Source organism: Crinia signifera, chromosome 4 (genome assembly GCF_055691185.1).
Source record: "Crinia signifera chromosome 4, ASM5569118v1, whole genome shotgun sequence".
Taxonomy (NCBI): Eukaryota; Metazoa; Chordata; class Amphibia; order Anura; family Myobatrachidae; genus Crinia; species Crinia signifera.
The window spans coordinates 245,546,852-245,691,030 of record NC_139220.1 but is presented as its reverse complement, the minus strand read 5'-3'; the positions used below and the strand labels follow the sequence as shown (position 1 = coordinate 245,691,030).

At 43.7% G+C, this 144,179-nt stretch overlaps 1 protein-coding gene across 2 annotated transcripts; it reads right to left on the bottom strand.

Moving 5' to 3' along the window:
• Window positions 1-53,574: 53,574 nt before the first annotated feature.
• LOC146075217 (AN1-type zinc finger protein 6-like) lies at window positions 53,575-111,634 on the bottom strand. Of its 2 annotated transcripts, none has more exons than XM_083184205.1 (12): window positions 111,522-111,634; window positions 111,149-111,281; window positions 110,372-110,531; window positions 108,145-108,277; window positions 107,772-107,904; window positions 106,995-107,154; window positions 103,634-103,804; window positions 97,550-97,643; window positions 97,307-97,389; window positions 95,817-95,969; window positions 95,609-95,722; window positions 53,575-53,727 (listed from the first exon to the last, which is right to left on the bottom strand). In XM_083184205.1, exons 7-12 carry the CDS (start codon window positions 103,785-103,787, stop codon window positions 53,702-53,704), a joined length of 624 nt encoding a protein of 207 aa, XP_083040331.1. In that variant the 5' UTR covers window positions 103,788-103,804; window positions 106,995-107,154; window positions 107,772-107,904; window positions 108,145-108,277; window positions 110,372-110,531; window positions 111,149-111,281; window positions 111,522-111,634; the 3' UTR covers window positions 53,575-53,701. The 2 variants fall into 2 exon arrangements, with proteins under 2 accessions (XP_083040331.1, XP_083040330.1); XM_083184204.1 differs by lacking the exon at window positions 53,575-53,727 and adding an exon at window positions 94,057-94,205.
• Between the last annotated feature and the right edge of the window lie 32,545 nt (window positions 111,635-144,179).

Below are 144,179 nucleotides of genomic sequence, written 5' to 3'. Positions count from 1 at the left end.
GGCGGTATGCGTCCTCTGACCTTTTCATACCCCCACTATCCACGTGGAGTTGATTTTATATAGGAAATTTGAGAAATAGAGCTGCGCACCCAACTAGAGTTATGAAAACAATTTAATTTTACACAAATACAGTATACAATAAAAATATTTAAAAATCAAGAAAAATAAAAAATAAAAACCACACTATATAAAATAGGGAATATACAACCGGTTGTATTTAACTATATTCCAGTCCTGGTTAGGGTAATTAGTGTCAGGTTAGTACTGTTATATGCATATTACTGACGATAGCCACTGTACATTCCCAGGTTTTAGTGTTGTTATTTAGAAACACAATATATTGCACTATTTGTTAGTGATTAAAGGGTATTTTGTAGTCACTTTTCATGTCTGGCCAGACAGTTTGGGTAATGGTACCTTACAGATGACCTTGTGCTCCTGAATCCTGTCCTCCCAGTTGATGGCGCTGGTTAGCCAGATGTACAACTTTATCCGGAGTGTATTTTTCAGGTAAGCTGGTCACAGCATAATCAGGGGTACCAATCCTCTTAAATGTATTGCCAATAGGGTGGTCCACTAACGCGTTTCCCCGCCTGTTAGTTGTAATCAGCGGCTTCTTCAGAGAGTATGTAGGTGGCAAAAACTGATTTTATATAGTGTGGCGAGCGCAGTGAGCCACCAAGCCCGAAGCGTGGCGAGCAGACTACTTTACATGTATTCCACGTCCCCTCGCGGGGCTCGCCACGCTGCGCTCGCCACACTATATAACATCAACTCCATGCCGATGTGGATAGTGGGGGTATGAAAAGGTCGGAGGGGGCGTACCGCCACCCCTCGCGGGCTCGCTGCGCTCGCCACACTTCGGGTTGCCGCCAATAGTGTGGAGGCGTTAACAATGGGGGGGCATTCCACCCATGAGGGGGGTTTAGCAAATAAAAATGGGGTTTTGTGGGCTTTTTACATTGATTCCAATGTAAAAATCTCGTCAATCACGTCGATTGCATCATCTCATGCATCTTATGCCGCACAAACACATAAGATGCATGAGATGCTTGCAATGTAAAAATCTCGTCCATCTCGTCGATTGCATCATCTCATGCATCTTATGCCGCACAAACACATAAGATGCATGAGATGCTTGAGATATCAGCCCCACACATACAATCTAGATCGTGGGCGCTGTGCTAGGAAAGCAGTACCGGTTTTTTTTATGCGATTGTCCATTTTACTCTTTTTTTATGTATTAAATATCAATTGGTAATTTACATTGATTTATTACATAAGCGCCCTCTGAAACCCCATTTTTTTGTATAAATATATATATATATAGATACAATGGTTTGGATAAAGGTCTAAGCGACTCCCCTTTTTTAGCAATATTTTATAGGCATTTTTACTTAGCTTCGCATTTTTTTATATATTGCTTTTTTCTATGACATTTCTTGTATTGTTTGTTCTTATATAAATACTATTGTGTATTTTTTTATATACAAATAATTTTTTGTACTAAATAAAACTTTTATATGTTTTAAAAGTAAAACGTTTCCTATACAGATATTTGTAGTCGCTTAGACCTTTATCCAAACCATTGTATCTTTTTGCTACACCCCTTACCAAGGTGTTTTTCTTAGAGGTCAGCTGACACCCTTTTTTCTAAAGGTATATCTGTCTTTTTGATACAAAAACTCAGTTGTTCAGGACACAAGTGGCGCCCTACATTACCCTTCTTTTCCCTCCATATATATATATATATAAAAAATAGGCAAGTATGACTAACACAGATATATATATATATATATATATATATATATATATATATATATATATATATATATATATATATATATATATATATATATATATATATCTGTGTTAGTCATACTTGCCTATTTTTTCAGAATCACCGGGTGGATCCTGAAAATTGAAAATTGGGTGGTGCTCCTGGCTCCGCAGAAGGGTGGGCAAGTCTCTCCTGGTCATCTGCACCTACCACAGCCCCCTGCATCCCTCCCACAGATGAAGGGGGTGTTTAATGACATGCTGTGAATTGCATAAACGTGGCCCTGTTCCAAACCGTACATTGCCTGTAATCTCGGCATTGTGTGGTGGGGCCTGGATGGTGATGATGCAATTTTGTACATACGCTCCCAGCTCTGCATCTACCCTGGTGCTGATTAGGAGATGGTATGAAGGGGTAGCGTACAGGACCCCCCATCACAATATCTTTATTGTCCTTATATTGTATATATAATACAAAAATTTTAGAAATATTTCCCATTATCAGCTTTCCTGTTGAGAATGCAAGGGAAATACCAGGAATGTCTTATATTATCTGTAATATTGCCTTAATTATCTAGCACAATGAATCATGTCTAACACAGAAAGATAAGGGATGCGGCGCAGACATACTGTAAAGGCCACAGGACAGGGAATCTTATATAACAATCATGGAAAACATTAACAATATGCTACAAGTTCAAAAAAACATTAAACAATTTTCATCCTATTCTAAAATTAAGTTACTAGCCAAATATTAAATAGTAAGTTCACAATTTATTGTGTAAAATAAATGTTCTCAGAAAATTTGTGGTTCATGAAAGGGGTATAAGCATATATTTGGGTTACTTAAAGGCACTTTAAAAAACTTTGCAATACAACTACTCCGATCTGCAAACGTAAAATCACTTGTCTCACTCATAAAGCAGCCCGCTATACAGTACCTGTCCTATACATTCTATCTCCATTTCCATCACTGTGTAATTCCTCTCCCCAAAACTGAAAACCCATTATTGGCTAATTAATAACTGTTAGTGGCCAAGTCCCAACATTTTTACCCAAAAATAGGGATTCCACCCAAGTATTTACCTACTCCGAGTAGGTGACGAGAAATTTGCCCCTATGGGAACATGAGAACAATTGGATAGCTGCGATAAATTGTATACTCCAGTAGTGCGTACTAGTATGCTTGCTGTACTACAATGCTTTAACAAATATTTTTCTTCTTGTGTCTTCTTCTTTCCTACATATCAGCAGTCACTGTAGTTTACATTGCTCCAGGATATGACACAGCTGTTCTTTGCTCAGTACTGGATAAAATTGAATCTAGAGAGTAGATTTGTGTCATATTCCAGGGCAAACAAACAACTCTTTCTAATGATATGATACCCATATGATAAAAAGAATCACAAAGTATATAGCAATGTTCTTAATAAAACATTTACTAAATTGTTTATAAGGCATTACATTAGCCATCTGATGTACGACAGCAACTTTAAATATTTTCTGCAGCTCTAGGTTGTCTTTCTACCCAATACAGTATCTACTACATGTACACAAAGGCCCTCATTCTGATCTCTTCAGTCCCAGGCGAATTCGCAATGGGGACCGAAGTTAATGCACTGCAAATGCGCAGATTCTTCACATATGTGCATGTGCAGGAATGCTGTACAGACGCCTTTGGCAACTTGCATAGTCGCCGTTGCGCTCACATGGGGCGGTTGGGCGGGATGGAAGCAGGCAGGGGGCATTCTTGTGCCTACCTAAAAAAACGCTTGGCGTGCCCAAGAAAAAGCTGGGCATTTTTTACTATAGATTGAAAAAAGACTCCAAAAACAAAAGCAACTGCGGAGACAGGATACTTATCTAAGTAAAGCAAAATGTTATGTACTATAGTATGTGAAAATAATGAAAACAATTATGGTAGACATTTAATACAAGTAATGGATTGTGCTGTAGACAACAAATCTTTAGAATGACTCCGCAGGGGTAAATGAGTAAAGGAACTGTGGAGACGTGATGTGGGGATGGTGCATAAACTGGAGATGAGAGCTGAAAATGGAATTTGCAAATACTTTAAAAGAGGCATGGCATCTAAATCCGCCGGAGATCTTCACCGGGGATTCTCGCAAGTAGCCATGGATTTCTCTACACCCAAAGTACAGGCTGCGACCCTCTGCCATAGTCTCACTTATTCAAGCTGTGGGTACTGAGGATATATATGATAAACATGTAGCAATGTATTTGGTTTTTATGTATACTGGTATTTATAGTACGGTACTTGGCTGGTTATCGATGGTAGTCTGGGAACCAATGGTACAGGATAATATCGTACTGGTTACCGATGGTTGGTCTGGGAACCAATGACACTGGCTGGTATTGGTCTGAGAACTGATGGAACAGGCTGGTCAGCGCTGAGGCATCCTGGACTGGACCCAGACACTGGCACATGGAAGCTGGAGATGGAAATATCATCCCTATGGCAACAGGAGAATAACTGTGCAGCTGCATAATACAAGTAGCTGGTAATACTGGAAAATGCCTGGAGCCTTGGAAGCACTCTCTGGAACAAACTCAGAAAGATAATTGTTTAAGGCACTGTATGATTGTGAGAGACCTGTTTATATCCCCCAAGATGCCTGTTTATTGGCTGCTGACCACAGCAGCAATGATCACACCTGGGATCACTGGAGTTGCTGGATAGGTGAGCAGAGATCAACTGATCACAGGTGTCATGGCGGCACCCATGTCCTGCAATGTTTTTTGGTTTTTTTATTAAACTTTCTTTTATGTAAGTGTAAAAAAACAGGTCAATACAAATAAACCATGTACATAGTCAAGTGGACAGATTATACAATAAAGTGTCAAAATTAAAGAGTATACCATAGCATTATATCAACATATGAATGTCATTTGATGAATTTGATACACACATTTGAAAGAGAAAACTTTGATATAGTCGTGTGGTGGCTCCGACTCCACAACTAAGCCAGTATCTCCAACTCACACATTATGTAGACCCATGGAAGGGAGGTATGACCTTAAGGTTCGGCAGTTTCAAGCGTGATAGGGGGTGTCTTGCACAAAAATTTGTGTTTTGTACCATAGTGTATTTTTAAAGCACAACCACACCTGTTCTCTAAGGGTATGGGACAGGGTTTCTATATAGCTCTCCTAGGTTTTGAAGAACTGATCCGTGGATATATCTTTCCATAGGGTTGTCACAGGCCACTCCATTTAAAAACAATAAAATAGTTTGTTCAAAAAAGAAAAAATGGAGGGGCTGTAGGATGTAGCCAATATTGGAGGATACAGTTTTTTGCTATGGCAGACACAGGGGGAGATTCTCTAACCTTTAACGCAGCGGTCAGTCGTCTTTAATGGCGCCACTGTCTCTTCTCCGTATGCTCTGTCCCCTGGCGGTGCTGTGTGCTTCTCTTCACTTCCGCATTCCAGGTTTCTTCAGTGCGCGCTTCTCTTCCCATTCACCTGTATAGGAGAGGCGTGTGCACCCTATGCTCAAAGCCCCGCCTCGGTAAACAGAGCAGTGGTATACCTCGTCTCTTCAGGCTAGCGAAGAGGTAGTTTAACCCTTTAGTAATTATATTTTATGTGTGTCTAGAAGTTTGTGTTGCCTTATCTATGTATTTAAATTAATACTTTTTGTTTTTTGATGTGCATTTTTTTTACTTTACTATTTTGTAAATGGGGAAAAAAAGCTACGCAGCGTCCGGAGGGTGTTAGTGCACATGTCCGCTCAGCACACAGTGGGGGCATGCGTACTGGACACCAAAGCCAGGGATCACGGAGGGGTGAGTTACCGCAAACAGATTGCAGTAACTGAATTGTTACAGGATAAGGAGAAGTGAGCATCATTAACGTCGTGCAAATGTGCCGTTAAAGCAGCGTTAAATAGACAGATGTGCCACAAATGTAAGATATTCTCCCACACAATGATCAACAGGGAAGGAAAATAGTTTATTCAAAGCGCAAAGGGGCAGTCACTACAGCTGCTGTCTAATGGGATTTACTCAATCTCTTAAAGGCAAGAAGAGAAAACTGGTATCGGGATTTAGACAGCGCTACAAGTGCTGCATGGAGTTCACTGCAGACTAATTACAGCCACTAACCCACTGCAGACTAATTACAGCCAAAACAGATAATAAGATCAAATATTCTTATTTTAATCCATATAAAAAGAAATGAAAAATTCAATAATCAAACACATATAATAACCAGCCGGTAAGCTAGACATGTAAAAGACAATACGTATTTTTAAAAAAAGGTTTTGACATACACATAATTAAATGTGACCATACATAAAAACCATAATAATAGCAGCAATCCTACTTATGCATCTATCCAGGTTAGATTTCTTTGTTAGAGGACAGATATGGATATGGCATGGATATGGGAGGGGTAGAATGTAGAATAGAAATAGATATATTGGTCGTATTGGCGTATTGTTCAGGAGAGAGACACTGATGGGAAAATAGTACGTGAAAGAAAGTCCCAGGAGGAACTCTATATGATCATAGAAGTTTTATAACCGTTAGTCACTACTTGTGCCACTGTATAGTGTTTAATGTTTAAATAAGTGTACAAAGGAAGGACAGTGCTTGTTTTTGTTTTAATTTTTTTGAAGGTTGTTAGTGTGTAAAAAAAATATTTTTGAAAATTATCCGTAGCTGCAGTTTTAGGATCCTATTTCCACTTTGTTAGCATTATAACACTATGATGCAACTGAAATCACTAATTAGCTATCTGTGAGGCCAACAAGACTTTAAACCGGGAATGGACCTCACGGATTGAGCCCACTCGTCTCTAACATCAATACCCCAGGATCACTTAATTGGTTCTTACCAAAAGCAAAAAGCTCCCAGTAGAACCAACACAACACACCTAGGGTTTTAAAATACATAGGTTAGAAACCATGAGCTAATATATCTGCCGACCAACACAAATATACCTGCCTTCCCACACTATTCCAGTGTCCTTGTCACACACACCACTCCCATCCCTGTTTTGACTTTCTGGGCAGAACACTTGTAGCCCCAAAACAGAAGATGTGTGACAATGCATCTGCATTTGCCAGTTGTTCTGACCCTATTTTCCACAATAAAAGTAAGAAGTCTTGAATTGCAAAAAAAAAAAAGACAACCTCAATTTTAGTGGAGCATGATCAGTTTACACTGTTTGACCATTAGGTAATATCTGAAAATGTCTAATGTTTAATGTTCACTTAATGGCAATTTTTTCTTTTTCCGCAGTAGAATAACTCTCTTGGCTGTATACCGCTCATAAGGTCTGATAAAGGAACTGTTGTGGTGGCAAAAATAGAAATTACCATCGTTAATACTCAGTGATCCCTCAAAAATCTCTCACCTGTTTCCTATTTACGAGGTGTCAGTTTTAGATAGCCTCAACTTTGCTAATGCGGGGCTTAATCAGACCTTTGCCTATTGTAAACCCTGAATATATAACTACACTCATTGCTAAGCAGAATTTATTTAGGTTAGCTCTTAGCCCTGTGTTTCTGATTGAGACTAACATTGCTTTTACTCTAAGGGGTACATTTACTAAAACTTATCAAAATAAAAAGAGGTGATATTGTCTATAACAACCAATCAGATTCTACCTACCATTTTTCTATTGGTTGCTATGGACAACATCACCTTGTTTCCGTTTTAAAAGCTCTAGTGAATTTACATTTTGTCAGGTGCAATGTGGTCAGATTTCTGGCTGTTCCTAGACTTTCTATCAGCTTATCAACATGGGACATGGGATATGCCTCAAACTTGGACACTGCATTTAATTTATGAAAATACTGTAATTGCAGAAGTGCAGGCTGCCATTTGGTTTTAGAATGATAACTATGTCACTTCACCATTCACTGCTAGACTTTTCTATAACACCAAGTTCTAGCATATTTTTAAACTCTATAAGACAGCCTCTTACTGTGCTTCAGGGATTATAAATGGCTTTACATCAATCTTGTCATGCTTTATTATGGCCGTTCAGCTATGCAGTTCTGAAAATACATCCCTGTTTCTGATGATGACTTCTTTATCCTTGTTTTTTTTGAGTAGCTAACAGTGTCTCCAAAACCTTTACTTTGGGAACAGTGGGGAGTGATGTTATTAGAGGACAATGTTCAACTGACATGGCTCCCCTATTCTTCCAGGGTTTATTTAGGTTAATATTGTAAATGTATAGTACCAACCAGCACTTTACCTCATTAACTTTCTCCTAGAACTCAAATAGACCTTGACATTTAGTCAAAAACTTGCTGTCTGTTGTGGGTACCAAAACAAGAGCTCTATCCGCAGGGGCAAATATACATACAGTAGCTAGTGATTCCAATTATACACTCTTTGTTGAGCTTGTTCTGTCTGTTTCTCCTTAACAATGGGCATCATGGCTGCAAGCCTATTCTGCATCTGCGATACATGTTCAATAACTCTTTTATGAGGAGGGGGTTACCCTTCTTTAGCAATATCTACCAACTGCTGGGGCATCTCCCATACAACAAACCAAAAAGGGAGAACCTTGTAAAGGACTAATGGGAAACAATAATATGGCAACAGGTTATCCAAGTATTTCCCATTCTTATACACAACATTTTCAGCTTGCTTCTAAAAGTTTTGTTGAACCTTTCTACCAACCCATAAGTTTGGGGTTGATAAACTGATGTCCTGAATTGAGTAACCTTAAATAATTAGCATAATCCTTCATGATTTTATAAATTTCTTTAGGTATTCCCACCCTACTAAAGACATGCATCTTTTTAGTTACTGTCTTGGTGGACATATTATGCAAAGTGATGACTTCAGGATATTGGGTCGCATAATCAACTATTACAAGGATATACAGATGACCCCAAGCAAACCTTAACTAGGACCTAACTAGTTCCATGGATATCCTCTGGACTTCTGTAATGGATATGGGCAACAAGAAGCTCTCAAAATGGGGTCTGGTTGCATGATACTGCAATTTGGAGAGAATTATCATTATTCTAACACTTCTTTATAGAACCCTGGACCAAAAGACCCACTTCAAAATCCTCTCAGTGGTCTTTTGGTTGGTGGTTTATCACTTAATTTTATCACTTTTCACCCTGGGTCTGTTAACTGTTCTGATGCAAAGTGCAAACAGATCCTTTCCCACCTTATGGTTTGTCATACTTCCAGCTCTGTCTACAGCTTCTCATGGAAGAGTTGCCACACTTTGATCCTTATTATCTATTACTTCCCCAGCCAATCTCAGTAGTGTACGCATTGAGGGGGGAGGGGTCAGTGGAGGCCCATGATTCATGGGTCAATAGGAAGGGGTTCAGTGGACTGCTGGGCAGGGGAGCAGAATGTTAGCTCTCCTCCAGGCTGGTACATTGTAGGCTGTTTGGGGGTGCCAGAGCAGTTTGCATGTGTTTAGATTATGGCCAGTAGAAACACAGACCGTGCTCCAGCTCTGATGAGTAGAATAAAGGGACGGAGTTTTGTGTAGAGTACGAGAGTTATGCTTTCTGTCTCTGGGGATGTTTGCTAACTCTTTGGCTTTACCCAAGCAAGGGTGGCCTCACATACTATGTGCATTACTCCTACTGCCCAGCTATGGTCTACCTCTGGATCATTCCTTCACAGCAAAGGCATCTGCTACCATTCAGATGCTTCTCTCACAGCCACACTCTCCCATAAAACACTTGGGTATGTCTGTATTTTTCCGGACACTCCCAGAAAATGGTAGATTACAACTCCCAAACACCAACTTCCTTTCGCTATTTTCTGTCCCAAATTTGACTTGCAAAAGCGTGCTACTATCTATAAGCAATCATTTGATATCTGAACATATTGCAAATTTGCACAATGGCAATCAACTCTGAATTAGGCCCATGATCTAGCACTTCACAAACATAGACAGTAAATGCCACATTGCCCACCCATTGTAATATGAAGATGATGCAAAAAATTCACACACCTTGACAAAGGTGTTTGGGTCTCAAAAACATTGAAAATTGATGTACAATTTTAATTAGTGTTAGATTTGGGTGAGTTATCTTGTTATATCTGTATATATGGCACCACAGAGTATCACTCATTTCACTATGGGCAGATCAAATGTACCACATATTAGATGCAACAAGACTATTCCACCAAGGGTAAGCTTATGAAATGTGCCTTACATGGTACCTTGTGAGGGTAAATTGCCCTTGCGATACAGTTATTGCCCAAAATGCCTACACCAAACCTGCATTATACTTACTATGCAATCTAGGATCTCTGTTTTATCTCTGGGTGAATTGTCTAATGCTGTATCACTTAAATCGTCTTTATTATGGGGCTATTACAGACCTGATCCCATGACAAATATGTTCTCAAAATGGGCAAAACCATGTGCAATGTAGGTCGGGCAGATGTAACATGTAAAATTTGATCCCCCCGGCTGTTGGTGGGGTCTGCGCATGTGCGAATATGCACATGTGCAAATCACCTGATTAAACGCCTTCGGCGAGTCTCACACTCGCTAGGGCGTTAACTCCAATATGGGAGAGAGGGGGCGAGGAGACACCTGTGCTCACAGGGGAAATCCCTGCATTTTTTGGGCGCATCCATATAACACATAGAAACACTGCAGCTGGTCTTCCATCCAGACTGTAACAAGGATCATCACTGATTAACTTCCACGGTGGAGCACATCTAGATTAAGTGAACCACATCATAATACAGTGGATAAATATACAAAAAAAATTGTAAGCACAAAGTCAGTGTTAAGATAATTAGGGGATAAAGCAGTGGCATATTTTAATTGGGTGCACCCGATTTAAAATACTTGGCAGCTGTGCCATTTTTCTGGTGCTCTGCACCTGTGCAATGGAGTCTGTGTGCTCTAGTGCTCAGACTTCACACTGCTGTTGCAGCAGTGCGGATATTGATGGGATCTGCGTATTCGTAGTATGGGTTGAGCTCTCTAGTGATCAGACTTTGATGCTCATGGTAGAGAGAAGGGGGCACGGCTGGAGTAGGCTGCACACCAGCCTCCTCCTCAGTTATGGTATAGCGAATTGACAGTGTCTAGATCAGTGGTCTCCAACCATTTGGGGACAGGAGCAACAAAATAAACCGCCCGAAGAGCTACTAAAAAAAATAAAAAAAATCTGCATAATAACCAAAAATGCCCTTTACACATTATGCTACTCACCGTAATGCCCATGACACATTATGCAACACAGCACAATGCCCCAGACACAAAATGACACACACTGCAATGTCCAATATGTTGGATACATACCTCCCAACACTGGAGGTAGAGGAGAAGGGACATCTGCGCATGCCAAAGGGGCATCTGTGCAGCACAAAGGCACGTGCCCAAAATTAGGGGGTTCACCTACTACCGTGGTACTCCTGTAAGGCTACATCCCCCATTTTTTCTGCTGAGGGGGCATGGTCAGCGCTCTAAGAGCTGTAGCCACATGGGGTGCAGACAATGAAAATCAGGGTGTGATAGACATATGCCCCCAATAGTGCAGTGCAAGATACACATATGACCGCCAAAAGTGCAAGATACACATATGCCCCCAATAGTGCAATGCCAGATACACATATGCCCCCAATAGTGCCAGATACACATATGTTACCAATAGTGCCAGATACACATATGTTCCCATGGGGCCAGGTATGCCCCCACAGTGTCAGATACAAACACACACACACACTGTGCCCTCTAACATTTAAAAAAAATAGCCAGTAGATTTTACCTGGTTAAAAAAATGGGAGCCAACAGATTTTAATTAACAGACCTGGCAGGGTACATGCCCACACACACACTGCGCTCTGGTGGGTAGGTGGCACACAGGGATGTGTAGGATGCCCCATGGTGGGTAGGTGGCACACAGGGATGAGGAGGATGCCCTGTGGTGTGTAGCTAGCACACATGGATGAGGAGGATGCCTTGTGGTGGGTAGGTGGCACACAGGGATGAGGAGGATGCCCCGTGGTGGGTAGGTGGCACACAGGGATGGGAGGATGCATATTGTGTGGATAAAGGGATCAATTAGGATGCACCACTGTATGTAACATGGAACAATGGTGGTGGGCTTGCTCACCCTGTGTGTACTGTACTTGATGCTGCCACTCTCCCAGTGAGACACATATCCCCGGAACATTGTTCAGCCCAGACCCCAGCCTCCAGTTACACTACTCCTCAGCCCTCGGCAGTAAAATATGACTCATCAACCACATTGATGTTCGCATCCAGGAACCTCCCTCCAGTTCCTGATGTGACTGCAGTAGAGGTCCCGATTGGCGGCGGCTCCTCCATGGACACTACATAGGCAGCAGCAGAGCATTCCATTTCCTCCCTCTCTGGCAGCAAGTCTCCCTCTCATTGGGACCCCGGATCCCGGTCTCTCTTTCATCGGCAGCAGCGGGTGTCCTGCACTTACCCACTCCGGGAGTCTGACGATGTGGGAAGACACATGCCGGTCCAGGCGGAGCGCTTCCCAGGGGATGCAGGCATACTTGCTGCCAAGCGTCAACCGCAATTACTTCAAAGGTCACTCGAGCTACCACAAATCACCGGGCGAGCTACCTGGTCTAGATTGACTATGTTATGGTCGACCATGCTTAGTCGAACCCATCTACAGCAGCTAGATGCCTAAAGGTCTTCGACAGCATGTAGATTGACAGTAATGAAAGTTAGTTCGATGGAAGCAGAATCGACACTCACAAGTTGGCAATACTGTACTTTAATGGATCTACCACCAACTGTTGCTTACTTATCTACAGATCTGCACTATATAGTCAAGGCAACCAAGACTTTCTGCCGTGGGATACAAGAGTGCGCATCGGAATCGCAATGTCACGCTAGCAGTAGCACCAGCTGGAGTGTAACGGAGGCTAGGTGCCTTGATGTAAGGTTTTTGCATAGATGACAGAAGGGAGGGATGCAATTGGATAAAAGAAAACCAGTTTTAATAAAGATACTGCTATACAGAAGATGAACTGTGGCACAAAGGTAATACTGAAGATATGAAATAACCAGAGTCAATGATATATAAAACTTATTGTAAAGTTCGTAGTGGATGGATAACGAGGTTGAAAACTGAAGATGACTTAAAGTGTAGATTTGAAGAATAAACGTAAACTTGAATAGTTGATTTGAAGGATTTACTTGAAGAGATGATTAAATTGAAGATTGAATGATTGAATGAAAGATTGGATGATTGAATGGTTGAATGATTGGATGATTGGACGATTGGATGGTTGGACGATTGGATGGTTGATAGGATGAATCTGGGAAGTATTGCAGCAGGTCTGAGTAGCTGTGACCAGGGAGAGTTGCAGTGGAAGTAACCGTCAGGTGAGGAAAGGGTGATCCTCTTTGGGGGCGCTAACCTTGTCCGGACCGTAGAGGCGGCAGCAGGGTTCTGCAGGTGGATGGTCTTCACAGCAGGCGAGCAGGAGTGGATTCAGTCTTGAGATAGCTGACAGGCAGCAGCGCTTTCAGCAGGAGTGGGAGTCAGATGCCTAGAGAAAGGACATCATTGTACTAACTGACTGTTTGGCCCAGCTGGTCAGTATTTAAAAGGAGAGCTGCACTGTAATTGGCTGAAGGTAATTGGTAGTGCAGCCTGGGAAGGTGATAGGTTTCAGAACCAGGAAGTGTGTGCAGTACACTCCAGGCAGCGTGTCCAGCAAGGCCCAGGCAGAGTTCACAGCATCATGGCGCCTCAGTGTGGGAGGCATGGGTGGCAGACATGGTGGTCGTGACAGCACCCCCTCCTTTACGAGTGGACCGAGGACACTCCTTAGGCTTAGCTAGACATTTCCTGTGAAAATCTTTGATTAGTTTGAGTGCGTGTACCTCTGTGGCATTGGTTCAAGATCTCTCTTCTGGGCCATATCCTTTCCAGTCAATCAGGTACTGGAGTCTCTTGTACCTTATACGAGAGTCCAGGATGCGAGCCACTTCATATTCAACGCCCCTGTGAGTAAATATTTTAGGAGATTTGGGGAGACTTGCATGATATGTGTTTAGAATTAATGGTTTGAGTAAGGAGACATGAAAAAAGTTGGGAACCCTTAAATAATGAGGTAATTTTAATTTGTAGGCAACCGGGTTAATGATCTGCATGATTGGAAAAGGACCGATGAACCGCGGTGCAAACTTCATTGAGGGGACCCGAAGGCGAAGATTCCGTGTGGACAGCCATACCTTATCACCTACTTTTAAATTTGGAACTGCTCTTCTTCTATCGGCAAATTTTTTGTACCTGTGAGAGGCGCTGACCAAGGATTTCCTGACCTTTCTCCAATGGTGACGCAGTTCCTAGAGAGTCAAGGTTACCGCTGGCACAGATGTCGAAGGAAGCTGCTGAAAATCAGGAACTTTGGGATGGAAGCCATAGTTAATAAAGAAAGGAGTAGAAGAAGCAGACGAGTGATATTGATTGTTATGGCCAAACTCGGCCCATGGCAATACCTCAACCCAATCATCTTGAGAAGAGGACACATGCAAACGTAAAAATGTTTCTACATCCTGATTGACTCTTTCCGTTTGGCCATTAGATTGTGGATGATAGGCTGTACTAAAGTTGAGTTGAATCTTGAGGACTTTACACAATGCTCTCCAGAATTTGGCCACAAACTGAACCCCTATATCGGACACAATCTCTTCGGGTAGTCCATGGACTCTGAAGATCTCTTTTATAAACAAATCAGCAAGCTTGGGAAATGAAGGTAACCCCTTCAGAGGTATGAAATGCGCCATTTTCGAGTATCGATCGATAACCACCCATATGGTACTATAACCATATGAGGATGGTAGATCTGTGATGAAGTCCATCGACAAATGAGTCCACGGTCCCCGTCGGATTGAGAGTGGCCTCAATGGACCTATTGGCGCTAGATTAGATGACTTATGTTGGGCACAATGAGGACAGGATGCAATATACTCTTGCACATACTTTTTTAAAGCAGGCCACCAATATTTTCGGGACAATAATTCATAGGTCTTTTGAACCCCTGGGTGCCAGGAGAATTTTGAATTGTGGGCCCACTGCAAGACTTGACTCCTTGAATTAGGTCTGACAAACGTTTTACCTGGAGGCACCGATACCTGCACTGTAGTAGAAGCAAAGGCACTTGGATCCAGAATTGGACTTCCTTCAAATGATCTGGACTCCTCCTCTGTTTCCCATGACCTAGAAAGAGCATCTGCTTTGCGGTTCTTTACTCCTGGAGAGAAAGACAATTTATAATTAAATCTGGCAAAGAATAATGCCCATCTGGCCTGCCGAGGATTAAGACATTGTGCATTTTTTAGATAAAGCAAATTTTTATGATCGGTAACAACATTAATAATATGAACTGCCCCCTCCAATAAATAACGCCATTCTTCTAGTGCCATCTTGATGGCCAATAATTCCTGATCCCCTATGGCATAATTTTGTTCAGCCGATGAGAATTTTTTTTTGAGAAAAACCCACAGGGCTGTAACTGTCCATTACTCTTTGCCTGGGAAAGTACAGCTCCTACACCGATGGAAAAGGCATCAACCTCCAATGTAAAAGGCAAAGTGATGTCTGGTTGGGCAAGCACTGGTGCTGTGATGAATTTTCTCTTGAGAGTGATAAAAGCCTTGGAAGCTTCAGGATTCCATTTAGAGGGTTTGGCACCTTTACAAGTGAGCGCAGTGATGGGGGCAACAATTGTAGAAAATCCTTTGATAAATTTTCTGTAATAGTTTGCAAATCAGAGGAACCTTTGGACCCCTCGGAGAATATGAGGCTGAGGACATGACTGAATTGCCTCTACTTTGGCTGGATCCATTTCTAGACCAGAGCCTGACAAGATATATGTATCCCAGGAAGGGTATAGAAGGCACCTCGAAAATGTATTTCTCCAACTTACAGAAGAGAAGATTTTTTCTAATGCGTGACAGTACAGTAGGAGCAAGTTTCATCTTTGCTCCTTTGGTCATGGCTAGCCATGGCTATTCTATTGTTCTCAACTGCAATACAATACGTATTGCAGCTGAGAACAATAGAATAGCCATGGCTAGCCATGGCTAGCCATGGCAAAAGGAGCAAAGATGAAACTTGGGTACTCTTTACCTAGAACGGCGCCCATCGGGGTGATCGCGGGATCGCGGGCAGTACATAAACGGCCGCGACGCGATGCCCGCGATCACCGCGATTTTCCCATAGGGAACAATGTTAAAAAGTCAGATTGACCGCGATTTTGCATTCAATGCCTCAATGCCCGCGATTTTACCATAGGAATCAATGTTAAATGGGCTACAGAGCCCAAATAGGCTCAATTAACCCTTAAATGTCACCCCAATTTTTTGACGCCACCCCACGATCCACGCCAACCCGAAGCGTGGCGAGCGCAGCGAGCCCGCGAGGGGCGGCGGTACGCGTCCTCCGACCTTTTCATGCCCTACTATCCACGTCGGCGTGGAGTTGAGAATAGAATAGTGTGGCGAGCGCAGCGAGCCACCGAGCCCGAAGCGTGGCGAGGGGACGCGGATACCTTCACAGTTATACACGTCCCCTCGCGGACTTCACAGGTGTCCGTGGCGACGCCGACACCTGTGAAGCCCGCGAAGGGACGCGTTTACCTGTGAAGGTATCCGCGTCCCCTCGCGGGGCTCGCTGCGCTCGCCACGCTTCGGGCTCGGTGGCTCGCTGCGCTCGCCACACTATTCTATTCTCAACTCCACGCCGACGTGGATAGTAGGGCATGAAAAGGTCGGAGGACGCGTACCGCCGCCCCTCGCGGGCTAGCTGCGCTCGCCACGCTTCGGGTTGGCGTGGATCGTGGGGTGGCGTCAAAAAATTGGGGTGACATTTAAGGGTTAATTGGGTCTATTTGGGCTCTGTAGCCCATTTAACATTGATTCCTATGGGAAAATCGCGGGCATTGAGGCATTTTACATTAAAATCGCGATCAATTAGGCTTTTTAACATTGTTCCCTATGGGAAAATCGCGGTCATCGCAGGTACACGATTTTGATGTACCCGCGATTTACCCGCGATGCCCGCGATGACCGCGATTTTTTACCCCCGTTCTAGGTAAAGAGTACCGAAACTTGCTCCTACTGTAGCTCTCTGACGAGTTCTTGATGCTCCTGACGACTGTTGGGAAATATAAGAATATCGTCGAGATAAACCACAACATGTTTATACAGAAGGTCTCTAAATAGCTTATTCATATAGGACTGGAAAACTGCGGGAGCATTACTCAACCCAAAAGGCATAACAAGATACTCATATTGTCCATCTCTAGTATTGAAGGCAGTTTTCCATTCATCTCCTTCCCGGATGCGGATAAGATTGTAGGCTCCGTGTAGATCTAGCTTAGTAAAGATGGTGGCTCCCTTAATACAATCGAACAATTCTGTAATAAGTGGCAGTGGGTAACGATTCTTAATGGTGATTTCATTCAGGCCACGGTAATAGATACAAGGCCGCAACCCACCATCCTTTTTCTTAATGAAGAAAAACCCAGCCCCAGCAGGAGAGGATGAAGGATGAATGAACCCTTTGGCAAGGTTTTCTTTTATGTACTCTGACATTGCTTGTGTCTCTGGCACGGACAATGGGTACGTACGGCCTCGTGGAGGATTTTTTTGCCTGGTAGCAATTCGATGGGACAGGTAATTGGTCAGTAGCCTTCTTGCCGAATACGTCAGCGAAGTCTCTATATGAGGTAGGTAAGCCTTCTGGGATTTGGAGGGTGACTTGACGGAATGGTATCACCGTTTTAAGGCAGGTCTTGGTGCAGGATGCACCCCACACCAAGACCTGGGACGAAGCCCAATCGATACTAGGGTTATGGGCACGTAACCAGGGGAGGCCCAAAACAATTGGGTATGTTGACTTGGGTATGACAAGAAACTGTATTTTTTCTACATGCAACAGACCGATTTGTAGGGTTAAAGGTTGGGTTTGCAAAGTAACAGTCTCACCTAATATACGACTCCCATCCACAGCTGTTAGATATACTGGACACTGAAGGGGAACAGTAGGTAATTGCCAACGTTTGACGACATCAGTCGTCAAACTGATCCTGAGTCCAGGAGTGCTGTTAAATGTCAGAGCTGTTGTTTGACTTGTAGTGATACTTGAAAAATACAGTCTTTAGTATTTGGAGAGGTAGTAACAATTCCTAACCTGCCCTCTCTCTTACAGGTTAGGTTCTGGCGTTTCCCAGTCTCTTGGGACAAGAATCCACGGAATGCTGAGGATCAGCGCAATAGAGACAGAGATGTTCATCATGCCGACGTCTTCGTTCGGCTGAGGACAACTTGAAACGGTTAACCTGCATAGGTTCTTCCGTTGGTAGTGGCGGAGTTTTGGGTATAGGTAGATGCCGAAAATAGAAGAAAAAACGGTAGGGGTGCGCACAAATATATGGGGTGCAGCTTAAGTAGTAGTGCAAAAAAGTGACATCCAGTACACTTTTAAAGATATACAATGTGAAAAAATATGCACACAAACAATAAAGCGCTCCCAAATAACACCATGTGTAATTGAAATAAATAGGTACTGTCCCTTTAAGGAGCTCGTTCCCTTTTCCTTTTTGATCTCCAAATCAATATCTGAAATAAGAGCTTGGTTCTATGCAGTCCACAATACATGCATAGTGCCAAGAAAAGACACTAATTTAGTGCAGATGGTATGTATATAAGTGGAGTTACAAAAGGTGTATATTGCACTTACACTATCCAGAAGTAAATATAGCATTCAAAGTCTCCCACTGGCAAAACAGCAAACTCTTCCTTCCAGAAGTTAGTGTACCATGGAGTGGATGAAAGGAAACAGTGATAGTGCAGATTGATTTAAACACTGAACCTTTTAATACATATTACACTCACATGAAGAAGACATAAAACAAAGCATGTGTTTATCCCCCGGGCAAACTGGAATCACGTCCCACCAGACAGCTCCCTGGAATGGTTGTAGTAACTTCACTGACCCTCCGGAAAGGTCAGACTCAGGAAAACCAAACGGAGGTGCGCGTCCAGCAAGTCCAGCAAAAAGGGGTCCACACAGTCCTGATCACGCTAAACGCGTTTCGGAATTCACCTTTATCAATAGCGTGCCATAAACTTCTCCCCACACTCTATTTATTGCCACTGGTAATTGCGCTCACTTGCGGCACCTGCCGCTTCCTGCACATGCGCATTACGAATCCAAAATGGCGGTGCGTTTCAAATACCCGGAAGTTCCGGGTATTATGCGTTCCACCTTCCGATTTCTCTAGTTTAATAGGTTTAGAACAGCCGGACAGTTCATCTAGATAGAGAGAAACTGTTCAGTGGGGGATAGTCATATATACAAAAAAGTGCAGTGCACATTGTGGTTTAATAGATTTCTGATATTTTTAAAAAAACGATCTTAGATAAAAATTTCTTCATTAAAAATAATTATCATAAAAAACTAAAAGAGATAGTAATTGCTCTATTAAATTAGAAACAAACCACAAAGTGCTTACAAACGTGCATTCAGTAACCATGGCTGAAAATCGATGCTACATCACATATTCAACATCGATGTTCCCCCATCGGTACATTAAAATACAATGTATAAGAATAAAACATACAGAATATATATAAAAAAGGCATAAGCTGAAAAGAAGGAAGGAAAGTATTAAGTAAGAAAGTGCTTTAGTTCAAATTCACCGTTGAGACCCCCTGGAACGAGGGTTCCCAAATGGTGAATCCATCGCATTTCGTTTTGTGCAAGTCTTTTTTCAATGTCTCTAACTTTCCATCTTGCTGTAATTTGTTGAATGCCCCAAAAATTAACAATATTTATTTCTTTAGAATCATGATGTGATTTAAAGTGGGCAGAAACAGTATGTAGGAGCAAGCCTTTTCTGATATTATAGACATGTTCTGCCATACGTATTTTCAGCTGTCTTGATGTCCTTCCTACATAGAACAAACCGCATGAACACTCCAAAACGTAAATGATTTTCTTGGAGTGACATGTTATAAAATTGTTGATTTTAAAATTTTCATTTTTAACATTAAAATGGGTGAATTTTCTCTCTTTACTCTTTACTGTCTTGCACATTAGACAGGAGCCACACCGGTGGAATCCATTGGTGCGCTCACTGTGTCTTAACTTTTCCTCTGTATTGCTTTTTACCAAATGGTCTTTTAATGATGGTGCCCTACGATAAATAAAAGAAGGTTGGGGAGGTAGAATATCTGTCAGAATTGGGTCTTGTTTTAAAAGTTTCCAGTTATTTCTAAAAACTTGTTCAATTTGTTTGTGCATACCTGTGTATTGAGAGATAAAAGAAAGTTGATGTTTACCATTGTCATTAGTTGTTTTTACCTTTTCACACAGAAGAGTTTGTCTATCTGTGTTCACGATTCTTTCTCTAGCTTTTCCTATTATATTGTCACTGTATCCCCGTGCTGCCAATCTGTCAGACACCTCTTTAATTTGATCACTGCAGACACTATTGTCAGTGCAGTTTCGTTTGATTCTTGAAAATTGGCTATAGGGGATAGAGTCCAACCAATTTTTATGGTGTTGGCTGGACCTCTCAATGTAACTATTGGAGTCTGTTTCTTTCCGATAGGTCTTTGTTTTCAGACTACCATCCTCTATATATATACTCAGATCGAGAAAAGTGACTAGTGCTTTACTTGTGGTAAAAGTTAGTCTAATATTAAAATTGTTGACATTAAGAACATCACAAAAAGATTTTAAACTATCGGCATCACCTCTCCATATAAAGAGTACATCGTCGATGAAACGATGCCAGGACACCAGGCTCGCCACCAGCTGTTCGGAGCGCCAAATGGTTATTTAACAAATAATTATTTTTATCATGAAGGGTGTTTTTATATACAGTGCATTGGAACGGCGATGGGCACCAGGTTCGCCCCCAGCTATGCCAATCTGTTTATGGCATACTGGGAGGAGTCGAACATTTGGCGCTCCGAACAGCTGGTGGCGAGCCTGGTGTCCTGGCATCGTTTCATCGACGATGTACTCTTTATATGGAGAGGTGATGCCGATAGTTTAAAATCTTTTTGTGATGTTCTTAATGTCAACAATTTTAATATTAGACTAACTTTTACCACAAGTAAAACACTAGTCACTTTTCTCGATCTGAGTATATATATAGAGGATGGTAGTCTGAAAACAAAGACCTATCGGAAAGAAACAGACTCCAATAGTTACATTGAGAGGTCCAGCCAACACCATAAAAATTGGTTGGACTCTATCCCCTATAGCCAATTTTCAAGAATCAAACGAAACTGCACTGACAATAGTGTCTGCAGTGATCAAATTAAAGAGGTGTCTGACAGATTGGCAGCACGGGGATACAGTGACAATATAATAGAAAAAGCTAGAGAAAGAATCGTGAACACAGATAGACAAACTCTTCTGTGTGAAAAGGTAAAAACAACTAATGACAATGGTAAACATCAACTTTCTTTTATCTCTCAATACACAGGTATGCACAAACAAATTGAACAAGTTTTTAGAAATAACTGGAAACTTTTAAAACAAGACCCAATTCTGACAGATATTCTACCTCCCCAACCTTCTTTTATTTATCGTAGGGCACCATCATTAAAAGACCATTTGGTAAAAAGCAATACAGAGGTAGAGTTAAGACACAGTGAGCGCACCAATGGATTCCACCGGTGTAGCTCCTGTCTAATGTGCAAGACAGTAAAGAGTAAAGAGAGAAAATTCACCCATTTTAATGTTAAAAATGAAAATTTTAAAATCAACAATTTTATAACATGTCACTCCAAGAACATCATTTACGTTTTGGAGTGTTCATGCGGTTTGTTCTATGTAGGAAGGACATCAAGACAGCTGAAAATACGTATGGCAGAACATGTCTATAATATCAGAAAAGGCTTGCTCCTACATACTGTTTCTGCCCACTTTAAATCACATCATGATTCTAAAGAAATAAATATTGTTAATTTTTGGGGCATTCAACAAATTACAGCAAGATGGAAAGTTAGAGACATTGAAAAAAGACTTGCACAAAACGAAATGCGATGGATTCACCGTTTGGGAACCCTCGTTCCAGGGGGTCTCAACGGTGAATTCGAACTAAAGCACTTTCTTACTTAATACTTTCCTTCCTTCTTTTCAGCTTATGCCTTTTTTATATATATTCTGTATGTTTTATTCTTATACATTGTATTTTAATGTACCGATGGGGGAACATCGATGTTGAATATGTGATGTAGCATCGATTTTCAGCCATGGTTACTGAATGCACGTTTGTAAGCACTTTGTGGTTTTTTTCTAATTTAATAGAGCAATTACTATCTCTTTTAGTTTTTTATGATAATTATTTTTAATGAAGAAATTTTTATCTAAGATCGTTTTTTTAAAAATATCAGAAATCTATTAAACCACAATGTGCACTGCACTTTTTTGTATATATGACTATCCCCCACTGAACAGTTTCTCTCTATCTAGATGAACTGTCCGGCTGTTCTAAACCTATTAAACTAGAGAAATCGGAAGGTGGAACGCATAATACCCGGAACTTCCGGGTATTTGAAACACACCGCCATTTTGGATTCGTAATGCGCATGTGCAGGAAGCGGCAGGTGCCGCAAGTGAGCGCAATTACCAGTGGCAATAAATAGAGTGTGGGGAGAAGTTTATGGCACGCTATTGATAAAGGTGAATTCCGAAACGCATTTAGCGTGATCAGAACTGTGTGGACCCCTTTTTGCTGGACTTGCTGGACGCGCACCTCCGTTTGGTTTTCCTGAGTCTGACCTTTCCGGAGGGTCAGTGAAGTTACTACAACCATTCCAGGGAGCTGTCTGGTGGGACGTGATTCCAGTTTGCCCGGGGGATAAACACATGCTTTGTTTTATGTCTTCTTCATGTGAGTGTAATATGTATTAAAAGGTTCAGTGTTTAAATCAATCTGCACTATCACTGTTTCCTTTCATCCACTCCATGGTACACTAACTTCTGGAAGGAAGAGTTTGCTGTTTTGCCAGTGGGAGACTTTGAATGCTATATTTACTTCTGGATAGTGTGAGTGCAATATACACCTTTTGTAACTCCACTTATATACATACCATCTGCACTAAATTAGTGTCTTTTCTTGGCACTATGCATGTATTGTGGACTGCATAGAACCAAGCTCTTATTTCAGATATTGATTTGGAGATCAAAAAGGAAAAGGGAACGAGCTCCTTAAAGGGACAGTACCTATTTATTTCAATTACACATGGTGTTATTTGGGAGCGCTTTATTGTTTGTGTGCATATTTTTTTCACATTATAGGTAGATGCCGACTAGGAGATGCTCGACTTTCTCTTGATGTCTCTCTCTGTGTCTTAGGTCGATCTTAGTGCATAAGGAGATTAGATCCTCCAACTTGGAAGGCAGGTCTCTAGCCGCTAGTTCGTCTTTAATTTTGGCGGTGAGGTCATTCAGGAAGGCTGCGAGGAAAGCCTCCTCATTCCATGCTAGCTCAGCTGCCAGAATTTTAAACTGGATAAGGTATTGACCCACTGTCCTGGAACCTTGACGTAGGCGTAGTATCTCAGTGGCAGCAGAACTAATTCGACCTGGCTCATCGAAGATAATTTTAAAAGTACTGATAAATTGAGCATAGTCTGACAGGAGTGGATCTGCTTTTTCCCATAAGGGAGATGCCCAATTGAGGGCTGGGCCGGTAAGTAGCGATATCACATAGGCAACCTTGGTCCGGTCTGTAGGGAAATACGAGGATTGGAGTTCAAAATGAATTTCGCATTGATTTATGAAACCCCTACAGTTTTTGGGATTCCCTTCGAATTTGATTGGAGTAGATAACTGGAGATGAGTTGTGACTCCTGTCGTTGAAACTATGGGTCTGGGCGATGGCGCTGGAGTAGGAGTTGACCCTTGATTCAAAGTGGTCTCTATATTGTCCAGTCTTTTAGACAGATCCTGGAGGGCATGAAAGGCCGGCTCCTGGGCAGCTTCCTGGTGATCCAGGCGGGTCACAAGTTGTTAAAACCCTTGCGATCTGCGTGCGATACCGATGCGATTCTGACTATATAGTCAGAATCGCAGGATGATTGTACCCGTGTGTACACACCATAAGTCTTAATACTGTGTTTATGATTAAATATATTGACGGTGTGATTAAATACATACTTTATAGTTCGGATCCCACAGAACAAGTGCATAAATAATTTTTCAATGCTAATATCGGAAATAAGTCGCTATATAAAGCACACGTTGAAACAATTTGAACAGATTATGCAATTCATGTGTCATTGGTAAAGAGACTGTGAAATGTGTGTTTTCAAAAATCTCTTAGAAAGCTAATTATGGGTCATAAAAACATATTTTCTTTTTATCTGTTGGATAATATATATTTGGGACTTGAATGCAGTTTATTTATCTTTTAAATAAAAAGACTGAAACAAGATATCCCCCTCCTGTTCCACTTCCACACTAGCACTTAAATTTCTATGATGTCTTCATCGCCATCTTTACTTGTACTGCTCCCAAAATGTGCAGATGGTGCAGAAATGGTTGACTGAGATGAAAGAGGCTTCTCTATGAATACAGATAGTGGTAGATGCTCAAATTACTGTAGTTCAGTAATACTATTCAGGTGCATGCAAGGGAGGGGTTAATACTGAGTAAGTAACAAGACATTGGTTCCCCCGGCACACTGAATAGTATTAGTAACCAATCTTGAACACTACATGGTAATAGATTTCAGAGATATTGGTTACATATACCTGCACAGGTGTATGATATGCCCCCAAGCCGCGTCAAGGCTTCTCTGTATATTGGGGGTCTCTAGCGCAATATCTAGGTGCAGGGTGTGGCACCCCAAAAACTATCATAAGCTAGGAAGCCCAGTGCGGCATGCCAGTGTCTTCTCTATGAAGACAGTTTGAGAAATGTAAGACACACATATCTAACGTGGATGCTCCTAGTATCTCCTCATGGACTTGTGAACACACGGTTTTAGCCTTAGTGTTCTGTTTTCGGGCACTGGCGTATCACTTTAAGGTGTCCACTCTTCCCATTTTTTAACATTTTGAAAGATTTCAATGTTAGATGCTCTTTCCTAAACTTCCTGCCTTCTGGACCATCTTTAGTAGATGTTGTACCATCATGACTGGCAACAGCTGTATCACTAGTATTTGGTTGCTGCTCCTGCTTTTCTATTGACTGATCGCTATCCATATCAATGAACACACACCAAGTACATTTTTTTCACAAATGACAAATCACTGCTAAATCGCAGTGCCTATATTTATGTGAAGTTGCGAACAGATTTAATGGGGTTCAGTACAGCACACACCAGCTGTACACAGAAAAGTACAATGTTTTAGCTTCTTCACAAATAGCAACTAATGCTGTGGGGAATCAAACTGCTTAAATTTATGTTACAATCAGTTACAGTACACACAATTTGTACGAACAAAATTGCCATTTCAAAGACATCTTACTAATGATGCAGCAAATAAATAAGTAATTTGGCATTTTCAGGTTACCATGCTTAATTTAGGAACACAACATTTGGGAAACTTATCTCAGCAGAATGAAATCAGATCAGCAGGCAGCACCTCCCAAACAACTACACAGTGCCAACACCACCCTGATGAAAAGGCTTAGAGGTCTCAGAAGGCATGGGGTGGCAAGAGTACAAGCAGGGTTGGACTGACCCACAGGGGAAACCCTTGTTGGGCTCCACTGTCTGAAGGCCCACACCCTTCTCTAATGCTCAGGCTCCAGACTGTGCACCTGAATTATACATTAAATTATACATATGTTATATTATACTGCACAAGACTTTGGGGTACTTGTTTGCTAGCACAGTGTTACAGATTTTGATTGTATTGATCGGGTCGGAAAAATCGCGTCGACACGATTTTTACATTGGTATCAATGTAAAATGGTCCCTGAGACCCGATTTTACATTGATTTCAATGTAAAAAGCCCCAAAACCCCCCATTTTAATAGCAAACCCCCACTGATGGTTGAAATGGACCCCCATTGTTAACGCCACCCCACTATTGACGCCAACCGGAAGCGTGGCGAGTGCAGCGGTACGCGTCCTCCGACCTTTTCATACCCCCACTATCCACGTCGGCGTGGAGTTGATTTTATATAGTGTGCTTGAAGCGTGGCGAGCGCAGCGAGGGGACGCGCATAACTTCCAAGGTATACGTGTCCGCTCGCCACACTATATAATTATCCCATTGTTCCCTATGTAAAATCGTGTTCATCAACCCGATTTTAACTTTAAAAAGTAATTTAACATTAACAACGCAATTTTCTAATTTAACATTATTCTCTATGGGAAAATCGCGTTGATCGCGTCGGTCGCGTCGTGGCCCATTATAATGGCCCGCGATGGACCCGATCAATGCAATTTTGTCTTTCACTGGCAAATACACTGGTGATTGACATAAAATCGGGTCCATTGGGTTGATCGCATGCCTTAAGTGCCTTAAACTTAAGGCATGCAATCAACCCGACGGGCACCGTGCTAGGAAACAAGTACAGACTTTGGTGTATTTTCTACAGTGTAATGCTGTTATTAAACTGATACATTATCATGCATGGCAGTAATAGCAGTATTTACTATACAGATGGAGCCTTTTTCAACTAGCTTTCTCTGGAGAGCCACGGCTCACCAATGCTTATCATCATCTATTGTTCTCAGCTGCAATACAATACATAGAATAATACAGTAGGGGATTAGCAGAGGATTAAGTGTGACAGCTCTGGCTCACTTAATCCTATTAAAGGGCTAGATGAGGATGGCTCTATCTGTATATATTAGTCAAGGGACCACATACGGGCACCACCACTCTTCCTCCGCTTGAGATCATGCACCTTGGAGTCATTCTTACAAAGTGCTTTAAGTTTGTTCATTACCTATTGCTGGGTTTTATGGATCCCACGGGCAGACAGTATTTTTTTATATGTTGTAGTACACTGTCGAATCCTTGACAGTGCCAGTCAATTGATTCTTTATTCCTCCCCTCCCCTCTCACAGCCAGTAGCTCCAGCCCCTGCCCATCCCTCCACATGATCTCATTCCCCAATCAGCTTTTTCACGTCCTGCGTGAAAAACCCGGGTCGTGCCTGTTCACACTGAGACACGACATGGGAAATTGCTGCATGCCCTGGCAAAAAAAACTGAGTTTTTGCTGCAGTGAGAATGATGTATAACATGGCAAAACCATACCCCTTAAAAAAAAATCAAACTTGGGTGGCTTTCCACATGGCCGCTGAACTTGGATGGCATAACATCCTGCCACTGATTACTCTATTGAAGCAATAACATGTACCATTCTGTCTTTTGTCTTTTTTTTCCAGTGCCCTCCCCTCAGCTACATTCAGGTAGGTTTGGTTCAGTGGGTCAACCCCAAAAGGACGACATACACAAGGTGAACATGGAAAAAAAGGTCAACAGAAGTAAAATGTTGACATGAAAATGGTAGACACATGAAAAAGTCAACATGAGGTTTTTAGGTATTTAGGGTGTCAGTATTTATCTTGTTGCTTCTCTCACTAAGGCACCGCCAAGTCCTAACTTGGTCCTGTCTGCCTGACCTGCTCAGCTTATTCAGTTTCTTGCCCATGGTTCCTGCCAGCCTAGAGGCTCTGATACCCCAGCCATGTGCTCTGCACTGCTGTACTAGCACATCCTGCTAGTTGTGCGATCTTAAAATCTCCTTTTTTGTATAGTTTCCCATGGGAAGTAATTGTGATTGTGGATAATGGTGTAAATGATCATATTTGGAAGTTCATACGATACAACACTCTTGTTTGTCTTAGCAAAATTCCATGTTTGCAAAATTAGACTAACACGCCTGAGAATGCAAGCACAATTCTTAGTAAATTCTGTCCTCGAAGTTAACATACAGTGTAAGTTGAAGGTTCAGTATTATTTACCTACAGTCAAAATACTGATGGTCAAAATATCGACCACCATTGAACAACGGTCAAAATACTATCACGTTCAAAATGCTGAGATTGATTATGCCGACATGGTCAAGATGCAGACACAGTGAAAATACCAACATTTAAAATGTCGATAGGTCAAAAAGTTGACATGATATTTTAAATTTGTTTGGGGTGTCTATGCCAACATAGGTCAATAAGGACACCGTATATATGTACTGCACCCCTTGCATGGCTCAATGTGCACTATTAAATCTAAATCTATGCCCACTTGGATCGTGACGTAAGAACAAGTTGGTTTCAAAGAGAAAAATCATGAAAAACTCATGTCAAATTTTTGACCATTTTAAATGTCAGCATTTTAAACGTGTTGGTATTTTAATCATCAGCCAATGGGGGTCGGTACTTTGACCGTCAGCATATTGACTGTAGATAAATTTACTGCATCCCAAAAAGAACAATGATTGCTGGTTTGGCAAGAACCATAGGTTTAGTAAATATATTTGTCTGATAGTTACATTTTTTTTCTTTGCGATATATAAAAATATATCTAATGTTGTTAAGCTATAACAGGAAAAATGCAGTCTGCGTATGTAAGAGGTCTTAAGTGTTCAGTTGTCCATTTTCTCACACTACCTAATTAACATGTCTCTTGCTGCCACTCACAAGAACCAGAGAAATTACATATTATTCTGAGTTTCACAATCCAGTGGACAGAAAACAAAGAAACTTGATTTTGATTAAAGTAAATTGAAGGAAAGCTGGTAAGAGGGCCTGAGCACTTTTACAAACCTCTCCTAAAGCTATGGGTCTAGTTTCCAAAGTGAGTATCCCTTATAATTCTTAGCACGCACCAGGAAGAATGAGATTTTTACAATACTAACTACTCCTCTCTTTAATCTTCTCCACTCTTCAATGTAATTTCACATGCACTCCCAGCTCTGTGATAAAATTACGCTGTTCAATTCCTATATTCAAATGTATGCCAGCATATGTGAGTGGGTCGGAAATGTTCTCATCCATCGACAATATAAAATATGTTTATTATGAGGGGATTAACATCATCTCATGATGTAATCATTCTCCGGTTAAACAGCATGTGGGGTCTGAAGAAGTAGAAAATCACAGGTGCAGATGTATAAGTCATTCCGTAATTTTAAATATACTGATTTTCTTTTCCATAAAGGGCCTCGGGATTGTATTTATTAGAATGCAAGGGAAAGGCACAGCTGTAAAGCATGTTTTACTGTATATTGTGGGTCTATGTTCTCAGGTATAGAGGATGTTGTGCACTGTTAATGTTTTGTAGCAGAATTGTTTCTCTTGTCATTGTCACATACTGTTAAATTTCAACATTTCATACACTATATTGACAAAAGTATTTGGACGTTTGACCATTACACCATCAGGGACTGTAATGACAATATATTCAGATACATCTGACATCCAAACAGAGAAGAGTGATTTGATTCCCACCATGTGAATCAAGGAAGTGACGTGATATACTATGTGACACAGAGGCAGAACTCTGGGAGGCAATGGAGTCATCTGCCGCCGGGCTCCTGCTCCCAAGGGGGCACCTCTCCTCCCCTGTGAGTTTGAATCAGTTAATTGAAAGCCGTTGATATTGCTTCTGTGGCTGACTCCTCCTCTTAGCAGGACCATAGATGTCACACTCTCTTTATTCTAAACATAATATCCATAACATACATATTTATATAAGATGGTGTGTGTTGGGGGGCACCAATATTTATCTTGCCTCCGGGCAACTGGGACGAACTTACACCACTGATGTGACATAACCTCAGATTTAAATCAGGGAATACAGGTACTGTATATTGGAAGGAGTTTGCAAGGAGAGCAGGCGGGTGGGTAGAGATATTGACTTAGAAGAGAGTAGACTGTCATCCCATGCCTTTAATGAGTCTAAGATGGCACGAGGAGTGTTGCGCTTCAGAGGTCTCTGCTGGGTCGGATTCCACAACAGATCTTTTAGAGAGACACGAGTACATTTGTCTCTCCAGATCCACCCATTATTTAGCACCAGGGGGCAGAGAACTATTACTTATCTGAGCCACTAGGCAAGCTAGCTGATATTTTTTCAAATCCGGAATTTCCAAGCCACCAAACTTCCGTAATCTAATCCATCAAGTATAAGCCATTCGAGGGGGTTTATTTTTCTAAATATATTTAAGTACTGTATTACTGAATGTATTTGGCCAATGATTTTCTGGAGAACTAAGTAGGATATTGAACGAAAAAGGTACATTAGTTTTGGGAGGAACGACATTTTAAAAGTGGCCAATCTGCCCAACCACGAGACCTCCAAGCCCAACCACCTCTTCATTAGTGATTCTTTGAGACATAAGTGGATTGTAGTTCATTTCTGCAGTTTTGGGTGGGGAGTTTGAGATATGAATACCAAGGTACAGTATAGGATAGAATCTGTTTTCCAATTATGTCTATAGAGTAGTTTACGACAGGACAACATATGTGCTTCCATATTAATGGTCAAGGCTTCAGTTGTATGTATTGACTTTATAAAATGAAGCTGCACTATAGCTTTCAATGATTGCATGTACAATGGGTAGAGAAGTTGCAGGTTTAGTAATGAAAAGAATATAAATATAAATTGCCAGTAATTGTTGTAAATAAAGGCAGGTGACTATTTGCCTTTATTTACAACAATTACGGGTAATTATATTTATGCTTTAAAGTTTTCAAGTTTCCATTGTACATCAGGAGCTCCCCTTATCACACTGGACATATCACCTACCAGAGGTCAATTTGGTTGAGCTCAAAGGAACTTTCATACCATACATTTCATATATTCATCTGATATATCCAATTTATATATGGATTTAACTATTTAATACCTGCTGAGTTGATTTATCATTTGTGGGGTCAGTACTGGACAGTAACAATGTGGTTTTATTATTATCTTAGACTTAATTTAATTTTAAGTTACTTTTTATTGTATAAATTGTGAGATTTGTGTTATCATTAATTCATGTTTTCTGAATTTTTGTAATTAAATATTTGATCATCACTGTGCACTCTCTCAATTAACTTTGTTTTCACTAATGTGTAAAGGCCTTAAAGTCTTGAACCATAATTGCATGGGATCTAGCTTTTGTAACCTACAGTAGGAGCAAGTTTCATCTTTGCTCCTTTGGGCGTGGCTAGCCATGGCTAGCCATGGCTATTCTATTGTTCTCAGCTGCAATACAATACGTATTGCAGCTGAGAACAATAGAATAGCCATGGCTGGCCATGGCTAGCCATGGCCAAAGGAGTAAAGATGAAACTTGCTCCTACTGTATATGGTCATAAAGGACATCAGAGTCAACAATTCCCTCAATTCAAAGGCACTTGGGATGATGAAGTAGGTTTTTGAGTAGGAATCATAACGTCCCCGTCAGCAACTTGACTCCGGCTTTATAAGACCAGATCAAATATGAAGAGGAATGATATCGAACGATAATTTTAACAGGAAATGCCCATCTGTATTTGACATCATTGTCACGTAAGGCTGATGTGATATGTTGGAAGGTACGCCTCTTTGCCAAAGGTATATTGCCATATATGACTGCTAAGTTCAAGAGAGAACAAAAGAAAGAAGAAAACTCTGTTTGGGGGCACTCTTTTGTTCCAGAGGATTATTAGTAAAACCCTAGGGACGTAAATCAAAGGGTGACTTGGTGACCAATTGGAGATTAGCAACTCCAACAGTCAGTAGTTCCAAATGACTCAGATTAAAAAAAGACTATAGAATTTCATAATAATAAAAAAAAAAACAGTACAAAACAAACTGGTGCAGCCCCCATTCCCAATTCCCTTTCCCCTATTTGTATGTAACAATATTCAAAGGTATATTACGAAAGATCTGGGTGAATTTGGAGGCCATCTAGGACATCGGATCCCTCCGCTAGTATGGCAGTTTTGATAATGTCCTCCTTAATATGGAAGAAATGAATTCTGAGCAGGACATCTCTCGGGTAATTAGATGTGAAATTCTCTCTTGGTTTGGGTAGCTGATGAACTCAATCCGCAATCAGGTCTTGTAGCGTAGACGTCGGTAACAACTTCTGAAACAATTTAGTAACATGCTCCCTCAGTTCCACAGGGGTGACTTTGGGATGCCTCTGATCTTAAGGTTGTTGCATCTAGACCTGTTCTCAAGGTCTACTATTTTATCACGCATTGAGGCAATCTCATCTTGCAGTTCAGAGTGGGAGGTAAACAGATCATTATGGGATATCACCACATCTGGGAAGACAGGGGAGTTTTAGACTGTGGGACCCATGGGAGAAGCATTAGGAAGGCAGAATTAAATTGTAGGCATGTTGGAGTATAGAACTGAAGAGAACAGCAGAAAGTGGTCTCCTTTCACAGCAGACAGGGCACAGATGTATAGTGTGCCAATGTGCATAAAGTCAGTGAAACCTGCAATGAGGAATGCAGGAGGTGTACGAAGGGGGTTTTGCTCCAACTGGGTAGCTCAGCCCTTGTTATCAGCGGGTAGTAGATAACAGGGGTCTCTGTGAATAGGTTTGTGAAAGTATAGTGTGAGCAGTGAAGGGTGAGTGAGCTCACACAAGGTGGCCACCATTGCCATGCAGGGAGGATGTCCTCCACTATGACTCAGACCTCACTTTTCCAGGACCAGCCATGGATGAAGGGAGCCATCCTCTAGTAGAGCTACTGCAGGGAATTCCAGCACACAAGGTCTGGGGACAGCGACAGCTGAGAATTGTCGGTGACAGAGCTCGATTCCCAGCCTTGCTTCAAAACTGAGGTCCCGGTTCACCAGGTGCGGTAGACCGCAACTCCCAGAGGTCAGGTAAGCTGCCTTCCAGCTCCGTGGCACACATCACTGCACTCAGGGGGGCTGCAGCTGAGCCGGTAATTAGGAGGTAGATGGGGTATTTGGCTGCAGAGAGTCATTGGGCCTAGAGCTCCTCCACTATGCAACAAGCCAGCTTCCTTGCCAGGCAACGCCCCCAGGGGCCCTTATCTTTTGTCAGCACCCCTAGCTGTGCCTTCTCTGTGTGCACATTCACCCTCATACAGCCATGAGGCAGCAGCAGTGCAGGTCCTAATTCGATTCCTGAAGGGCCATCAAGAGCACGAGGGACCCAGCTAATGGAGGAAAACAAATTCATCTGCCCTGCGTCTTCCAGACTGATAGTCAATCTTGTGTCTCTAAACCTATTCTCCCATGTTTCTCTCATCATCACCCACCCTGTGTCTCTCAAACTTATCCCTTAAAGACTTTTTAAGATATAAGCATAATTTCCCTGGTGTCTCTCAGGTCCATAATTCTGTGTCTCCCCCAGCACACCCACTTTGTCTACCTAGATGTGTGAGTGTATTGCAGGGTGTCCCACTTTCTCACTTGGTCTGGCTTCCATTTTTTCTTCCTCCATGTCGACCTTTCCCGTTATCGATGTCCTCCTTTGTTTCCCACATTGACCTTTTGAACATGTCTTAATATGTATACTTTAGAGCAGAGAAGGGAAAGGGGGGACATGATAGAAACTTTCAAATATATCAAGGGCTTTAACAAGGTACAGGTGGGAGACATTCTTCACAGGAAGAGGAGCAACAGAACACGAGGACATGCACTGAAACTAGAGGGAGGAAGATTCAGGGGAAATGCGAGGAAGAATTTTTTCACAGAAAGAGTAGTAGATAAGTGGAATAGCCTCCCATCAGAGGTGGTAGAGGCAAATACAGTAGTACAATTTAAACATGCTTGGGATAAGCATATTGATATCCTTACAAAAAAATAAGGATCAAATATGGTTTGAGGTAACATGTTTAAAAAAAGGGGCAGACTAGATGGGCCAAGTGGTTCTTATCTGCCGTCAAATTCTATGTTTCTATGTTTCTATGTCAACCTTCTACCTCTCGACTAATAGCAGTCATCCTATTTACTGGTAACCTACTAGACACTGTCGACCTAATGATCCACATCAATGCTGATTTACCCTGTTTAAAATATTTCATGGGGTTTTTAGAAGAAATATTACTTTGCGCATAGGTTTTAATTTGAATAGCACATTTAATTTGCAGCACACATTGGTCCAGATTCAGTGAAGCAAAAAAGCGAGTAATTTTGTGCCTAGAACAAACCATGTTGCCATGCAACGGGAGCACATACATTTATATTGTTGCTCTGCAGGGTAAATACTGTCTGCTTTTGCATGTACTGTAGCACACAGATGTTAGACAGCTTTACTTTTACACTGCAATTTAGATTTCAAATGAACACATCACTACCAAACCTAATACTACTGTATCTGCACTTTTTTTAAAATTTAAACATACCCCACAAATGTAGAACATAGGTAGCATAAGCATACATATCTAAATGCATATCAGACAGCATCATATATTAGAAATGAAAGATGCACCATATTTTAACAAATATAGGAGGATAGTACAAACAGCATAAAGCAGATACATGGAGGATTGCTTTAACATAGTACCAATTATTCATATGCCCGAGGGCACCACTCGGGCAAGACTACGTAATCAGTTCAATTATGCAATATGGCAATTGTGTACTATTATGAGCTTCAGTAAACAAACAGAGTTTTTTACAGTATTTAGCTAGCCACCAAAAAGAAAAAGAAAATAGACCCCAAAAATCACCCTACCCTATAAACCCCCCACCCTGTATAACCTACCCCCAATTTAGGCATACTTGGATCCCAGAAAAACTTATAATATCCCCCAAACATTAACCCTCTAGCTACGCTTAAGCTAAGAAGGAACCATGTGAAATATAGGTGGCGATAAACTAGGGGCCCTTAGCCAAAACTAATTTGGAAACCCACCACAGGATATGACTGCTTCTGTTTTAGCTAAACTATACCAAAAAGCTAATCTATCCCTCCCACCTCGCCCACCCCCCAACTAAAGGATAACTGCTGTATGGACCGAATGAGGCACTGAACTTGTAGTAACGTAACATATAGAAATGATAAAGAAATTATATTAAAAGAGCAAAGTATATAATGACCTTAGGCCATGGTGAACGGCTCTCCTGCCTCATTCGACCGCTTACACATTGTATCAAAACCTCCCAATAACAGAACAACAGCAGATATCATTAGGAAAATAAAAAATATCAGAAAATATCTACAAGAGTAAGATTAAAACAGGCCATCCCTTGCAGATAAATAGTGCAGAACATCAATCTGGCCAAACGGAGGATAGAATTTAACTCCTAAATAAAATTGACGAGTGGACCCATTGCCTTCATCATGGAGCACAGGAGAAATCTTCAGGAGAGTCTTGTCAATACGGTCACTTCCACTGGCACATCTAAACTCCAAAGTACAGCGTCGCCTCTCTGAGTTTAAAACTTCTGAAGAGTTTTAAACTTCTTGAATGGAAATCAAGGGTGAATCCACCCTAATCTCGTTGATGGGTGATCCTGAACAGTGGTGTCTGTTTTATCAAACATATGCAGCAGCCTTTGAGATGAGGCATGTATTGCCTGAAGAATGCTAGAGATGAGGATAGCCATAATGGAGGAGTCGAGTAGACATTGACTCATCATAAGGATCATAGAGGTAATAGCGACCCACTGCAGGTACACAGAAATGAGGAGATAACAACGGCTAGCACGCCCTCTCTCCAAATATATTTACAGTCAGCAAGTCGCAGGTGTCTGCATTGAATAATACTAACAGTTATACTGACAGTATGGTACACCAAGTATTTTATGCACAGTGTTCCAGTACACTATAGGAAGTATAGGAAGCCCCATATCTGTGCAGGCAAGAGATGAACAATGGCGCCTGATGACTGATGAGACAACAGTTTATAGACCAAAATGACTGTGGCGTACCCCTTACCACAGCAATATGCGAATGGGCTGCACTGGTTCCGGGTGACAGATTGCGGCAGGCTCTGTATGAAGCCTGATGGGGCTGAGCGGCAGAGCAGGAGATAGCACACAAGCTTGTGTGTGGCAGAGTGGCAGCTCAGTGTTCAGGAGCTCCGGCGCTTGGTGTCCACATGTGGTGGGAGCAGCAGCAATATGGTGCCGTCGTCAGGCCTCCGCCCAGGAGCTGTATACTGGCGAGCCCGATATCTCGGTGGCGGATAGTCGCAGTCAGGAGCCGGAGTGAGAGGGATGTGCCAGGAGGATTCCCCTACCTCTGCAGGCGAATGAGTAGCGGTGAGCAGTCGCAGGATGGGTATAAATTATGGCTATATTTGGGAGCAGCGGGAGAGGACCATAGTTGCCAGATCATCCCTTTAATAAGCCCAACATATAAATTACACAAGTTCTTGACTAATTTTCAAATGTAATGACAGCTGGTATGGTTTGGAGGTTACAGAGTTCAAGAGTTCATACCAACTGTCATTACATTTGAAAAGTAGTCAAGAACCTGTGTAATTTATATGTTGGGCTTATTAAAGGGATGATCTGGCAACTATGGAAAGGACGTCCACTCACAAGCCCGCCGAAGCCACGCCCCACTATCTGCACTTTTTACATCTGTCCCACCTGCAGTACAACATGGATTTGGTCATATGCATGTTTGTTTTTTTTTTTTTTTGCTTTGCTAACAAAGCTTTATTAGACCCACAGTTACAATAATTGTAAACTTGGCATTCATGCTACAAAAATCTTATGGCTATTTGGATATTCCCCTTAATGTTACAGTGTATTTTTTACTTTTTTTAAATACTATACAATTATGATTAGTTGAAATAGTACAATATTACAATACAGACTTCTGGAGAATTTGTAAAAAAAAATGTCTACCAAGAATGCCCAGTTTACCAAACATCCGATAATAAGCTGAGAATTTGTAGATAATGAGTTCAGTTAATACAAAACAAAACAAAAACTATAAGGAGCAGAGTTACTCTATGTAGATCAATCACCATAATTCCCAGTAAACGTGTTTCTTTTGCTAATGCTGAGACCTCTGCTGTAGGCATTCTACATGTTTCAAAGATCCAGTTATACAATGTCTACAAAATAAGAATTAATTGAATGGAGATTTGTATTTGCTTTTGAAATATGATTTTTCAGGATGTTAGACATATATCTGGACTGCCATGTGCCTGTAAGATAATCATTTTATTGTCATACTGTACATCTTTGCCACATAAAAGAGGAAAATACTGAACACATTTTCTCATTTTCTGCTATTTTGAACTAGTCTCTGTTTGCCACTATTAAGTCATATTTTAGCTGATGCTCAAAGCATAAGGATTTCTTTTTTAATTTTAGCCCCCAAGGTGTAAAATAATAATATGTTTGTGTTTAATGCACCAAACACACACTGCAATATACTGTAAATGTACTTGAAGATCATTACAGTAGCCCAGAATATTACAGACATTTCCTATGCACATCACTGGAGGCCAATATCTTTTTATTATATGTTTTATTAAAATTTGTCTTGAAGAAGGTAGAGCTAATGGAAAAATGGTACAGTAATTAGATTACACTGAATACACACACACACATATATATAGATGGGGGGTTACAGCCTGGCACTCACCCTGTCCAGTTAAACGACCCGATGCCTTTGATGAGAATGTTTGCAGATGAGGAATAATCACGGCACTCAGAGGAACGTTTTCAAATGGTGTAATGAGGAAAAAACAACCAACGTTTCAGGGCTATTATGCCCTTTTGTCAAGGTTAAAAAGTGAATGAATGAATATATATATATATATATATATATATATATATATATACACATACACATACATACATACGAGAAAAAAAGGGTGTGTACAGTAGATTCTGTATTGCGCTAATCTCAATATGCAGCACCTCCCAAATCCCTCCTGTTAGTAAGGGACAGCAAATTAAAACACAACATAAATATGGCCTATCGCTTGGACAGCTATTCCACCATCAAGTGCATTTGCACTCTGCCCTGGAAACCCTCATATCAGGAAATCACAGGTGCTGCTCATTACACACCTATGTTCTTTTACTGCTCCAAAACCTGGTCTGGATCCTCCACATTACTCTCATGTGGAGATATGCTGTCTCTGCAAAACACCTCTCCTCTTAGCTTCAAATACCCTGGTGAAGCTACTATATTTTCAGATGAGCTCTCTGCCTTGCCCACCACTACTTGTGTCATCTGCCTGGGTACATAGCCCTCCACCACTTTCCAGAGGTCACACACCTCACCTTATTCCTCCTCCCCTAGATTCACCATAGGGTTGCTTGGAGGACCAGGACCTTCAAACCTTCTGGAAAGGGCATCAGTATTGAGATGCGGTTTCCCCGGACGATGCCACACCTCAAACTTAAATGGCTGTAAGGCCAAATGGGCCCTACACACAGGCTGCCGAGCATTTTGATCGATGCTGCTTGGCTCAGAACGCTCTACCTCTTTCAGCACACAGTGCTGTGTGCTGAGCAAAATGTCAGGGTCAGTTTTCTCCATTGAAAACACTGGACCCGACCGATTAATAAACTGTGTGTGCTGGTTATTAATCGCTGCCGGATTCAGAGCGGCAGGGCCGTGCATTTAAATCGCTGTGTGGTCTACAGCTATTTAAATGCGTTTTCAGGCATTTTCCGCGTTATTTAGTAAAGTGCCTGAATGTAGCCCCATGTGTAGGGCCCAAAAGACCAACAGGTCACACAAGCATTCACCAAAAGATCAATGGGTCACACAAGCATTCACCTCCTTGTTTGTATGCACCCATTGTAAGGGTGCATGGTCTGTGACAAACAAACACTCTTGTCCCAATAAATAGTATCTCAAGGACTGAACTGCCCACTTAATGGCTAAGTGCTACTGCTCTACAGTTGAGTACTTGTGCTATCTGGGCTGTGTAATTTTCAGCTAAGGTAGATGATGGGCTTCTCCTCTCCATCTACCTCTTGGGAAAGGAGTGCTCCTAATCATGTCCCAGAGGCATCCGTCTGTAACACTAATTTTTTTTTTTAAGTCAGGAGCTTGCAAGACAGGCTTCTTACACAAAGCTCATCTTAAAACTTGCCAAGCAGATTCCACTGGTCTAGACCATGTTATCTTGTCTGGGGACTGTTTTTTAAGATATTCAGTTTGTGGAGCAGCTCTAGTGGCAAAATCTGAAATGAACCTGTAATAATATCCCACCAGACTGAGAAATGTACAAGTTGTAAAATTTAGGTTTAGACCAGGTGAGGACTGCTTCTACCTTAAAAGGCTGAGGTTTAACCTTTCCACTGCCCACAATGTACCCCAAATACTTGGCTTCCACCATGCCTGACTTTAAAACTGCTTATACCTTTGTTAGACGTGACTCCCAGTCAGAGCTGAAAATAAAAATGCTGTTGCATATTCCCTGGAAGGTTGCTGGGGCACCATATAAACCAAATGAGAGCACTTTATACTGGAATAAGCCCTCTGGGTAGAGAAGGCTGTTTTTGCCTTAGCAGCTTCTGCCAATAACCTTTTGTCAAATCAAGTCTAGTGAGATATTGACTATTGGCTAAATTTTCTACCAACTCATCAACCAGGGGCATAGAAGAAGAATCAAACCGGGACACTTGATTTAGTTTACGGAAGTCATTGCAGAACCTTAAAGCACCTGAAGCCTTAGGTACTGAGACAATAGGATTATTCCATTCACTGGTGGATTCCTCTATAACCTCTAAGCGTAATATCTCTACCATCTCCTGCTTTATCACTGTCAGTTTTGCTTCAGGTATGCGATATGGCCTTTGTTTAATGACCACCACGTGTGGAATCACAACATCATATTGGATGATCTGTGTCTTTCCCAGAATGGCAGAAAACAAATCTTGGTAGCAATTCACCAAATTCACCACTTCCTTTTTCTGCCCTGAAGTTATTGTGACTTTATTGGGTAACTGGCATTCTGGAATCTTTTTAGCTACCAAAGAGGGCTGACTTGTAATTGACAAGTCCCTTGCTTCTATGATCTCACAAGGGGCCTGTCATCGTGCATACATCTTACTTTCTGTGGTAGGCACCAGAACTAACACTTTGTGTCCTGGGTTAAAGGACTGGTTGACAGGTAACATCATATAGTACCTTTGTTTCTGATGTTGTTGGTCCCTTTCCATGTGTTCGTTCAGGAGTGGCGCAATCTGCCTTAGACGGCTGTATAATTGGGCCACAAATTGAATGATTTTAGGGTCTGGTCATGGTTGTTTTTCTCACCCTTCTTCTTTTTTTTTTTTATAAAACTTTGGTACTTGTTTCCTAGCACAACCACAAAGATCTTGATCGTGGGCATCGTGAGGAAAAATCGGGGGCACCATCGCACCCGATTTTTTAGTGCATGCGATGGTACCGACGCGATGCCCGCGATTTTCCCATAGGGAACAATGTTAAATACCTCAATTTAGCCGCGATGCCCCCGATTTCCCATAGGAATCAATGTTAAATGGCTCAATTTACCCAAATCATCATAGGGAACAATGGGAAATGGGCCAGAAAACCAAAAAAACACAGCTGAACACTGAAATGTCCCCCCAAAAGTAGTTGACGCCACCCCATGACCGCGATTGTGGCCGTGCTAGGAAACAAGTACCAAAACTTTTTTATTGAGACATTGCAGACATATAACATATTATACAGTAAATGTTGTACAATGCTTGCTATATAATAAAATATTTGAACAATGTACAAAAGTCTGATGTCATTAATCCAACCGTCATACATTTTATATAAACAGTTATATGGCATAGCCAATTATCAATCAAGAGGGACAGGGGGGTCTTGGGCAGCCAACCTAGTGAGATACCATATGGTCGATTTTAAACAAGCATGTATCATCTTTCTTGTATTAGAAGGTAGAGTGGGTATGTAGGAGTCCCACAGAAGAAAAAACTTTTCTACATACTTATTTCTATCGACAATAGCTTCTATCCAGTCCATTCTGAATAAGAAGTGGAGTTTTGCTAAAAATAATGGGAATTGTGGAGGGGTATGGTCAATCCAACTCTGGAGGATAGTTTTTCTTCCCGCAGCACTCAAGGCCAGTAAAAGTTTTTTGCTTACTTTCGTCATGCGAAGGTCCGGGTCAAATATGCCTAGTATTGCCCATTCTGGGGCCATAGGGACAAATGTAATTAATTTGGCCTCTGCATAACGTTTTACTAAAAGCCAAAAATAGCGGATTATTGGGCAAGCCCACAGACAGTGGAAGTTGTCTGCCTTTTTCATGTGGCATTTTGGGCAAGTATGAGCATTAGAAGTTCCTATATGGTATCTTCTAATAGGGGATAGGTATGAGTTGTGGTATATATGAAGATAAAGTTGTGTGTACATGCTGGCCTTGAGAGTTTGTCGGGAGTAAAGAAGACCCTTTTGCAATTGTGATATGTCTAATGAGGGAAAGTGGGTTAGCCAAGTAGACTCCAACCCTTCTTTTAATAGATCCAGAATCCCTCTGGACTGTCTCCCATAGAAGATCTCAAAGGGACTAAACCCTGTACAGGATTAGGGTACCTCTCTGACCACGAACATCAAATAAGGTAGGAGCAGATCCCAATATTGTTTTTCTTTTGCGACACTGCCCTCTTTGTTTGCTTTCAACCAGGCCATCTGTTTGCGGGTGGTATACTGAGGTGGTAATCCTACTTTTAACAATCGGCATAAATTCTTAAAACATTTAAAAACACATTGGGTCCCTTGGTCCATTAAGACCTCTTTCGGTATTCCGAAGCGGTTATATGTGGTTAGTAGCTCGCTGGCAATGGTGCCAGATTTCATAAAATGGATGTGTATAGCCTCCTGGTACTTGGTGGAATAATCAACTATAACCAATATGTACTGGAGCCCTCAAGCAGACTTTTCCACTGGCCCTATCAGATCCATAGCGATCTACTTAAAAGGCATGGAAATTATAGGGAGGGTTACCAGTGGAGCCCTAAACTCTGACCGTGTGGCTGTCCTCTGGCACCCTGGGCATTCTTAACAATGCCTCTTAATAAAGGCATAGATGCCGGGCCAAAAGAACCTTAACTGTAAGCATTGGAATGTGATCTCCTCCCCCACAAATGACCACCCCACAAATGCATATGAGCAGCTTCTAATACCAACTGCTCCAGCTTTTGGGGAATAGCTGATCTACTCTTTTCCCTTGTAAAGTAGCAACACAATAAAGCAAATAATTTTTCAATACACAATATGGCACACCCTCTGATGGTAAAGCATCAATTACCCTACCATTAACCAATTTTACAGTCTCAAAGGCATGTACCAAATTGCTGTCATTGCGTTGATCTCGCCCATCTTCACTCCTACCGGGTTCCATTGGGCCTCAGATTCTGCCTCCTGGGGTGGTTCAGGACATGAAGTAGCTCTCCCAGATGCCAAGCTTTGGTAGTCTCTGGTCTCTGGCTCCTGAGTTGCTTCAGTGGCTGACGGTTTGTTGGTGTCATGCCAGGTAACAAGCTCCTGCAGCAATAGAAAGTCAACGGAAAAGGTGGTAAACTGGAGATTACCACTGCTACCACCTTTAATGGCTGGCCTTGAATGGTCAGGGGTAAGAATACACTTCTCAACATTGCCATAGATGCATAACACCATCACAGGAGGCAGGACCTTGTCAGCTGCTGGAGGAACTACATTGGCAGCGACAATGGTGACCTCACTGCTGGAATCAACCAGTGCCCAGATATCCTGGCCTTCCAAATATACCAGCACCCGCAACAGGGAGGATAAACCCACAGGCACCATTCTGACCAACGGCAGAGACATTTTTCATGCACTGCAATCCATCAGCTCTCCCTGTTTCGGGCAGTCCTGCTGCACATGACCAGGCTTGCCGCACTCAAAGCACACCATGGGAGGCAGAGCCTTTGGCTTAACCACAGGAACATGAGTTCTGGGCTTTGGTACTAGCACAAACCCTGACCTGGCTTTACTCAATTTCCCCAAGGTAAGGTGCCACTCAATCACCACTGCCAGCTCCTCAAATGTCTGGGGGGTCAGCCTGTAGGGCCCATTGCTGTACTGATCGTTCTAACACCTGCAGAATTTTTTCCTAGCTGCAGCCATGCCCTTGACAGAAGGGCTAGTTTGGCCAGCTAAATCCTGGGGTTATGCTCCAGTGGTCCCTACCATAGTCCACACTATCACTGGGGCAGCTAATATATCATCAAAAGCATTTGCACTCTGCCCTGGAAACCCTTCAGGAAATATACACAGTATATATACATACATGCTGGGGACTGGCAAAGCCACTGAAAGTACTTGCTGCTGAATTGCCTTCACAAAGAAGGTAATAGAACATCGATTTTTGCAGCACTCCGGGTCAATGAATAGAAGCTTAGGCTGATTAAATACAACGTTTCAATGCCAAATGTATTGTTTTTTATTTAAAAAGTACAGTACAGAGTATATAACTCTTTGGGACACATCATTTATAAATTTAAGGTCCTATCATTATTTTAGGGTACCACCATAATGTAACAAAGTTGGAGAGAAATAATGAAACAATAGTGTAATAATGTTTCTGCACAGCACAATATATAGGTTTTATTTAATCAGTGCACATTATTTTATACAAACATTCAGGAACTTTGACCATAAACATGTTTTCAGTGTAGTTTAGGATGGGAACAGTAAATTATATACACAGACTGCACACATTCAAGTTGCAGGGTAAAGGATACTAATACCCCTTTCAGACATAACATCAAATTACTGCGTGAAGCAGTTCTACCCTGTAATTTGTTTAATGTGAAAGGGTCATCCCAGGTCTTAAATCCCGGGTCACTGACCCAGATTTTTACCAGGGGAATCAACCCGGGATTTGTGAACTGGGTTAACCCTTTCACATTACACAAATTACCCGTGTAATTCAGCAAAATGGCAGGTAATTGACAGGTAGCATGTCTAAAAGGGGTATTAGGGGTGATGATTGGATGGCCTTTCTACCGCCACCAAAACCACTTTTCCCCTTTTCTTACACCAGTGAGTTTAAACTTGTGGCACACTGAAGATGCTAAAATCAGCTGGGATCCCGACCGCCGGGATTTTAACTGCATCCCCCTGATACATGTAATGCAACATTGCAGTCCCCTAATACACATTATGCCATATTGCAGGGCCCACCAATATCCATTATGCCACATTGCAGTCCCCAGATACTCAATATGCCACATTGAAGTGTTCATAGATACACAATTTGTTATTGAAGAAATTTCATGTGCCCAGGTGCATGTTCAAAAAGGGGTGTGACCTAAATGCAAGGAGCATCGCCCAGAAGAGAAAAGGTGTGGCCTAACAGGAAATAATTATTGGAAAGGAAAAAGTGTGCTCTGCGCTCGGGTGCAGCAGCTTTTTATGAACTATTAAAATTTGGATAACTGGGGGGGAAAAAAGCGCTTATGTGTCAGGGTTATATAACATAAGTGGTAAAATAAATAAATAAAGGTAATAAATGTAATAAGGTAAGTGATATTGTGCTTAGCCGCTGAAAAAGAAAGTTGGTTAGTATTAAAATGTTTACAGCCCTTATAGGGCTTTTTGTGGGGAAAAAGGTTTTGCGGGTCCCGGCTGTGGTTGGTGGTATAGCACTATTGTTGAAGATCCTCGGCAGCTCTAACTGTCCCTAAGCTTACCTAGGTCTTCTGGCTCTCCATTCTTCCTACACACCGTGTGTCTTCCGGACCTCCGCGAGAATGCCGCCATTACTGGAAGTTCGGATGTGACGACTTCCGGAATCGGCGGTGTGCGGACTTGAGTGTTCCCCGGCTCCAACGCTTTTTGAGAGGCTTGCTCTCTTTGTCAAGGATGCCTAGTGCTGGTGGGCACTTGGTTTTTATTCGTATATAATTACTTACAGCTTACTGCTGCCTGTCCTTACACATCTAGTGCAATTATGTTTCTGGCTTCCAGCTTTCTGCATTTCTCATTGTGCTTAGTACTTATAGCTAGACCTTGTGCACATCATAACCAGTCTACAATTCCTGTTACTCTGTTGCATTCAGTGTGTCCATCTCTAAGCACTGTACTGGTGCTCATGTTGTTTATGTTATTCAGTTTGATGCTCAGCCTTCCATAATTACACCAGGGTACTTTTCTGCCTCTGCCTCTGAGACATCTGCACAGGGTGCATGGACCAGGAGGGCTGCCTTTTTCCTGTAAGCCAGACAGGACAGGCAGAGGAAGCAGCCAGAGATGAACATGGTGCAGGATAAAGTTACTGGGAGTTCTCTGTTGGCTTTCTCCCTATTTATACTGAGGGGTTGACAAGAGCATCATCAGGTGTCAGCAGCTGCAGAAATAGTAGGGTTCAGTGCGCACTATGCTCCCACCGCAGACCCCGCTGGCACTGGCTCCCCCAAGCTGCTACAGGGTCTGCGGCCCCATAGTTATGCCACTGAGCAGTTATACGGTGAGAGGAGCAATTGTAGGTGGATGCAGTTACAGGAAGAAGGGGAGGCAGCAGTATCAAGGGCTACAGGTATAGGGTGCAGTAGTTGCATTGGGGGCAGTTACAGGGTGCAGGTGGGCATGTAACAGGGCATAGGAGGGAAGAGTTACAGGATCTGATCTGATGCATTTGCCTGTTGGTGAACATGCTAGCTTGTGCAAATCACCACAAAAAAAGTGGCGCAGGTTAAAATTGGTATTTCATAATCACTGTGTGGAATAATGCTCACAGAATGGCGAATTACTGTATATGCGCACCTTGAACACTGCATCACCACATCTCTCAGAAATTAACTGTTTAGATCATTTCCCTGCAATTTCCTGTTCTCATTTGATATATTTACTTTCTATCTCTTTTTCTTCATAATTGGAGTCAATTTCATGCAATGCTAATTAAAAACATAATGTTAAGAAAATTTACAATTACTGTAGCTTCTTAGCATATAGATGTGTGGAAACGTATAATGTAGATAATTGTAAGGTCACTTGTCATCATTTTCATACATTTGAGAAAAACATGTCACAATCATTAATAACATCCTCTGTCTTATACACTGGTTAGATAAAGCATTGCTATATAAAGATAACATAGTATAATAGCTTCTAGTTCCTCTCTGTTTTCTACATAAACATCCCTCCTTGAGCCTTGAATTCAGGGACAATGTTTGAGCAATGCAGAGATGGTATTTGCCATTGGCTTCCACTATTCGGAGGGGTCTCTTAAAGAGAGAGCTTTTTATAGAACTAAATAAAATAATGTAAAATACTTTTAATAAATTAGAATGCTTTATTTGATGTTTGATTTTTTTTTTATGTGCAAGCTTGATTTAAATGCTTGTGAATATGGATGCAAATATCTTACTCAAATGCTTCAAGTGGTTTTAAAGGGTTTATGCAGAGTTATAAGCTCCAGTGTACAAAAAACAAGATTTAAATCCATTCACAGCTAGGTGTAATTCTACAGTATGTGAGTCTGTTCCAATTTCATATAAGAAATTCTCCTGCCTTTACAGCATTGGATGTAACCTAATGGCTCAATCAAGTAGGGTTCTTTGTATCCAAAAACACCCCTGACAGACTTACAGAATCTTTCTTAAGCTGGCCATACTGTACATCAGAACGACCAGCTTGCGATTCAGATCATGTTACAATTTTCCTTGAACTCCAAGGCAGGCATGGACTTACAATTTGGTGCATTTTTGGCACACAATGTGCCAATGATGTACTTATGATGCATCATACAATCCAGCTGCAGCTGTATATGATCAATCGTCTTGCTCCAGGGATGTGTTCTGCTCCTCTCAAATCACAATGCTGCACCATAGGAGGTAGGGTGGGAGTGTCCGGTAAAATGCCAGTCAAATGACGTGGGTCGTCACATCCATCTGGAGACCGATCGCATGTGCAAAAGTCCGCTCACGATCTGCACCCAATCACAACTGATCTTACAGTATGTGACGCACATATGATATGAGGATTGACCTCAGTCTCGACCCACAGGACTGTGCATCGTACCTAACACCTCACGATGTACACAATAAAAACACACAATGCATTGCACGACCAGCCAAAATAGTGCGTTCGGGACAGAAATCGTTCTAATGTATGGCCAGCATTAGCAGTGCAATGAGAAGGATTTATGGTTTTCTTACATTTCATGTATTATATGAGGGGAAGAGACGCTTTAGTTTATTTGGCTCCTGCACATGTACAGGAGATATGTGCACCCTCAATTATATTTCTATTTTTATTTAAAACAGAAATAGGGGTGAGATTTAATAGGCTGAGAGATTCAGAAAGTGAGAGATTTGGTAAGAAATTTCCAGTTTTTTTAAAGCAGCAATCATTTACACAGCAAAATCAAACTGGTTTTGCAGTGTAAATGATTGCCGCTTTAAATAAACTGGAGATTTCTTACCAAATCTCTCACTTTCTGAATCTCTCAGCCTATTAAATCTCACCCAAGGAGTCATAAGGAGGGTGCAGGGAGGTGATACCAAAATGCCAGATCATGGTTAGTCACAGGAGCCAGGTGCTGCATTGTAACATTACAAGCAGCCCACAGCTCTGGTCACTATGTAGGAGCCACAGGGCTGGAATAATAATTTTGAAGATAAGGACTTGGGCTTTCCAACGAGCCCAGACATGCGATGCTAGCCCCCCGGGAACCAGAGATACTGCTGGGCAATGCTGGAACGTTTTCCCCATAGGATAATGTGGGACCCGCTAATTCCGCCCCCCCCCCCCCCCCCCCCACACACACACCCAGTTTCGATGGCTGCCAGTTCGCCCCCTGCTCAAGGTTGATCTAATTCAAACAATAATATGGATTATTGGTTCCAGAGATATTGCTGGTAAACTGATTTTTAAAAAAGTAATTATTTATGAAATGTAATTTCATGGCTGTTCATGTTCTTCGAGGGTAGATTTCTCTGGAACCAAATGGCCCAGTTTCATGGGACTAAAATCATTAAAATTTGAACTTAAAATTCTTCAATATGATACTGGTCTCATGTAAATGGGTCAGTTGGTTCCAAAGATATTGCTGTTTAAATGATATAGTCGGTAAGGGGGGGGGGGGGGGGAGTGGTTTTCTCTTCCCTTCTCACCAGAAAATGCAGGGACTAGGCTGGTGTAAATGGGTCCCTACATTTTCTGATGTGAAAGGGGTATTATTTCAAACCTGCAGTGCTCTGAATACAGCCGGGCAGCCCCCTCACTCTCTGCCCGGCTGTCAATAGCTGTCACTTCTGCCCGGCAGGGGCTGTCCCCCAGTTACCACGAGCATGTATTCCCTCTTGGCAATGAGCATGTAATCCCACATGGTAACGAGCATGGAACCCCTGGTAATAAGCATGTAGGTAAGCAGCACTTATGTAGCATCATTTTTAATTGTCATTATGGTGTTTGGCATAATACAAAATGAAAATTATGGTGTGTGGCTTAATGCTTGCCACACTTTATAAAATCAACTCCACGCCGACGTGGATAGTGGGGGTTTGAACAGATCAGGAGGATGCATACCGCGCCCCCTCGCTAGACGCATTGTGCTCGCCACGATTAGGGCTGATGTGGATAGTGGGGGTGTGCTAAATCACATCGCAGATCGAATTGTATGCAAATCATATGCAAATAGCGCATGTAATTTGCATACAATTTGCATGCGATCTGCTGAGAAGTGCCGCCGTGAAACTACACAAGTACCAACAATTATTGCAGACATGAAGTCCTGCTCTTTCGAAAATCCCTGCCCTCTTCCACAGAGCCCCACCCCTTTTCAAAAATAGATCTCTCTTGGCCATACTGGGTGTCACAGGGGTAAGTGACGGCCCTCCATACATAGGACTCAAACTGTCCACCTAATATAAAACGGTCACTTAAAACATGGAGCTAGTTGCTCCTATATAGGATGCCTTGTCATTTTAACTGTATGAAGCAGGTTTTAATTGGCATTGTAAACCATAGAAACTAAGCAGATCTATGTAGTAAGTGTTTGGCTTCAAACTACATACATACATACATACATACAGGCATCACAAAATTGACTAGGCTTGCAACAAAGGAAACTCATGTTTTAAGTGTCTGACTCTGGTGCATGTGGTTGGGTCTTCAAGTCATGGCTTGCAGAGCATTGTGCTTTTTTGTATACACATGGGGATTTAATGGAAACTAATTATTCACAAGGTGCACACAAATCCCATGTTTACTGGTAAATTTACATATGTGTATGAACATGGTATAGGAAATAGTTATTCAACATTTTGCCCTGATGTGGAATTAGACATCCCAGCATACCCTAATGGCAAAACTATAGTGTACAAATCTCTTCCTTGGAGTGTTCTGAAAGTATGCAATATACTGTGAAGAGACATACTGAGTAGCCAAGTTATTATGACCATTAGGTTAGTACTTTACTGGAATACCTTTTGCACTAAGGGACTGATTCACAGATGTACTGAAAAATAGAGATGAGTGGGTTCGGTTTTAGTCGGATCTCAAAGCGGGATCTTATTGGCTATCCAAAACGCGTGACAGCCGATCGCCAATCGGAAAAACAACGATAATGTAGCGATAAGAACTGAATAAATCCAAGTAAAATCGAAATCACTCATATCTACTGAAAATGTATTCACAGTTGCAAATTTGTGTGCAGTGGGAGTGTAAAAAAATATGCATATGTCACAGCTGCCCTCCTCGTGTCTGGACAAAGTTGGGAGGTATGTATATATACAGCAAATGACTAGATGCAACCATTGTACACATATCAGGTAAACATCGATCATCTGAATAAACCTTAAGCCGAGCAGCAAAAGTAAGATACTGTACCTGAGACCAGTGGCAGACCTACAACTTTGAGACCCTGAAGTTTGAACTGTTATGGAGGCACTTTAGCAACCAGCAACAACAGGACAACATCCAACAATGTCCAAATGTCTTATGTCTCACAGCACTGCTCCCCTCCCTTTCTATATTCATCTCACAGAACCCCCACTTCAATGACCTCCTCACAAAATTCCCCCCCCCCTCGCTTCAATAAACATCTGACACCACACACCCCTCAGCATTAGCAGAATTACCTTATTACAATATATACCTTCTTGTTCTTAGCTACTTCTCACTTTTCATTGCACAAGCTTTCTTCCTAGGACAAGCCCCTTCAGGGGTAATTTTAGTAAAATGTGAGTTCTATTTCACCTGGGATGTTGCTATTGGTAAAAGGTCAGATACTAGCTATTATCTTCCAGAAGGTGCTAAATAAATAAGAAGTAAATTCGGATTGGCTGCCCCTAGCAACATCCCATGTGATGTAGAACGTCCATCTTAATATATTTCCCCCTCAGCCTCCACCATTTCTTGGAATGTCACAAAGTGAAGTTCTGCAGGCTGTCAGGAATTGTAGTTTAAAATGCAAATCACCTGCGGTGAGCACCTGCATGCTTACACATTCTGGGGGAAAATTAGTAAGAATACGAATACAAAAAATCGTATTCGTATTCTTAATATGAATCAATACGACTGCATACGGCTGTTTCAGTCGTATGCAAAGTCGTGTTCCGGAGGGGAATTTACAAAGCGTTCAAATATGACTGCTTTGTAACCGTCCGATGGTGTAATGATTCGTATTAGCGGCCGTATATACGGCCACTAATACGAATTCGTACAGGCAGTCTGCACGGATCAGTCAGAGTGTAAAAAACAAAATAAATAACCAGCCATAACCAGCACCAGGCTGAAAGAGCCGGGGCTGGTAATAAAAAAATCAGGAAACCCGAAAAATAGGGGTTCCCCGATTTTTTAAAGCCAGCCCCAGGCTCCAGGTCCGGGGCTGGTTCCCAAAATACGGGGGGACAAAATGATTAGGGGTCCCCCGTATTTTAAAAACCAGCTCCAGGCCAAACCAGCCAGCAGGGTAATGTCACAGCCGGGGTACACTTATTATATAAGGTCCCACGGCCAAAACATCACCCGGCTGACCAGTCAGCCTGGCCAGGGGCCCTGGGGGAGTAGGGACAACCCCAATAAAGGGTTCCCCCACTCCAAGAGTTACCTGACCAGGCTGAAGCCTGGTGCTGTCCCCGGTGACCCTGGAGCGGTGGGCTTTGGATGTATAAGTTTTATTTTTCATGTGTCAGTGTGTGTTTATTTGACTATTTTTCATACTGTGGAACTACAAGTGCCAGCGGGCGCTTTAATGCCCCGCATGCTGGGACTTGTGGTTCTCCAAGTCCCAGCTTGCGGGGGAGGCTTGCTGGGACTCATAGTTCCACAGTATTAAACAATAGTTAAATCTTTCTTTTACACTGAATCAGCTCAATGCCCACTGGCCAGGGGCATCAAGGACAGCACCAGGCTTCAGCCTGGTCAGGTAAGTCCAGGAGGGGGGGGGGACCCCTTTATTGGGGGGTCCCCACTCCCCCAGGGCCCCTGGCCAGGTTGACTGGTCGGTAGGGTGAATGTTTTGGCCGCGGGACCTTATCTAATAAGTGTCCCCCAGCTTTGACATTACCCTGCTGGCCTGGGGCTGGTTCTCAAAATACGGGGGACCCCTATTAATTTTGTCCCCCGTATTTTGGGAACTAGCCCCGGACCTGGAGCCTGGGGATGGTTTAAAAAAATCGGGGAACCTCTTTCAGCCTGGTGCTGGTTACGGCTGTGGGGGAGACCCCACGCCGTTTTTTTAATTTTATTTATTTTTCTATTTATTACACACTGAAGCCTGCATGGATCTGACTGATCCGTGCAGGCTTCTGCCAAATACGACAGGAAAATAAAGTGTTTTTTTCTGCCGTATTTGCCCGGCCATTCGCGGACGTTTTACGCTATTTAGCGGCCTTATTTTCTATATGGCTGCTTAGTAAATCAGGAACCACCATTCTTTTGAATGGTGATTTCTGTCATATTGTATCGATGGGGTATTCATTCGTATTTGTAAATACAAATACGAATGTCCCATCAATACGAATATTCGTATTTTTGGCATAGTAAATGCCAAAACTACGTATATGCCCAAAATATTTCACAGAATTTTCTTAGTAAATTTCCCCCTAAATGTTTGCTTCTGTAGCCCCAACCATACTTGAGTCCAACATTTTGTTTATTACTTTAAAAAAAAAACAATAACAAAATTGGCCTCCTACAGTACAATTCTAATAATATTTACTACTAAGCACCATAAATTGCATAGATTTTTTTCTCACTTCACTTTGTATCAGTGAACAGGCAGAATTGGTGGAAAATATAGTAAATCAAGGTTAAAAAAAAAAAGGAAAATTAAGTCAAAAATATTCAAAATGTTTACTATATTAAGAGGGTTAAAACACAGAAATATATTAGATTTGGATGTTCATGACAGTCTATTAAAGTATGCAAAATGTGTGATTCTCTATAAACTTCAACTGTACAGTAGAAATACAGTATTTACTAAATACTTTATATTCAGTAATGCACAGGTTCTCAAAGTCAGTCCTCAGAACCCCACATAGTGCATGTTTTGCAGGTCTCCTCACAGAATCACAAGTGAAATAATTAGCTCCACCTGTGGATATTTTAAAATGTGTGAGTGAGTAATGAGTGAACCTGTGCACCTGCAGGGTAACCTGAAAAATGTGAACTGTGTGGGGTCCCGAGGACCGATTTTGAGAACCCCTGCAGTAATGTACACTGTAATGCCCCATACAATGGGGCGAGTGAGCCTCTGTTCATCGTGATGCAGTTAAGTACAGATCAATCAGCACAAATTGCTCAGAACACAGCAGGGCACCAGCAATGTGTGCTGAGCGATCTGTCTCTGGAGAGAAAACACTGGCGATGACTTGATTTATACTGCATGCAGTATAAATCTAGTGAGGTGATAGCGATGCACAGGACCGCTAATTGCCGTCGCCGGGGGTTATACACACGTAGCGATCTGAACTTACTTGCTAAGAAATCTAACGAGATTGCTTAAACTGTTATGGGGGCTCCTTAGCAGCCAGCAACAATAGGGCAACATCCAGCAATGCACAAGAGCAGCCAAAGGGTAGCTTTCCAAATTCAGTATGGGTTGTCACCAGCAACCAACCATAAAAGAAACATAATTTTAATAAGAAAAGCAATCATCGGCGCTAAGCTTTATACCATCAATGGTGATCACAATTACAGTGAATAACAAACCGTGTTACATAAAATGTTGTGTCATAGTTTGTGAATACTTTCTTATATAGATACTTTCCTTGTATATGTCAAATAAAGGTCGCCAGGTTCCTTAATAGATCTGATTAGTGCTGGTTGTCCAAAGATGCTTGACAAGAAGTTGAGCAACCCGATATATCTCCAAGTGATCAGAAATAGGAAAATAAAACGTTAGACAAACAATGTGTAGTATTGTTATGAAAATCAAATCAAATGAAAGGTGACTCGTAGAAGTGTTTGTTTTTCTTTTATTTAGGTAAAAAACGGCGTACCCCACTCACACTATAATTAAAAACAATAAGTGTTGAAAGGTTTCTTTTACTCTTCTGTGCAGATCTTTTTCCCTCCACCAAAGGTGAGCTTCAGGGAACGTACCCTTACTCAGTTATCATATAGTAAAACAAAGAACGTAAAGGTTTATTTTAAGTGCCCAAAACAGGAATCCAGGAAGGTAAGAGCGTACCATACTCACTATCAGGAAAGTTGTAGAAATCCCATAAAGGTATCTTTTATCTTGTGTCCACTTTTTGCCAAGTGTCTCAAGTGATGCAGGTTTATCATATCTTCTCAAAAAAGGGTATTATGTATTAAAACACGAATGAGAACTCCCAATTTAGGGTTCTAAATTCAATTATGTAAAGAAGAAATACACAGTCCACTACCTCTATTGATTTTGCAGAAAGAGAGGTGGGTAAGATTATTATCAAAAGATGCACCAAAGGTTAGCATACTCACTTCGAAACAGAGGGGTCCATAAAAGTATCTTTCCCAAAGGTCATAAAAGCTTCAAAACTGGCAGCATACTACACTCACGGTATGCAAACCAGACATGTTCATGTAAAGGTATATTTTATCTTGATTCCCCTTGTCATTTATATGATGTTGGTTCACACACTGTACATCAGAATTTGATATTTGTCCAAGGTTCTATGACAGAAACAAAAACACTGGTTAGCAGACATACTGTAGCACATTGACAGAAGAACAATTTCTACGTCACAGTCTGCCTATATAGCTGCGTCAAAATGGTTTTACGGGAACCACCTTTAACTCAAAGTCCTTATTTAACCTTTGTGGTACTTGGGCTTTACAGTATATACAGTAGCTTTTGCCAGACGTTTAGCTGTGTCCTTTTGTCTTTGGTTCCCTTTAATAGTTCTTATGCCCAGAAAAGCTTTGATCTGGTCACAAGAACTATTGTGTGCTGTCTTTGAAAGATATGACAACGCCTGAGTTTCCAGTCCCTTTTCTATGTTTCTGAGATGTTCCATCATGCGTGTCTTCTGAGGGTGAGATGTTCTGCCTATATAATATTTTTGACATGACCATTGTATTACATATATCACATTTTTTGTATGGCAAGTAATGACATCCTTTATCAGGACCTCTTGTCCGTTGATCTCAAATTTGTCATATTTACTGTAACCTTTGGATACAATATTTCTGCGCCCTATAATAACATCCACACCGATGAAAACCTTGTGTGTGATTATAAATGGATTTTGTGTTAGTTATATAGGCACTGGAGACTCATTTAAATTGGGTGGTCTTCTATATATTATATTATATAGCCGTCGCCAGGGGTATACACACGGAGCGATCCGCGCTTCCTTTCTAAGCGATCTAGTCAGATTTTCCCTCTTATCGCCCCATGTGTATGCCCTATAAGCCTATCATTATTTTATTTTTTAATTACTTATCTGAAACATAACCTGCTGTACTTGCCCTATACTGTTGCACAGTACTATTATACTAGCTGTAAAATAATTTGGTACTTATATGTTAGTTGGGCGCCCACTAAGCTATTTGCTTAGTTTTATGCGTAAGCTCGCCATGCTTCGGGCTCGGTGTCTCGCTGCGCTCACCACACTATATAAAATCAACTCCATGCCGACATGGATAGTGGGGGTATAAGCGTACTAACTATAGTAGGCGCCCAACTAACATATAAGTACCAATAATTTATGCACAAGTTAATATCCTCTAGTACAGTACTATTTTATTTAACTATAATAATAGTAAATACAAACAAAAAACCAATCATTTAAATGAACTAATGTTTTGGTTTTAAGTAACTGATCAGTGCTTTCTTATGGTGAGAATATTTACAAAGAAATGTTGAAGAGAAACGCTCTCTGGTATTACAGGAGACATTTTTTTTTCCCAGGGTGAGAACTTAAATTGCCACAATGATGGCTCTTAAACAATGTACAAGAAATACTTGGATTATCAATATGAAAATAAAATAATGTTTTATTAAAATAGCTTGGTGTTTATATATGGAAGTCATAATATATTAAACAAATAGTATACTTACATATGAAGGTATTACAGTACATACATTAAATTCTTTAAATGCTGGACCAACTCATTAGTATAGACATCCCATTAGTATAAGACTAAACATTACGTGTGATACTGTTTGCCAGATGTACATTCATTAGCATTCACGATGACAAAACCAAAATGCTACAGTATGTGTAATAATAGTTAATTATTGCCGTTGTAGAAATGCAATGTATAACATAATGTAATGTAATGTAATGTTTGTAGATGTAACATTGTTAATGATATAAATAAGAGGCTATGTATTACTGTGCCGTGTGCATTGTATATTTAGCAAAACAAAGTGAGGGCTGGGGATAACAGAAAGAGAGGGAGTATCCGGGGCATACTAAGGGCCAGATGCATCAAGCTTCAAAAAGTGATAAAATGGAGAGTGCTAAACAACCAGCCAATCAGCTCCTACCTGTTATTTTCCAAACCCAGCCTGTAATATGACAGACAGGAGCTGATTGGCTGGTTGTTTATCACTCTCCATTTTATCACTTTTTGAAGCTTAGTGCATCTGTCCCTAAAAGAGGAGGGGGGCTGTGCAGACCTCCTCCTCTATCCATGGCATAGATGCAAGTAGACTATGGCACTATGCCAGAGTCTACTGCACATGAGCTGGTCTCCAAAAACATAGCATCTGTGCCTTGTTCCGGGTGATTTCTGTACTGTAAATGTGCAAATCAGCACTGATGTGAGTATACTAAAATGGTGTGTGCTGTGCACCCATGAGACTCAGAGGCCTTAGTGCGTTACACACTCTGCACCCATAACAGATACACCACTGGTGAGCAATTTATTTGCAATCAGAATTCACATGGATTTTTAAAATGGAATATTAATGTGACTATGCACACCTGATAATGTGGATGCATCTACTCGATTCTTTTTCCATGATTGAGAGTAATTCCCACCATTAGACACGGCAGGAACACCTTCCTCATGCTGGGTGCTATAGGCATTCTATCAGTATCCACATGACATCATAGAATACAACACTAGCTTCAGACATACCCACAAGATGGTTATTGAGCACAGGTTTTTGAAGCAAAGAACAAGCTTATGCAGCCACAACCTCAAATCTATGGGGCCAATCTCTTGGGTCCCAGGTGTTTACAAATATCAGTAGAGAGGGTTGAGATGAGGGAGTTGTAGTCTTAGAAATAGAAGGATACTTCTCCTGATAAGTGTGACAATGCTCCTGTAACAGTGTGGTGTTCGGTGTGGTCTATCATCAGAGGGGTGATGCTAAGTGTGTCGCGTCAGTCCAGGAGTGTTGCTATGTCCAGTGTTTGTACCAACCGCTTGGCATACTCATCCAACTATAGTAGCAATTGAAAAAGAATAAGAATTTCCCAAGGAGCAAGCTAGAAGTCCTTGCAGCCTCAATGTTGATGGAGGATCACTGGAAAACCTCCTTTGTAATTCTGCAACTGGAACACAACATTGATGGCGCTTGACTCCGTATAGTAGATGGTGGGTGATGAACTAATGGAGATATAATCCTATTCACATTTGTTAATTTATTTTGAAGATACTGACTTGTTCTTTCATTGTTTTTTATGAACACCATATCAATAATTCACCCACCATCTATTAAACGGAGTCAAGCGACATCAATGATGTTTTCCAGTTGCAGAATACTCATCCAACTACCTTGGTGCACCCTATTGGCCTAAAAACAATATTGTGAGGTGTTCAGAATAGACAGATCTAATTTTTTGGGAAATATTCTGTGCAGTATTCAACTACACGGCGAGTGCAGCTCAGCATCCACTGTTTTGGGTACTCCGTACGCTCCCCGTGCTTGCGCCGTCCTCTGTGTCTGCCGCCAGCCCACATGGTCACCCTATTCAGTGTGTCAGGGACTCGCTGCTCCTGACGGCGAAAATAACAAAATCCAGCACACATTCAGCAGGCGGCAGCACTGGGAGGGAGGGGGAACGGCTGGCGCAGAGGGCGGGGTCCAGCAACTGCAGCTCAGCTGGGGATGCTGAGGCCAGGAGCCAGAGGTCAGGTTAACCCCCTCCCCCCGGCAGACTGGCAGAGAGCATGTTAACCCTCCCTGGCGGAGAGCATGTTAACCCCCTGGCCCTTTAACCAACACTTTTCTGAGAGGATAAGGGGTGGGGGGGCAGGCAAGAGCAGCGGAGCAGCCATATGAAGCCCTGCCTATCGAATGCATCATGGAGGGGAAAAAATGACATCCAAAAAATAAAAATGTACTAATGTGGCGCTTGTAAAGAAATAAAATAAGATCCTTCAAATAAGTAAATAAAGTGACTTGTAGACAACAAAAAAAGAAAATCAAACTAATCAAAAACTACTCTAAATTCCCCATAGAAAAGCAAGAGTGAATAGCGGCGACTATAAAACGGCGAACAGGACGACGCTTGCTGTTCAATTTTGGCGAACAGTGAGCGTTGAATACGGTGAACACCATTTCGGTCTAAATAATTCGCCATTTCGACAAAAATTAGCCCTGTTCGCCGGAAAAAGCGGCAAACGAACAGCATTGAATACTGCCCTCTGTGTAAAACTCAGTGAAAGGGGCGAATGTCCTGTGATTATCGGAGCACCAGATGTAAAGTTAAAGTTTAAATCACCAGGCTGTAGAATACAGCAATCCTGCTGGGAATCAGAATTAAACAATATAATAAAATCATACATTTCACATCATGTAACATCATTGTAACCACTAGCCTGGCTACATCACATGTGATACAACTGTCCATTCTGTAGCTATCCGTAGCTACAGAATTTTTGATATAGTGCATACACACTGAACAATTTCACTGACTGTACACACTGACCATTTTGTTTTATGAAAAATGCATCTTTATCCTTCGCACACGACATGCACCTAGTCATAAATGACATAGGCAAAATGCATGTACAAATGATTAAGGCCGAAAATGACCTATCATCTTTATCGTTATCATTTGTATACACTGAACGATATGTATGATAATATGATTATTGTGCATATCGTCTGCCTTTACCGCATAGTTTGCATAGGGTTATCTCCTCGCCCAGCACAATTACACTGATCTCTGCAAATGCACCTTCTGCAGGGTGTCTGATCATCAGTTCCCCTGGCCCCTGACTCACGTTACGCTGCACTCTGTATAAAGGAGAAGGGGGTAACTGCAAAGCTAATCTATAACCAGTGGGGGGGGGGGGGGGGGGGTTAAATTATTTAAAAAAATACATTGGTCACAGGCTGCCATGGTACAGAAATGTAAACATGGATGTTTTTTTACTAATAGGGGGGTGTGTGAGATATGATTATTAGGATTTAAGAGCACTTGGGGTATATTTTTAATGGCAAGATGAGAGATATTTTATAACGGGGGCCTATCGACAAAAGGGGAATGGTGGGTTGCAAAGATGTATATTTATTTAAATTACATAATTGAAAATATTAAATACATTATAAACTTTATTAAGAAATAAAAGAACAATGGGGTTTATTCTGGTTCCGGCGGCTGGGCCGTAAGCGTACGTTCCGGGTTTTTTTTTTTGATCTGCGCATGCGTACCCTCCGTAATGCGCAGGCGCGACGACTCCACAACGCTCACGGACGTTTTTTTCCGTGCGAAAAAACCTGTCCGCAAGAGTACGGTCATTGTGAGTGGCATAGGGGCGTGTTGAGGGGAGCGGCCGAAATAATGAGGAAAACTGGGCGTAAACATGGGCGTACACGGGGGTGTGCACAAAAAATGTACGCTGCTACAACCTCTCGATCGGCCAAAGCAACGTGCATTTCGGACACAAAACAGGCGGCCGCCACCTCCAGACCACCCCTACAGATACCGCATGAGAGCGAACGCCTGGGTCTGCTAATTAACGCTGATTACTACTCAAACACATACACCTGAATGTAATAAGCAATGCTGCAGCCTATTAAGTCCAAACCATTATTTCACTACCTGCAAGCCACACACAGCACTCAAACACATTGGAAGCATATCTTTCTACACTTCTCTACATGTAAAGGTTGGTTTCATTTTAGTTAAGATTCTTTTTAAGACCTGCATATATATGCCAAGGTAGCTATTTGGTAACCATTTACACACATTCAGTAAGTGTTTTCATATACTTTAAACAGCAGCACACTCAATCTACACAAGTCGACATGTGTCAACGTTTTCACTCAAATACAAACAATTTTTTTTTTCAGGTACTTGTTTCCTATCTGGGCGCCCATCGCGGGTACATCGCATGCCATTATAATGACATGCGATGCGACCGACGCGATTACCGCGATTTTACATAGGGACCAATGTTAAATGTCCCAATTGACCCGCGATGACCACGATTTACCATAGGAAACAATGTTAAATGGATCAATTTCCCCAAATTATCATAGGGAACAATGGGAAATGGGGCAAAAACACCCCTGAACATAAAAATGTCCCCCCAAAAGTAGTTGACGCCACCCCGCCATCAACGTGAACCCGAAGCGTGGCGAGCGCAGCGAGCCCGCGAGGGGCGGCTGTACGTGTCCTCCGACCTTTTCATGCCCTACTATCCACTAGGGCGTGGAGTGAGAATAGAATAGTGTGGCGAGCGCAGCGAGCCACCGAGCCCGAAGCGTGGCGAGCGCACCGAGCCCGAAGCGTGGCGAGCGCAGCGAGCCCCGCGAGGGGACGTGGATACCTTCACAGTTATACGCGTCCCCTCGCGGGCTTCCCAGGTGTCCATGGCGACGCGGACACCTGGGAAGCCCGCGAAGGGACGCGTTTACCTGTGAAGGTATCCGCGTCCCCTCGCCACACTATTCTATTCTCACTCCACGCCCTAGTGGATAATAGGGCATGAAAAGGTCGGAGGACGCGTACCGCCGCCCCTCGCGGCCTCGCTGCGCTCGCCACGCTTCGGGTTCACGTTGATGGCGGGGTGGCGTCAACTACTTTTGAGGGGACATTTCAATGTTCAGGGGTGTTTTTGGCCCATTTACTATTGTTCCTATGCTGATTTGGGTAAATTGATCCATTTAACATTGTTTCCTATGGTAAATCGTGGTCATCGCGGGTAAATTGAGGCATTTAACATTGCTCTCTATGGGAAAATCGCGGGCATCGCGTCTGGCCCATCGCACCCGATTTTTTATCGGCCGCGATGCCCGCGATGGCCCCGATTTTACCCCCGATTAAAATCGTGGGCGCCCAGATAGGAAACAAGTACCTTTTTTCATTTTGATAAAAATACATAAACCACATCTAACAGCTACAAGGATGTGGCAGCAATGTTCTAAGGCCATGGCCACTATTTTGCACACAATCTTTGTATAGTAACCAAAATACATAACTGTACCACTTTCTGATCTGCTATGAATTGGATTTTACTACACTCTGGATGTAAAATGCCACCAATCACATTATTGCAATCACATCTCTCTAACAAAGGATTCCTACATCTGCTTATGACACTGAAAACTCATATAAATTAAAATATTTAAACATGTTTGTTCACAAGCAATTTTATCATGTTTGGTCGACTCACACATCTTTAACATACCTGTACCAACACATGACTGTTTTTTTAGGGAGGACACATATGCATTCCTACACAAATGTCCCTTTTGCCCCTTGTTTGGCTACCTCACCCACTCCATGACGAACTCATTGTTCTGGACCTGCTTTTAACTACTAATGTAGGAGTTGACACGGGTTGTGAATTAGGAGGGGTACCAAAGGGTATCCACTAATTCACTTACCTGGCGCTCCAATAAAAATAATAATAAATATGACAATGGTGCTATATTTTATACACCTATTACACAAAAAACCAGCTGCTGCACGTGTTAAATGAGCTCGCTAGGCTCATAGATAGAAAAAACTTAGGGGGGGGGGTTTTAACACAATTGCGCTGCTGGATATAGTAAATTATGAACTCCAAGTCAAGTGTGGGTATGACCAGAAAGGAATGAGACTGGACACGCTTGTAGAAATTATTATTTTATAAATGTAAAAGAAAATTTTTTCAACCACATATACATGTACAATAACACTAAAATATATAAAAAAGCATATTTAAGAATAAATCTTGAATAATGAGGTGTCTCCAAGGTGGGGTAAATTCCCAATGATAGGGTTTAACTCAGTTCCAAGGAAATGGAAAAAAAGCGTAATATTAAGCAGTCATGAATTTATAGATGCCAGATTAGCATGTAGACAAACATGCACTAGATGGTAGGCAGTTCTTATTTGTAAAATAGGAGAATTTATCTCACCCAGATGATTGTAGGTAGCGGGGAGCCAAATAGGTGTTTGTTTAGCTCAACCCAGGTATCCCTCCAGGAGGCAGGGACAAGCAGCTGAAGAACGCTGTATGTAGAGCGACTGTGATGATTGCGCTCAGTAGCGCTCCGTGGTGTTAGTAGCCTGCGTCCCCTTGTAAGGTGAACCGGGGGACCGAACACGGTCACGGCTTGTATAGCGGGTGCTCGTCGGAGCTGTTTGGGGCGGCAGATGAGTTGGCGATCAGCCGATGGCCGCGTGAGACGCTGGCTTTGAATTCAGCGGCAAACGCTGGGAGTCAACTGTGCGGCTGGAGACTGAGTCGGAGGTGGAGCCTTGGAGACACGTCAGGTGAAGTTGTATTGCGTCAACGCGTTTCGTACCCTCACAGGACGGGAACTTTTTCAAGACAAGTACTGACCCACTGTGTGGGAGCTTTATTTAAAGGGCTGATTCAATCAGAAACAATCATTGAATTAACTATGTAACTTAAAAAACTTTAAAACCAAGCGCGTCCAGAATGATACAATGTAATATTATCTACATCACAATAATCTCCGTTAAGGGAGTAACTAGCAAGTATCACTTGTCATCAAGAGAATCTTCTTTTAGCATATACAAGAGTTAATTAGCTATTTTAAACAAGAGAGCAATTGTAAAGCACATTGGTGAGAAATCACCTGATTATTCTAAGTAGCAAGGAGAGAGAAGTCTAAATACATATTTGTAGATCTAGATTGTTGAATACATTGAGAGTATAGTTATAATTTTCTTTATCTTGAAAGATACACTATATGACCTAATCTAGATATAGGAACAAATAGTCAGCACACATATAGAACAGAAAAATAATAAAAAATGGAAAATAAAAATAAAAATAATAATAATAATAAAAATAATAATAATATTAAGCGAATAAACATCTATATATGTACTGGTGTACACAAAAAGACAATATTTTTCCCAATACTTTAAGTATAGCGGTAGACTATACATCGCACAAATCTTATTCAAGAGTCATTTTACATTTATCCATATCATATCAATATCGCATAGAAACATATCATTTATATCAAAACAATATTATATATCTAGATGTAGAATTGAGGTAATGGACCTGTATATATAATTCATCCGGTTAACCAGATTTTTTAGAGAAATAGGTCTACATAGGAAGCCTAAAAAATAAACTACACATTAGTCGACATTACCCTGTCGACATATGTCGTCATGGAGATTTGTGTCTATTAAAGCTCAAAAAAAGGAAAAATATTAAAAATAAAAAATAAATTAACAATTTAAATTCCACATATAATTATATTGAGTTTTATTTAGTTTTATTTTATTGTATTTTATTTTATAAGTAAAAAAAATATATATATAACAATATAAAAAATATATATAAAAAAAATTTTCTTATATATATATTTATGTTCCTTATTCCAATGATTTGGGGAGAAAAAATGTGTCTGTGTGGGGTGGGGTAAGGGAGAACTGCAAACCAGGGACATCACACAATTTGTGCGTATCTCTAGTAGAACTCCTGTCACCCAACCCCACACAGATTAATTCAGTGAATATAGCACTATGGATAATGCATGCAACTCTTCTAATGTCATTCAATCAATGCAAGAAAAATCAAGGGCCTCATTCAAGCCTTGTGGGCTTAATGTTTCTAATTTAAAGATCCAAGCTGTCTCTGCCAGGCAGAGCTTTTTAAATCGGTCACCCCCCCTTTTGGTGTTCATGATATGTTCAATCCCCATTATTGTGAGACCTTTAGGGTCCCCATCATGTTTTTGGCAGAAATGACGGGGAACACTGTGATTTTGTATTCTTTTTTGTATATTATTTTTGTGTTCTCTGAATCTACTTTTAATACTTCTGGTAGTGCGACCCACATATTGCAACTTACATGGACACTCCAGGATATACACACAATAGCTAGTTTCACAATTAATAAATTGTTTACATTGAAAAGTTTTTTTGTTTGTAAATGATGTAATATTATTAATTCCATTTAATATGTATTTACATGTGAGGCAAATATTTTTGTTACATCTAAAACTACCTGGGGGTTTAGGTGGGAGCCATGTGGGTTTTGATATAGTAGTGATTGCAGGGAGAAGAGAAGGCGAAATGAGATCTTTCAGATTTCTGTTGCGTCTAAATGTAATTTTAGGTTTGATATGAAGATCTTGTAATATTTTATCGTGATTTATTATTTCAAAGTTTTTTTGAACAATCTTTTTAATCTGGTTGGATTTTGAGTTAAATTTTGAGATAAATGATATAGTCTCTCCAGAATTAAATATTGTTATCTTTTCTTTAGGTTTAGATTTTAATAAACTATCTCTGTTGATCTTAGTAACTGTATCCATTGCATCCAGAAGTAAGTCTCTTGGATATCCCCTTCTTTTGAAATTTTCAAGCATGTTTTGTGACTGAAGTAAAAATTCTTCATCCTTAGTACAATTTCTGCGTAACCTTAATAGCTGGTTTTTAGGTATATTATGAATCCAGGGTCTATGATGGCCACTGGTGTAATGAAGATAATTACTAGTACCAACTGGTTTTACATAATTAGCTGATATCAAGATGCCCCTATCTACTGAGAATGCAATATCCAGGAAATTAACCGCTGTGTAACTGAAAGTATGGGTGAAGGTTAAATTAAAGGTGTTTGAGTTGAGGTGATTAACAAATTCTTGTGCCAAAACGTGTCCCCCTCTCCAAATAATAAACAAGTCGTCTATGAAACGGCCATAGAGGACCAGATTCTCTCTATATGGGCCACCCCATATAAGTTGTTCCTCTAGGCGGCCCATATAGAGGTTAGCAAAACTGGGTGCAAATCTGGTCCCCATGGCCGTCCCAAGGCGCTGTAAATAATAGTGATCATTAAAGAAAAAATAATTATGTGTAAGAATAAAAAGGATAGATTCCAAAATAAATTTCCTCCTTTCTGGTGATAAAGTGGTGTCGTGATTGAGATAGTGTTGAACAGCCGTCACCCCTTCAAAATTTTTTTTATATATATTTTTTATATTGTTATATATATATTTTTTTTACTTATAAAATAAAATACAATAAAATAAAACTAAATAAAACTCAATATAATTATATGTGGAATTTAAATTGTTAATTTATTTTTTATTTTTAATATTTTTCCTTTTTTTGAGCTTTAATAGACACAAATCTCCATGACGACATATGTCGACAGGGTAATGTCGACTAATGTGTAGTTTATTTTTTAGGCTTCCTATGTAGACCTATTTCTCTAAAAAATCTGGTTAACCGGATGAATTATATATACAGGTCCATTACCTCAATTCTACATCTAGATATATAATATTGTTTTGATATAAATGATATGTTTCTATGCGATATTGATATGATATGGATAAATGTAAAATGACTCTTGAATAAGATTTGTGCGATGTATAGTCTACCGCTATACTTAAAGTATTGGGAAAAATATTGTCTTTTTGTGTACACCAGTACATATATAGATGTTTATTCGCTTAATATTATTATTATTTTTATTATTATTATTATTTTTATTTTTATTTTCCATTTTTTATTATTTTTCTGTTCTATATGTGTGCTGATTATTTGTTCCTATATCTAGATTAGGTCATATAGTGTATCTTTCAAGATAAAGAAAATTATAACTATACTCTCAATGTATTCAACAATCTAGATCTACAAATATGTATTTAGACTTCTCTCTCCTTGCTACTTAGAATAATCAGGTGATTTCTCACCAATGTGCTTTACAATTGCTCTCTTGTTTAAAATAGCTAATTAACTCTTGTATATGCTAAAAGAAGATTCTCTTGATGACAAGTGATACTTGCTAGTTACTCCCTTAACGGAGATTATTGTGATGTAGATAATATTACATTGTATCATTCTGGACGCGCTTGGTTTTAAAGTTTTTTAAGTTACATAGTTAATTCAATGATTGTTTCTGATTGAATCAGCCCTTTAAATAAAGCTCCCACACAGTGGGTCAGTACTTGTCTTGAAAAAGTTCCCGTCCTGTGAGGGTACGAAACGCGTTGACGCAATACAACTTCACCTGACGTGTCTCCAAGGCTCCACCTCCGACTCAGTCTCCAGCCGCACAGTTGACTCCCAGCGTTTGCCGCTGAATTCAAAGCCAGCGTCTCACGCGGCCATCGGCTGATCGCCAACTCATCTGCCGCCCCAAACAGCTCCGACGAGCACCCGCTATACAAGCCGTGACCGTGTTCGGTCCCCCGGTTCACCTTACAAGGGGACGCAGGCTACTAACACCACGGAGCGCTACTGAGCGCAATCATCACAGTCGCTCTACATACAGCGTTCTTCAGCTGCTTGTCCCTGCCTCCTGGAGGGATACCTGGGTTGAGCTAAACAAACACCTATTTGGCTCCCCGCTACCTACAATCATCTGGGTGAGATAAATTCTCCTATTTTACAAATAAGAACTGCCTACCATCTAGTGCATGTTTGTCTACATGCTAATCTGGCATCTATAAATTCATGACTGCTTAATATTACGCTTTTTTTCCATTTCCTTGGAACTGAGTTAAACCCTATCATTGGGAATTTACCCCACCTTGGAGACACCTCATTATTCAAGATTTATTCTTAAATATGCTTTTTTATATATTTTAGTGTTATTGTACATGTATATGTGGTTGAAAAAATTTTCTTTTACATTTATAAAATAAAATAATAATTTCTACAAGCGTGTCCAGTCTCATTCCTTTCTGGTCATACCCACACTTGACTTGGAGTTCATAATTTACTATATCCAGCAGCGCAATTGTGTTAAAACCCCCCCCACTAATGTAGGAGTTACTGCTTTCTCACCTATTAAGTTGCTCTGCACATGTGCTGACACAAACTAATTAGCTGGGAAAAGTTGGATCTGAACATGTGAATGGCCATGGAGACGGTACCACATGGGAAACTTCTACAACACATCAATAAATGCACATAAATACCCTGGTCAGTAACTACACATAAATGTATTATTTGTTTGACACAAGAAATTACACATACAACAATTGTATGTTAATTGTGAAATTAAATTTATTTGCTGTTCAGCATCACAGCTTATTTGACAATTTTATATTATTATTAGTATTATTATTATTATTATAAATATTGACAAAAATAACACTCAGCAAGAACAAGAGGTTGCATATCTCCAAACATGTGTTACCCTGCAAATGCAATGGTGAGAGAAATGTGGACACCAGAATACGACCTGCACCAACCAGGGAGAATACTAAGCACGATACACACCACCAAAAATAAAACCTGCATTTCACAATAAGGTCACAATAAGCACTTTACTGCCCTATGCAAGAAAATGGATAGATGGCCAACTCAGGAAGTGGATGTACAGTGCAATGTAAAAATGTGGGGTCCAATCACAGAGGAAGTGACTCAGGTGTCATTATTTTGGCCCTTTTTTCCCCTTTTTGGATGGGGCCTTAGGGACAGGGGCCTTTAGCACTGATGGCTTGCGCCGTCTTGCCCCAGTGAACAGAGGAGGGTCAGCAGAGGTGGTAGCTTGTGGAGCAGCTTGGGGTGGGCCAGCAGATGGGGGATTGTCTTTTTGGGACCTGGCGGTGGCGAGCAGCTCCCCCAGAATGTCATTCTGGCGGCTGAGTTGGTGGGCAATGCTTTGCATGCCAGCCGCCAGAATGTCATTCTGGTGTTGGAAGGCCTCAAACTGCTGGGTGTTGGTCTCCTTCCAAATCCCAATGAACTCAACCAACTGATGCTGACGTTCTGCAGCCTCCATCCCATGCCGCTCGATCTTATCCAGCATCTCCAACAACCTGACATCATATGAGGCCAGTGAATGGGGGTGGCGTATTGGTGGAGGTTGGACCACTTGCTCCACTTGTGGCTCTGAAGAGGAAGATGCCGCCGGTTCATCAGGTGTTTCTGCTTCTTCTAGGATATAAATTTAAAACAATGTCACCATCACATACACAAAAAATCTCTCTTACCAAATACAATGCATTACTGTGACTTACCATTAAAAGCACCAGCAAAGACCTCCGCCGGGAGCTCACTATCCATATTGGATACCCCCCTGACCTCACCCACATCAATCACATCCAACGAGTCCTTCTCCAGGGGGGTATATTCCAAACTCTCTGGCATAGGCCCCCTCCCAGTGGACATGCTGTGGTTGTACCGGTCAGTCATCTTCCTCTTCAGTACAGTTTCCAAGTCTGACCACCTACAAATTTAAAAAAATAAACAACGTGAGATATGTGCACCACTGTGCTAGTGAACATCATTACTATGTTACATTTCCTAGTGTGGGTGATTTTATGTTTTTTATGCATATGTTTCCCACACACACATTAATGTCTCCATTATGAGGCATTTCAGTGTCTCATCTCATTCATTAGGCCACTAAATGCACATACATATGTCACTATGCAGAAATGACATCATCCATGGCAAAATTATGCACCTCCACCTGTTGTGAAACTACACATCCCACCATAGCTTGACAGTGTTCATAATACGGATTTAGTTAACTATGGTAAGGCATGCTGGGATGTGTAGTTTCTCAACAGCAACATGTGCACAGTTTGGACATTCTTGTTTCAGTAGCATCATATGGAACTTGTTACTACAACTCGTTTTTAACAACACACTTTCTGTTGTTCCATCACATACTTCACATGAGCAGAACTGTGCACATAACCTCACATCACACCAATGGTGCATGTATCATATATAAATGTGGGTTATTAGACATGGTTGTGTTCACATGTGTCATTGAAGTGTAGCACTATCTACAAACACACCTTTCTATTATTCTCAAAACATACATGTAACATATGTACACACATATGACATTATCAGGGGGAGAAACACACTTGCCTTTTCTTCACTGATGTCACATCCCTTTCCACTCTTGACACCTGGTTCACTTCCTCTGTGATCTTCTCCCAAAGCTTTCTCCTTGCACTGTAAACCGGCTTCCTGGTAGGTAATTCAATCCATTCTCTTGCTCTGGGCACTACAATTCTCATTTCTGCCTCTTTAAATGCAGGGTTACGCTTTTTGGTGGTAGTATCCTGCTCAGTACTCGCCCTAGATGGTGCAGGTCGATTTCTGGTGGCCCCAGTTCTCTCACCATGCAGCTGCTGGGTCACACATGTTTGGAGAGATTCAACCTTTTGTTCTGGCTGGTTGCTTGGCCCTTGTGGAGCTGGTGGCGTTGCTAGTGAGGGGCCCCCTTGCTCTTGGGCCCTCCTTCTCCTCTCCTGCTCCCTCTTCCTCAAGCTTTCAAGCAGGGATTCTGCTCTTGCTCTCTGTAGAGCGTCCTCAGCTGCGGAATCATCTGAGCTAGACATGTTTGCAGCAATTATGGGCTGCATCTGACTGGATATTTATATTCAAAACTCCCGCCTTGAAAAAGGGGCGTATATTCCCCCCCCCATGTAGTAGCTAATTTTTGCCGATATTTCCCGCCGATAATTCCCGCCAATGATCTTGGCAGATAATTACCGCTTAAATTACGCAGGTCTCCACACGCCTGAGCATTCACCTGTACATGCACATACACAGGTTGTTGAACATTGTGTGCTACATGGTTAAATGTGTGCACATGTCACTCCAATGATGATTGTTTTCAGGTGGTTTCTGTGGGAGTACGTGTATGCTTTCTTAAACAAATTTATAAACATACCAACGTTACAATGCTTTCCTTACATTTGTATTGAGGATTAATTTGTCATACACCAACATGTTGTATGTGCGTTGTTATAAGCGTGTGTATTAGTAGATGGGTGCGTGTATAATTTTACGCACACTGTATATATACAGTACGTGTCTCTACATTGAAAGCATAATGTATGTTATGGTGTGCATATCGGAATGGTCCGCAAAAGTTTTTATTCGCATACATATTGTTAATGTAAGATGGATTAATAAAGTTTACACTAAAAAAAGAAGGTTTTAGACCAATCAGCAACCACCAAAAGTTATATATGTACCTGCAATTAATATCTGCGCCATTGCCAATATGTCTTTGACACGGGCTGCCCCATTCTCCACCCAGGAACTGTTGGCCCTGGTCTATATTATGGACCGTCGCCTGGGGGCCAGGGGCCCTTATGTCTCCAATATGGAGAAGCGCTGGGCGTATAACGCTGCCCGGCGCTTAATTTACACCAGGACCCACGTCCATAGAAGCCTGGGTCAGGTGGAGAGGCGCTGGTCGGACCTGCGCCGCCGCCAGCCAGGGCTTCTATGCACACTTCGGCGGCATATTAGCCGATGTAAGTATATATTTTATCTCAAATATGTATGCGTTTTTTAGCAATGCTTTCAGGAACTACTTTTAAAATGTGCATGAGTATGTGGGTGTATGTGGGTGTATAGGGGTGTATGTGGGTGTATAGGGGTGTATGTGGGTGTATAGGGGTGTATAGGGATAAGTTTGGATTTTGTGTGTAGCAGATCTTAAATTTTTCACAGAAAATTTTAAATCTAAATGTAAATGTATAATTTCTATTTATATGACCATGAATAATGTAATTTTTTCTTTCACTTCTTTTCATGAAACGCAACATTCAATATCGATACCATCAACATGAACATTTCAGCACGCGCAAGGGCACGCATGAGGGCCAGAGTGGAGGCCCAGCTGCAGGAGGCCCAGCTGCAGGAGGAGGATTTGGTTGAGACCACCTTGGGGCCTGCTGGTACCCATACCATATCCCCCTCCACTTCCCCCAGCCAGTCACCCACCCCCAGCCAGGCATCTGCTGCCAGCCAGGCAACCAACCACCCCCAGCCACTCACCCACCCCCAGCCAGGCATCTGCTGCCAGCCAGGCAACCACCCCCAGCCACTCACCCACCCCCAGCCACTCACCCACCCCCACCCCCAGCCACTCACCCACCCCCAGCCAGGCATCTGCTGCCAGCCAGGCAACCACCCCCAGCCACTCACCCACCCCCAGCCAGGTATCTGCTGCCAGCCAGGCAACCACCCCCAGCCAGGCATCTGCCGCCAGTCAGTCACCTGCTACTGGGCACCCATCCAGTGAAGAACAGGATGGCAGAAGTAGCCGTAAGTAAACAATGGGCCAAATGTTTACATAAACAATCACAACAACCACATGTGTATCCAACATCATCATTAGTTGCAACATATCAATGCAGTGAGAGCCATAGCTGTGGCCTGTCCTCCTCCAGGAACAAGCCTCACCCCTTGAGTATTTGACATAACAGTACATCCAATGACATATACTACAGTAGTGGTGTTGAAGTTATGTGGGCCCAGCTGTTGTGTAACTATACTTCCCAGCATGATGTGCAACATTAATTTATAGATTGGTTTGTTAATAGTGTGTGAGGCCATGCGGATGCATGCTTTTCAAAAATAGCTGTAGGCCTATAATTTGTACAGCAATGTCCTACATTTTAAATAGTAAGGAGTGCTTAAGCCACAACAATGTCATTACCCTTAAATAGCACAGCCTAATTGTGAGGTTAGAGGGGAGACCCCCAGCACAAACCTCCCAATTGGGATACAGCATACATTCATCCAAGAAGGAGGAATGTATTTAATGTTATGTAATATGTACAGTATGTGTGTGTAAAAAGATTAGTATTTAGTACCGTGTTTACAGCAGACCTATCTTCAATGTAGTTGACAAATGTATGTGGCCTTCACACTTAACTCACAACTTGGTATTATGTTAAAATACAACAAACATTTGTGTATATTATATATAATTTTTTATTGTTTTTTTTCCCTTCACTACAGACACTGAACAGCACCAGGAGGAGGTGGCACGGATAATGAGGGAAATCTTCCTGACCCTCCTCTATTTAAATATTCTTTTTGGGCAACTGGAGGCCCTCATTTAATTTTTCTTTTCAAGTTTTAATGTTTAAAAAAAAAAAAAAATTCTGTACAGTTAGAAGTTGCCTGTGTTGTTAATCATAAATATGTTGGAGGGTTTGTAAGGGCAGGTACATACAGATGTGTAATGTCAGTTATATTTGTAATTTGAGGTGAAGGGTAACGATTGATGTGTGAATGTGTGTGTTTTTTAGTTAAATAACACATACAAATGTATTCAATGGCCGGGGGTCGTGGGCGGCAGCGAATCCTGTGTAGGATTCGCTGCCCTTTCGCCTTGGAATCTCCCTGCTGCGAGATTCGCCGGCAGCCGCCCGTCCCCTCTATTCAATGCGTCAGGGGCTCTCAGCCCCTGACAGCGAAAATTACCCCCCATAGCGAATTGCTCTCCCCTACTTCCGTGAGCGGAGTCACGGCGGGGGATCACACTAATGCCGCTGGGAGCCTGAGCACGCGTCCAGCAGCAGCATCAGTAGCAGACCTCCGGCTCCAGCGCTGACATCTGCTATCATCGCGCTGGGGCTGCTGGAGGTCTGCTACTGCTGCTGGAGCCGTCTCTCCCTAGCTGCTGAGGCAGAGGCAGGTCAGTGTCCCGCCTGTTGCCCTTCTGGATCGTGGAGCAGAGCGGCGCTGTGTCGGGGGTGTCCCAGGCTGCTGAGCGTCATTTTCCTCCAGGCGCCCCCACTTTCCCCTCCACAGAGGTCTGCACTGTAATGAACAGGCTGCCGGAGAACTATTGCAGGGGGGTGGTATTGTACCCCAGCCCCGCTGCATGGGCTCCCGATACCTGTGCGCACAGGACCAGGCAGACTCCAGTCCCCGGCTGCACAAATTATTTTATCTCATTCCGCCCGGCTGCCTGGCTGTCTGTGTCCGGGCTCTCTCCCCTCCTACTCTCGCTGCTGCTGCTGGGGCTGTACGTGTACGAGGCAGGGGAAGGAGAGAGGCAGGGAAGGGAGAGCGGCAGCTGTGGTAGAACTAAAAGTAGCAGCATGCCTTTACCAGTGGGACGTCTGCTGGGGCTGCAGGAGCTAGGCTTTCTGCCTGCATTACACGGCCCCCTCACTGCAGTGTCAGGAGTGCATATGTTGCCTTCCATTGTCAGCTGATGGCACCTGCATCCCTACCTAATAAAATAAAGAGGTGCTTGTTATGTGCAAAAAAAGCAAGACCCTTCAAATAAAATGAAAACTTTTTTTTTTTTACATTAAAAAAAGAAAAGAAAACATTTATTTTCCAAGTACACATAACAATTCTCCATAAAAAGCTGCCAAATGCTAAATGGAGAATCATGGCGAATTTCAATGGAGAATGCAGCACTCGAATTGAGCATTGAATACACTGTCGGCGAATTCCACTAAAAACCCCATTGAAAATCACAGGCGAATTGCGGAGAATCATTTTCGGCGAATCGGCAGACATTCGTTGTTCATTTATGGCGAATTGCCTCCATAGAATATGGCGAATTGTTTTTTCTGACAGAAAATTCGCCGTTCACCCAGCGAATTGGCAGATTCACTGAAAAAAACGGCGAATCTGAGGCATTGAATACTGGCCATAGTGAAAATGCATGAATGTTTAATGTTGTTATATTAAAACATCACACATAACATCAGGGTAGGTATACATATTAAAAATTCGGATCTAACTAATTATGGACATAATTCAGTACATACACACAAACAACACCATGACTTTATTTAAAAGTAAAAGCAATGTGGGGACACATAGATAGTGAATAAAATGCAACATTAGAACATAAAAAATATACCTGTAAGGAGGGGAAAAATGTATTTTTATTAGGGTGTTCATTAGGGTAGACAATTGAAGTAACATAAAACAATAATTGAATAACAATTAGAGTAAATCATTTAATTGTCTTTATCATAGTTGAAAGGCTAGATTATGAGGGCCATATATGTAATGGGTATGCCAGCGTGCACGGACGTACGCTAACTCTCACGATCGGTGACATACGCTGAGTTTTCCATTGAAAACAGGCGAGACCCATCCATACAAGGTGGCGAACGCTCAGATAGCCGTAAGATGTCGGTGTGAAAACGGAAGAGTCCCGTCCGTAAACGGTGGCGTACGCTCTGTTGTACGCCAGTTGTCGGTGTATAAGCGGTGATCCGTCTGTGTACGGTGACGTACGCTCAAGTGTACGCCACTCCCCTTTGTTGGTGTTTGTGGCCGACCGTATGCGGATGTTTTGTGGGTGGACTTTCGCTCAACATCCGCGTACGGTAAACGTACGCTGATACGGAACGTACGTACGTTTGGCCGCCGCAACCAGAATAAGGCCCAATGTGAGCAGTATTATGTGGAAAAAAACATCAATTAAGTGATTAATTGTATCTTTATTTCATAAAATTATACTTCCTTCACTCTGGTAAATGGGAAATTTATACCACAAACTGTCATGCCCAGTGCACGTTATACCACACACAGCAATGCCCAGTACACTTTATAACACACACACACTCACACTGTAATGCCAAGTAGATGTAATACCACACATCGTAATGCCAATTACATATTATGTCAGGAGTTTCATGGCAAAAGATGCATCTTCTCCTGGTGGAACAAGTGTTCCGGCAGTAGTGTAATTATACATTTTGCACTTATTCACAAAATAATCTCTCTTCTTGAGAAAGCAATTATTCATTTTCTATCAATTATGGCCGCTTTCAATATGTTTTTTATATTATAGCTATAAAGTAAAACATTAACCTCACTTCAACATACCAGGATTTCTACAGTTCCTGAATATTTGATAAATTAAAAAAAAAAACAACAACTGCAATAAACCAATAACAGAAACTTTGTTGTAGCTAAATTAGTTCATACTGTATAAATGTTATTTATTCACATAATATTATCTAGTGAGATTAATAGTATATTTAAAATGGGGGAAAAAAATTCCCTACACTACAATATCAACATTTTTCTGCAGTGTATCACATATTGTGGTCGTATTGATAGACCAAAACATTATATGAAACTATATCAAATTAATAATGCCAGAAGAGATAAGTGGCATGAGATCAGTCAGCTTTATTATTTCAATAAGATAGTATGGTGGCAGAAGAAAGAAGATTTATCTAATCAGTCGAGTTGACTTAAAACAACACACAATTTACTGCAGAGAAGAGGTCTTCCGCTTCCATACCAATAACACAAACAAGGCTATCCGGTCAGGCTACTGTCCCATTGTGTTAAAATCTGTTTACCTAGTGTATTGAAGGGAAGTACACCTCAGCAGCACAGAAGGATGGCTACTGAACTACTGTTATTTCCCACCAACAATTCACTAAACCAGGGGTTTCCAATATTTTTTTAATCACGGCACCCTATAGTATAAGAATTTTTTCACAGCATCCCAAGGCCATACATTTTTTCATTAGATTAGGTTTATATGTGATTCCTAGGGTCAGTTATGTGGTAAAGATCAGGACTTCTGTTTCTACACATTTTATGATTGCCAGCCACCAGCACTGGTTTTGCATATAAATAATTAACCATTAGTAATTTGAGTTGGTCCTGGACCACCGACCCAGGGCACTCCTGCATGTGTCTCAAGGCACCCCAGGGAGCCACGGCGCACAGTTTGGGAACCACTGCACTAACACACACAAAATAACATATAAAAAAATGAGAGGGAGGATAAGTCAGGAAACAAACAGGAACAGCCAGCCCCTCTCTAAGGGCCTTATTCTGATCGGTGCGGATTTCTCCGCATGCGGTCGTCCCGCCGATGGTGATCGTCTGCGCATGTGCAGAGGTCACTCTGCGCATGTGCAGGCGATTTCGCCGCACGTATTCTTGACACGCCGCACAGGGGGCGTAGAGGGGCGTGAGGGGCTACTTAGCCTCATTACCCTATGCATACGCCCCGCGTTTCATGGGCGTTCCCATGCAAACGCGGGGCGTATGCATGGTAATGAGGCCGTGACGCGTGTGTAGGGGGCGGGCATCTGACATCACCGGATGTCAGCTGCCCGCCCCCATACATGAATTCACACGGACAAGTGTCCGTGTGGTCTTGTGTGGCGGGACCTGGTGGAGCGTGCGGCCCTGCATTCGATGTTCGGCGACCATCGAATGCAGGGGCTGCTCCCAAGACGGAGGAGGCGTATCCCCGTCCAATTTCATGCGGATCGCCACATATCCGCGTACGGACGGAGGTGGCGATCCGTATGGAAGGCGGGGATTCGCCTGCACGGTCGTGGCCGCATATTCTGATCGGGCCGCACCGATCAGAATAAGGCCCCAAGTGAAGACATCTCCCATCTCCGTCTACTCACAGCTTTAGCCTGAAAAATCTGAATCTACACCACAATCTCAAAAGGAGAAAGTGTTCACATTTTACACACCACCGTCCCAACCTTGAGGATTCTACGAAGTCACACTTTAACACTCCATTGCGTTTCCCAACAGTGCTGGTAACATTTCTGCATGTGGGTGATCCGATGCTCTGTCTTTGGATGCATACAGCAGATCTGAGCAGCAGTATTGTAAATGCCTTTTTATAAAAGACATCTGCTGCATTTATATAACTGCTCAGATCCACGGCTACACAAGATGCAGCACCAACACAACTTGCATCCACCAATGAATCTGGCAACCAGTTAGTATCCTCCATTGCCAAGTAAATTCAGTATCATTTTTAGTTTCCCATATACCACTTGGCTGTACTGTGCACAGTGGGGAGTAGGGTGTAGGTGATTAACATGTTTGCATACCTCACAACTTTTTTATCTTACCGCTGCCAGCACCGAGGACTAGAGGAGGGGTGGGTAATGTTGTGTACACACTTGTACAATGTGCATGAGATTTTGACTATAGAGTCAAAATCTCATCTGGATCGAACGCTGATTGTATGGGTTTTAACCCTTGCGATCCCGATGCACGCTCCCATATCGCAGCCAGAAAGTCTTGGCTGCATAGACTATATAGTGCAGATCTGCACTATATAGTCTAAATTGTATGCAGATAGTCTAAATTGTATACATAGTCTGAATTGTAATATAGTCTAAATTGTACAAGTGTGTACACACCTTAAGAGGCAGCAGCGAGCGGGCTGGAGATTTAAAAAGTCCCATTGAAATCAATGGGTGGCTGCTGATTGGCTGAGCGATTATCTGGAACTGCTTGGTGGAATTGATTTCAATGGTGACAAGATTGAAATACAGGACATATCATGGAACACAACAGAAGGTCTTGAAAGCCTTTACAGATAATGTTTACAAGCACAATTTTGAAATATCATTGGAGCTGTCTAGTTGGTCTTCAAGTCTTCAATAACAGCAAGTCTTCTACATTAAACACACCTTCTGACCTGAATACCTTTTCTACCTTATCCAAAGGGTCAGCAAGAGGAAGGTCGATGTGCATCAAGGTTGACATGTTTGAAGGTCGACATGGGGTTAGGTTGACAGGGTAATTAGGTCGACACATTCATTAGGTCGACATGGGCAAGGTCGACAGTCAAAAAGTGGACATGGACACTAAAAAAAATGCACCGCAACCGATTGCATTCGCTCACCACGCTCGCACTGCTTCAGTCATGGTGCTTGCACACTATTTTATTCTCCCACCACACCCTAGTGGATGGTAGGGCATGAAATACCACCTGTCGGCTAAAAAAAAAAAACATGTCGACCTTTTGACGGTCAACCTAGACTATGTCTACCTATTGCATGAGTCGACCTAATGACTCTGTCGACAACCCCATGTAGACCTTCAGACATGTCAACCTTCCTCTTATCGACCTAGTGACTTTATATCCCTGATTGGACTGCCCTCCAACCCCGTGTTATGCTCCCTCTTCTATTGTGTTATGAGGACATTGAAACACTGCACAGAGGCCAAGGAAGAGATCAGGGCAGGTGGCTGGTGTCAGTGCAATTGATTATACTTGAATATTTTTTGGTGCAATCTACTTTTGGTGAGATTGTTCCTGTTACACCAGATATTGCAGTTCATTTATAATAATGATATCTATATTTGTATACATGGTTTTTATACATTACCATGTTACATTATACTAAGTGCTAGCCATCGGCATAGGCAGTATAGGCAAATACCTAAGAGCATCTGGGCAAGCTTGACATTTAATTAGGAATTTCGAGTGGTCAGACCAGCGGGATCATATATTAAGCGTGGGTGTTGCTTCCGTCGAACCAAGAACTGAGGAGTAGATAAAGCAAATGGATTGCCTTAGATTTGTTACCTATGGGTTCTGCAGGACTATGGGCCTTATTCTGATTCATTCGCTCCCCTGCGTGTTCAAACAGGGGAGCGATGACTTGTGACTGTGCATGAGCATAGTCCATTATGGGTTATGTGCAGCCGCTGTGTGCGAGCAGCCACGGTGAATAGATTATTCTCTGGCGCTTGTACACATCAATTCGGGTGGGGGGCGTGGGCTTGCGATAAAGATGATTCACTCATGGCAATACCCAGTGTTTCATGGGCATTACCATGAAAATGCTGGGCAATCTCATGGTAATTCCCAGATGACGTGGGTACAGGGGGCAGGCATCAGAAGGCCTGCTTCCCGTACAGGCACTCATAAATATAAGACAGCATTAAAGTACATTCAGTATATTTATGTATTAACAGTTTCTTATATAGCACACACGTATTGCGCAGCACTTTCATTCACATCAGTCCCTACCCCAGTGGAGCTTACAATCTATATTCCCTACCACATGTACATACACATTCATTCACTCTAGGTTTAATTTTTCTAGCCGTGTTACCTGACTAGAATGAAAGCTACCTAAATGTGACACTGGACTACCCGCGATGGGGGACAGTGACCTGTGACACCTTATCCAGTATGCATATGTTCTTCATCTACAATCGCAACGTGTTAGCTATCTTCCTTATGACGAAACGCCTATCACATAAAACGACGAAGGCTACCCCTGCCAAAACCACTTCAACTGCTGCCTTCCATACTCTCTTTGGAGCCTCCTCCTCATCACAAGTATCCCACCTAGACCCAGCATCCTCTCCAATGGCTTCCAAGCACTCCGAAGGCTCACGCACTCCAGAACCACGTTCTCCTTCCCTGCCCTCCCAATCTCAGGCTGGGAACGCCGAAATTACAGGATGCTGTTCAAACTTGAGTGGAAACTATCCAATCTGATCTTAACCAAGTGGGTGAACGTGTGGCTTGATCCTCTGACCTCCCCACCTACATCGGCTACTCCATTACCTCCTTTGGAATATTGACAGAAATCTCGCATGACCAGACGGAGAAGACGAAACGCTCCTTCTGAAGAAGGCAATGCAATCACTTGATTCAGGACTGAACGCTGATTGTCCTTTTCTCTTGCTATGCTCTCCTTGACCAGACTCTGTAGATAATATAGTCGTTCTTTTTTTCGTAATATATTTCATACAGGGCAAGTCGGGGTGGGGGCGCCCCGGTGTCTGCCGCCCGGGTACCTGTCCTGCGGCGCTGTAAAGCTGGCGGCGGCAGCGGGGGGTTCTCTGCAGTAAATAAGAAATAACGAGCGCTATCCGCCGGGCTATGCGGAAGCGCTTCTGTTTTGGAAACACTGGCCGCACGGCACACGCTGATTGGCTGAATCTCAGTGTTTCCAAAACAGAAGCGCTTCCGCATAGCCCGGCAGATAGCACTCGTTATTTCTTATTGACTGCAGGGACCCCCCGCTGCCGCCACCGCCAGCTTTTACGCACATATACGCCGCAGGACAGGTACCCGGGCGGCAAGGGGAGGCGAAATACCGCCCTCCAGTGGCCGGCGCCCTAGGCAAATGCCTAGATTTGCCTAGTGGTGGCGCCGGCCCTGATTTCATAAGGTCAGTCTCTTATTTCACTTTTTTAGTTAGTGGAAGATCGTTACACTGGCAAGGTTGTGTATGTCCATGTATGCCGGCTAGTTACAGATCTATTTCTCTACTTAATGTTGACATTAAGCTTTACGCTAAACTCATAGCTTTACTGGCTTAAATCGCTGCTCTTGACCCTGATCCACTCAGATCAGGTGGGTTTTGTCCCAGGCAGGGAAGCCAGAGACAATATGATAAAGATCATTGATTTGATCTCATATGCAGCCTCCATGGGAACCCCCATGGTCCTCCTCTCAACTGATGCAGAAAAAGCCTTTCACAGGATTGACTGGGACTTCATGGAGGGTGTCCTGAGGTGATTGGGCGTAGGAGAGGGTTTCTTACACAAGATACACGGCCCGGTCGGCACAGGTGAGAGTAAATGGAATCTTGTCTAATACAATACATATTAAGAATGGTACTTGGCAGGGATGCCCCTTATCACTTCTAATATTTGTTTTATATATGGAGTGTCTGGTGTAAGACAATAGGAAGTACTCAACACCCACTAGTAGGCCCGAAATATGGCTGAAACTTAGAGTAAAATTAAATATTACTACCGAAATATCCCCATTGACACCCATTATTTAGAATCCCATGTTTCCACCAGGCACCATGGGACGGTGGTCATCTTTGTCGTCGGCAGGGGTTACAAGAATATACCATCTAATCTCCTCTTGTACATATATACACTTTGAGACACTGGTGGAGAGGACAGGCCTGACCAAATCAGACTTGGTTTTACCTACATATTAGGCACTTTCTCACATCACTAGGTGGTACTCAGATATTGGGGAGGGTGCTTACTCCATTTGAAAAGATGTGCTCCCAACCACAACCACCTACACATGTGATATCTAGTGCATATCAATTACTCGTATCCGCACTTATGCCCCCTAAACCATCATTTCAAGAGGCCTGGGAGAAAGAATTTACTTCCAAACAGATTGAAATTTCTTGACCTAACGTTTATCAAGCCACTAGTGCCTGCTCGACCAGTCTAGAAGTGGTTGAGACTCAATATAAGCTACTGACCAGATGATACCGATGCCCAAATATATTGCATACATTTTACAAGGGAGTGTCCCCTCTCTGCTGGAGATGTAGTCGGGAACAGGGTACTCTGTTTCACATATGGTGGGACTGTCATTTAATAAAACCATTTTGGGATGACATTAGGAGATTACATTCTGTCCCCATCATCTGCATATTACACCTGATATTCTGTCCCCATCCTCTGCATTTTACACCTAATATTCTGTCCCCATTCTCTGCCTGCCCTGCATGTTATACCAGTCATTCCCCCCATCCTCTACCTCCATATTACACCTGTCATTCTGTCCCCATCCTCTGCATATTACACCTGATATTCTATCCCCATCCTCTGCATTTTACACCTAAAATTCTGTCCCCATTCTCTGCCTGCCCTGCATGTTATACCAGTCATTCCCCCCATCCTCTGCCTCCATATTACACCTGTCATTTCTCCCCCATCCCCTGCCTCCGTATTACACCTGTCATTCTGTCCCCATCCTCTGCATATTACACCTGATATTCTGTCCCCATCCTCTGCATTTTACACCTAATATTCTGTCCCCATTCTCTGCCTGCCCTGCATGTTATACCAGTCATTCCCCCATCCTCTGCCTCCATATTACTCCTGTCATTTCTCCCCCATCCTCTACCTCCATATTACACCTGTCATTCTGTCCCCATCCTCTGCATATTACACCTGATATTCTGTCCCCATCCTCTGCATTTTACACCTGATATTCTGTCCCCATCCTCTGCATTTTACACCTAATATTCTGTCCCCATTATCTGCCTGCCCTACATGTTATACCAGTCATTCCTCCCCATCCTCTGCCCACATATTACACCCAGGGGCGGATTGGCCATTATATCTACCGGGAAGTTTCCCGGGAGGCCGACTACATTGAGGCCGACGACATTGAGGCCGAACTTATACAGTTTCACCGGCCGTCCCCCCCCGTCAGTCATTCAGCCTCTGTTATATGATAAATCAGCACAGCCAATCAGCCGCTCAGCCTCTGTTACAAGGCTGATTCATTGGCTGCGCTGACTTTTTCATCCACTGCATGCTGCCGCCGCTGCTTTTAAAAGCTCTTTAAGCAGCACAGCGGCGGCGTGGGTCAGGTGCGCAGGCCGGGGACGGGAGCTACGCGGACCAGCTGACAAGCTGCCGCAGGGGATAATGTGATGGTGGCTCCAGCATCGCCTCCCCTCCAGCACCACCTCCCTGCCGCTTCCTCCACGGCCGCAGCGGTCTTGTCGGACGTGGTTGACACCGTGACAGCCATCCCCAGGATCCAGAGGCCTCCCCCAGTGCTCCAGCAGAGCCGCTACCTGGCTGCCTGGAGAGATAACGCCGGACCCCTCCCAGACACGTCCAGGCTCCCGGGCACCTCTGCTGCTGATGAGGTACCTCTCTCTCTCTCCATCTCTCTTCTTCCTGTCTCTCTCCACTTTTCTCTCTCTCCTCTCCTCGGACTCCCTTGTCTTTGTGTATTTTGTGTACAGTGTGTATTTTGTGTACAGTGTGTAATTTTCTAGCCGTGTTACCTGACTAGAATGAAAGCTACCTAAATATGACACTGGACTACCCGCGATGGGGGACAGTGACCTGTGACACCTTATCCAGTATGCATATGTTCTTCATCTACAATCGCAACGTGTTAGCTATCTTCCTTATGACAAAACGCCTATCACATAAAACGACGAAGGCTACCCCTGCCAAAACCACTTCAACTGCTGCCTTCCATACTCTCTTTGGAGCCTCCTCCTCATCACAAGTATCCCACCTAGACCCAGCATCCTCTCCAATGGCTTCCAAGCACTCCGAAGGCTCACGCACTCCAGAACCACGTTCTCCTTCCCTGCCCTCCCAATCTCAGGCTGGGAACTCCGAAATTACAGGATGCTGTTCAAACTTGAGTGGAAACTATCCAATCTGATCTTAACCAAGTGGGTGAACGTGTGGCTTGATCCTCTGACCTCCCCACCTACATCGGCTACTCCACTACCTCCTTTGGAATATTGACAGAAATCTCGCATGACCAGACGGAGAAGACGAAACGCTCCTTCTGAAGAAGGCAATGCAGTCACTTGATTCAGGACTGAACGCTGATTGTCCTTTTCTCTTGCTATGCTCTCCTTGACCAGACTCTGTAGATAATATAGTCGTTCTTTTTTTCGTAATATATTTCATTTTTATAAGGTCAGTCTCTTATTTCACTTTTTTAGTTAGTGGAAGATCGTTACGCTGGCAAGGTTGTGTATGTCCATGTATGCCGGCTAGTTACAGATCTATTTCTCTACTTAATGTTGACATTAAGCTTTACGCTAAACTCATAGCTTTACTGGCTTAAATCGCTGCTCTTGACCCTGATCCACTCAGATCAGGTGGGTTTTGTCCCAGGCAGGGAAGCCAGAGACAATATGATAAAGATCATTGATTTGATCTCATATGCAGCCTCCACGGGAACCCCCATGGTCCTCCTCTCAACTGATGCAGAAAAAGCCTTTCACAGGATTGACTGGGACTTCATGGAGGGTGTCCTGAGGTGATTGGGCGTAGGAGAGGGTTTCTTACACAAGATACACGGCCCGGTCGGCACAGGTGAGAGTAAATGGAATCTTGTCTAATACAATACATATTAAGAATGGTACTTGGCAGGGATGCCCCTTATCACTTCTAATATTTGTTTTATATATGGAGTGTCTGGTGTAAGACAATAGGAAGTACTCAACACCCACTAGTAGGCCCAAAATATGGCTGAAACTTAGAGTAAAATTAAATATTACTACCGAAATATCCCCATTGACACCCATTATTTAGAATCCCATGTTTCCACCAGGCACCATGGGACGGTGGTCATCTTTGTCGTCGGCAGGGGTTACAAGAATATACCATCTGATCTCCTCTGGTACATATATACACTTTGAGACACTGGTGGAGAGGACAGGCCTGACCAAATCAGACTTGGTTTTACCTACATATTAGGCACTTTCTCACATCACTAGGTGGTACTCAGATATTGGGGAGGGTGCTTACTCCATTTGAAAAGATGTGCTCCCAACCACAACCACCTACACATGTGATATCTAGTGCATATCAATTACTCTTATCCGCACTTATGCCCCCTAAACCATCATTTCAAGAGGCCTGGGAGAAAGAATTTACTTCCAAACAGATTGAAATTTCTTGGCTAACGTTTATCAAGCCACTAGTGCCTGCTCGACCAGTCTAGAAGTGGTTGAGACTCAATATAAGCTACTGACCAGATGATACCGATGCCCAAATATATTGCATACATTTTACAAGGGAGTGTCCCCTCTCTGCTGGAGATGTAGTCGGGAACAGGGTACTCTGTTTCACATATGGTGGGACTGTCATTTAATAAAACCATTTTGGGATGACATTAGGAGACATATTGGGCCATAATGTCCTGACCGGTCCTGACTTCCGGCTCCTATCTCACTCAGATATACCCATATCTGAATATAAAAAATCTTTACTTAAACATATGAATAATGCAGCCAGGGCAATACTCCCAGTTCATTGGCGCTCACCCGCCCCACATACCCTGTGGGAATGGTGCCAACGTTTGGACTTCTACATGGCAATGGATAATATTTATTATTCCACTCCAGAAACATTTTCTAACTATGCAAATATGTGGAGTAGATGGTTGGATTTTAAGAGGACTCTCTCATATGTATCCCTAATACCTACCAGCCCATGATATTATCGCCCCATTGCAGGGGCTAGAGGAGAAAGACACCCATACTATTATGAGGTGCCGAGACCTACACATATGCCATTGTGCTATCTAGACTACCTCGCTACAGCCTTGAGCCCCACCCCCCTCAATCTTTCTGCCCTCCACTCTACTACTGTATTCTATATTATAATTTTCTGCTACGATTATGGCCCTTGGATACTATGACATAATAGATACAGTTATTTGTGATGCAAATATCTCTGCCAGTGTTTTGGAATTACTATCATTCCTCTAAGTATGTAACCATGCTTTGTTATCATGATGCTTCCTTGGACTTCGTGTTGTATACTGTTTTTGATACTGATTGACAGAAAAACGCAAAAAAAAGAATTTCTAAAAAAAAAAAAAGAATTAAGGCAAAGCTGCAGTAAGAAAAATGGTGTTTATTAAATAGAGTTGTGTCACATCCGAGGCCTAGATGACAAAAGGCCTGGAAAAAAAGCATCACACTGCATTTCATATAAAAGATGGTATCACACATTTTTAAAGTATTGGCCAGGGGCGGATTTCAGCGTTGTTATCAAAACAAAAATGGCGAGGATCATATTCGCTTTTAAATACTGTGTATTACACCTGTCATTCCTCCCGCATCCTCTGCCTCAATATTAAAGCTTTCATTCTGTCCTCATCCTCTGCATATTACATCTGTCATTCATCCCCCATTCTCTGCCTCCATATTACTCCTGTCATTCCTCCCCCATCCTCTACCTCCATATTACACCTGTCATTCTGTCCCCATCATCTGCATATTACACCTGATATTCTGTCCCCATCCTCTGCATTTTACACCTAATATTCTGTCCCCATTCTCTGCCTGCCCTGCATGTTATACCAGTCATTCCCCCCATCCTCTACCTCCATATTACACCTGTCATTCTGTCCCCATCCTCTGCATATTACACCTGATATTCTATCCCCATCCTCTGCATTTTACACCTAATATTCTGTCCCCATTCTCTGCCTGCCCTGCATGTTATACCAGTCATTCCCCCCATCCTCTGCCTCCATATTACACCTGTCATTTCTCCCCCATCCCCTGCCTCCGTATTACACCTGTCATTCTGTCCCCATCCTCTGCATATTACACCTGATATTCTGTCCCCATCCTCTGCATTTTACACCTAATATTCTGTCCCCATTCTCTGCCTGCCCTGCATGTTATACCAGTCATTCCCCCCATCCTCTGCCTCCATATTACTCCTGTCATTCCTCCCCCATCCTCTACCTCCATATTACACCTGTCATTCTGTCCCCATCCTCTGCATATTACACCTGATATTCTGTCCCCATACTCTGCATTTTACACCTGATATTCTGTCCCCATCCTCTGCATTTTACACCTAATATTCTGTCCCCATTATCTGCCTGCCCTACATGTTATACCAGTCATTCCTCCCCATCCTCTGCCCACATATTACACCCAGGGGCGGATTGGCCATTATATCTACCGGGAAGTTTCCCGGGAGGCCGACTACATTGAGGCCGACGACATTGAGGCCGAACTTAATACAGTTTCACCGGCCGTCCCCCCCCCGTCAGTCATTCAGCCTCTGTTATATGATAAATCAGCACAGCCAATCAGCCGCTCAGCCTCTGTTACAAGGCTGATTCATTGGCTGCGCTGACTTTTTCATCCACTGCATGCTGCCGCCGCTGCTTTTAAAAGATCTTTAAGCAGCACAGCGGCGGCGTGGGTCAGGTGCGCAGGCCGGGGACGGGAGCTACGCGGACCAGCTGACAAGCTGCCGCAGGGGATAATGTGATGGTGGCTCCAGCATCGCCTCCCCTCCAGCACCACCTCCCTGCTGCTTCCTCCACGGCCGCAGCGGTCTTGTCGGACGTGGGTGACACCGTGACAGCCATCCCCAGGATCCAGAGGCCTCCCCCAGTGCTCCAGCAGAGCCGCTACCTGGCTGCCTGGAGAGATAACGCCGGACCCCTCCCAGACACGTCCAGGCTCCCGGGCACCTCTGCTGCTGATGAGGTACCTCTCTCTCTCTCTCCATTTCTCTTCTTCCTGTCTCTCTCCACTTTTCTCTCTCTCCTCTCCTCGGACTCCCTTGTCTTTGTGTATTTTGTGTACAGTGTGTATTTTGTGTACAGTGTGTATTTTGTGTATATGTATTTTGTGTATATGTATTTTGTGTATGTGGACCTGAATTGATCAACAACTGGGTTCCACCCCTCCTGATATTTATTAATAATATGTATGTACCAGGTTGTAAGGGGCTGCGCCCCCTTAAACTGTGAAAGGATGTACTGCGTGTTAGAGAGTGGGGTGCAAGGGTGCCATGGGTGGGGGTAGGTGCTTGGGGGTGGGTGAGGTGGGGCGGTGCAGCCGTGAATGCTGTTGGGAGATTGTGGGGGCGGAGATGCTGGCGGGAGGTGACGTGGGGGGTGTGTGCGTGTGGGGTTGCCAGCGGGAGGTGGGTGCGTGCGAGCAGGAGCTTGCAGCAGCATCTTTTCTACCCCCCACAAATGCAAACATGTCTGCACTGCGTATTCCGCCTGCTAATCCACATCTGTGTGCATTTGTTTAACTGTAACACCAGGATTAGAAAATGTGTGCGCTAATTGAAATTGTGTGCCTTTTATTTTTGGCAAGAGATGCTCCATTTAGTGTGTGACTGGCAGTAATGAGACAGCCATTCTATGTAATTCAAGTTGGGCAAAGCAGCTGGTAATGAGGTATATGTGAGGTGGTGAAGTTGGGGTGAGCTGGCGGGATTGTGGGCGGGATGCTGCCGGGAGATCGCAGGGGGGTGTGCGGGCGTAAGGCTGGCGGGAGCTAGTGGTGGGTGGGGGGATGCTGCAGGGAGATTGCGGGGTATGATGGCGGGGGGGGGTGGGGTGGTGGGGGATAGCGGGTGGGATGCTGGCGGGGGTGGGTGCAGGCAGAATGGTGCCGGGAGCTAGGTCTGTGTGTGTTTGGGGGGGGGGGAGAGGTTGCGGGTGATCGGTTGGGGGGGTGGTGAGCGGGCGTCCTTTGTATTTCTCCCAGCAGCCAGACGCACCCTGGCGGGCCAAAGACACTGATATGTTAGTGGGCCAGAGGGCATATGGCACCCATGTACCATACGATATCAGGGGTGGCGATAGGGCAAAAAATTGCTCCAATTGGAGACATATTGGATTTATAAGCTGGACACTATGAAACCGAAAGGTATAACTGAGCAGTTGTCCTTGGTTTTTGTTTTTGTAAAGTTTACAGCGGACTACACACTGCAGTGGATATTATGCATTTGTCTGTTTTCTTGTTTATTATTGCATTGCTTTGTTTCTTTATGCAGATCTCCCAATTGTTGGTTGCTCGGCATGTTTGTTGCTTGGCAACATAGGACAGCTCCGGAGATATGCTGACATCATGACGCAGCGTTGTGAGGTGAGAGGTCAGGCGAAACCCGAAAGCGGCGTGTTGCACAGCGGGAGCCAACCGCCGAGACCCAGCGATGGCCACTGTATTTAGGAATGTCATGTTTTGTATTTTTTGCTGGATATTGGTTTAGATAAAGGAGTAACATCTGAAACGTCGACCTGATGCTTCCCTGTGTGGCGTCTTCTTTGTGTATATCTCTATATATCTCTATATATCTCTGATATGTATACAGTACGGATTGTGTAATGGTTAGCATTACTGCCTCACAGTGCTGAGATTATGGGTTCTATTCCCACCATGGCTCTAACTGTGCGGAGTTTGTATATTCTCCCCGTGCTTGCGTGGGTCACTTGGGTATACTGGTAGGTCAATTGGCTTCTAACAAAATTAACCCTAGAATAACTGTGTCTGTATGCGTGTACATGGGGTAGGGAATATAGATTGTAAGCTCCACTGGGGCAGGGACTGATGTGAATGGTCAAATATTCTCTGTAAAGCGCTATATATCTATCTATCTATCTATCTATATATATATATATATATATATATATATATATATATATATATATATATATCTCCAAAGGGAAGCAGCACTCAGGAGGCAGTTTCAAAAGTATAAATCTGTATTAGAGCAACAAGCTTTCGGGGTGTGACCCCCTTCGTCAGGTACATACAGCAAATAACATACAGTGAACTTACCCCTTTGGTCAAGAAGAGGAGGTGTTTCTCAACAGGCCTGAGGTCAATAAGAATTTACTCCTGTACACCCGTTACATTGATGATATTTTCATCATGTGGACGGGTGTGCAGGAGGAATTTCTAACTTACGTGACAGGCTGGTCAAAACGGAAATTACGGGCATGGGCATCCCTCGGGCACCCAATACCACCTACAAAGCAGCAGGATGTTATAGCTGCTCGAACTGCGTGACATGTAAATTTATGGTACCCTGTAAGGATTTTAAACATCCGCATACAGGCAAAGTTTTTTCCATACGTCATGTGGTCTCATGCCGTACACCCTTCGTCGTGTACATCATTGTGTGTCCTTGTGGGCTCTATTACGTTGGCCAAACCACCTGCCAGTTTAGGGTTAGAATGGAACAGCACAGGTCTGCTATAGATCTGTCACTTAAGGGCAGAGCCATTGATCAACCTGTGGCTCGCCACTTCAAAAACCTCCGTCACCCACTGGCCTCTTTAAAATACTTCATCATAGATCACATCCCAGAGTCTTTAAGGAGAGGCAACCGCGCCAGACAGCTCCTTAGACTGGAATCCAAATGGATTCTGAAACTTGATGTGACACATCCACTTGGTCTTAATGATAAGATCAACTGGAATGCAATCATGTGCTTTATGTCATTATAATTTTGTTACATTGTCCTTTTTTTACATCTGATATATGCTCTGTTTATTGTTTTTTCTTATATATATTTGCTTACAGTGCTTTCTTTTTCTTATTCTTTTTCTTCATCTTTATTCTCATTTTCATTTCTTGTAACTAACACTCATGGTGTTTTTATATTTTGCAGATCTGGTTCCCCCTCATCGCTGTAACTGTGCATACAGCGTCTTGGCCACAGCGCAGCGAGGATTGTATCTATGGTTGCTCAGCAACCAGTCCTCCCCTGACTTGACATCCGGCTTTGCAAGGTGTGCGCTTCACTTATCACTGTGCGGCGCCTACTTCCTGATTGAGGTGAGACGCAAACTCCCTCAGTTGCCCAGCAACGGCTTGTCCGGATACTACAGGACGTATTTCCTGTTTCAGCGCTTTGCGCCGGCGGCAGCGTGTGGGGGCGAGCCAGACCTGCTCTGAGGTATATCAGGGGTAAGTTCACTGTATGTACCTGACGAAGGGGGTCACACCCCGAAAGCTTGTTGCTCTAATACAGATTTATACTTTTGAAACTGCCTCCTGAGTGCTGCTTCCCTTTGAATTTCTGCATAATCATTATCCAGGCACCGGGGCTTATTGTCTAGGAGATCTCAAAGGAGTGCCGGTCGATTTGGATTTATATATATATATATATATATATATATATATATATATATATATATATATATATATATATATATATCTATCTCAAAGTTAGAGCATTCACCATTTTTCAAATCTTTGCAAAATTGAAAAAGGTTTAATACATCACCAATATACAGTACATAGGGCACATTTGTCGATGTTTTGGGACCAAGCTTTCAGAGGGATCACAGCATCAGAAGATCTGTCAAGTGTATCAACTGAGCACCTTATATACCATGGTGCAAGGTAGTGTCCATAGCAGTCACTAATTAGGACCGGAAGTCTATATAACCCACTTTTGGTGTATCTCAGTGTGGGCATAAAGTATGAAATAGCCTGTAAAAATAACGCTGAATAATTACTAACCTTTTATACGAGTAAAGAGACTCCTCTCATGTATATTGCACCATAGACCACCGGTGTGCATTCCACTGCTCTGGAACACACCACCGGAAGTCAGGCAGGATGTCCGAATAGTGCAGTATCTTGCGTGTCACGCCATTAAGACGTGGAACGCATACTGCTGTCATTAACATCTCTTACCTCTGGCGTAACTCCGGAGCTCAAGACGGAAGTGTGGGTCTTAAGGCTGCATGCGTTCCACATAGATAGCGTGGAACCCACGTTCACTGCCAGCTGCACACTACAGTAAATCAGATAGTCTGCAGACCATAATACTCAGAGTTACTATAAAGGGTAACTACAATAGGACTTTCCCATGATTTTAATTGTACTTATAAATAGCTGTGAGTGCATATGATATTACAGTATCATTAATATCGCCTATATATATGACATTGCAATGACATTATTAACCGGCTATTTAGATGATACTAGCCCTGAAGAGCCCAAAGACAAACTGTTCATATTTATAGGACGTCGACAAATGTGCTCTGAGTAAATTGGTGATGTATTAAACCTTTTTCAATGTTGCAAAGATTTGAAGACTGGTGAGTGCTCTTATTTGGATACTTTATTATATTTAACTGTACCCCCTGGATTCCAGAATGAGATCTGCACCCCAGCAGCTGCATTGGTGGATTGCCCAGTGCCCCTTCTTCTGTAAAAGGGGCACTGGACCCCGAAACATCGTTCACACATTAAAGCCCATGTTTGAGGTTTATCGTGTCTCTGAGTGACACCTGTGTCTTTCTTGCTACATATAGAGGGGATTTTCTTCTGAGGGCACCAGAGCAAGGTACCTAGCCTAACTGTAACTATACACACCCTCACCCACACAGCCTAACTGTCACTATACACCCCCCACAGCCCAACCATTTGCCACCCACCTGCAGCCTAACCCTACCCCCACAGACTACACCTAACTGAATACTCCCCTCTGCAGCCGAACCCCGCAACCTACAGCCCTAACCATATAGACACACCCCGCAGCCTATTCTTTGGCCACGATCCATCCCCACGAAGCCATGTCCTAAGTTTTTGTTATCCACCTTCGACGCATACTGTTCCTGGGCTGTACAGGGACCCATTCAATATGTTGCTATGGGGTTCACAAAGTTCTAAATGGCACTTTATCTACATACATACACACAATGCACATTTTACAATAAGTTTTTATTTTTTTTGTAGAAAGCTGGGGCCACTTGCTTGTGTTGTCCCCAGGCTGGAAGTTGCCAGCCAGCCCCTGCCCCCCCCCCCCCACACTCTCTTTCCCTCTGTCACTCACGCTCACCCTCCTCTCCCCCTCACACACTCTCCCTATCCCTCTTCCCTTTCTCATTCTGCCCATCTCTGACTCCCCTTCCCCTACTATCCTCCCATCACTCACTTTCCTCTTTCACCCAACCTCTCTCTCCCCCCTCTCTCTCCCCCCTCACTCTCTCTTCCTCTCACCCACCCCTCTTTCTTTTGCCACCACTCTTACCCCCTCTCACTTACTCACCCCTCTCATGCCCTTTCTCACTATCCTTCCTCTTTCTGGCTTCCCCTCCCCCTATTATCACTGTCACTCATTGTTCCCTCTTACCCAATCCCTCTCTCTCTCCTCCTCTCACCTACCCCATATTTCTCTTGCCACCTCTCACCCCTCTCACTTACTCTCCCCCACTCGCTCTCCCATCCCTCCGTCCACCTTCCCTAGCTCCCTATGTCTCTACCTGTAGACACCTTTGTCTCTCTATCTCTTCCCATCGCAGATTGTATCACCATCTACCTCTCCCCTGTGGCACTATCTCCCCATTTTCCTCTCTCTCCTGTCCCTCTGCCTTTCCAAGACATCACCCTCTGCCTTCTCAATCATCTGTTCACTGTGACCCACTGTCTCTCCTCGTCATTCCCTTTGATGCCATGCCCTTGTTTTGAGGCAATGCCAACTGTTTTGTGATCATGCGCAAATAACCTCCTCCCTTCCCTATTATGGTGCCCCCCTGACATTTTGTTCTGGATCCACCCCTGCCGGGCAATGTATCAGCGACGACAGCGCATCACTGGGTGGCCCCACCTTCTCCTGCCCGCTGTCCTCTCTGCCTGCTCCTGGCCAATGCCCCACCTCCTTCCACCTCACCTCCTTCTCCCCATACACTGCAGTAAGTATAAGGCCCAGCGTTGCTGGATGCGGCTCCGCCTACTGTTCTGCTGGCTCTGCCCATTAATGATTTTCTGCCGCCCACATGAGGCCACTTCCAGATATTTTCCAGGGCCACTTTTAGTCCCCAATCCGCCCCTGATTACACCTGTTATTTCTCCCCCATCCCCTGCCTCCCATTCTCTGCCCACGTGTTACCCCTTTTTTATACAGAGTGGTGAAAAACTGTTGCGCTGTCCAAGTGTCAAAAAGAAGGTTTTTAATCCTCTTCTTAATCAGTCGGTCGTCTCCCGAATATTAAAATTAAAACAAGACAGGGAGAGACTTATCTGAGAGACTTGATCACAAAGTATCCATAAACAGTACCCAATCTGTATTACCAACCTGTCTCCCCTGCCCTATTTGCATATTAAGGTATCTTTATAAGGTGCAATATACAAGGGAAGTGAGCAGCGCTACACATAATAGTGTGTAAAAATTAGGAATAAAAACAGATTGGTAAATCTAGGACAAGAATTTATTAGATGAGCTAAAATGATATAATAAGCCAGTGATATATCAGTAATACACATCAATGTCCATAGATGTGATTGGCATAAGTTTAAAAGTTGGATAAAACGATCTCACCAAACCAGGCAATGTGTTGAAACGTGGCCAGGAGAGTCCCGACTTTATATGTCCAGAATGGAACAACAGTCCCCAATAATACAGCCCAGAGGGAGGACCACATGGAGTAACCAGGAGTGGCCCAAGATGGCACAAATTGCCAACTCCTGCCACTGAGTGGATGAATCCACTTCATCCACTCAGCGGGAGTTGATGAAGCCACTTCATCCACTCAGCGGCAGGAGTTGGTAATTTGTGCCATCTTGGGCCACTCCTGGTTGTTCCGTCTGGTCCTCTCTCTGGGCTGTATTATTGGGTACTGTTGTTGTTCCATTCTGGACATAAAAAGTCGGGACTCTCCTGGCCACGTTTCAACACATTGGCATAACATTAAAAGTTGGATAAAAATATCTCACCAAAGCAGGCAATCACATCTATGGACATTGATGTGTATTACTGATATATCACTGGCTTAGTATATCATTTTAGCTCATTTAATAAATTCTTGTACTAGATTTACCAATCTGTTTTTTTTCCTAATTTTTACACAACATTATTTGTAGAGCTGCTCACTTCCCTTGTATATTGTGTTTTGTGTACAGGACTAACAATCCTGTTTTCAGAGCAGCAGCTGGTAAACACAGCTCCTGTCAGGCGCCCTTGGTCCACTACCACCCAGCGTGATTTGGATCCCCACTCCGCTTTTTCTATCTTTATAAGGTAAGCCCTATTCATTTGGGGATGTTGGACCAGCCTTGAATCCAAAAGATACCTTTATATGCAAAACTCCTTTTTGACACTTTTTCACCACTCTGTATAAAAAATAAATTGTATATTGGTGTGGTAACCCTTGGTGAAGACTGTGCAGCAGTCCAGTGGCGTAAGTTTTTTTCCTTATTCTCTATTGTATTGTCTGTTTACCTCATGTATTACACCTGTCATTCTTCCCCCGTCCTCTGCCTCTGCTAATTACACCTGATATTCTGTCCCGATACTCTGCCTGCCCTGCATGTTATACCTATCATTCCTCCCACAATCCCCTGCCTCTGCATATTACACCTACTGTAATATTCTGTCCCCCATTCTCTGCCCGCCCTGCATGTTATACCTGTTATTCCCCCCACAATCCCCTGCCTGCATGTTACACCTGTCATTCCTCCCACAATCCCCTGCCTGCATGTTACACCGATCATTCTCTCCCCATCCTCTGCATATTAGACCTGTCATTCTGACCCCAAACTCTGCCCGCCCTGCATGTTACACTTGTCATTCTCTCCCCCATCCTTTGCCTCTGTATTACAACTGTCATTCTGTCCCTATCCTCTGCCTGCCCTGCATGTTATTCCGGTCATTCCTCCCACAATCCCCTGCCTGCGTGTTACACCTGTTAACCCTAACCATACACATAAACCATACACACCCACCTCGCAGCCCATTCCCCTAACCATACACACCCACCCCGCAGCCCATACCCCTAACCATACACACCCACCCCGCAGCCCATAACCCTAACCCTACACACCCACCCCAATCCGCCCCTGGCAATGGCTCATATTTTGTGTATCTTCTGCCCAATTACGACAGGGTTTTCTCTCCTGATCTTTTCAGCTCCTTCAGCTTTGTAGTCGTATGGGCAGCTGTGCCTGTCAGAATAGCGATGGATGCCACAGAAAACATTTCCACAGCGGCATTCAATACCTGGCAGAATAAGTGCACATTAAGAACATTCACAATATCAAAGAGTTATCAAACTTCCTAAAGAGAAAAAAGTGGAGGTGTTGCCCATAGCCAGATTCTAGCGGTGTTGTTTATATGATTATGGTATATTAGATCTAAAATGTCTAGGTCGACAGTCAAAGGTTCGACATGGCCAAAAGGTCGACATGGAAAAGGACATGAGTTTTTCATGATGTTTTTTTTGCCTTTGCCCACCCTGCTTCAGGCACAATGCCCTGCTGCACTCAGCACATTATTATAATCTAACTCTATGCCCACGTGGATGGTAAAGTATGAACCATCCATGAAAATCTCATGTCAACCCTTTGAATGTAGACCTTTTCCATGTCAACCTTTTGACAATGTCAACATTTTGACCGTCAACCTTTTCACCATGTTGACCAATAGTTGCCGACCTAGACACAGTAGATCTAATGACTGCATACCATTTATCTTATATTGATAACGGCAGCACCTGTTCTTCTCTGTGACGGTCATTCAGCTTCATACTCACCTTTGAGAATGTGCAGCGGTGAGTGATGTTTCACGACTGCCCATGCGCATAAACATTTATTCGCATGTACAGCCAAATGTATTATTGCCCGGCTGCTCGCACACAGCAGTGTGGGTGGGAGGCGTCAGAGGTGTCAGCTGCCCGCCCTCTTCCCATACAGGGAGTCTTAGATCTGCGAGCACTGTAGAAATCATCTGATGGTCATCAAACATTGAGTGACTTCGCCACCGCACGCAAGTTGCGAATGGATATTTATACAAAACATCCATTAGCATGCGTGTGGGTGCAATCTGCGTGTGGGTGCAATCTGCGTGTGGGTGCAATCTGCGTGCGTTCAGACTTTCGTGCAGACGGCGGGCCGTGTTAAGATGACCCCCTTTGTGTATGTATGGAAATCTAAGCATCACATAGTAAACAAACCGCTAAATGGACATTTTAATGGTACAGTAGCGGAGATCCATAGGGTCGGTGCTGATAAAGAATTTCTACATGTTTAGTAAATAGAGGATTGTTGTGGAAACAATACATAAAACCAGTGGTTCCCAAACCTTTTTGAACCACGGCGCCCTAGAGTATCGGAATATTTTCACAGCACCCCTAGGTCAAAAGTTTCTTGTTCGTGAATTTTGAAAAAATATAAAATTAAGTAAAGTGGGTTTTTATGTCATACTTAGGATCAATTATGCAGCGAGAAAACTTTTTGGCAGGGGGGAGCAAAATTTATAGCTACGCCACTGAATCCAAGGCACCAGTGCAGGTGTCCCGAGGCACTGCAGGGTGCCTAGGCACACAGTTTGGGAACCACGGCATTAAGCATACATCTATTTATATACAATCTCCATATAAAAATAAACAAGAACATGGCACCCACCGGTGAGCCCAACCTTCTTACGGCACATATAGCAGCGGTTCTGTTTCTGCTTGGCTTTTTTTGGAGGGCATACCGGCTCATCACAGGAGTTCTGTGCTTTAACTGATGCTGCAGCTGTACAGAAGAAAAATTGTAATTACATATAAACTGCCCCTTAAATTCCTTTACTATACAATGTTAAATCTAGCCAAAGTAAATGATCATTTACCATCAGCACTGTCTACGGTCTCTTTGGTTTCAATATGCTTTCTCTTGCATCTCTTTTTGCCTTCTTGCAACTCTCTGCGATGTAATCCTTCATTTTCTACTACTGAAACACTGGAACTCTTCTCCAAGAGTATATCACAGCAATCGGGAGCATCTAATAACAACACATCCTTAGCTAAAGTACTTTCAGAGTAAAACCTGCCCGTATGTTAGCAGCCACTGCCACAGAAACATCACAGCTCACATTTCTATAGATTCTAAAGCTGGGAACACACTAGCAGGGGCGTAACTATAACTCCCCCATAGCAAAATCTTGATTAGGGCGCCGCCCCTACATAAGAGGTCAAAGAGGGGGGCATGTAAGTGCAGGTCAGAGAGGGGGGTGCAGGAAAGTGTAGGTCAGAGAGGGGAGCAGGTAAGTGCAGGCTGCCACCTGTGGGGGGGTTGGCAGGTACAGTTCAGAGAGGGGGGTGCAGGTAAGTGCAGATCAAAGAGTCACGCCGCACTTTTTTTGAGGGGTGAGGTAGTGCCCCGAGCGGCCGGGCCCCATAGCAGTTGCATCCCCTGCACCTTCTATAGTTATGCCACTGCACACTAGATAATTCAGGCTCTGAGCACCCTAATTCGGGCCTAGGGCTCTGAGTTCGGGCTCCTCAACTTGTATCCCAAAAACTCACTAAATGTCAACAGAGCAACAAATAACAAGCTGCTTTCTGACATGTAAACGATAGATTGCCTGCTTTGTGAGACAATGTTATTAATGAAACTGTGCAGTAGTAACACAAGCGACAAAGAATTAGAAGTATTCGTACCCAATGCCCCGGTTTGATGAGTTGGTAGAAAATGTAGCCCACAGTCAGTATCTTACTACTCTTGATTTGACAAAAGGATATCGGCAGACTCTTTGACAGGAGCTGCTAAGGCAAAAACACCTTCTCTACCCCAGAGAGCTTATTTTAGTACAAAGTGCTGCCATTTGGTTTACATGGTGCTCCAGCAACCTTCCAGATAGCTAAGAACAAGTTACTGCGGCCCCACAGGTTATATGCAGCCGCATATTCAGACGACATTGTTATGTTCCGCTCTAATTAGGAATTACACCTACCAAAGGTAGAGGCATTCTTAAAGTCTTTACATGCACACGGGCATACTGCCAACCCTGGGAAATGTGTCATTGGTATTGTGGAAGCCAAGTATTTGGGGTACATTGTAGGCAGAGGACAAGTTAAATCTCAAAATTGTAAGGTAGAAGCGGTTCTCACTTGGTCTATAACCAAATGTAAGTCGCAGCTTAGGACATATCTCGGTCTGGTGGGTTCCACTGTGCTGTATTACAGTATGATAGGTGCAGAGCAGCCGGCTAAACAATGGACCAGTAGTACAGCACTGAGAGCACCAATCCAGCGGAAGGCTTCCCTGCTTTGCAGGCTCTTCTGAGTGGGTAGCAATGGCACTGCCCCCTACCAACAATAAATTTGTTTAAGACCTTACCTGATGTCGCTTTTATTTCAGCAGGACTGCTCTCTGTTGTTTCAGCCTGAGATGAGCCGGCAGACTCTGAGAGTGGCAGAGAGCTGGTAAGCATAGGAAAGACCAAACATAAATAAGAGGTAATGAAGAAAGGTTCCATAGTTTGCTACTGCAACACAGGTCAGTAATGCCATGGTTTATTCGGACATGACTACCTATTGCCCAAGCATTGTTAGAGGTTTTATAGGGCAGGGAAAAGCTTACCTGGCTTGTGTTTCTGGGAACACTGATCCTGCTGCTTCATCTACCTGGGTGGTGAGTATATCCTGAGACTCCAACACATTTTCCACTGACACCGCTACAAAACATGGCAAAAAGTGCTATTAGGACAAGAGCAGGATTAACCATGAAGCAAAATAAGCACATTCTTAGGGCATCAAGGAATGGGGGTAACCCAGACATTTTCCATTGCTGGATTTACAATGAGCCAAAATCCACAAAAAGAGGTTGACAATATATAATTAACAATAATAACAACATACATACATATCTGGCGTCACGAACAGGATCTAGTCGACGCGGAGTATAATCCGATACCAGGATGGACGCAGTTCAGGTCGGGGGTGGGCAGGCACCCGCTGTGCCCCCCAATGCTGACCAACAGGTTGTAGCCCCAGTGGTAGTACCTGCCCCAGCAGCGACACCTCATGCTCCCATCACACTACCCTACTACTTTGGGGCCCCATGGATGCTGACCTACAGTGGGGACCCCAACAAGGGCGCCACATTCACGGCGTTTAAGAATCAACTGAAGTCCATGTCCCAGCTCTACACCCCGAGCGAAGAACAGAGGGTACAAATTCTAATCGGCCAACTCACGGGCTCCGCCCTCAGTGAGGTCGAATCGTGGGCGGATGACCAAAAGACGGCCACCGACCAGATCTTGAATCGGCTGGCCACGATCTTCGAGACCGCCACCCTCCCGGAGTTGAAGATGCAACTCTATGGTCGGAAACAGCGGCCAGGCGAAACCCTCCGGGATTTCTCCCTGAGTCTACAGAAGACCCTGAAGCTCATCCAAGCGGCTGATAAAGATGAGATTCGTAATGGCGACGAGACGCTCACTATCCAGTTCGTGGAGGGAGCGTCGAACCCCAACATCAAGACCCAATTGCGAATCCTAAAGATGCAAATGCCGGGTAAACCCTTCGCGGACTTTAAGCACACCACCATTTTAAGCATTGGGAACCACTCCGAACCCGAGGTGGAGTATCCGGAAATGACGGGGTCTCGAGGCCCCATAGCTACGAGCTACGAACAAGTTGCACGGCCAAAGGACCGGTCCAATCAGAGTGTCCAGCAGCCAACGGGAAACTTGGACCAATCCCTACAACGTCAGGTGGAAGACCTGACCATCGGAATGGCTGCGATGCAGCGGGACCTACGCCAGCTAGCCTGGCAAGCCGCGCCGAACAGCAGAGGGACCAGATGGAGGACGGAGAGGCAACAGTCGAGCCAGAGTTGATGGGACCCGCCTCGAGAATACGGAAGGCGGGTGACCGACCAATTTGATCATCAGGGCCAGCCCATCTGTCGACACTGTCAGGAAGCCGGGCACATCGAGCGAAACTGTCCCTCATCCGACCATTTAAACTCCAATACCCCGAGGGGGAGGGCCGAACCTCGGGGAGTACAGGAAGAGTAGGTCCAGGTGAAGACGGGCAGACCTACTATGGCAGACAGAGCCATATAAGTGTAGGCGAATTATCTGCCAGGTTAGACCGTGGCCCTCAGGTTCGCATGAAAAGTCGAGGGAAAGTTATCTGGTTCCACGTCCAACGTGGATATGGGTTCGTTGAGTGTATTGACCCAAAGCGAGAAATCTTCGTCCACTACACCGCCATCCAGAAGAGTGACCCAAGGAAATTATACCAAAGCCTGAGGGCTGGAGAGATGGTAGAATTTGACGTCGTCAGAGGTGAGAAGGGCCTCCAAGCAGTGAACGTCACTGGCCCTGGTGGTACTCCTGTTCGAGGCAACAGATACGCGGCAAGAAACAAGTGGTATGGGAGCCACCCACTTCGCCGCAGCCAACCTCGGGGGAATAGTATGCACTCCAAGAAAACAGCAAGAGTGGCAAGACACACAAAGGAAGGGCCGAATGTATGTAGCCAGCGGTACTCTCATGCCCGAGTGCAGAACGAGCTGATGAAAGAGGACCCATCACGAGGCGAAGTACACCCCAAATGGAAAACCCGCCCTTATATGGCCACTAAGAGGCCTACGTCGACAACCGGGAGCTACCAGATGGGAGATCCAGATGGAACCCGACAGCAGCGGATCCATCGCAACCATCATAAGTCACACCCCAATCGAATCCAGTTGCCCCTCAAGTCAAGCAGCAAAGTGAGCGATAATGACGGCCAGAATTTCGTCCTGAACATGTTGCAGAGTACAGTGGAGCTGTCTCCGAATGGGGGGTGGTCAACATTCCTCCCACCAGGGGTACCACTGTTGTGGTATAGAGCATAGTCATACTTATATAAATGTTATTGAATGCTTTGCACCATTGTTCATCCGTCGACAATGTTGCCGACACTGTTTAGTCACCTTGCTAATGTTGTATCTGTTTGTAAATTATACCTTGATTCAAGGAACGGACTCAGTGGTTCCAGAAAGGTATCACAGCTCAGGACTTGGGTGTTGGTGTGCCCGAGGACACGCACATTAAAAAGTATGGGCGGATGTAACACCCCATAACTGTGGAATAATAGGTGCCGTGTATTCCAGTTACCCAGGGGTTAATATACCTCAGCACCAGGCAAAACTCAGCCCTAAAGAGTTAAACCCAGGCAGGCTGGAGTGTGACAGGAAGAGAGAGGTCAGAGGTGACTTGAGCCAGCAGTGTGAGAGAGGAGGAAAGGCAGAGCACATGAAGAGGAGACTTCTCCTGCAGCTGAGTGACACTGTGGAGAACTCCTGTATAGAGAGAGAGGAGGACAGCAGCGTGGCATCTGTGACCCCTGACCTGCCAGACGCTTGAGCAGCAGGGATCTACAGCAATGAATGACAGCCCAGCCTGTAAGAGAAGGAGCCAGTCGGGCAGCGTGCACAGTCCAAGAGAATACAGCAGCTCAAGGCCCAGCAGACAGCAGAGTCTGGACACCAGAGAAGACAGAAGGCAGAGACTGGTCGGAACCAGCACCAGCAGCAGCTACAGGTACACTACTGAACACTGCCCCCACCTAGCACACCCTGTTAGGCTGCCTGCCCAACACCTAGTACAGCCAGCAGCCCTGTGTAGCTGAGTGCGGCAACGCTGAGGCGCCCGCACTAGCATTCCCTGGAGGGTACACAGCACCAGAAAGAACCCAACTATCCTCAGCCGGAGCTGGCATCCTACACCAGGTACTCTAAGTCCTACCCCTTGAGGCCCTTTTCCCCAGGCCTTTCTCATTTCCCAGGACCACTGATGGAAGTCACCCCTGAGGTTTAATTCTGCATTGCCCTGTTTAGTGGGAGACAATACACCAGTAGTTTTCCTAGTGGATGGGATTACGGTGATAGAGTAACAGTGCCACCCGGTGGACAGAGGGTAGAAACACGGTCCTCATGCAAAAGAGAGAGTGGGACTAACCCTAGTTACTGAGGCCCTTATTCTGATCGGTGCGGATATATCAGCGTGCGTTCGGGCCGCTGATGTTTTGTGTCTGCGCATGTGCAGAGGCGTCTCTGCGCATGTGCGAGCGGGGCGTACGGCCAAATCCCGCATGATATGTGAACACTCCGAACAGGGGGTGGAGAGGGGCGTGTAGGGCTATTTGGGCTCATTACCATATGCATACGCCCCGCGTTTCATGGGAGTTCCCATGAAAACGCTGGGCGTACGTATGGTAATGCGGCAGTGACGCACGTGTAGGGGGCGGACATATGACATCGCCGGATGTCAGCTGCCCGCCCAGATCCCTGCTTTTGCACGGAAAAATGTCTGTGTGGTCTGAGGTTGCGGGTGCTGGTGATGTTATGCTTAATGTTGAAAAGGCCTGTTTAGTGTAATATAGTGTGTGGCGACGCTCATTCGTATTCGGTGGTATTGCTGCTCCCAAGTGTAAACAGTGCATCGAGTCGGTCTGCAGTATGTCGGGCCTGACTCAGTAAGAAGCAGTCCTTCTCAATCACCATCCTGCATCACGAGAAGACTCCAGACTTATGCTGTGTACACACGGTGCAATATGATTGCTAGCGATATATTGCTAGCAATATATTGCCAACAATCATATTGCTCAGTGTCTCCTTTTCATCAGCGATGAAAAGGAGACACTGCTACGGGACGGAGGGGGAGTGCAGCAGCAGCAGACGCTGCTGCTGTCACTTTGAAGGGAGGAAGGAGGGAGCAGCGGCACGGGGCTGGGGAGATCAATGCTGATCTCCCCGGCGCTGACCTCCGTGAAGGGAGGAGGGAGGGAGCAGCGGCACGGGGCTGGGGAGATCAATGCTGATCTCCCCGGCTCTGACCTCCGTGAAGGGAGGAGGGAGGGAGCAGCGGCACTGGGCTGGGGAGATCAATGCTGATCTCCCCGGCGCTGACCTCCGTGAAGGGAGGAGGGAGGGAGCAGCGGCACTGGGCTGCGCTGACCTCCCAGAACAGTGATTGCCGGGGAAAGCCGCTGGTCGCAGGAGCATGCTCCAGCGACCAGCGACCAGCAGGGAGTGCACACGGGAGCGCGCAGCTCAGCGACCATATTCCCAGCGATTTTACCTAATATTGCTCCCGTGTGTACACACCATAGGATCCGCGAGATCGGAGAAACACGACCCTCCCTGCATCCCTCAAGGTAACCCTTCTCAGGTGTTTACACATACTATACATTTAAATACTAACACTTAAGGCCCACATACCCTACGAAATAGCCTATGCAGGTTCACATGCAATACCTCATCAACTCCCTGCCAGGTTGGCATGCTATACATCGTATGCAGTCATTATGTATATGATGTATCGCATGCGATCCCATTTACTGCCCTGGAATCTGATGTTCATTTATTGCAGCAGTGACATACTCCAGATACGATCCACATAGGACATCGCATCAGATCGGAATCGAAAGTAAATGACATATGATTTGACACTTTTCACATATTGTGTAAGTGTATGGCCACAGATGTGGCAGATGTGTTACACAACATTAGTTTTGGGATCTCATCAAAGACTTTGCAATTAGAAAAAGTAGGAGAAAACTTTTCAAATATCAATATAGTGGAAATAAATGCTGTTCTACATCTTACTTTAAAGGTGACCCTACACGGTGCAATTATTGTGCGCAATTTGGACTAGATCGCATCGTATTCGTTTGCAAGGCAATTTGATGCAATCTAGTACACAAAGTAGATGCAGCACATACTTTTTCAGCTGTGTGACGGGATGTACACAAGAGCGCACGTCTTATCTCACCTGTACCGTGTATGGGCACCTTAGCCTTTGTTTCATTTCAAAAGTTACAATTTTATTTTACAGTTTATTGTTGTTTATATTTTGAATTAGATACCTGTACAGTATATTGTATATGAGGGCAACAAAACCTTTTATGTGCTTAGGGCCTCTAAAGGTAATATTCCGGCCATAATTGCTATGTTAACTAAAGAAAATACCATAATCAACATGTAGATCTTAATTTTTCAATTGTCAATCAAAAATATGAATTAATTGTTAAAAAGGCTTCAACCTTATACAGTATGTTTTATTTTCTCTTTGGATATGAGTGTGACGGTATGAGCAGCAGTGCACCACTTCTCCCCTTGTATAAGTCGTTACACTACCCCTTCCATTTACTTACATTTTCTGGCCAACCACTTTTACACTTCTTTAATCCCTGGCTATGACTGTATGAACCTATTTCTGTAATGTAGCTAATAAACCTGCTTACCGTGATATGCATTTGGCAAAGGAACATTTTTTACTTACTATTTCCCAGAATCCATTTGTCAACATACTGTAACTGAAGTGTGATAAACCTCCCAAAGTAGCTTATAAGCATAACCTAATAACTCGGTATGTATGCAACCTCATTGCGGGTGGAAGTATGATGCCACTGGGGCGAGACTTTTTTTGGGAAAGGTACAGATTTAATGAGGGAAGTATGCAGGAAAGGAGCATACACAATCACCATGTTTGCACAACAAAAAGCTATGCCTGTCATAAATATTACCATTAAGCAAATACATTTGTGGTTAGTGTCCCTTTAAACTAGAATTTATTTTGATACAAATGCATTATTGGAGAGATCAGTTTCTATTACTAGTAAAAATATTTATTAGAAAGAGCACAGACCACTGATTGCATGGGCATACCTGTTAGACTGTTCCCTTCATCAGGGTTGTTCTGACTCTGTAGATGTTCTTCATAGCACACAGAGCAGAGTCCACTGGTATTTGTATCACAATAGTTCCCGCAACCATTGGGACAGAGAGGTGGTTCCTCGTTATTATTGGTTTTCTGCTCCATTTTTATCCACCAAGGAACTAAAATCAAACGGAACAGAGACTATGGTCATGCTCAAGGAAGATAAAGTACAGTCTGTGCAGAAAATACGTTTCTCTTTCCCAAGTCTAGCGCTAGCTACTCACTTGGTTCGAAGCTGTACAGCATGGGTCTTCAAACTGCGGCCCTCCAGATGTTGTGAAACTACAAATCCCAGTATGCCTTGCCACAGTTTTAACACTCCCTTATAGCAAAACTGTGGCAAGGCATGCTGGGATTTGTAGTTTCACAACATCTGGAGGGCCGCAGTTTGAAGACCCATGCTGTACAGCATCGGAGTCTGACACAAGATCACCGTCCTCCCAAACCTCATGCTCATGATATGCCTGTGAAAGCCTGGACCCACAAACCTTGGCTTGTTCCTGTAAAAAGTACACACACATATAATATAATTATATATATATATATATATATATACACACGTTAGAGCTGACTCATCTCTTAACATAGGCTTCTTTGGTGAGAACTGCCAATAGGAGCCTATGTTAACTCCATAACATGGGGTTCTATGGAGACGCGAACAGCAAATCAGGCGTAGAGCTCTGCGTATGTATGTATGTATGTGGTATATATGTATGCAATAAAAGCTGAACTTTAGAGGGTATGTGTGTTTTCATTTTAGCATTGGTCCTAAATCCCAGCAGACCCTTTAATGCCCCGCCTGCAGGGTTTTGTGGTTCTCCAAGACCCTGCATGCGGGGAGGCTTGCTGGGAATATATATCTATTAATTTATTCTACTCAACTTACACATACACACTAGCACTGCCAGGTCAAACCGCTGGCACTAGTAAGTAGCTGCAGAATCAGTAGTAGTTTAGAACTGCTGTCCCCACACCAGAGGAATATTCAACTGCTCCATTAGTATGTTATCCAAAAGTCATAACATAATTTGAGGCAGGGAAATAGGCCACAGCCAATGAGCTCCCAACTGCCATGCATTTGAAAAATGACAGTTGGTAAATGGGCCCCTATTATGATAAACCTACATCAGTACTGTACAGTTATTTTGTGCTATGATAAGGTTTCCCAACAAGTGTAAGCCTTTACTATCACACATACGAGCATTTTCTTTATACATTATATAAGATAATGACAGATAGTAAAGAATTATTATTGGACACAGATAAAGTATAAAGATTTATCTTCAGATCTGGCTGGTTGGAACAAAAACATGGTAATGGATGTGAGCAAATGACAGCTGACCATTTGCTTGGAAATGCTGGAAAACTGACAAACTGTCATTCAGATATTACCAGGTGTTTGTTCCAACCAGCCAGATGTGAAGATAAATCTGTAGGTGTATGGTCACAGTGACAAGCCATCTACTAAACTGTTGTTAAATGTGAAGCTGCTGTAGGATCAACTAATAAACACCTGTATCTGTGCCAACTGTGGCTTTCTTACCCGTTATCTACTTAGTCCAACTCCCCTGGTCACTCTATTAGTGTGTTCACCGTCAGAGCATACACAACCATCAACCACCTCCTACTGTGTACCAGACAGCTGTGTACAGAGCAACTGAGTTGTGATGCAACAATAGGTTATGTCAGAGATGTGGTTACTCATATCAACCAATCAGCTTCTGTCATTTTATAGGCTGTGGTAGATAAAAGCTTGAAGCTAGAAAAAAGCTGTTTGGTTGCTATTGGCAACTTTCTTTTCTTATTGGAAATGTTGATACATCTCCCCAATATCATTGCTGCGCCCTGTCCATAGCCCTAACAATACACTTATTACAGCAAAGAGACAAAAACAATGCAAGTTGTATCGGCTGTAGTCCAGACTTAGGAGTATTCAATAACACTCACATCAGGGTATGAGAAATGGCGTCCCAGTAATAAGGAACCAACTCTAGATTAATCCATGTGTTGTACTATATATATATATATATATATATATATATATATATATATATACACACAAATACAGGGACTCAACACTCTCCATAATGAACTAACTCACCTTACTATACAATTAATCAAATAAATAATGGGGTTTTAGTTCATTAATTGATCAATGCATTTAAGCTTGCAGCCCATCGCCAAGGGACCCCATTTCACTGCAAGTCCTACACTAACAATAGTCTCTTAGTAGTAAGGTGAGTTAGTTCATTATGGAGAGTGTTGAGTGTATTTATTAGAGCATGTGGTCACAGGCCACTTCACCTGAACCTGGGAATGGCGAGTGCTGCTTGCACCCCATTCGCAGGGATGGCGAGTGTTGTGGTACTCTGTATGTGTGTGTGTATATATATATATATATATATATATATATATATATATATATATATATATATATATATACAGTGGTCGAAGTGGAAATTTTGAAGTGGGGGTATGGAAATTTTGAAGTGGGGGTATGGAAAAGTAAAGAGTGAATATAGTGCGCACCTTCGGACACCCCCCTGTCCATCAACGTCCCCTGCCAGACTGCCCTGTTGTACAGGGGTATTACAAAAGCACAATATGTGCTGCTGAGTGATCAGAGAGCATCCTGAGGGGGAAAAAAAACTTATTTTTTTTATCTTCAGATTAAAGTGGGGGTATGCCATACCCCCGTATACCGCCCCACTTCGACCACTGTATATATATATATATATATAAAATGCGATATGATCCGGCACTCCTCTGTTTCTAGTATAATTGCCCAGGTGCCTCCAAGGGTGATGGATAGAGAAACAATAATTTCGCGGCACTCAAAGGGTCTTTTTTCAAGCAATAATTGTATTTGAGATACAAAGCAAATTACATATATTTCATTGGTGGATGCCCCGATGGTTCAATGCCGCCACTGGCATTTTCTTCAAGGGCCCATGATTGTGGTAAATGACAACTTTACCACAATCATGGGCCCTTGAAGAAAATGCCAGTGGCGGCATTGAAACGTCGGGGCATCCACCCATGAAATATATGTAATTTGCTTAGTATCTCAAATACAATTATTGCTTGAAAAAAGATCCTTTGAGTGCCGCAAAATTCTTGTTTCTCTCTCTCTCTCTCATATATATATATATATATATATATATATATATATATATATATATATATATATAAAAACATACACACATACATACATACATACATACATACATACACACACACACACACACACACTTTTACAGCCATAAAAGGTTTTTAGCCCGATCTCCACCCCAGATATTCAACGGGTACCTGATTGTTGAATTTCCAGTTAAGTCCAGCAAGTTCATGCTTGTATAGTATAAAGTGCCTGGCCACCAGTTCTTGACCTTCAAGAGCTTGTCGGATAGATGAACTGTGTACTGGATGGCCATACTCTTCTTAAAACCAATGCATTTCGTCATATAGATTCCTTAAAGAAATATGTCACGAGTATGGCACCACACTGCATTATTCAAGTATTTAAGTACTGATTTTTGTTATAAAGATAATTTTGTTCCTAAAATTAGTTAACCAAAACTCCAGGCTATCTAGACGTTCCCACCTATTGTAACTAGGGATGTGCACCAGCCAATTTTCGCGTTTCGGGTTCTGATTACCTTCAGGTTTTGGGTTCTAATAGGTTTTGCCAAAACACCCCCTCATGGTTTTGGGTTCTGATTTTTATTTATTTTTTAAACATAAAACCCGCTAAAATCGCATAATTTGGAGGGGTTTTTTTTTGCTCCTAAGCTATTATTAACCTCAATAACAATAATTTCCACTCATTTCCAGTCTATTCTGAACACCTCACAATATTGTTTTTAGACCAAAAAGTTGCACCAAGGTACTGTAGCTGGATGACTATGATAAGCGACACAAGTGGGCGGCACAAACACTGGACTGATACGGCACACTTAATAGCACCCCTGGACTGATATGGCAAACTTAGTATCACCCCTGGACGGATACAGCACACTTAGCATCAGCCCTGGACTGATACAGCACACTTGGCAGCACCCCATGAATTATACAGCAGACTTGGCTTACCTCAGGAATAATACAGCACAGATGGTGGCACCCCTGACCTGATACAGCACACATGGTATTATACGGCACAGATGGCAAAACCCTTGGACTGATACAGCACACATGGAATAATACGGCACACATGGTGACTTTCCTGCAGTAAAAAGAAATAAAAAGTTTTAATTATTTTAATTTAAAAAATGGCAGCACCTCTGGATTGATACGGCAGACTTAGCGCACCCCATGAATTATACAGAACACTTGGCTCACCCCTGGACTGATATGGCACACCTAGGAATCACCCCTGGACTGATACAGAACACTTAGCACCAGCCCTGGACTAATACAACACACTTGGCAACACCCCATGAATTATACAGCAGACTTGGCTTACCCCAGGAATAATACGGCACAGATGGTGGCACCCATGATCTGATACAGCACACATGGTATTATACGGCACAGATGGCGGAACCCTTGGACTGATACAGCACACATGGAATTATACATCACACATGGTGACTTTCCTGCAGTAAAAAGAAGTAAAACTTTTTTAATTATTTAAAAAAAAAAATGTCAGCACCTCTGGATTGATACGGCAGACTTTGCGCACCCCATGAATTATACAGTACACTTGGCTCACCCCTGGATTTATACGGAACACATGCGGGCACCCTGTCACTTATACGGGACACATAGGGGCACCCATGGAATTACACGGCACACATACGGGCACCCCTGGACTGATACTGATACCCCAGCAGACTGGAATTATATACAGCAGTAGGTAGGCAGTGGCAACAGCCGACTGGAATTATATACTGTGGTAGGTACTGGTCCCAGGGGCAACAGCCAACTGGCTTTATTATTTGTTGCGGTAGGTACTGGTCACCAGGGGCAACAGCCGACTGGAATTACATACTGCGATAAGTACTGGTCACCAGGAGCAACAGCAGACTGAAATTATAAACTGCGATCGTCTGTTAGCTGCAAATCCCTTTTCAAGCAGCTCACCATCTAATGAATTTTCCAATGTGTTAAGTCTGTGCACAGCCCAGGACTTACTCGGTGGCTGCGTCAGAATCAGTCAGATCCGGGCCAGAGCTGACATCACACGCCTTCCCCTAAAATGCCTGTGCATGCTTGCGTTTTACCTGGCACACCCAGTAAACGTCTGGTTACCACTCTCAAATGCCGGTTTTCTGACAATCAACTTGCATATGGCCAGTAATAAAATAAGTAGCAGGATTTTATTGCAGTATGGCCTAGCGGATGCCTACTACGGGCCCTACACATGCATAGTCTATGATAATTGGCCAGCCTGTGAATTTACAGTGGTGCAATCTGGTCTGAATTAGGCCCATTGGCCTGACCAGGAAGGGAGGTTTCCAGGCAACTTGAAACTCCCCCTGCATTTACTTTGTATGTTTATGTTTGTAGGGGAACCCACCATTACCAACTGAAAGATAAAATTAACGGTACTTATATGTTAGCCGGGCGCCCAGCTACGCTACGCTGACAACGTAGCCTTGTCAGCGTAGCCATTGCCGGGCGGCCGGCTAAGCAGCAGGCGGGCGGGTGGTGAGGCAGCGGGAGGGAGGGCGGTGAGGCGGCGGTGATGCGGGAGGGTGGGCGCACGGCGGTGACGCGAGTGGGAGGGTGGGCGCTCGGCGGTGACGCAATGCGGCCGCTGGGGGAGCATCACATGTTTTCCCCCAGCGGCACTAGCCAGCCACCTTTGCCATTGATGGTCCCCCAGCCACCTTTGCCATCGATGGTTGACATCGATGGCAAAAGTGCAACTTACCATCGATGGTGTATACTTATGCAATGGATGGCCATCGATGCTTTTACACATCGATGGTCATCCAGGGATGGCCATCGTTGCCTTTGCCATCGATGGTTACCATCGATGGCAAAAGTGCAACTGACCATTGATGGTGTATAAGTGCAATGGATGACCATTGATGTTTTTACACATCGATGGTCATCCAGGGATGGCCATCGTTGCATATACCGCCCCACTTCGACCACTGTATATATATATATATATATATATAAAATGCGATATGATCCGGCACTCCTCTGTTTCTAGTATAATTGCCCAGGTGCCTCCAAGGGTGATGGATAGAGAAACAATAATTTCGCGGCACTCAAAGGGTCTTTTTTCAAGCAATAATTGTATTTGAGATACAAAGCAAATTACATATATTTCATTGGTGGATGCCCCGATGGTTCAATGCCGCCACTGGCATTTTCTTCAAGGGCCCATGATTGTGGTAAATGACAACTTTACCACAATCATGGGCCCTTGAAGAAAATGCCAGTGGCGGCATTGAAACGTCGGGGCATCCACCCATGAAATATATGTAATTTGCTTAGTATCTCAAATACAATTATTGCTTGAAAAAAGATCCTTTGAGTGCCGCAAAATTCTTGTTTCTCTCTCTCTCTCTTATATATATATATATATATATATATATATATATATATATATATATATATATATATATAAAAATCATACACACATACATACATACATACACACACACACACACACACACTTTTACAGCCATAAAAGGTTTTTAGCCCGATCTCCACCCCAGATATTCAACGGGTACCTGATTGTTGAATTTCCAGTTAAGTCCAGCAAGTTCATGCTTGTATAGTATAAAGTGCCTGGCCACCAGTTCTTGACCTTCAAGAGCTTGTCGGATAGATGAACTGTGTACTGGATGGCCATAATCTTCTTAAAACCAATGCATTTCGTCATATAGATTCCTTAAAGAAATATGTCACGAGTATGGCACCACACTGCATTATTCAAGTATTTAAGTACTGATTTTTGTTATAAAGATAATTTTGTTCCTAAAATTAGTTAACCAAAACTCCAGGCTATCTAGACGTTCCCACCTATTGTAACTAGGGATGTGCACCAGCCAATTTTCGCGTTTCGGGTTCTGATTACCTTCAGGTTTTGGGTTCTAATAGGTTTTGCCAAAACACCCCCTCATGGTTTTGGGTTCTGATTTTTATTTATTTTTTAAACATAAAACCCGCTAAAATCGCATAATTTGGAGGGGGTTTTTTTTGCTCCTAAGCTATTATTAACCTCAATAACAATAATTTCCACTCATTTCCAGTCTATTCTGAACACCTCACAATATTGTTTTTAGACCAAAAAGTTGCACCAAGGTACTGTAGCTGGATGACTATGATAAGCGACACAAGTGGGCGGCACAAACACTGGACTGATACGGCACACTTAATAGCACCCCTGGACTGATATGGCAAACTTAGTATCACCCCTGGACGGATACAGCACACTTAGCATCAGCCCTGGACTGATACAGCACACTTGGCAGCACCCCATGAATTATACAGCAGACTTGGCTTACCTCAGGAATAATACAGCACAGATGGTGGCACCCCTGACCTGATACAGCACACATGGTATTATACGGCACAGATGGCAAAACCCTTGGACTGATACAGCACACATGGAATAATACGGCACACATGGTGACTTTCCTGCAGTAAAAAGAAATAAAAAGTTTTAATTATTTTAATTTAAAAAATGGCAGCACCTCTGGATTGATACGGCAGACTTAGCGCACCCCATGAATTATACAGAACACTTGGCTCACCCCTGGACTGATATGGCACACCTAGGAATCACCCCTGGACTGATACAGAACACTTAGCACCAGCCCTGGACTAATACAACACACTTGGCAACACCCCATGAATTATACAGCAGACTTGGCTTACCCCAGGAATAATACGGCACAGATGGTGGCACCCATGATCTGATACAGCACACATGGTATTATACGGCACAGATGGCGGAACCCTTGGACTGATACAGCACACATGGAATTATACATCACACATGGTGACTTTCCTGCAGTAAAAAGAAGTAAAACTTTTTTAATTATTTAAAAAAAAAAATGTCAGCACCTCTGGATTGATACGGCAGACTTTGCGCACCCCATGAATTATACAGTACACTTGGCTCACCCCTGGATTTATACGGAACACATGCGGGCACCCTGTCACTTATACGGGACACATAGGGGCACCCATGGAATTACACGGCACACATACGGGCACCCCTGGACTGATACTGATACCCCAGCAGACTGGAATTATATACAGCAGTAGGTAGGCAGTGGCAACAGCCGACTGGAATTATATACTGTGGTAGGTACTGGTCCCAGGGGCAACAGCCAACTGGCTTTATTATTTGTTGCGGTAGGTACTGGTCACCAGGGGCAACAGCCGACTGGAATTACATACTGCGATAAGTACTGGTCACCAGGAGCAACAGCAGACTGAAATTATAAACTGCGATCGTCTGTTAGCTGCAAATCCCTTTTCAAGCAGCTCACCATCTAATGAATTTTCCAATGTGTTAAGTCTGTGCACAGCCCAGGACTTACTCGGTGGCTGCGTCAGAATCAGTCAGATCCGGGCCAGAGCTGACATCACACGCCTTCCCCTAAAATGCCTGTGCATGCTTGCGTTTTACCTGGCACACCCAGTAAACGTCTGGTTACCACTCTCAAATGCCGGTTTTCTGACAATCAACTTGCATATGGCCAGTAATAAAATAAGTAGCAGGATTTTATTGCAGTATGGCCTAGCGGATGCCTACTACGGGCCCTACACATGCATAGTCTATGATAATTGGCCAGCCTGTGAATTTACAGTGGTGCAATCTGGTCTGAATTAGGCCCATTGGCCTGACCAGGAAGGGAGGTTTCCAGGCAACTTGAAACTCCCCCTGCATTTACTTTGTATGTTTATGTTTGTAGGGGAACCCACCATTACCAACTGAAAGATAAAATTAACGGTACTTATATGTTAGCCGGGCGCCCAGCTACGCTACGCTGACAACGTAGCCTTGTCAGCGTAGCCATTGCCGGGCGGCCGGCTAAGCAGCAGGCGGGCGGGTGGTGAGGCAGCGGGAGGGAGGGCGGTGAGGCGGCGGTGATGCGGGAGGGTGGGCGCACGGCGGTGACGCGAGTGGGAGGGTGGGCGCTCGGCGGTGACGCAATGCGGCCGCTGGGGGAGCATCACATGTTTTCCCCCAGCGGCACTAGCCAGCCACCTTTGCCATTGATGGTCCCCCAGCCACCTTTGCCATCGATGGTTGACATCGATGGCAAAAGTGCAACTTACCATCGATGGTGTATACTTATGCAATGGATGGCCATCGATGCTTTTACACATCGATGGTCATCCAGGGATGGCCATCGTTGCCTTTGCCATCGATGGTTACCATCGATGGCAAAAGTGCAACTGACCATTGATGGTGTATAAGTGCAATGGATGACCATCGATGTTTTTACACATCGATGGTCATCCAGGGATGGCCATCGTTGCATTTGCCATCGATGGTTGCCATCGATGGCAAAAGTGCAACTGACCATCAATGGTGTATAAGTATGCAATGGATGACCATCAATGTTTTTACACATCGATGGTCATCCAGGGATGGTGACATTGATGGTGGGAAACCATCTGGTTCTCCCCCATCGATGTCAAAACTATTCGACATTGGCCATAAACCATCAATGTTTTGTAAACATCGATGGTCGATGGCCATTACAAAGCGCTGATACTGTCATGGTGGACCCATGGAGAGCATATCCCCACTATCCACGTCATACCCCCCCACTTTCCACGTGGGCGCAGAGTGAATTCTATAAAGTGTGTTGAGCGCAGCGAGCCACCGAGCCCAAAGTGTGGCGAGCGCAGTGAGCCCCACGAGGGGACGTGGATATGTCTGCGAGGGGATACGCGTCCTCGCGGGCCTCGCTGCGCTCGCCACGCTTCGGGCGCAGTGGCTCGCTGTGCTCGACACACTTTATAGAATTAACTCCACGCCCACATGGATAGTGGAGGTATGACGTGGATAGTGGGGATATGAAACATTATGCATTAACGTAGCTCCAAATACATAACTACGTAGTTTACGTAAGTTACGTAGTTTACGTAACTAGCATGGTGGTGTATTGGTATTCTCAATACACCACTACGCAAACTACGTAATGGGCGCCCAACTAACATATAAGTACCAAAATAACCTTTCCATAGGTAACTCTGGGCCAGATGTGTCAAGCTTCAAAAAGTGATAAAGTGGAGAGTGATAAACAACCAGCCAATCAGCTCCTACCTGTCATTTTTCAAACCCAAAGAGTAACATTGTAGTTAGGAGCTGATTGGCTGACTGTTTATCACTCTCTATTTTATAATTTTTTGAAGCTTGATACATCTGGCCCAGTGTGTGAGGTCCAGTGCAGAAAACCAGAGACCACTTCTGACTGTCTCTCTTTTATTTAGTATTCAGCTTTATGGGACAAAACTCATTTTGTGCAAAAAAATACTGTAAAGGTGCCAACGCACGGTGCGTTTTGGGCTTGCGATGCGCGCTTCCACGTACATCACATCGCATAGAACAAAAAGTATGAGCTGCCCGTATCATTTGGACTAGATCGCATTGCATCTAGTTCAAAATGCCCGCTACTTTAGCATTTTGAACTAGATGCGATGCTATCTAGTCCAAAACGCACGGTGCACATCACAATGGGTGCGGGCATCCTCAGGTTCAATTTCAAATGCAAATGCAGCAGCAGTCACACACTGAATATATGCATGCCCCATATCATTTTAATCAGCAAAAGCAGTTGGTGCGAATAAGCTTTATTAACAAAAAAGACACACGCAAAGATGCACGGCACTACAACTCACATACAGTATTTTGTATAACACAACTTGTATCGCATTGAGGATAGATGTATGTGGACACATCTGTAATTTTAAATATTAACCATTTCACAAATATAAGTGGACACACTTAATATTAAATACAAGGGGAAAAATTAATTATTATTAAATACAAGGGTACAGTAATTATAGGATTTAATGAATATATACTGTAAATTAAATGTTGTTTTACTAGTTCAGCACTGCATATTTGAAGCACTTGGGAACTTTAAAACTAGAATTTTTGCAAAATTGTATTACTTTATCCTGACCTGGTTAACAATTCACTAGTTCTTTTTTCATTTGCTATTTATGAATATGTTAATTTTTCCAGAAGCAATGAGATTATGAGATTTTTATTGATCAAGATACAAAGGGTACCTGCACGTTCACATGTGACTTGTAAACTGAGCAATTTACTAAAGTCCATGCCACAAATCCAAGAGAGCAATTATAGTTTAACCCAGGGATTGGGAACCTTCGGCCCTCCAGCTGTTGTTAAACTACACATCCCAGCGTGCCCTGCTACAGTTTTCCTCATTGACCATGCCAAAACTGTTGTAGGGCATCCTGGGATGTGTAGTTCAACAACAGCTGGAGAGCCAAAGGTTCCCCATCCCTGGTTTAACCCCTTCCTGACACAGCATGTTTTTGCCTTCCTGACAGAGCCCTTTTTTTCAAATCTGACATGTATCACTTAAGTGGGGATAACTTTTTTTTGCTTTTACTTATCCCAGTGATTTTGAGATTGTTTTCTCGTGACACATTGTACTTCAAATTAGTGGTAAATTTGGGTCGATACAGTCTGTGTTTTTTTGTGAAAAATACCAAAATGTCGTAAAAAAATGGAAAATTTAGCAATTTGCAAAATGTTAAATTTTCTGCTTGTGAGACAAATAATCATACCACTCAAAATAGTTAATAACTAACATAGACCATATGTCTACTTTATGTTTCCATCATTATTTCAACTTCCTTTTAATTTTTTTGGACACTAGGAGGCTTACAATATGAATAGCAAATTCTCAAATTTTCAAGAAAATTTCAAACACTGATTTTTTTAGGGACCAGTTCAGTTCTGATGTGACTTTGAGGGACTTGTATGTGAGACACCCCCATAAATGATGCCATTTCAAAAACTGCACCCCTCACAGTATTCAAAACAGCATTTTGGAAGTTTGTTAACCCTTTAGGTGTTTCACAGGAATTAAAACAAAGTGTAGGTGAAATTTCAAAATTACATTTTTTTTGCAGATTTGCAATATTAATACATTTTTCTAAGGAACACCGTAGATTTTACTAGAGAAATGTGACTAAAAATTGATTCCCCCAATTCTTTTGTTTTCATAAATATCCTATATGTGGCCCTAGTGTGCACGTTGACCAAACTACAGGCTTCATAATAGAAGGAGCACCTACTTGATTTTGGAGCCTCCTTTTTATGAGATTATTTTTTAGGCACCATGTAGGTTTCTAGGCACCATAAGATGCTAAAATTTAGGAACCCCCCCACAAGTGACCCCATTTTGCAAACTACACCCCTCAGGGAATTCATCTAGGGGTATAGTGTACATTTCAAACCCCCAGGGGTTTCACCAATTGTGGTACAACTGGGCAGTGAAAATGAAAAATTAAATTTTTTACACAAAAATGCAGTTCTGGCTCAAAATTTTTCATTTTCACAAGGAATGAAGGAGACAAAGCACCCCAAAATCTGTGCCCCAATTTCTCCCGAGTACGGCAATGCCTCACATGTGACCAAAAAATACCATTTGGGTGCATGGCAGGACTCAGAAGGGAAGGAGTGATTTTGGGATTTTGCAGCTCAGATTCTGGTGGAATGTTGGTGGGTGCTATGTTGCATTAGCAAGACCCCCCAAGCACCAATACAGTGGAACCCCCCCACAAGTGACCCCATTTTGCAAACTACACCCCTCAGGGAATTCATCTAGGGGTATAGTGTACATTTCATACCCCCAGGGGTTTCACCAATTTTGATACAACTGGGCTGTGCAAATGAAAAATTACATTTTTTACACAAAAATGCAGTTCTGGCTCAAAATTTTTCATTTTCCCAAGGAATGAAGGAGACAAAGCACCCCAAAATCTGTGCCCCAATTTCTCCTGAGTACGGCAATGCCTCACATGTGACCAAAAAATACCATTTGGGTGCATGGCAGGACTCAGAAGGGAAGGAGTGATTTTTGGATTTTGCAGCTCAGATTCTGGTGGAATGCTGGTGGGTGCTATGTCGCATTAGCAAGACCCCCCAAGCACCAATACAGTGGAACCCCCCCACAAGTGACCCCATTTTGCAAACTACACCCCTCAGGGAATTTATCTAGGGGTATAGTGTACATTTCATACCCCCAGGGGTTTCACCAATTTTGATACAACTGGGCTGTGCAAATGAAAAATTACATTTTTTACACAAAAATGCAGTTCTGGCTCAAAATTTTTCATTTTCACAAGGAATGAAGGAGACAAAGCACCCCAAAATCTGTGCCCCAATTTCTCCCGAGTACGGCAATGCCTCACATGTGACCAAAAAATACCATTTGGGTGCATGGCAGGACTCAGAAGGGAAGGAGTGATTTTTGGATTTTGCAGCTCAGATTCTGGTGGAATGCTGGTGGGTGCTATGTCGCATTAGCAAGACCCCCCAAGCACCAATACAGTGGAACCCCCCCACAAGTGACCCCATTTTGCAAACTACACCCCTCAGGGAATTCATCTAGGGGTATAGTGTACATTTCATACCCCCAGGGGTTTCACCAATTTTGATACAACTGGGCTGTGCAAATGAAAAATTACATTTTTTACACAAAAATGCAGTTCTGGCTCAAAATTTTTCATTTTCACAAGGAATGAAGGAGACAAAGCACCCCAAAATCTGTGCCCCAATTTCTCCTGAGTACGGCAATGCCTCACATGTGACCAAAAAATACCATTTGGGTGCATGGCAGGACTCAGAAGGGAAGGAGTGATTTTGGGATTTTGCAGCTCAGATTCTGGTGGAATGTTGGTGGGTGCTATGTTGTATTAGCAAGACCCCCCAAGCACCAATACAGTGGAACCCCCCCACAAGTGACCCCATTTTGCAAACTACACCCCTCAGGGAATTCATCTAGGGGTATAGTGTACATTTCATACCCCCAGGGGTTTCACCAATTTTGATACAACTGGGCTGTGCAAATGAAAAAATTACATTTTTTACACAAAAATGCAGTTCTGGCTCAAAATTTTTCATTTTCACAAGGAATGAAGGAGACAAAGCACCCCAAAATCTTTGCCCTAATTTCTCCCGAGTACGGCAATGCCTCACATGTGACCAAAAAATACCATTTGGGTGCATGGCAGGACTCAGAAGGGAAGGAGTGATTTTTGGATTTTGCAGCTCAGATTCTGGTGGAATGCTGGTGGGTGCTATGTCGCATTAGCAAGACCCCCCAAGCACCAATACAGTGGAACCCCCCCACAAGTGACCCCATTTTGCAAACTACACCCCTCAGGTAATTCATCTAGGGGTATAGTGTACATTTCATACCCCCAGGGGTTTCACCAATTTTGATACAACTGGGCTGTGCAAATGAAAAATTACATTTTTTAACACAAAAATGCAGTTCTGGCTCAAAATTTTTCATTTTCACAAGGAATGAAGGAGACAAAGCACCCCAAAATCTGTGCCCCAATTTCTCCCGAGTACGGCAATGCCTCATGTGTGACCAAAAAGTGGCAGGACTCAGAAGGGAAGGAGTGATATTTGGATTTTGCAGCACAAATTCTGGTGGAATGTTGGTGGGTGCTATGTCGCATTAGCAAGACCCCCCAAGCACCAATACAGTGGAACCCCCCCACAAGTGACCCCATTTTGCAAACTACACCCCTCAGGGAATTCATCTAGGGGTATAGTGTACATTTCATACCCCCAGGGGTTTCACCAATTTTGATACAACTGGGCAGTGAAAATGAAAAATTAAATTTTTTTACACAAAAATGCAGTTCTGGCTCAAAATTTTTCATTTTCAGAAGGTATGAAGGAGAAAAAGCACCCCAAAATCTGTGCCCCAATTTCTCCCGAGTACGGCAATGCCTCATGTGTGACCAAAAAGTGGCAGGACTCAGAAGGGAAGGAGTGATATTTTGATTTTGCAGCACAAATTCTGGTGGAATGTTGGTGGGTGCTATGTCGCATTAGCAAGACCCCCAAAGCACCAATACAGTGGAACCCCCCCACAAGTGACCCCATTTTGCAAACTACACCCCTCAGGGAATTCATCTAGGGGTATAGTGTACATTTCAAACCCCCAGGGGTTTCACCAATTTTGATACAACTGGGCAGTGAAAATGAAAAATTACATTTTTTTACACAAAAATGCAGTTCTGGCTCAAAATTTTTCATTTTCAGAAGGTATGAAGGAGAAAAAGCACCCCAAAATCTGTGCCCCAATTTCTCCCGAGTACGGCAATGCCTCACATGTGACCAAAAAATACCAGTTGGGTGCATGGCAGGACTCAGAAGGGAAGGAGTGATTTTTGGATTTTGCGGCTCAGATTCTGGTGGAATGAATGGTGGGTGCTATGTGGCATTAGCAAGACCCCTGAAGCATGGTGAAATTATGAACCTAATAATCCATAGATGTGTGGTATATTTTAAAACACTCCTTTATACATAGGCCGGGTTTGTCGGGGCAAGTGTCACACTGGAAAATAGTTTGCTTTCTTATTCCCTTTTTATAGCAAACTTTGCACCTTTTTTGTGTCCTGCCCTTTTTTCCAGTGGAGGGGATTTCATCAGGAAAATGCTGCCCTGGTACAATACGGGGGCCAGTACTAGAAGTACTGGGGCCCTCTGCCTGCTGGTTCCCAAATATTAGGCCCTTTATGACTTCCTCTTGAAAGTGCATAAATGTCCCCCTCTGGCCGGTAGAACGGAATAGCACGTAAGCGTCATACAGTGCCATCTGGATGATATACACGGCCAGCTTCTTGTACCAGATTTTTGTTTTCCGCAGGGCACTGTACGGCTTCAGTACCTGATCTGAAAGATCCACTCCGCCCATGTACCTATTGTAATCCAGGATACAATTAGGTTTTGAGGTGTGGGTACTGGTACCTCGTACAGGGACGGAGGTGGTACTGTCTCCGTGAATTGTTGTCAGTATAAGGACATCCCTCTTGTCCTTATATTTGACCAACAACATATTTTCGGTGCATATTCCCCTGCTTTCACCCCTTCTCATTACTTGGGCAATGTGCGTTTTTGGGAGGCCTCTTTGGTTCTTGCGCACAGTACCGCAAGCTGCTGTACCTCTTGAACCAAGGGCCTTAAACAGGGGGATGCTAGTGTAAAAGTTATCCACATAGAGGTGATAACCTTTATCCAGGAAGGGGTGCACTAAATCCCAGACAATTTTTCCACTAACACCTACGAGGGAGGGGGGGCATTCTGGCGGTTCAATTCTTGAATCCTTCCCTTCATATACCCTAAACATGTGGGTGTACCCTGAGGTGCTTTCACACAGCTTATACATTTTTATGCCATACCTTGCCCTCTTACTGGGAAGGTACTGGCGGAATTTAACCCTTCCTTTAAAATGTATAAGGGACTCGTCAATACAAATAAATTTTTCAGGGATGTACATCTCTGCAAATTTGGCACTGAAATGATCAATGACCGGCCTGACTTTGAATAGCCGGTCAAAGGTGGGATCATCTCTGGGTGGGCACTGTGCATTATCGTTGTAATGCAAAAATTTAAGGATCATCTCAAAACGAGCCCGAGTCATGGCCATACGGTAAAATGGGGTGCTGTACAGAACATCTGTACTCCAATATTGCCTAATTTCTGGCTTTTTTACTATGCCCATATGAAACACCAGACCCCAAAACGTCATCATCTCTACTGCATCTACAGGGGTCCACCTAGCAAATGATGACGTGGGGTTTTGAGCAATAAACTGCTGGGCATATAAATTAGTTTGGTCCACCATTAAATTTATAAAATCATCAGAGAAAAATAATTTGAAAAAGTCAATTTCTCTGAGACCTGTGGAATCAAATTGGATTCCTGGCATGGCCAAAAACTCAGGAACCTGGGGCTCAAAATTGTCTGGTGGTGGGGTCCATACGAGATCAATTATTGGGGGGGGTCTCAGCTGCTCTACGGGGGCGTCTTTGAGGGGGTCCCTCATCACTAGAGGAGGAAGAGGAGCTTAAGATGAATCCTTCAAATTCCCCGCTTGCCTCACTGGCTGTGTCAGAGTCAGAGGCAAGCATGGCATATGCCTCCTCCGCTGAATACATTCTTCTGGATGACTGGGATGACATTTGGGATGACATTTGGGATGCCATTTTTATTTTTGTGTTTCTGGTAGTGAAATGTTTCAACACGTGTATAGTGTAGGGGGGGTACAAACTTTATTTCAACCAGGGGGGTATGTAGTGTGTAGTGTGTATGTAGTGCAGAAAAAAAAAAATACTTTATACAGGAATTTGATCCCAATAAAAAAAAAAAAAAAAATTGATGGGGTTAAAAAAAAAAAAAATTGATGGGGTTAAAAAAAAAAAAAAAAAAAGGTCCTGCGCCCAAAAATTGAGCACAGATGTTGGTCAGTAACGTCCGTCACTGAACAGCGCTCAAAGGCAACAGGAATTTGATCCAAAAAAAAAAAAAATAGATCAACCCTGTGCCGAAAAAGCTGATCAGTGATGTACGTCACTGATCAGCGCACAGTGGCCACAGGACACCCACAAAATCACAGTGTGTGTAAAAAAAAAATTAAAAAAGACCCCACAGCACCCTCAAAAACAAAAAAAAAGGTGATCACTGATGCGACACTGATTACCAGTGAGGGGCAGCAGGTGCACAACCTTTGGTGCAACTGACAGTGCAACTGGCAGCAACTGACAGGTATATATAAAAAAAAAAACCTCTGCACCCCCAAAAAGTTGCTGATCACCTCAGATATAGTGATCAGCACAAAAGGCGGGGGCAGCAGACACAAAATATAGCACTCTCTATCACTCTCTGTCACTATCTCTCTCTATCTCTCACTATCTATCACTATCTATCACTCTATGACACTGCAGCAGCAGCACTGACAGTTATATATATATAAAAAATAACCCCTGCACCCCCAAAAAGTTGCTGGGGGTGCACAAAAGGGGGGCAGCAGACACAAAATATAGCACTCTCTATCACTCTCTGTCACTATCTCTCTCTATCTCTCTATCTCTCACTATCTATCACTCTATGACACTGCAGCAGCAGCTGACAGGTATATATATTAAAAAAAAAAAAACCTGCGCCCCCAAAAAGTTGCTGATCAGTTAATTTATACTGATCAGCACAAAAGGGGGGGCAGCAGTCAGTTATATAAAAAATATATAGCACAATCTGTCACTATCTCTCTATCTCTCTCTATCTCTCTCTCTCTATCTCTCTCTATCTCTCTATCTATAACTCTATCACACTGCAGCAGCACAAAATATAGCACTCTCTGACACTATCTCTCTCTATCTCTCTATCTCTCTCTATCTCTCTCTATCTAACGCTATTACACTGCAGCAGCACAACACAGGAAGTCACAAGTAGTAACAGGATCCAGGAAGCATCCAGCACGCTACAAGCAGTGATCAGGTAAGTATTCTGCAAGGATCAGGTCAGTATATCACGGCAGCTAGGTACGGTGACCGCACTGCACGCAATTCCAGACCGGAATGGCGTCTGCAGTGCAGTCACCGTTAGTTTAAATCCCCCTCCATGGCTGTGATTGGTTCGTCGGTCCGACGAACCAATCACGGCCTTTGGGGGCGGGCGGGGTGAGGTGGGGTGACACCAGTGTCACCCTTACACCCCGTGGTGATTGGTGCTGTACTTTACAGCACCAATCACCTCCGATCCCTGTGTCACCGGCGAACGTTATTCGCCGGTGACACAGAAAACGCTGTAATTGGCTGTTCACACTGAACAGCCAATCACAGCGATCGCCGATGGGGGGGCGACATCGCAGCCCCCCCTGGGCATGCAGGGACATGTCTGCTGTCAGGGACAGCAGACATGTTTAAACTGTCACCGCGTCTATAGACGCGGTGACAGTTTAAAGCCATGACGTACATTTACGCCATGTGTCGGGAAGTACTTCCCGACCATGACGTAAATGTACGTCAAATGTCGGGAAGGGGTTAAAACTGAACTCATCAAATTTTTTTTACATGGCCAATTTGGCAAAATGCATGGCAAAGCAACACTTTTGGTTAAAAAACAAAAGACATACAGAGAGTCAGTAAGGAGCTGACTGGCTGGATGTTTATCTCTCTTTATCACCCTTGCATTTATCTCTTGTAAAGGCTTAATTCATCTGTTCCCTGGAGTCTACGGGGTAAGTTTATAAAGCCCGGAGTTTTCAATCTTGGAAAGCATTATTGTTGGACCAATTTTGTGCAAAACCATTCACTACGATGCATAATTTTATTTGCAAGTGTATGTGATGCATTGTTAAAGTGTGTTTTCTATTTGTAAACAGACTCACCAAGTAGCTGTAGAGATTGAGCTGTCATCTCCTCGGATGGCTCCAGGATAGTGCTTGGGGCCTGAATACTGCCACAGAAATCCTAAAAATAAGTTTGTAATCATTTAATACCTAAACAAAGTTTTAAAATAAACATAAACATAATAAAACTATAAATACCACAACAAGCCTTTACGCCTGTTGTGCCTGTCTTATGGTTTATGGAATAAAGGGTCTACAATCAATAGGTCGACATCTAATGGATAAGATGGACACAGGTGTGCACATGCAAATCACTGAGATTTTCTTTTTTTTTGTTTTCTTTTTTATAGATCACATGGTCCGCAAATTAGTGCAACTTGCTTAAAATGATTAGGTAGATTATGGAGGACATAATATTAACAAAACAGCAATTCACACTATTGTGATGCAAGAACGTGTTAAGGTTAAGTGTGTACACAATACTTGCCAATTCTACCTGAATTATTTGGATAAGGGATATTTGGATAAGGGATCCTCAACCTGTACTAGTTATAGGTATTATAGGTATGTCATCTTTACACTAACATCGATCTTGATGGTTGGAAATTGGAAGTATTATCATTGATACTGAGATCCGACATGTTTTGTTTAGACAAAGCTTTCTTATGTGTTGAAGGTTCTGAACAACCTTTAAACTCAAACCTACTGCAGGATGCAATTCTACTCCCACGAATTCCACGTGGACACGCGGAGAGCCGGGTATCCCCTTTCCTGGAAATTTGGGTGACTCATTTGCAATTATTACATATGCTGCTTGCCAATGTACTTTTACTGTACATGATTTTATTACATTTTATATAGAAATACCTAAATTGACTACACTGTGGATGATATTTAATTGTTTATTGGTCCCAATCTCCTGTCTAAACTAAGAGGAGATGGGGTGAGCAATATTCAATCTTTTTTATCACACTTTACACCCAGAGAGGTCAGGTTTACCCACGTCAAGCACCTAAAGATGGCCTTTAAACCAAAAGTTCCTTTTGAGCACTTAAAAGGATCACTGTTTGCTCCTCGCAGCTCACCACCCCTGGGTGATGTGAGCTGGAATGCAGATATTGGGATCATGTCTGAACAGAGCAACAATTGAGTAGCTCTATTGGAAGCCATGTACTGGTTGTTGGCTATAAATAAATTGAATCTAGCCTCATGAGCTCTTTTCATTTGTTTACATCCGGCCCCAAATCGTCCAGATTTGGGGCCGGATGTAATGTGGTGGAATTCAACTGAGGAGGTGAGGGTTAGTGCCACAACTCACAAATGTAATGTGGTGTGAGTTTTTAGTAAAATGCAGTACTTGCATGTGAGATCCTGCAATAATACAGACCAGGAAGCATATGAGTTTTTGGACGAACTGGAATGAGATTTTTGCATTGCATTTTGACTTTTAAAAAAGAACATCACCCATTGGCACCCAAATGACCCCTGACTGTTCTCTCACGCAATCTACAGTATATAAAGTTCTAAAACCATTTTCTCTTTGAAAGGTTGTGAGACGTTTATGAGAGAAGGAGCTGGTGGGAGTGGGAGAGAGAGATTTTGAACTTAAGAAAAATGTCATCTAGCACACTAGGCCAGCAGGGAAGAATTGTGGATGAGGAAAAGGAGGTAGATGTACATAAGGCAATGAGTGAGGTGAATGAGGGAGGTACAGTGGAGGAGGAGGTTGAGGTGATTTCTGTTGCTGAGGTGGAGTTGTTCAGAATATATTGGAAATGAGTGGAAATTAAGGTTATTGAGGTCAAAATTAGCATAGGAGCATTAAAAAAAATCTGCGATTTTTTGCAGTTTTTATGTTTTATTTTTTAAATATATACATAGATCCAAAACACAAAACATGGAAGGGTGATTTTGCCAAAACAAATACAGATCCAAAACACGAAGAAAGATCCAGATCCAAAACAAAGAACACGAAAAGTGCAGGTGCACATGTGACACGCCAACGGCAGGGGTGTATGTTTTACCTTGAGTTGCTGGATACTCGTGGTTCCGCACCGATTCTTCTCCTCGTCGACTGCAGGGACCGCGCCTCCCTAAGAACTCAAGCAAGGCGTTCAGCGGGTACAACTGTTTGAGTTTTATTAAATGCAGATCTCACATCCAAGCTTAGCGTGTGCCAAACTTGGAATGGTACTATAGTAACTTATTTCACAAATAACACTTCATAGCCGCCTAGCGGACTAATACTCTAATGGTGTCTATAGACTTTAGAAACCAATGCTTACAATTACATGGTGTTCACCGTTACAGGCGACCGACAAATTATAACCTATCACATAGCATTTAACCAGACACATTTAATGTAACCAGAGGGAATATCAGGAAGGATTCTATACGTCCCCAGAGCTGTCAGTCAGCCTGGGGACGCTCCTTCGCGCCCTGCACTGCACGGGGGTTTTAACCCCTAAGGTCCCGCTGCTGGGACTCTATGAAAAAGTCCGGGGTGCCACACATCCACCCACTTAAAGGATGCTCGTCCTCGGGCATCGAACTGGTTAAGATAAATGTTCCCCAAAAAGCAATATATACATATACAGTACACAACCGTTAAGCAAGTCATTATGAGCGGCAGACCTACTCTCTGTACCGCAGAGGCAACACGCCTCTCGTGCTCCTAACTGAACGCCTCGCTCCAGTCCCCGGGGGCGCGATCTCAACGAGCTCCGGAGCAGATTCATTGGTCCTCAGATTGGAATGCGGAGGTACATCCGGAAGTGAACGGCATGGACCATCCCACACTCAGTATCAGTTCCATCGGGTCTTGGGGCCATCTTGCGACGGGATAATCGTTGTTCAGGCTTCCTTTGCTGCTTGACTTAAAAAGGACGGGGGTTTGAGTCGGATACGGTTCGATCCGGCTGCGATGGGTCCGCTGTGAGTGGGCACCCTCCCACCTCGCATCCAATTTACTCTTGGAACGATTGTGTCTTTTGAACAACGGGGTACCAGCTGGTATGCGGTCAGCGTGGGTCTTCTGGCCACAGTGGATCTTCTGGTAGTCTCTACTTTGCGCCAACTTTTGGTTACCCAAAGCTCTGGTGGTAGCAAATCTGGGTTGACGTTCTTGTACCCGGGGCGGTACTGGACTGGTGAAAGCTGGTGTCTCTATCTGTTCGCTGCTATCCTCCACCTTTCCCTCCGGGTGTAGAGGTAAGTGGGAGGGGGCGTCAGGGTTAGTGCGGTTGCGCCCGCTTCGGCACCGGTGAAAACGCCTGCGACCACGGCGCCTGTCAGGATCAAACCGGCTTCCTTTCACGGGTACCCCACCTGGGCCCGTCACATCTATCGCTCTGGCACCCTTTTCTCCTTCTACCACATCGAATTCCAGCATCTCGCCATCTTCGACACTGTGCAGGAACCTCTGCGGGTGGTTTCTCTTTATGGCCGTCCGATGGACGAAAACATCATCTTTCGTGTCATTCCGTTCAATGAAGCCATATCCTCTTCGGACATTAAACCATTTGACAGTTCCTTGTTCCCGTGTGGCTGGCACCTTCTTCACCACCTGGCTCCTCTGTACGCAGATGATGTGCTGCAGTGTTACCTCCTCAGCCTGATCCGGGTTAACCTGTTCCTGCTTTAGTGTCGCCATAAGCTCTTCTGGGCAATGTCTTAGGATGTTTATGCCCAGGATGATGGGGGAAACCTTTCCTTCCCCGCAGGTGATCACCAAAAACCCCTGTTTGGGTAGATGCGTTCGTCCGATCTTCAGGTCGGCTTCCCAGTCCCCGTTGCAGGTGACCTCTCGGCCGTTGGCAGCAACCACTTTCACCTGCGTGGGGGGCGATCTAAATGGTACTTCTTCCCCCCAATATTTTTGAAGAGTGGGTAATTGTATCATCGATACCTGCGACCCGGTGTCGATCATGGCCACTGTTTCTATCCCGTTGATCCACACCTTGGACCTCGGGCATTCTCCTACATATTGGGCCCACCAATCCTCCGGGTCTGGGTCTACTCCCGGTGTTCTCCCCGAGGTCCGGGCCCTGGCCTCGGGGTGTTGAAGTTTAAAGGCTCCGGACGGTAGCAATTTCGCTCCACGTGCCCCGGTTCCTGGCATCGTGTGCAGATGGGGCGCCCTTGCCCATCAAATCGGTCAGTGCTCCGGCGGCCGTTTTCGCTGGGGGTGTCCCACCGGTTGCCCGCTTCCCTGCGGCCTTCGGCCCACCGCCCGGGTTCTCTCTCATTGTACGTTGGTGTTCTGGGTCGCTGGCGCATTTCCCTCTGTATGTCGGCCATGCCGACTGTGAGGTTCTCGATTTGTTTTTGTAACATCTTGAACTGGTCATCTGGCAGGTTCTGTGCAGCCTGCATGACCGTGTCTCTGTCCTTCTTTGCCCCTTCTGGGCTTGTAGGGGGGGCTCTCCGTGAGTACTGCTGTTCACGGAATCCCAACAGTTCGGGGTATTCCTCTTCCTCTTCTTGCGTCCCGACTACCCCAAGAGCAGCGTCTTTGAAGTCGGCGAAGGTTACGCCAGCCATCTGTCTTCGCAACAACCTCAGTTGCGCCCGTATGTTCTCTTGCCTGGTCCCTTCGATCAGCTGGACTATTAGTGTCTCGTCCACGTTCCTCATTTCCTCCGGGTCGACGGCTTGTATTGCCTTGCTTAATTCTATTAGGCTGAGAGCATAATCCCGTAACGTCTCGCTTGCTCATTGCTTCCTTCCGTACAACTTCAATTTTAATTCTGGGAGACTTCGCGTCTCGAAGGTGGTGGATAGCTTCTTCAGTATCTGTGCTACTGTCATTCTGTGTTCGGGTGCCCATGATCTGACCTCCCGGAGAGCAGATCCCGTTAGTTGTCCTATCAGAATCTGAACCTGCTGTTGTTCTTGTAGGGTGTACAATAAGCTTGTTGACTCCATCCCCCTCTTGAATTCCTCGAATGTGGTTCCCGGCGCCTTCCTTTTGTCTCCACTGTAGCTGGGTAACCATGACGCCCCGAAATAGTACGGAAGTGTGATTGAGGTGGTTGGTGCAGCAACGGCTTGTCCTTGTTGTTCACCTCCGGGCGCTAGTATCCCTCCGCCTTGTGCTGGCGCAGCTGGTTGCGCCGGTGCTTGTACCTCCGGTTGTGCGGCTTGCTGCTCCATCTTCCTTGCTTGACTGTTCTCTCAGCTGACTTGTATCCTGTTCGGTCTGACGCCAAGTGTGACACGCCAACGGCAGGGGTGTATGTTTTACCTTGAGATGCTGGATACTCGTGGTTCCGCACCGATTCTTCTCCTCGTCAACTGCACGGACCGCGCCGCCCTAAGAACTCAAGCAAGGCGTTCAGCGGGTACAACTGTTTGAGTTTTATTAAATGCAGATCTCACATTCAAGCTTAGCGTGTGCCAAACTTGGAATGGTACTATAGTAACTTATTTCACAAATAACACTTCATAGCCGCCTAGCGGACTAATACTCTAATGGTGTCTATAGACTTTAGAAACCAATGCTTACAATTACAGGGTGTTCACCGTTACAGGCGACCGACAAATTATAACCTATCACATAGCATTTAACCAGACACATTTAATGTAACCAGAGGGAATATCAGGAAGGATTCCTGACGAGTAAGGGTAATCCGGAAAGAAAGTCAAGGGAAAGTTGAATCTCAGTAATAGTCACTTTTAGCCACAAGATGGCAGTCTTTCCAGAGCTGACAGGGTAATGCAGGGACTTGTGGAGTTTTCCTGACTGTCAGCTGAATATTCAAATTACATATGCTTTGCCTCCGCTTCCATGGCGCGGTAGGCGGACCAACGATGAAGTGGGGGAAAAAAGGGTCAAGTGGGTCTTTCAGGGAGTCCCTGAGGCTCCAGCAATGGATCGCGTTGGCGACAGGGAGTGGGAAGTGGGCTCCTTTTATTTAGCACAGTCTCGTTAGTGGCAGGGAGTGTAAAGTGGGCTCCTCGTATTTAACACAGTCACATTGGTGCGTCGCGGGGTCAGCGGGGGTCGCGCGCTTCATGCGCCGCGTCTCTGCTCCCGGCTTGCCTTGGGGTCGGCGGGGGTCACGCTGTTATCACAGCGCCGCCGCTCTGCTCCCGGCTTGTGTCGGGGTCGGCGGGGGTCACGCTGTTATCACAGAGCCGCCGCTCAGTCTCCGTCTCCCCTTTGCAGCTCCTTCCTCCACGCTGCTCCTTTTCTCAGCCCGTCCTTCTCCAGGAACTTGTCCTCCCACTTCCGCTCTGTCCCTATACGTCCCCAGAGCTGTCAGTCAGCCTGGGGACGCTCCTTCGCGCCCTACACTGCACGGGGGTTTTAACCCCTAAGGTCCCGCTGCTGGGACTCTATGAAAAAGTCCGGGGTGCCACACACACCCCTAGTTCAATGTTGACATATTTTTTTCAAAATAACGATATCGTAACTAGGGGTGTGCACCGGCCACTTTTCATGTCTCGTGTTTTGGGTCTGTATCTCTGGCCATGTTTTGGATCTGGATTGGTTCAAAAACACCACCCTTCTGTGTTTTGTATCTGGATTTAAAAAAAAAAAAAAAAAACCGCTAAAATCGCACATTTTTTTTCTGCTCCTAACCTATTATTAACCTCAATAACATCCATTTCCAGTCTATTCTGAACACCTCACAATAATGTTTTTAGGCCAATAGGGTGCACCGAGGTAGTTGGATGAGTATTCTGCAACTGGAAAACAACATTGATGCCGCTTGACTCCGTTTAATAGATGGTGGGTGAATAAGTGATATGGTGTTCATAAAAAATAATGAAAGAATGTGTCAGTATCTTCAAAATAAATTAACAAATGTGAATAGCATTATATCTCCATTAGTTCATCACCCACCATCTACTATACGGAGTCAAGCGCCATCAATGTTGTTTTCCAGTTGCAGAATTACAAAGGAGGTTTTCCAGTGATCCTCCATCAACATTGAGGCTGCAAGGACTTCTAGATTGCGCCTTGGGACATTCTTATTCTTTTTGAATTGCTAGTTGGATGAGTATGCCAAGCGGTTGGTACAAATACTGGACATAGCAACACTCCTGGACTGACACGACACACTTAGCATCACCCCTCGGATGATACGGCACACCTAGCATCACCTCTGGACTGATACGACAGCCTTAGCATCACCCCTAGACTGATATGGCACATCTACTGTAGCATCACCCCTGAACTGATACTGCACAGGTAGCATCACCCCCAGGGCAGCCAAGAGGAATGCTGGGCCCCGGTAAAATTTTAGGGGTGTGGCTTAAGTGTGGGAGGTGTGGGCACTTCCCGCACTTAGGCTACGCCCCCAAAATTTTAGAGAGGGTAAAAGAAAACTCTAAAAACTATAATCTCAGCAGCAGAACACACCTACAGCATGTGCTGTGCTGACAGGAGGCTCAGCATCACCTCTCACGCTGCCAGTGAGACACTCATGCTGAGCCTCCTGTCAGCACAGCACATGCTGTAGAAGTGTTGCTACCTGGGAGGGATGGAGGGGGAAGGGAGGGGTCGGACCAGGGCCCCTACGGGGCCCCTCCAGCAAGCCTGGGCCCGGGTAATTAGTACCCGCTCCCCCCCCCCCTCTCGGCTGCCCTGATCACCCCTGGACGGATACTGCACATGCAGCATCACCCCATGACTGCTATATCACACTTAGCAGCACCCAATGAATTATATGGCAGACTTTTCTCACCCCTGGTATTATACAGCAGACTGGGCTAAGCCCAGGAATTATTTGGCACAGATGGCGGCACCCCTGACCTATACAGTTCACATGGTGGCACACATGGAATTATATGGCACAGATAGCGACACCCCTTGACTGATGCGGCACATATGATGGCAAACATGGAATTATACGGCACACATGACAGCAATCCTGCAGTAAAAAAAAAAAGAGAGAAAAACTTTATTTTTCTTTTAATAAAAAAGGCAGCTCCCCAGGAACTATTTGGCTGATTTAGCAGCACCCCAGAAATTATATGACACACTTGGCTCACCCCAGGAATATTATGGCACACTTGGCTTACCCTAGAAATTATATGTCACACTTGACTGACCCCAAGAATTATACAGCACACTTGGCTCACCCCTAGACTGATACAGCACACTTAACAGCCCATGCAGTAATTAAAAAAAATTGGCAGCTCCCCAGGACTGATAAAGATAATTACAATAATGACAAAGTATGAACTGGATATTGTGGCATGATACAGAGTCATGGTGCAATGAAATTAATGACTGGGACATAGCTATACCAGGATATACTTTATTTATTAAAGACAGAATGGGAAGAATCAGTAGAGGGGTTGCAATATATCCCCACAGGCTGCTCCCTTGTATATTAACAGGACCCCACAGGCTGCTCCCCTGTACAGCCTTACCTGATCGATAGATGCCGGACACTGAAGTGGGCTGCAGTGAAGTAGGTGGAACACACAGGCCGGAAGTATGGTGGAATGCACAGCAGCCTGGGATAGACATTGGACTACTTCATGCTAGCAGACGGCGCCTACAATCTCTAGACATGTCCTCAGTGACACTAGACATGTCCTCAGTGTAGGAGGCCAGAGGTCATTTTTCTGTAGACTGTGTCTGACTCCGAGTCCTAACTAACTCGGAAGACAACGGGCGGGCCGGTGGCATACAGTGCAGGGCTGCAGTTTGCAGCGTGCGGCTTCGGTGCCCTGTCAACTTTTGGTGCCCGAAGCTCGATCTCCGCCAGCTCCGGTCTAGCTACGCCACTGAGTGTATGGGGGCCTTTAGTGTAGTGAAGTGGGTGGCAGCCTATACCCTGCATGTCAGCTATAGCTGTGACTGTATATAAATAAATCTATGGTACATTAATAGCTAATGACTTATCCTTTTCATTGAAGGATAACACTGATATTTTCAATAAAGAATGTGCTGAATAATATACTGTAGAAAAAAGTGCTGGTATCAGAATAAATTGGAAAGGGCAAGTGGAGTTTGCAGTAATTTTAGCAGGTGCATGAAGGTCTGAATCAAGAACAAATGACTTGATATAATATTACATACTTTCTTTTTTTTTTTTTTTTAATTAGACATAAATTAAATAAATCTCAGGTGGCCACCTGTCCTCAAAAAATATAACAATAAATAAAATATCATGATTAAAATGTCCAGCTTGTAATTTACAGATCGTAATATTTTGCAAATATTCTGTGCAGTATTCAACTGCAAGGCAAGTGCAGCTCAGCGTCCGCTGTTTTGGGTACTCCGTACACTCGCCGTGCTTGCTCCGTCCTCTATGTCTGCCGTCAGCCCACATGGTCACCCTATTCAATGCGTAAGGGACTCGGCAGGCAGGCAAGAGCAGCGGAGCAGCCATATGAAGCCATGCCTATCGAATGCATCATGGAGGCGAAAAAAATGACATTAAAAAATTATTAATGTGGCACTTGTAAAGAAATAAAATAAGATCCTTCAAATAATAAATAAAGTGACTTGTAGACAACAACAAAAAAAAATCAAACTAATCAAAAACTACGCTAAATTCCCCATAGAAAAACAGCAGCGAATAGCGAACAGCATTGAATACTGCCCTCTGTGTAAACCTCGGTGAAAGGGGCGAATGTCCTGTAAATATCGGAGCACCAGATGGAAAGTTAAAGTTTAAATCACCAGGCTGTAGATTACAGCAATCCTGCTGGAAATCAGAATTAAACAATAAAATAAAATCATACATTTCTTATCATGTAACATCATTGTAACCACTAGCCTGGCTACATCACATGTGATGCGACTGTCCATTCTGTAGCTATCCGTAGCTACAGAATTTTTGATATAGAGCATACTGTATACACTGAACAATTTCACCACTGACCATTTTGTTTTATGAAAAATGCATCTTTATCCTTCGCACACGACATGCACCTAGTCATAAACGACATAGGCAAAATGCATGTACAAATGATTAAGGCCGAAAATGACCCATCATCTTTATCGTTATCATTTGTATACACTGAACGATATGTATGATAATATGATTATCGTGCATATCGTCTGCCTTTACCGCATAGTTTGCACAAGGCTTTATCTCCTCGCCCAGCACAATTTCACTGATCTCTGCAAATGCACCCTCTGCAGGGTGTCTGATCATCAGTTCCCCTGGCCCCTGACTCACATTCCGCTGCGCTCTGTATAAAGGGGAAGGGGATAACTGCAAGTCTAATCTATAACCAGTGGGGGGTTAAATTATTTTAAAAAAATACATTGGAAATGCTGTAGATGTGATTTTCCTAGATTTTGCTAAAGCCTTCAACACCGTACCACACAAGAGGTTGATAAATAAAATGGAGGACCTGGGATTAGGGGCAAATATCTGCAGATGGGTAGGGAACTGGCTGTGTAATAGAGAACAAAGAGTGGTTGTGAACAGTGCAGATTCAAATATGATACCAGTACTAAGTGGAGTGCCACAGGGTTCCGTTCTAGGGCCCATTTTATTTAACATTTTTATTAACGATATTGGGATAGTGTTACTCAGCAATGTATCCATCTTTGCGGATGACACAAAACTGAGCAGAGTTATTAAATCATCAGAAGATGTCACCACGCTTCAAAATGATCTTGACAATCTAGATGAATGGGCAAAAAAGTGGAAGATGAGGTTCAATGTGGACAAATTTATGGTCATGCACCTTGGGAGAAATAACCAGTGTGCTAGTTATAACCTAAGCGGGGATGATTTGGGTAATTCAGTACTCGAAAAGTCTAGGAGTCCAAATAGACAACAAACTAGGGTGTAGTGCTCAATGTAATATAGCAACTAAAAAGGCCAATAAAACTTTAGCATGTATTAAAAATGGGCATGGAAACTAGGGATTCAAAAGTAATTATGCCACTGTACATGGCATTGGTTAGACCGCACCTCGAATACGGAGTACAATTCTGGGCCCCACACTATAAAAAGGACATCATAGAATTAGAAAAATCCAAAGAAGAGCAACTAAGCTTATTAGGGGAATGGAGACTTTAAGCTACGAGGAGAGATTAAGCAAGCTGGGACTATTTACACTAGAGAAGAGACGTTTAAGGGGGGACATGCTCAACATGTACAAATATATCAGGGGCCAATATAAAAAAACTGTCTAACACCCTTTTTTCTGCTAGACAGGAATCTAGGACGAGAGGGCACGAGTTTAGATTAGAAGAAAAAAGCTTTTGTTCATCTAGAAGAAAAATTTTCTTTACAGTCAGAACAGTCAAACTATGGAACTCTCTTCCTGAAGAAGTGGTGTCAGCAGACACTATAAATACATTTAAAATAAGGTTGGATAAACATTTATTGGTTAAAAACATCCACGGGTATGAATAAGTAACAATCTGTCTTTAAAATATCAGAACATACTATACAACAAAGGATTAGCTTCTATAAACATAGGTTGAACTAGATTGATGCAAGTCTTTATACCAGGGGGGTACCCAATATATTTTTAATCACGGCACCCTAGAGTATAAACAGGAACAGCCAGCCCCTCTCTAAGTGAAAACATCTCCCATCTCCGTCTACTCACAGCTTTAGCCTGAAAAATCTGAATCTATACCACAATCTCAAAAGGAGAAAGTGTTCACATTTTACACACCAACCTTGAGGATTCTACGAAGTCACACTTTAACACTCCATTGCGTTTCCCAACAGTGCTGGTAACGTTTCTGCATGTGGGTGATCCGATGCCCTGTCTTTGGATGCATACAGCAGATCTGAGCAGCAGTATTGTAAATGCCTTTTTATAAAAGACATCTGCTGCATTTATATAACTGCTCAGATCCACTGCTACAAAAGATGCAGCACCAACACAACTTGCATCCACCACTGAATCTGGCAACCAGTTAGTTACCTCCATTGGCAAGTTAATTCAGTATCATTTTTAGTTTCCCATATACCACTCAGCTCAGTGGGGAGTAGGGTGTTGGTGATTAACATGTTTGCATACCTCCCAACTTTTTTTGTGATAGTCACGCATCCCACCCACGGACACCAATGTCACATGATAGGGGGCCGTTGAGAGACCATCCTGTGGTGAATATGGGGGTGAAAATGCATATGCACACATGCGTATGCCTATACAGGGAGGCAGAGATCTTGACCATCAGCATCTAGATCACTGGTCATGACCCCCACAGTGTGGGATATAGAGCAGGTTGGATACAGTGTGGGTTTGTTACAGTGTGGTTTATAGAGCAGGTTAAATACAGTGCAGGATATATTGCAGGTTGGATACAGTACAGACTGGATATAGCAAGGGTCGGATACAGCAAAAGTATAATTACTGTGAAGGGGATGTCAGTCCTGTTGGCAGTACAGGGGTGGTGGTGGTGGTGCAAAGGGGAAGGGGGGGGGGTGTTATCTTGCTGCTGCCAGCACCTAGGACCAGAGGAGGGGTGGGTAAGAGGAAGCAGCGAGTGGGATGGAGATTTCAAAAGTCCCATTGAAATCAATGGATGGCTGCAGTCTTCAATAACAGCAAGTCTGCCACATTAAACACACCTTCTGACCTGGACACCTTCATTTCTACCTTAACCAAAGGGTCAGCAAGAGGCAGGTTGACATGCATTAGGTTGACATGCATCAAGGTTGACATGGGGTTAAGTTGACAGGGTCATTAGGTCGACACACACATTAGGTTGACATGGGCAAGGTCGACAGTCAAAAAGTGGACATGGACACTAAAGAAAGTGCACCGCAACCCCTTGCATGGCTCGCCACGCTCGCACTGCTTCAGGCATGGTGCTTGCACACTATTTTATTCTCCCACCACGCCCTAGTGGATGGTAGGGCATGAAATACCACCTGTCGGCTAAAAAAAAAACCAATGTCGACCTTTTGACGGTCAACCTAGCCTATGTCTATCTATTGCATGAGTCGACCTAATGACTCTGTCGACTTAACCCCATGTAGACCTTCAGACATCTCAACCTTAATGCATGTCGACCTTCATTGGTCGACCCAATGCATGTCAACCTTCCTCTTGTCGACCTAGTGACTTTATATCCCTGATTGGACTGCCCTCCAACCCCATGTTATGCTCCCTCTTCTATTGTGTTATGAGGACATTGAAACACTGCACAGAGGCCAAGGAAGAGATCAGGGCAGGTGGCTGGTGTCAGTGCAATTGATTATACTTGAATATTTTTTGGTGCAATCTACTTTTGGTGAGATTGTTCCTGTTACACCAGATATTGCAGTTCATTTATAATAATGATATCTATATTTGTATACATGGTTTTCATACATTACCATGTTACATTATACTAAGTGCTAGCCATCGGCATAGGCAGTATAGGCAAATACCTAAGAGCATCTGGGCAAGCTGGACATTTAATTAGGAATTTCGAGTGGTCAGACCAGCTGGATCATTTATTAAGCGTGGGTGTTGCTTCCGTCGAACCAAGAACTGAGGAGTAGATAAAGCAAATGGATTGCCTTAGATTTGTTACCTCCTCCCCTCCTACATCTCCACTCCCCTCCTTCCAACCCCTGTCCTCATTTTACCCCACCACTGCTGCTGAAGTCCACTCTATCCTTCAATCCGCTTCTCCCTCCACCTGCCCGCTTGATCCTATCCCCTCCAATATTATCCGTCGTCTCAGTCCATCAGTCTGCTCTCACCTGGCTCACCTCTTTAATCTTTCCCTATCCTCTGGGATCTTCCCTTCCTCCTTCAAACACGCTCTTGTCTCCCCAATTCTCAAAAAAACAAATCTGGACCCCAACTCTCCATCCAACTACAGGCCCATCTCCCTCCTCCCTTTTGCCTCCAAACTCCTAGAACGTCTGACCTATAATCGTCTCCTAAGCCACCTTACTGCTAACTCCATTCTAGACCCCCTCCAATCCGGGTTCCGCCCTTTACATTCCACTGAAACTGCCCTGACCAAAGTCACTAACGATCTACTATCGGCTAAATCCAAAGGCCTCTTCTCTATCCTCATCCAGCTTGATCTGTCGGCTGCCTTTGACACTGTTGACCACCCTCTCCTGCTCAACACCCTCCGCTCCTTTGGCATCACTGGCACGGTCTTCTCCTGGTTCACCTCATACCTCTCCGATCGCTCCTTCTCCGTCTCCACTCCGAGCTCCTCCTCTCCTACTACCCCCCAGCCAGTCGGTGTTCCACAAGGGTCAGTCCTTGGCCCTCTCCTCTTCTCCCTCTACACCACCTCTCTGGGCACCCTCATCAGCTCCTATGGTTTTCATTACCACCTTTATGCTGATGATACCCTAATCTATCTCTCCTCCCCCGACTTATCCCCATCACTTCTGTCCAAGGTCTCCGAATGCCTCACGGCCATCTCAGCCTGGATGACCCAACGCTTCCTGAAACTAAACATGGCTAAAACTGAACTTCTAATCTTCCATCCCCCGAACATCCCCTCTTCTCCCACTATCTCCATCAGCATTGGTGAAACCGAGATCACGTCCACCGACCAAACGCGCTGCCTCGGTGTCATCATTAACTCCTCCCTCTCTTTCACCCCCCACATTCGTGCTCTCTCACAGTCTTGCCGCTTTCACCTACGCAACATCTCACGCATCAGACCATTCCTCTCCACTGACGCGACCAAAATTCTCATTCACTCTCTTGTCATCTCCCGCCTTGACTACTGCAACATCCTTCTCTCTGGGCTACCTCTCACCCGCCTCGCACCTCTCCAATCCATTCTTAACGCTGCTGCTAGGCTCATCTTCCTCTCCCGCCGCTCTACCTCCGCCTCCCCCCTCTGTTTATCTCTTCACTGGCTCCCCATTCCTTTCCGAGTTCTCTTTAAACTCCTCACCACCACCTACAAGGCTCTCTCCTCCTCCACAGCTCCCTACCTCTCTTCACTGATCTCTATCCACACTCCCTCCCGTCCTCTTCGCTCCATCGCTGACCGCCGACTGACCTCTCACCTAATCACCTCCTCCCACTCCCGTGTCCAAGATTTCTCTCGCGCTGCCCCCCTGCACTGGAACAACCTCCCGCCACCCATCAGGCTATCTGATTCCCTTACCTCCTTCAAGCGCTCCCTCAAAACCCACTTTTTTCGACTAGCCTATCCCTCCTCCTAACCTCTTTTGATCCTCCTATCCTGCCTCCGTTCCCCTCCGTTCCTACTTATCCTATTGTATTTCGTTCGTCCACCCACCTATTTTTAGTATGTTAACTCTTATGAGCAGGGCCCTCCTTCCTCACGTACTCACCCTACCTCATTACCTCACCTGTGCTCCTGTCCTGTTCTTCCCTTCCTCTACTTCATCTTCGGTCTCCTTGACTATTTTGACACCTACTTCTGAACTGATGCTGATTTTAGTTCTACCAGCTATACCCCTATTTATACTGTATCTTTCTACACACCTTGTACGTTACCTTGTAATTTGTTTTTTTTCTGTTTGCTATGTACGGCGCTGCGGACACTTTGTGGCGCCTTATAAATAAACGTACTACTACTACTACTACCTAGGGGTTCTGCAGGACTATGGGCCTTATTCTGATTCATTCGCTCCCCTGCGTGTTCAAACAGGGGAGCGATGACTTGTGACTGTGCATGAGCATAGTCCATTATGGGTTATGTGCAGCCGCTGTGTGCGAGCAGCCACGGTGAATAGATTATTCTCTGGCGCTTGTACACATCAATTCGGGTGGGGGGCGTGGGCTTGCGATAAAGATGATTCACTCATGGCAATACCCAGTGTTTCATGGGCATTACCATGAAAATGCTGGGCAATCTCATGGTAATTCCCAGATGACGTGGGTACAGGGGGCAGGCATCAGAAGGCCTGCTTCCCGTACAGGCACTCATAAATATAAGACAGCATTAAAGTACATACAGTATATTTATGTATTAACAGTTTCTTATATAGCACACACGTATTGCGCAGCACTTTCATTCACATCAGTCCCTACCCCAGTGGAGCTTACAATCTATATTCCCTACCACATGTACATACACATTCATTCACTCTAGGTTTAATTTTTTTAGCCGTGTTACCTGACTAGAATGAAAGCTACCTAAATGTGACACTGGACTACCCACGATGGGGGACAGTGACCTGTGACACCTTATCCAGTATGCATATGTTCTTCATCTACAATCGCAACGTGTTAGCTATCTTCCTTAAGACGAAACGCCTATCACATAAAACGACGAAGGCTACCCCTGCCAAAACCACTTCAACTGCTGCCTTCCATACTCTCTTTGGAGCCTCCTCCTCATCACAAGTATCCCACCTAGACCCAGCATCCTCTCCAATGGCTTCAAAGCACTCCGAAGGCTCACGCACTCCAGAACCACGTTCTCCTTCCCTGCCCTCCCAATCTCAGGCTGGGAACTCCGAAATTACAGGATGCTGTTCAAACTTGAGTGGAAACTATCCAATCTGATCTTAACCAAGTGGGTGAACGTGTGGCTTGATCCTCTGACCTCCCCACCTACATCGGCTACTCCACTACCTCCTTTGGAATATTGACAGAAATCTCGCATGACCAGACGGAGAAGACGAAACGCTCCTTCTGAAGAAGGCAATGCAATCACTTGATTCAGGACTGAACGCTGATTGTCCTTTTCTCTTGCTATGCTCTCCTTGACCAGACTCTGTAGATAATATAGTCGTTCTTTTTTTCGTAATATATTTCATACAGGGCCGGTGCAAGGCACCAGAGCGCCCCAGGCAAGTCGGGGTGGGGGCGCCCCGGTGTCTGCCGCCCGGGTACCTGTCCTGCGGCGCTGTAAAGCTGGCGGCGGCAGCGGGGGGTTCTCTGCAGTAAATAAGAAATAACGAGCGCTATCCGCCGGGCTATGCGGAAGCGCTTCTGTTTTGGAAACACTGGCCGCACGGCACACGCTGATTGGCTGAATCTCAGTGTTTCCAAAACAGAAGCGCTTCCGCATAGCCCGGCAGATAGCACTCGTTATTTCTTATTGACTGCAGGGACCCCCCGCTGCCGCCACCGCCAGCTTTTACGCACATATACGCCGCAGGACAGGTACCCGGGCGGCAAGGGGAGGCGAAATACCGCCCTCCAGTGGCCGGCGCCCTAGGCAAATGCCTAGATTTGCCTAGTGGTGGCGCCGGCCCTGATTTCATAAGGTCAGTCTCTTATTTCACTTTTTTAGTTAGTGGAAGATCGTTACACTGGCAAGGTTGTGTATGTCCATGTATGCCGGCTAGTTACAGATCTATTTCTCTACTTAATGTTGACATTAAGCTTTACGCTAAACTCATAGCTTTACTGGCTTAAATCGCTGCTCTTGACCCTGATCCACTCAGATCAGGTGGGTTTTGTCCCAGGCAGGGAAGCCAGAGACAATATGATAAAGATCATTGATTTGATCTCATATGCAGCCTCCACGGGAACCCCCATGGTCCTCCTCTCAACTGATGCAGAAAAAGCCTTTCACAGGATTGACTGGGACTTCATGGAGGGTGTCCTGAGGTGATTGGGCGTAGGAGAGGGTTTCTTACACAAGATACACGGCCCGGTCGGCACAGGTGAGAGTAAATGGAATCTTGTCTAATACAATACATATTAAGAATGGTACTTGGCAGGGATGCCCCTTATCACTTCTAATATTTGTTTTATATATGGAGTGTCTGGTGTAAGACAATAGGAAGTACTCAACACCCACTAGTAGGCCCGAAATATGGCTGAAACTTAGAGTAAAATTAAATATTACTACCGAAATATCCCCATTGACACCCATTATTTAGAATCCCATGTTTCCACCAGGCACCATGGGACGGTGGTCATCTTTGTCGTCGGCAGGGGTTACAAGAATATACCATCTGATCACCTCTGGTACATATATACACTTTGAGACACTGGTGGAGAGGACAGGCCTGACCAAATCAGACTTGGTTTTACCTACATATTAGGCACTTTCTCACATCACTAGGTGGTACTCAGATATTGGGGAGGGTGCTTACTCCATTTGAAAAGATGTGCTCCCAACCACAACCACCTACACATGTGATATCTAGTGCATATCAATTACTCTTATCCGCACTTATGCCCCCTAAACCATCATTTCAAGAGGCCTGGGAGAAAGAATTTACTTCCAAACAGATTGAAATTTCTTGGCCTAACGTTTATCAAGCCACTAGTGCCTGCTCGACCAGTCTAGAAGTGGTTGAGACTCAATATAAGCTACTGACCAGATGATACCGATGCCCAAATATATTGCATACATTTTACAAGGGAGTGTCCCCTCTCTGCTTGAGATGTAGTCGGGAACAGGGTACTCTGTTTCACATATGGTGGGACTGTCATTTAATAAAACCATTTTGGGATGACATTAGGAGACATATTGGGCCATAATGTCCTGACCGGTCCTGACTTCCGGCTCCTATCTCACTCAGATATACCCATATCTGAATATAAAAAATCTTTACTTAAACATATGAATAATGCAGCCAGGGCAATACTCCCAGTTCATTGGCGCTCACCCGCCCCACATACCCTGTGGGAATGGTGCCAACGTTTGGACTTCTACATGGCAATGGATAATATTTATTATTCCACTCCAGAAACATTTTCTAACTATGCAAATATGTGGAGTAGATGGTTGGATTTTAAGAGGACTCTCTCATATGTATCCCTAATACCTACCAGCCCATGATATTATCGCCCCATTGCAGGGGCTAGAGGAGAAAGACACCCATACTATTATGAGGTGCCGAGACCTACACATATGCCATTGTGCTATCTAGACTACCTCTCTACAGCCTTGAGCCCCACCCCCCTCAATCTTTCTGCCCTCCACTCTACTACTGTATTCTATATTATAATTTTCTGCTACGATTATGGCCCTTGGATACTATGACATAATAGATACAGTTATTTGTGATGCAAATATCTCTGCCAGTGTTTTGGAATTACTATCATTCCTCTAAGTATGTAACCATGCTTTGTTATCATGATGCTTCCTTGGACTTCGTGTTGTATACTGTTTTTGATACTGATTGACAGAAAAACGCAAAAAAAAAGAATTTCTAAAAAAAAAAAGAATTAAGGCACAGCTGCAGTAAGAAAAATGGTGTTTATTAAATAGAGTTGTGTCACATCCGAGGCCTAGATGACAAAAGGCCTGGAAAAAAAGCATCACACTGCATTTCATATAAAAGATGGTATCACACATTTTTAAAGTATTGGCCAGGGGCGGATTTCAGCGTTGTTATCAAAACAAAAATGGCGAGGATCATATTCGCTTTTAAATACTGTGTATTACACCTGTCATTCCTCCCGCATCCTCTGCCTCAATATTAAAGCTTTCATTCTGTCCTCATCCTCTGCATATTACATCTGTCATTCATCCCCCATTCTCTGCCTCCATATTACTCCTGTCATTCCTCCCCCATCCTCTACCTCCATATTACACCTGTCATTCTGTCCCCATCATCTGCATATTACACCTGATATTCTGTCCCCATCCTCTGCATTTTACACCTAATATTCTGTCCCCATTCTCTGCCTGCCCTGCATGTTATACCAGTCATTCCCCCCATCCTCTGCCTCCATATTACTCCTGTCATTCCTCCCCCATCCTCTACCTCCATATTACACCTGTCATTCTGTCCCCATCCTCTGCATATTACACCTGATATTCTATCCCCATCCTCTGCATATTACACCTGATATTCTGTCCCCATCCTCTGCATTTTACACCTAATATTCTGTCCCCATTCTCTGCCTGCCCTGCATGTTATACCAGTCATTCCCCCCATCCTCTGCCTCCATATTACTCCTGTCATTCCTCCCCCATCCTCTACCTCCATATTACACCTGTCATTCTGTCCCCATCCTCTGCATATTACACCTGATATTCTATCCCCATCCTCTGCATTTTACACCTAATATTCTGTCCCCATTCTCTGCCTGCCCTGCATGTTATACCAGTCATTCCCCCCATCCTCTGCCTCCATATTACACCTGTCATTTCTCCCCCATCCCCTGCCTCCGTATTACACCTGTCATTCTGTCCCCATCCTCTGCATATTACACCTGATATTCTGTCCCCATTCTCTGCCTGCCCTGCATGTTATACCAGTCATTCCCCCCCATCCTCTGCCCACATATTACACCCAGGGGCGGATTGGCCATTATATCTACCGGGAAGTTTCCCGGGAGGCCGACGACATTGAGGCAGAACTTAGTACAGTTTCACCGGCCGTCCCCCCCCGTCAATCATTCAGCCTCTGTTATATGATAAATCAGCACAGCCAATCAGCCGCTCAGCCTCTGTTACAAGGCTGATTCATTGGCTGCGCTGACTTTTTCATCCACTGCATGCTGCCGCCGCTGCTTTTAAAAGCTCTTTAAGCAGCACAGCGGCGGCGTGGGTCAGGTGCGCAGGACGGGGACGGGAGCTACGCGGACCAGCTGACAAGCTGCCGCAGGGGATAATGTGATGGTGGCTCCAGCATCGCCTCCCCTCCAGCACCACCTCCCTGCCGCTTCCTCCACGGCCGCAGCGGTCTTGTCGGACGTGGGTGACACCGTGACAGCCATCCCCAGGATCCAGAGGCCTCCCCCAGTGCTCCAGCAGAGCCGCTACCTGGCTGCCTGGAGAGATAACGCCGGACCCCTCCCAGACACGTCCAGGCTCCCGGGCACCTCTGCTGCTGATGAGGTACCTCTCTCTCTCTCCATCTCTCTTCTTCCTGTCTCTCTCCACTTTTCTCTCTCTCCTCTCCTCGGACTCCCTTGTCTTTGTGTATTTTGTGTACAGTGTGTATTTTGTGTATATGTATTTTGTGTATATGTATTTTGTGTATGTGGACCTGAATTGATCAACAACTGGGTTCCACCCCTCCTGATATTTATTAATAATATGTATGTACCAGGTTGTAAGGGGCTGCGCCCCCTTAAACTGTGAAAGGATGTATTGCGTGTTAGAGAGTGGGGTGCAAGGGTGCCATGGGTGGGGGTAGGTGCTTGGGGGTGGGTGAGGTGGGGCGGTGCAGCCGTGAATGCTGTTGGGAGATTGTGGGGGCGGAGATGCTGGCGGGAGGTGACGTGGGGGGTGTGTGCGTGTGGGGTTGCCAGCGGGAGGTGGGTGCGTGCGAGCAGGAGCTTGCAGCAGCATCTTTTCTACCCCCCACAAATGCAAACATGTCTGCACTGCGTATTCCGCCTGCTAATCCACATCTGTGTG

Excerpts from the sequence above, each read along its gene's own strand:
- LOC146075217 (XM_083184204.1), bottom strand. The coding sequence starts at position 103,787 with ATGGAGCAGAAAACCAATAATAACGAGGAACCACCTCTCTGTCCCAAT. Across the intron at positions 97,644-103,633 it reads TGAAGGGAACAGTCTAACAG|CGGTGTCAGTGGAAAATGTG; the intron begins GTATGCCCATGC and ends CATGTTTTGTAG. Across the intron at positions 97,390-97,549 it reads TTCCCAGAAACACAAGCCAG|CTCTCTGCCACTCTCAGAGT; the intron begins GTAAGCTTTTCC and ends TATGCTTACCAG.